Raw genomic sequence first — 144,179 nt, forward strand, 5'->3', positions numbered from 1 at the left:
TCTGTGATTAGTTAAGGGATTGTGTAAGGTGGAATGTGGGTGGAAAGAAAAAGGTTGAAAACCACTGTTTTAATCGTCCCTCAGTGACTCGTTATGTGCACCGTTTCATAACTCCAAAGGAAATGGGCCAAGGACAATTTTTCTCAAGCAAAATATTTCAGTAACAATTGGGTCCAGAGCAGTGATTCTCAACCTTCCCTTCCCACACACATCCCACCTTAAGCAATCCCTTACTAATCACAGAGCACCGATGGCACAGGGATTACTTAAGGTGGTAAGTGAGTGGAAAGAGAATGAGAACCCCTGCTCTCAACAGATGGCATTAACATTGACTTCTCTGGTTTCCGTTAAACCTTCCGCCCCGTTGACTTTCCCCTCTCTTCCCTTTTCCCTCTGTCTCCTTTCACAGAGCCAAAATCAATTCTCACCTCTCCTCTTAACCAATTAACACCTTTTGTTGGACTGGACTCCTCCCACTCCCAGTCTTCAGTCTTTATTTTAACGCCCTCCCATTCTTTGCCTTATACGTTGATGAAGGGCTCAGGCCCGAAACGCTAGTAATAACACTTTACCTCCCATGGACGCTGTGAGACCGGCTCAATTCCTCCACGTGTTTTTAGTTCGGCCACAGCATCTTCAGACTTGTGTTTCTTTCCTCATAAAACCTTTGAGTACAAACCCTTTTTGGAACGACAGAGGATGGGAGGGGACGACAGAGGTATACAAGATTATGGTGGGGCTTAAAAAAGGGTGGGTAGCTGGCACCATTTCTCTGGGCGACACTGGCCAGTACCAGAGGACGTCTGTTTAAGGTGAGGGGAGGAACGTTTAGGGGAGTCCGCCAGAGGTGCTCCCTACACAGCGTCCGCAGACTTTCGTGTTCCACGTTGTCATCCACATCAGGGGGAATATCCCAGCCACAGAGAAGCCCCTGTCTGGCGACAGGTTTCTGCCTCTGCTCAGATTTACCTTCAACCAACAGTCCCGATGTCAACATTTGGGCCAACTAAAATGAACGTTGCTCCTCTTACATTCCTCAAATATATTTATTTATTCATTTAAAAACATGTCAATGGCTCTTGATTAACAGTCAACGTTAGGCAGAACCCGTTCACTATCTAACAGATAAGGAGTTATGCAATGCAGAAACAGGTCCTTCGGCCCCTCTCATCTGTGCACACCAAGTAGTCTGCCTTGAGATGATCCCGATTGCCTGCGTTTGGTCCGGGTCCCTCCCATGGTTCCCATCCCATGGGGCCCGACTGAATGCCCTTTAAATGTTGTGCTTGCCTCTGCTGGACTCTATGGCACCTTGTTCCATGTGCCCTCTTATGTGGGAGAAAGTTGCCCCCCATCAACCTCCCCTTAAACATTTCCCAGAGGGCAGGGTGACGGACATGCCAACCAACCAACTGGGGGTGGGGGGGATAGACATAAGCCAGGATCCAGTCGCTGACACTTGTAGGAATACCAGGAGTGGGATGCCCAGTTCATTCTGTCCGAAAGATGCCCTCTGGCCAACAGTGTCGATTGAGTGGATCTGTGGGAGAAGGAATCCTGTGATTCCAATGTGTTCAAACATGAAATTAAAAGTACGTTTTTCTTTGTTAAAAAAGATCCAAGTTGTTACCCCCCCTTACCATCCTGGCAGAAGGCAAAAGTAGCAAGGAGGCCCATCTGGGTCCAGTTTTGCATTCCTTATTGAAGAAAGGATCAGCTGGCATTAGAGAGGGTTCAGAGAAGATTCACAAGAATGATTCCTGGATATGAAGGGATTAGCATATGAGGAACATTTGATGGCTCTTGGTCTGGACCCTTTGGGGTTCAGAAGAATAAGGTGGGAGGGGAGAATCAAATATTGAAAGGCCTGAACAGAGTGGGTGTGGAAAAGTTGTTTTCCATAGTAGGGGAGTCAAGGACAAGAGGGCACAAGTTCAGGATTGACAGGTGCCCATTTCAAACAGAAATGTGGAGTAATTTCTTTAGCCAGAGAGTGGTGAACTCTGGAACTTATTATCAAGAGTGGCTGTAGAGGCCAGGTCGTTGGGTGTATTTAAGACAGAGATTCATAGTCGGGATATCAGAGGTTATGGGGAGAAGGCAAGGGAGTGGGGCTGAGCAGGAGAATGGATCAGCTCATGGCAGAGCAGACTTGACAGGCCGAATGGCCTACATGGTCTTGTGGAGATAAGGCAGAGAGACAGAGCGTATTCCCCAGGGGAGATGAGCCAAAAATGAGAGGGCATGGATTTGGCATAAGAGGGGAAAAGATTTAAAAGGGGACCCGAGGGGGAGTGTTGTTTATTCTTTACACACAAGGTGGTGGTTGTGTGGAATGAGCTGCGAAAGGAAGTGTTCAAGGTGGGAACAATTCAGACATACATAAAATACATGAATGTGGATAGGCAGGGTTTATAAGGGGGACAGGTCAAACACAAGCAACCTTGTTTGGACAACATGGCCTCATGAATCCAAGTTTATTTATTACCTGGTACAGTGAGCAGGGTTCATCTGTGAGCTGACCAACAGGCTATCTCTAACATTCATACAGTGCAATTGACAGTATCAGTGAATTAGCACCAAGCAAGGACAGCGTGAGAGAGCACTGTTGTGGGGTTCATTCAAGAGCCTGATAGCTGAGAGGAAGAAATTGTTGGTGTGTGATTTCACATGCTTAAAATGGGAGGGAAGAGAGTGTGTCCAAGCTGAGATGGGTCCTTCAGTGTGTAGATCCATGGGGGGGGGAACACGGTGAAGATCCATAAAGGAGGAGGGTGGTTTGATGGTCTGAGCTGCCTTCACCACCTTCTGCCGCGATGGGCTTGTTTCCGTGTGGTAGAACGACACAACTCCACCCCCATCAACATCAAAGGAAGTCCTTGGTCACTCGTGACGCTGAAGCTCAGAAGTTTGAAGGATGAACAAGTCTGAATCTAATTTGCCCCATGTGACACCCATTGGCAGCTCAATACCATTCTCCTCTGATTCTTGGAGGACATTCCAGGGGATAACACACCACAGACCAGACGTCCACAGGTCAACCTGAGGGGCTGCTCAGTGATGCATCCCACTTAATGTAACCTTAGCTGCACAAATTGAAGGGACACAGTACATATTTTTTTTTACACACAGGATGCTCCAAGTATCAAGTTAACACTGTAAGAGCAAATTTTACCCCTAATGACTTTGTTGGGCAACGAAATCTCCCTTGGTCCCGAGGTCAAGCAATACCAAGGCTTGGCTTCCAGCAATGACTCCCTCTGCAGGGTGATGGCGGTTCTTCTCTGCCCCCAGGGGAACACAGACCATTTACCCCTCTGCAGTCCCTTTGGAGCTGTTCTACATTCCAAGCAGTTGAGGGAGGAAAGGGGATGGTGGGATGGGAGAGGATAGGAGGTTGGTGATGACCCTCTGTCATGCTACACATGACAATAAACTTGAACGAGAGGGGACTCAACCGTGGACCCCAGAGGGAGCTGACAAACACAGCAGCTGAGATGAGATGAAGGTTCAAACAAGAAAGGCTGCAGATGTTAAGGTTGAGAGCGATACATAAATGTTCTGGAGAAATTCATGAAGGGGTCAGGCCCAAAATGATGGTGACCCTTTAATTTCCATGGATGCTGTGTGATCTGCTAAATTGCTCCGGCACGTGTCTGTGTTGTGATATGACAGTTTAGGCCAGCCAATGTCAACGGGGGCCATACAGTCCCCTGGCAGGGAGGGAGGGAGGGATGCATGAACTGAAATCCTTTTGTAAGAATTTTTTTTTAAAGTTCTTTTTATTAGAGTTTTCACATCTTTGAGTATTGTGTTTAGTTCTGGTCACCTAACAAGGAAGGATATCAATAACAGAGCAGAGAAGATTACGAGACTGGTGCCAGGATTTGAGGAACTGAGTTACAGGGAAAGGTTAAACAGGTTAGGACTTTATCCCCTGGAATGTCGAGGAGAGAAGGGAGACAGAGTAATGATGGGGATTGATAGATTAAATGCAAGTAGGCTTTTTCCACTGAGGAGAGGGGAGTTAAAAATCAGAGGGCCTGGGTTAAGGGTGAATGGTAAAATGTTTAAAGGGAACTTCCACGCACAGGGAGTGGTGGGAGTGTGGAATGAGCCACTTGAAGGCAGGCTCAATTTTGACATGTAAGAAAACTTTGGACAGGAACATGGATGGGATGGGTATGGGGGGGGGGGGGATATGGACTGGGAGCAGGTCACTGGGACCAGGCAGAATAACAGTTTGGCATAGACTAGGTGGGCCGAAGAGCCTGTATCCATCAACTGGTGATTGATGATTCTGTGGGACAGTTAATAGTTTGGGTTGAGAGCATGGTTCAAGACTGAGAAAGGAGGAGAGGAAGAAGAGTCAGTAGATCACGGGTGAACCGAGGGTGGGTTGGCGGACAGATGGAGCCATGTGGGTAGTAAAAACACGATGCTGGAGAAACTCAGCAGGTCAAGCAGCGTCCTTTATTTAGCAAAGTTAAAAATACATAACCAACGTTTCAGACTTGAGCCCTTCATCAAGGTATGGAAAAATGTCGGCAGGCGTCCGAACAAAAGATTAGAGGGGGAGGTGTGGTCGCAAATTCAGCAGGTGATTGGTTGAGAAGGGAGGAAGGGGACAGCAGCAATCAAGGGGAGGAGGGATGGCTGGGTGAATAGAGAGGGAAGGGTGGGGGGAAGGAGAACTAGAAAGCGGAAGGGTAGGGGGAAGAGGAGAGCAGGTTAGCAAAACCAGAAAAGTCGATGTTCATGCCATCCGGCTGAAAAGGCCCCAGTCAGAAAATCTGGTGTTGTTCCTTCAATTTGCGCATGGTCTTGGTGGGATTAAACACGAATCCATGGACATGTGAGTGTGGGAGTGGGACACAGAACTCAAGTGGATGGTGAGTGATATTCCCCCTGTCTGCTTCAACAGTCCTGAGGTGGAACACAGTGCTCTGTGCGGTCTCTCCGACGTAGAGAAGGCCACAAAGGGAGCACAGGATGTAGTAAATCAGTCCTCCGGATACAAAGTGAAAGGCCACGTGATAGGTGGGGGGGGGGGGGTGTCCTGGAGGGCAGAGTTGGGAGACAAGAGAGAGGTGAGTGACAGGTGGAAGAGGACCAGGAGGGGAACAATGGCAGATTGGAGCCAGAGAGTGGGGGGTGGGGGTGTGGTGGTGAGGGAGTTGGAGAGAGCTGTTGAAAGGAGATGGTGGAACCAATAAGGTCTAAAGATGCAGGAAAATTAGAGCAATGTACGGTGTGCAAGGGGAACTTAGCAGATCAGGCAGTGTCCGTGGAAGGCGAGAGACAGTTCGAGTATCAGGCCAAAACCCTTCTTCGGAGACAGCAAGACAAGCGGTGCTGGGAGAAAGGGGGAAGCAGGGAGGGCCATGGATAGCAGATGATGGGGGAACGGAGGGAGGAGGAAGAAAGGAGCTGACAGGTGATTGGGGGAAGGGTTAGATGCTCTCTGATAGGAGGAAGGAAGGGGGATGGGGTGGAGGAAGGAAGGTGTAGGTGATGGGTGGGTAGAGAGTGCAGGGGAGGGGAAAGAGAAGAAAAGGTGAAAGAGGAACGGGGCCAGAGAGGTAATGGAGGGGGAGAGGGGTGTGGAACATAAAAATGGACTGCCGAAACAAAATAGATGTTGGCCTCGACCTGGGTGTGTGTAGAAGGGAGGAATAACGGCTATGTGACAGTGTGGAATGGGATAAAAGTGTGCATGTGTGAGAGAGAGAGAAAGAGAAAAGAAAGAGAAAGAAGGAGGAGAGATGGAGAGGGAGGGGGAGAGGGAGAAAAGGGGAGAGAAAGGAGAGAAAGGGAAAGAGGCAGAGAGAGAGAAAAAGGGAGAGAAAGAGGGAAAGAGAAAAAGAGAAAGAGAAAGAAGGAGAGAAAGATTGAGAGAGAGAATGAGAATGAGACTCCATTGGAATTTAGAACCACTATTAAAGGGTAACCTAACGGCCTTCTCTATGTTCATATAGTGGTCCCACACCAGAGCTTAAACCTCTTTGCTGTTCTCGTATTAGAGGAGGTTTCACTATGTTTAAATCTCAGGACATCTTGACTTCATAATGTTTGGAGAAAGATGAAATCAAACCTCAGTGGCTCAGCACATAAGACACATAACCAGTAACAGTACACAAATTTACACACCAAGGTACAAAGTGATTAATAATAGTTCACTATTGATTTAGCGCAGAAGATATATTGTGCAAACATTATGAAGGCTAGAGTTAATAGCCTTTCATCCACAAACCACAGAACTCAAAAGCATTTGTTGAACATCATTTGTTAAGTGTCTATTATCTACTTTTTTGCAATTCTTATGAGTATTGCGTCATGGTTGATTTGATCCACAGGGCTTCAGGAAGCAACTGAAGCCCTTAGAAAAAACAAGGCAGAACGGTTTTCATTATCCATCAATGAAATTGACATGGGCAACATTTTCCCCACCATCACCATCTTAATACTGAGGGCAGAATATGCAGAGCACCCTCAGTCATTTCCATTGTGGGCAATGGTGGGCCTACTGGTCCTGGGCAGGGGAATGGAGATCCCACCAATCCCAGGGAGGGAGGGTGGAAATCCCATCAATCCCAATGTGGGAGGGTGGAGATCCCACCAATCCCAGTATGGGAGGTGGAGATCCCACCAATCCCAGCAAAGAAGGATGGAGATCCCATCAATCCCAGTATGGGAGGTAGAGATCCCACCAATCCCAGCAAGGAAGGATGGAGATCCCATCAATGCCAGTGAGGGAGGATGGAGATACCACCAATCCCAACGATAAACTAATGTCAAGATTGCATCAATCCAACCTGGGATTATTAATAACAATGACATGGGTGGTGATCTCACCAATCCCAGCAAGGAGAGAGGTTGGAGATCCCACCAACCGCAGCAAAGGGGTATGATGAGATTCAACCAATCCCAGGTATGTGGAGGCTCCATCTCATTTGTGGCGGTGACCTTACCTGGGCTATGGCTTGGAAACTATCAGTTCCATGGCGGACAGGAAGGGGTTTGCCCACAGGTTGAGAAAATCCTCAGTTTTGACCAATTTCTCTTGAAGAATCCTTCAGGCTCAGACTTAATGCACAAAAACCATTCCACCATGTCAACCAAAGGTTGCCATGGTCACCATAAATCTATCAATAAGGGGGTTTCTGCCCTCATATTTGACAGTTTAAAAAAAGCTATCAGTTTATAAAAACATTATAAAAAGAATAGTGGTAATTGGATATTCTTCGAGTTCAAAATGATGTCCTGCACATTCTTTTTGCACTGCACACTGTCATATAAAGGTCAGTGCGTCTGCGCCAAAAGTGGCCTCCCTATGGTCCTAACAAGAAGTCCTACCCCATGTAGGCGTATGGAGAGGAGGAGGAGGCATGGACCTCACCACCAGGTGCTGACAGAGTTAGCGAGGAAGTGATGGGAAAATCAAGACCCACAGATTCAATGGTCTGGAGAAGCCTGTGTGTGGGGCTGAAGGAGCAATGGGTTGGAACAGGGGAGTGGCTGGTTTATTATAGAATGCGGTGTCACCATGGAGGCAGCAATGGTTAGCGTAGCAGTTAGTGTAATGCTGTTATAGCACCAGCTACCTGGGCTCGGATCACTGCTGTTTGTAAGGAGTTGGTACATTCTCCCTGTGGTCTGCATAGGTTTTCCCCGGGGGCTCCAGTTTCCTCTCACTGTCCAAAACGTACCGGGGGTGTAGATCAATTGGGTGTAATTGGGCAGCATGGGCTTGTGGGCCGAAAGGGTCTGTTACTGTGATGTATGTCTAAATTTAAAACATTAAATTATTGCCCCATTCCCCGCTGTCTTTGGAAAGGTTGGTGCGAGCATTCCAATGTTCTGGGGACTGCTGGGGAGGGGGAGGGAGGAGAATCAGTGATGGTGAAGGACCGGGGATATCATTTCCAAATCGGGATGGGGGGTATCCCCTTGCATCCACTGATCTGGCTGTAGGGGTGGTGGTCTCGGAAGGTGCTGAGGGAGTCACCTGGGTAAACTGGTGGTGGAGGGAGTGAATGTTCAGGGTGATGGAAGCAAAAGAAACCTCGGCCCTGGGCGGTGTCAAGATCCTTGAGCGTCGTGGGAACTGAACTGACCTGTGCCTTTCAGCTAGCAAAAAAAAAACGGCCTCGTGTGATCAGGGTGCAAACTACCAGCAGTTGTCAACCAGCAGGAACTGCGGCGGCTCATGAGGGAGAAACAGCGTTCGGCGGCGGGCAGTAGAAGAATTGAGTCCCCGCTCGCTAAATATGTTTCTATGTTTACCCTGCCTTTGGGGAGGTGATATTGAGGCAAAAGTCAAGTGCTGGAGGGACTCAACATGGCAGGCCAGAGGGGAACAGAGAGGGGATATTTTGGGTCAAAACACATCATCAGGATTGCCGGGGGGGGGGCGGGGGGGGTTGGTGGTGGAGGCTGGTACAATTGGGACATTTAAAAGACTCTTTGACAGGCACATGGTTGGAAGAAAAGAGGGTTATGTGTGTGAGGTAGGCAAGAGTTAGATTGTTGAGTAGAGTTACACAAGTTGGCACAATATTGTGGGTCGAAGGGCCTGTACATACTGTATTCTGATGGTCTACATTCTATGATCCCACCACTTCCACATTCCAGTATCTGCAGTCCACAGTATTTGACTTAATTTCTGCTCTTTGGTAGATTTTGTGACCTTTTACACCTGGTCAAGGACATTTGGGCATGGGGCAATAAATGCTGTGATTCCCACATCCCAGAGAAGAAATCACACACTCTAAGCCCACATACTCACTTCTTCGTACTACGAATCCCAAATCTGGGAGTGATGACACTGGGAGAGGGCGGGGGGTGATCCCCAATGTCTTCCTCATTTGGCGGGGATGAGGGGAAGGACTCAGTGCTGGGAATGTCCAAGGGAGAACAAGCCACACCGAGTTGCTCGTGCACACACTTGTGGCAGGGAACAGGGAAAGGGGGACCCCTCGAGGGAGATTGAAATCACTAGCCAGGTGGCAACCGTCTCAGAGTGGAAATAGGAGGGGAAGAGTTGGTATTGGAGAGGGGAGAAGAAAATCTTGTGATGCTGGGAATTGTTAAATTAAGGCTGGAATAGGCGTGGATAGGTTGGCACAGCATTGTGGTCAGTGAACTCCATGTGAATCTTAGTGTTTACCTCAACCTGTACATGCTTGGCTGAGAGAATAATGTCCACAATCTGTGTTCGCTATCTGCTGTAACAATTCTGAAAGGGATGGAAAAGATCAAAGCAGGTAAGTAATTTCCACTGGCAGGTGAGACTAGAACTAGGGGATGGCGCCTCAAAATTTGGGGCAGTAGACGAGAACGAACTGCTTCTTCTGGGGAGCAGGGAATCTCTGGAATTCTTTTCCCAAGGAACTGCCTCGCTGAAAATATTTAAGACACAGATAGATTTTTGCATAGTGGGAAAATTAAGGGTTATGGGGAACAGGCAGGTAAGTGGAGCTGAGGGTATGGCCAGATCAGCCATGATCTTATTCAATGGTGGAGCAGGCTCGAATGGGCCGACTCCTGCACCTGTCTCATATGTTCAGTGGAGGGAGGGTGGAGGACAGAGGGGTGGATGAGAGATGGGAGGGGCAGGTGTGGATGAGGGCGGGGGAGGGGGTGGCGAGACAGGGGAAAGGAATGAGGGGGAAAAGAATGAGGGAGCCAGTGGGAAAGAGAGCAGGGAGGGAGGTGGGGAAGAGGGGAGAAAAGGGGGAAGGGTGACCAAGAGGGTGGGTGTGGGAGGGGAACTGAGGGCATCGTAGCAGCTGAACTTGGACCACTTGACAGATAACAGAACCCCAGATGAGCGACCTAAAGCATCCCCAAGAAATTTCCAGAATTACAGCGACCTCAGGTTGGCATTCAGGAGTTTTCGTTACAAAGGTGAATCCAAAATGGGCTGAGTAATCTGTGAGGAGCAGGTGAGTGAAGACATGTAGGGGATCAACCATCTTCCAACACACCTCTGTTTCGGAAAACCTCCGAGGTGCAGAATGTGTTGGGGGTGTGGGGGTGGTTTATATCCTGTAGAAGTTAGGGTGCTCCATCCTGCGGCAGATGTTGGGATGTGGCCCCTGCAGTAGATATTGGTGGGTTTGGACCCTGTGGCAGATGTTGGGATGTGGCCCCTGCAGTAGATATTGGAGGGTTTGGACCCTGCGGCAGATGTTGGGAAATGTGGACCCTGCGGCAGATGATGGGGGTGTGGACCCTGCAGCAGATGTTGGGGGTGTGGACCCTGCAGCAGATGTTGGGGGTGTGGACCCTGCAGCAGATGTTGGGGGTGTGGACCCTGCAGCAGATGTTGGGGGTGTGGACCCTGCAGCAGATGTTGGGGGTGTGGACCCTGCAGCAGATGTTGGGGCTGTGGACCCTGCAGCAGATGTTGGGGCTGTGGACCCTGCGGAAGATGTTGGGGGTGTGGACCCTGTGGCAAATGTTGAGTGTGTGGTCCCTATGGCAGATGTTGGGGGGTGTGGACCCTGTGGCAGATGTTGAGGCTGTTGACCCTGTGGCAGATGTTGAGGGTGTTGACCCTGTGGCAAATGTTGAGGGTGTTGACCCTGTGGCAGATGTTGAGAGTGTGGTCCCTATGGCAGATGTTGGGGGGGTGTGGACCATCTGGAAGATGTTGAGAGTGTAGACCCTGTGACAGATGTTGGTGGTGTGGATCCTGATGCAGATGTTGGTGGGGGGGAGGGGGTTTGGATTCTGCAGCAGACATTGAGGGTAAAGTCCTCTGGCAGATGTTGGGTGGCTCATTTAGATGCTGGCCAGCTCGTTGCTACTGCTCACTTTCAGGCTGATGGTGCCGGGTAGATCATTGCCTTGGTGGTTCCCCTTGTCCCTCAGGTGTAGGGTGTGATGCGGCTGCAACTGGCTGGAGTCATTCAGCAAAGTTACCTGACCCAGGAACTGGTCACTGAAGACATTGCTGTTCCAGATCTAGGCAAAACAAAATCATTTCCGATGTGTGAAGAATTCATATCGCATTTACGATGCTTCATTTAAATCTTTGTAAACATACAATGCTGGGGAAACTCAGCAGGTCAAATAGCTTTACATCGCAAAGATAAAGAGGCTATTGCAGCATATCAGTGACCCAGGATTAAATCCAATTCAAATGTCTGTAAGGAGTTTGTATGTTCTCCCCGTGACCTGCCTGGGTTTCCCCCAGGTGCTCCGGATCCCTCCCACGTTCCAAGGACCATGAGACATAGAAGGCTATTCAGCCCCACCATTTAATCATGAGCTGATCCATTTTCCTCACTCAGCCCCACTGCTTGGCCTCCTCCCCATAACGTTCGATGCCCGCCTCCTCCCCATAACGTTCGATGCCCTGCCGAATCACGATGGGTTTATTGGTCACGTGCGTGTATTTGGGCGGCATCTCTGCATTTTAAAAAAAGTTAAATTTCCATGAAATAGAACAGGGACAGCAGTGAAGGGCTGAATGGCCTTCCCCTGCTTTGTTACATTCCCAACTTTGATGCTGGTGTCTTGGGAACCGTGCTGCGATTTTTCAAAGGAGACTCTGAAGGAGTGAGGAGGGTAGGGTCACTCACCTCGACATGGACAGGAGATTTGGCATCCTTCTTGTAAAAAATTCCCTTGACGTTGAACTCTGGATTCACCGTGTTCTTGTGAATGGGCGACTTGATCTTCTCTCTCTCACACCGGATAACCACGTACGGGTCGGCTCCTGCACAAGTACAGACAGACAGCATCAGCCTCTCTCACTGTTACACGGGGAACTGGGACCAATCAATGCAGTGCCACCCAAAACGTACCCCGCCGTCCACCCCTGGCCATGAAACCCAAAGCTCCCTGGGCAAATAAATGGCTGAGGCATGCGAAATCCCCCCACCATTGCCCCAATGCTTCATGGCAAGAGGTCAAGTTTATTTTCATCCGCTGATGAAACAGGGTTCTCCAGTCGCCAGTGTAAAAAGAAGCAGACACACATGCTGACATAACACATATACACATAGACGATACAATATATACATGCAATATATATATATATATACTACATACATACTGTATGTAAAAATATTGTTTAATAAATAGTAGCCTTGGATGGTCAGTCGTTCCGCATTCTCACTGCCTGCGGGAAAAAGCTGTTCCTCAGCTTGGTGGTGCCGGCTCTGATCCTCCTGGATCTCATCCCCGTCGGGAGCAGCTGAAAGGTTCTGTGTGCGGGGTGGAAGGGGGGTCCTCGATGATTTTGTGCACCAGCTTCAGACTACAATCCCAGTAGATCACGTCAACTGGGGGGGTGGGCGGCAGGGTGGGGGAGATCTTAGTGATCCTTTCCACCATTGGTCCTGTGGATTGACCTCCGATCCAGTGCAGCATCTGTGATGCAGCCGGCCAGGATGCTCTCAACAGAGCTCCTGTAGGCGGATGACAGGATGGCGACCGGTAGGCTCAGTCTCCTCAGGAAGAGCAGTCGCTGTGGCACCTTCCTGACAAGTGGGGAGATTGTTCCAGTTTCAAAGGATTCAATTGATGGAATAGAGTGATGGGAGTACAAACAGGCAGCACAGAGACAAAGGGCTGAACATTCTCCTGTGGTGGGTCATGGACTTGTACACCCATTACATTAATCCTTTAAGCCTTGCCTACATCAAACATCAGATTCCACCACCTCTTCCACATAACAACTGCTCTCTGTGTAAAAAAAATCTTATCCTCAAATCCCCTTTAAAACCCCCTTCCTCTCGCCTTTTAATGTTTATCTGCACTAATCCTGGTTTCCCGTGTAAGGCCGTTATTTCCCCCCTTCCCCCCCATTTCCTCTCCCAGCATCTGCTCAAATGCCTGTTCAACATTGACAATGAATCTGCCTGCAGCTCTGGCAGCTCGCTCCAGATAACCACCACACACGGTGTGGTAAAACCAGCCCCTCATGGGCAATAAATGGTGCCTTCACCCAGTAATGCCCAAATCCCAGATCATCAAGATGGCCGAGAAGATCGCTGGGGGTCTCCCTTTCCTCGACTGATGTCATTCACCGGGAGTGTTGCTGAAGAAGGGCTCGAAGAACTATGGAGGGCCCTTTCCATCCAGCACACATTATATTTATAAAAACACAAAAATGCTGGTGGGATTCAGCCGGTCTCGATAAAACAGATGTTTTGGGCCTGAGCCCTTCCTCAAGGTATCTCTGACCCACCACCATCAGGAAGGAGATAAAGGAGCATGAAAATCGGGGCTGCCAGGGCGGGAAATAGTTTCTTTGGCTTTGCGGATGAAGATTTATGGAGGGGGTAAAAAGTCCACGTCAGCTGCAGGCTTGTTTGTGGCTGACAAGTCCGATGCGGGACAGGCAGACACGGTTGCAGCGGCTGCAGGGGAAAATTGGTTGGTTGCGGTTGGGTGTTGGGTTTTTCCTCCTTTGCCTTTTGTCAGTGAGGTGGGCTCTGCGGTCTTCTCTGCTGCCCGCCAAACTGTGAGGCGCCAAGATGCACGGTTTGAGGCGATATCAGCCCACTGGCAGTGGTCAATGTGGCAGGCACCAAGAGATTTCTTTAGGCAGTCCTTGTACCTTTTCTTTGGTGCACCTCTGTCACGGTGGCCAGTGGAGAGCTCGCCATATAACAGGATCTTGGGAAGGCGATGGTCCTCCATTCTGGAGACGTGACCCACCCAGCGCAGCTGGATCTTCAGCAGCGTGGACTCGATGCTGTCGACCTCTGCCATCTCGAGTACTTCGACGTTAGGGATGAAAGCGCTCCAATGGATGTTGAGGATGGAGCGGAGACAACGCTGGTGGAAGCGTTCTAGGAGCCGTAGGTGATGCCGGTAGAGGACCCATGATTCGGAGCCGAACAGGAGTGTGGGTATGACAACGGCTCTGTATATGCTTATCTTTGTGAGGTTTTTCAGTTGGTTGTTTTTCCAGACTCTTTTGTGTAGTCTTCCAAAGGCGCTATTTGCCTTGGCGAGTCTGTTGTCTATCTCATTGTCGATCCTTGCATCTGATGAAATGGTGCAGCTGAGATAGGTAAACTGGTTGACCGTTTTGAGTTTTGTGTGCCCGATGGAGATGTGGGGGGGCTGGTAGTCATGGTGGGGAGCTGGCTGATGGAGGACCTCAGTATTCTTCAGGCTGACTTCCAGGCCAAACATTTTGGCAGTTTCCGCAAAGCAGGACGTCAAGCGCTGAAGAGCTGGCTCTGAATGGGCAACTAAAGCGGCATCGTCTGCAAAGAGTAGTTCACGGACAAGTTTCTCTTGTGTCTTGGTGTAAGCTTGCAGGCGCCTCAGATTGAAGAGACTGCCATCCGTGCGGTACCGGATGTAAACAGCGTCTTCATTGTTGGGGTCTTTCATGGCTTGGTTCAGCATCATGCTGAAGAAGATTGAAAAGAGGGTTGGTGCGAGAACACAGCCTTGCTTCACGCCATTGTTAATATTATATTATATATTATATATGTGATTACTATGCACTGTGTATTGTGAGTACGTGTGCACCAAGGTCCAGAGAAATGTTGTTTAATTTGTTTGCATATGAAGTCAGATGATAATGAATATATCAAATTTTGTAAACATTGTGCTTATGGGGCGAATTTTTGGTTAGAAACAAATACAAAGCTGTGAATTGGCAATGGTCAACATGATGCAAGATGGCTGGAGAATTCCAACCAGTTGGTGAAGGGCTTGGAATGTGTTGGGTACCTGTCGCGCCATCTTGTTGGGCCAATCCATTCGCAGCAACCACGTGAACCTGGATCACGACCTGGGGGTACCCGCACATCCCAGACCAGCACGTGTGAGGAGGCTCGTTGAGAGTGAGCTCGCTGTGGAGACAGTCACAAGAAAGAAAAGCACGAATCCGTAAGAACCTGTGCGTCAAACGTTCATGTCACTCAGCCACATGGAGGGATACAAACGAGAGCCTTGCAAAGTGAAATAAACGCTATCTCTGTCATGGGATGGATTGCTCACTTCCCCAGGAACCAAAACATGATGTGGGTCGATCGTTGGAAATTGCAAAGTGTGCAAGTGTTCCAAAGTTGGTGGAGTTGCTCACATGTTAAAGGAACAGAAATAGGCCACTTGGTCCATCGAGTCTGTTCCGTGACTCTACTCTAAGCTGAACTATACTCACACCTAGTTTCAATTGCCAGCCTTTTCCCCACATCTCCGATGCCCCAACCAATTAGATACTTATCAATCTCCTGCTTTAATTTTCCCAGTGATCGGGACTCCACCGCTGTATGCGGCAATGAGGTCCACAGATCCACGACCCTCTGACTAATGAGGTTTTTCTCATCTCTGTTTTGAATGGATGCCTTCTAATTTTAAGACTGTTTCCTCTTGCCCACCCACCAAGGGAAACATCCACTCTGTCAAAACCTTTCAAAATTTGAAATGTCTCTATGAGATCCCCTCTCATTCTCCTATACTCCGATGAATACAACCCAAGAGCTGCCAGACATTCCTCATACGTTAGCCCTCGCATTCCAGGAACCATCCAAGTAAATCTCCTCTGCACCCTCTCCAACCACATCACATCCTTTCTAAGATAGGGGGCCCAAAACTGTACACAGTTCTCCAAATGAGGTCTCACCAGTGCCCCATAGAGCCTCATCAACACCTCTTTACACTTGTACACTATTCTTCTTGAAATGAATGCCAACATAGCTTTCTTCATTACCAATCCTACCTGGTCATTAACTTTTAGGTTTCCCTGCACAAGGACACCCAGGCCCCTTTGCACATCTGAGATTTGATTTTCTCCCCATCCAGATAGTTTATTTCCATGGCCAAAATGTAGAACCGAACACTTCTCAATGTTGTATCTCATTTGCCATTTTTTTTTACCAACTCCTAAGGCTGTAACTTCTCCGTTTCTTCGACATTTCTTGTTCTGCCACCTATCGTGGTGTCATCTGCAAACCTCTGGTCCTTCACGAGGCCACGGTAGAGACATAGAGAGAGGGGGAAGGAGAAAGAGGAAGGAGGGAAGAAAGTCAAAGTGAGAGAGAGAAAATGGGTGCAAGAGAAGGGGAGAAATCTGGAGCGAGAGGTGGAGAAAATTAGGGGGAGGGTGAGGGGGGATCAGGACCTGTCTCCAGTGTGTTTGGGATTTCAACCTGCTAATGCATTCCTGTCTATAGGTGAGAAAAAAAACTCTTCCTCCATTTCTCCACCCTTCACTTGTCTTTGAGAAGTAAATGCTTCTCACTATTCCCACATCAATGACCGTCACAATATTCTACTCCAGGGAAATCTCCTCTCCCAGCACCTCACCAGAAGAGACACTGATTGGAAACATTAGCTGCTTTTCCCCTAACAGATGCTGACTGACCTACTGGGTGTCCACAGTGTTGGCTTTACTTCACCAGAAGCCGCTTTATACTCATGGGCTTAGGTCATAGAACATTACAGCATTGTACAGCCCCTTCAACCTGCAACCTTTGTAAACCTACTCCACAACAATCCAACCCTTCCCTACATCACACGCGTGACCCCTCCCTATCTCACAACTGTGACCCCTCCCTACTTCACACCCGTGAGCCCTCTTTATCTCACACCCGTGACCCTTCCCTACCTCACACCCATGACCCTCTATTTTTCTTATATCCATGTGCCTGTCTAAGAGTCTTTAAAATGTCCCTATTGTACCAGCCTCCACCACTGCCCCCAGCAATGCATTCCAGGAGCCCACCCTTGATAAACTTTCCTCAAACAGATGTCCTTCTGATATTTGGCATTTACCACTCCCCCCCACCCCCCCCCCCCACCCTATCCATGCCCCTCATAATCTTATATACCTCTAGTAAGCCATCTCTCATCCTCTACCCCCTAAAGCGAAAATCCTCTGCTTGCCAAACCTTTCAGAAAAGCCATAGCTCGTGCTTACCTGAAGTTTGCAGGCACATCTGTGAAGACCCTGAGCAAGAACTCGCCGGTTAGACCAGGCTCGAAGGTGGTGGGAATGATCACATAGCGGCCCTGGGGGAGCTCCTTCCGCAGGAAGATGGTTTTGGAGTTGATGTAGACAGAGCTGGCTGCCTTCTCCTGTATGGTGTGCATCCTGTAGGCACGGTTCAGCTCCACCTGCAGAGAACAATCCCCCTTCAGGAGCCATCCCAGAGGGTAGGAATCCTGTGGCCTCACGCCCCACAGAAGGAGCTCGAGATCAAACATCGAGGTGGAAGATTCAAGGAATGCTGCGCTCTAATTCAAATGGTGGCACAAAACTGAGGTACAGGCGGTGGAGGTGGCAACAACAAACAAGCTCGGGGGGGGGAGTGGGGGGGTCAAGTTCAAGTTCAAGATGATTGTCACCTCTCATAGAGGCACAGTGAGAAACTTAATATAGTGAGCGCATGGCACAAGAGTGCTGGAGAAGCACGGCAGGTCACTCAGCGTGTGTAGGAATGGAAGGGTGACTGATGCTGCTGGCATGGGCCCTTCGTCGGGGATCTGTAAAGACGGGCAGATGCCTGAATGAAAAGTGGGGGGGGGGGGGGGGGGAGGAAGGAAGGAGGAGGAGCACAGGCTAACAGGCAAGAGGTCATAGGTAGGAGCGAGGAGTGACGAGGGAGAGCGGGCTTTTTCCACTGAGGTGGGGTGAGACAGGAACTGGAGGACATGGATTAAGTGTGAATGGTGAAATGTTTAAAGGGAACATGAGGGGTAGCGTCTTCATGCAGAGATTGGTGGGAGTTCGGAACGAGCTACCAGCTGAAGTGGTGAATCCGGGCCCGATTTTGACATTGAAGAAAAATTTGGACAGTTACATGATTGGGAGGGCTATGGTCCAGATGCAAGTCAATGGAACTAGATAGGCTATTATTTCAGCATGGACTAGATGGGCCAAAAGGCCCATTTCTGTGCTGTTGTGTTCCCAGAGTGGGCAGAAGACTCAGAAGGGTAGTTCTCTAATAGGAAAGAAAGGTAGGGAAAGTGAGAGGCCGGGTGACGGGGTTAATAGAAATTGGGGATCAATATCTCAAAGGTTTATACAGGAAGAGAGCGACTCAGGCTGGTGAATGTTTGGTGGAACTAGATAAGGCAGGAGAAAGGGTTCAACAAATGGAGCCAGGTGGGGTGGAGGTGGAGACAGTGGCTGGAAGGTGATGCAGGACCAAATACACGAGAGATGGTGGGCAGATGGAAGCAGGTGGAGGAAGAGATAGGAAAGAGCAGGCAGGGAGAAGAAATGCAAGTGGGTCTGTGATGGACAGGTTGGGAGAGACACACAGACAGACTTATTGGGTTTGTTTGAAGAATGGTGGGGGATGCGGAGGGCAGCATCTACAATGTTCAGTAGGAGAACCAATGCAGCAGTGACCTTGGATGTGGATAAAGCTTTTGTTCGATTAGAATGGGACTTTTTTATTTAAAGTGCGTGAATAATCCAGGTTGGGACAAGTATTTGTAAGCTTTATATAATGGACCAAAAGCTAAAGTTGTAACAAATGGTCAAATATCTGCACCTTTTCACTTGACCAGATCTAGGAGGCAAGGGTGCCAATTATCTCCAGCTTTATTTATATTAGTGATAGAACCATTAACAGAGCTGATTCGATCTGACTCTGATATTAAAAAGTTTTAAAGTTAACAGAGAGGAATATAAGATTAATTTATTTGCAAATGATGTAATAATTTACTTGACAGAACAGAAAGGATTATTATGTAAATTATATTCAAGATTAAAAGAATACAGAACAGTTTCTGGTTATAAAGTAAATTGGGATAAAAGTGATATATGCCTCTTATTAGAGGTGATTATACTCAGTGTCAGAAAGATAACCAATGGAATAAAATATTTAGGGACATGGATAGATAAAAATTTAACTAATATATTGAACTATATCCCTTTACTTAAGAAAATTGAGGAAGACTTAAATAGATGGATGGAACATTACTGGGAAGAGTTCATTGTATTAAAATAAATATATTTCCCACAGTACAGTACCTTTTTCAAACATTGCCTATATCAATAGACAGTAGATGCTGGAGTAGGCCATTCAGCCCATCGAATCATCACCGGCATTAATTTAGATCATGGCTGATTTTCCATGATCAGTACCCTGTCCCTGCCTTCTCCCTATAACCCTTAATTCCCCTGTCCACAAGAACCTTATCCAACTCCCTCTTGAACTTATCCAGAGAGCTCACCTCTACCACCCTCTGCAGCAAAGCATTCCACAGACCAACAAATCTCTGGGTAAAAAAAATGTTTCTTTATCTCTGTCCTAAAGGGCCTTCCCTGTATTCTTTAACTATGGTCTCTCGTCCTAGTCTCCCCCAACATCGGGAACATGCACTCAGTTTCCATCATGTCTAATCCCTTAATAATCTTAGAAACCTCAATCATATCTCCCCTCATCCTTATAAATTCCAATGTACACAACCACAGTTTTTCCAACCTTTCGGCATACATCGATCCCGCCATCCCAGGAACTAACCTTGTGAATCTACACTGCACTCTCCCAGTAGCGAGAATGTCCTTCCTCAAATAAGGAGACCAGAACTGGACCCAATACTCCAGGCGTGGGCTCACCAGGGCCCTGTAGAACTGCAGAAGGACATCTTTACTCCTATACTCTATTCCCTTTTTTATGAAGGCCAACATGCCTTGTTGAACCTGCATGCCAGCTTTTAGTGACTGATGTACACGTAACACCTAGATCACGTTGCACTCCCTAACGTGACTCCATTTAAATAATAATCTGCCTTCCTGTTGCTGCCACCAAAGTGGATAACCTCGCATTGATCCACATTAAACTGCATCTTCCATGCATCAGCCCATTCACCTAACCTATCCAAGTTCCCCTATATTAATCAGAATATTTTTTCAGGAATTAAATAAATTTGTAAGAAAATTTCTTTGGAAGGTCAAGGGGTTCATTAGACAAATTGATATGGAAATTTGAATTATTAGGTCTACAACTTCCAAATTTTAAGAATTGTTACAAAGGAACACAAATGAGATTTCTCTCTTCATTTTTCAAAGGGGGAGCAAAACCAGCATGGATTTAGATAGAGATGGAAAAGACAGGAGGGAAGACATCAGAAGATTTTATATGTAAATGGGAACCAAGATTAATATTTGGTGACAGGGTATCCCCACTGTTGAAGCATTTGATTAAAATAGGAAATAAAGTGAACATTGAAACGGGAGTAAAGAATTATGTTTTATCCAAAATGCCTTTGAACCAAAATAGACATCCCATTTACCATGAATGATCGACTTTTGAATATATCGTTTTCTCAAGGAATTAGAAACATAGAAGATTGTTATGAAGGAAGAAATTTAATATCATTTGATCAATTAAAAATAAATGAATACAAAATAATACAGTATTTTGTTATTTATTGAATGAAAGCATACTGACAAGATAAACTTGGTCCAACAATGTTATTGCTCGAAAGGAGAGAAAAAGATATCATGATTGGTAACAGATCTGTTAAGAAATTTATTTCAGCCTCATATATATTATTGCAAAAGGGAACGTAGACAGAGATGGGAAACAGATCTAAATAGCAGTATTGGGGAGAAAAATTGGTTTGAATTATGTCAAGATAGTACAATAAATAAAATAAATGACAGATCTAGATTGATTCAAGTTAACTTTTTATATAAATTATATTTTACCCCACATAAATCAAATAGACTGAAGTCAGATCTCTATCAGATCAATGTTTTAGGTGTGATCAAGAGATTGGTACTTTTTTTTACATTCTACTTGGTTATGCTCAAAATTGAGACCATTTTGGATAGAATTATGAACTTTTTTGGAACAAGTCACAGGAGTTAAATGTCCACAAGATCCAACATTCTTTCTACTGGGCAATACCTCAGTGGTAAGACCAAAATTGAAAATGAATTTTTATCGAAAGGAGTTTGTGAAAATTGCATTAGAGGTTATAAGAAAATGTAGGGCAGTGACATGGAAATCGAATTCGCATTTGGGTCTGGAAAGATGGCATGTGGAAATTCTCAGTTGTAAACCTCTCGAGAAGGTTATGTATAATTTAAGGAATAAATATGATAACTTTTTGGAAAATTTAGAGCCCATATTTGCATGTGGTAGGTATAAATTTATAAAGCGTTTTCCCTAAACCTCATGAACTCCTTGGAACAAATAAGTAAATAAATAATACCAAGTAGGCTACAGTTGAGTGATACGTTGGTAGTCAGGTATGTTTATTTTTATTTTTCTTCTTTATAAATTCTTTTTTCTTTCATTCTTTCTTCTTTTTTTCTTTTCTTTTTCTTTTTGTGGGTTATTATTTGGATGGTGGCTTTATGGGTATATAACGCATCATGTATAATGGATTTGATATGTTTATATGACTATCATTTCTTGTATCTTGATATTAATACATATATGGAAACAAAATATTTTAAAAAGGAGAACCAAGAGCACAATATCCTATCAGCTCACCATGTAGCCTTGACGCCAAGTCTCAGCTCTGAGCTGCAGCACCATTTGCCCATGGCAGGTCATCATCAGCTCACCTCATTCAGCGAACCCATGGGAGCCAGTGCTCTCTGACCTGGCACCTTGCTGCTGGTGACAAAGAACCTCTTTACCCCGTGGACATGCTCCATGCATTGGTCTGCTCGCCCTTGACGGAGATCAGCCAGCTAACTTACCCTGTAGACCTCAAAGCCCATGGGCAGCTTCTCGCTCTTGGCCTCCTGCCGTGTGTAACGGATGTCCTTCTGCTGCAGGCACATTAGCACCTCATCCATGTCCTTCTTGACGTCAAACACGTACTGGGGTGGAGTGGGTGAAACCAGTTAATGCTACGCAATTGCAATCAATGGAATTTAGAACATCAAACAAGTTGATAGTGTGGTTAGAAAGGTCCATGGGATGCTGGCCTTCATCAGTCGGCTTTCAAGAGCCATGAGGTAATGTTGCAGCTCTATAAAATTCTGGTTAGACCTCACTTAGAGGATTGCATTCCATTCTGGTCATATTGGTCATTCTGGAAGGGTGTGGAAGCTTTGGAGAGGGGAGGAAATTTACCAGGATGCTGCCTGGATTGGAGAACATGTCACGTGAAGCCAAGATGACGGAACCAGAGTTTTTCCCTTTGGAGCAATGAAGGTTGAGAGGTGACTTAATCGAGGTGCACAAGGTTATGAAGGGCGGACAGCCAGTACCTTTTGCTTGGTGTGACAATAGCAAGTACAAGAGGGCATCTGTTTAAGGTGAGTGGAGGAAAGTTGAAGAGAGAGGTACATTTTTTTTTACAGAGTAGTGGCCTGAATGCATTGCCAAGAGAGGTGGTGGAGGCTGGTACAATGGGGATATTTAAGAAAATCTCAGATAGGCATATAGATGTCAGAAGGTTTATGGTCTGTGAGGGAGGGACAGGTTAGATTGATCACAAAGAAGGTGGGGGTTGGCACAAGATTGTGGGCCAAAAGGCCTGTACTGTGCCTAAGCCCTAAACGTTGGTTACTTCCCTTGAATGCTGCGTGGCTTGGTGGGATCTTTTAGTGGCCCTGGAGTAATTTTTGGCTCAAATCATATGGGGAGGTTTAAGAGATGCCTGTTGGAAGAAACTGTTCTTGAACCACGAGGTGTTGGACTTCAAGCTTCTGTACCTCTGCCTGAAGGGAGCAGCGAGAAATGGTTGTGACCAGGGTGATGGGGGTCCTTTAAGGTATTGGCTGCCTCTTCAACGGACAGGAGGTCGGTGCCAGTGGACTCGGCTAAACTGCCCTTACCTGGGGGTTTTGCAGGAAGGTTTCCCGGTTGTTGATACAGCCTCCGGCACGGTTCTGCAGTGGGTCTTCGTGTCTGATCCATGCCCCCTTGACCATGGTCTCCTCCCAGGTCTTGTGAAAGCTGAAGACAGAGGTGTTCATAACCCGGCAGACAACCAAATCCGTGAAGTTTTTGCAGAAATCATCGAACGACATCCTGAAACCCAAACACTAGTCAGATGTGAAGAAGCCTGTGGCTCATTTGAAACACCAGGGAACTAAGTCCAACCTTAACCTTGGCCACTGACCATGTAGAGTTTGCTTGTACTTATTACTACATGGGTTTCCACTAGGTTCCTGGAGTCAGTAGCGACAGTGAATTCGTCCTTGTGCAATAGAATAGATAAATATTGGGAGAATTTGGTAACATTAGAGTAGGTTACATACATACACACATTTTAAAACAGATCTTATTTTAAATACTGAAGAATTCATATTCAGTGACTTTACAGAAACTATGGAGAATGCTATGCACAATTCACAAGCAGGTGCTAATTGAAATGATGTCATAAAATGAATAGACTATTGTTTTGAACTGGAGACACTTTGGCTGATTACAAGGGCTTCTGACCTTTCTACAAAATGCTCACAGAAAGGTCACTCCTAGCTTTTGTTTACCTAAAGGCAACAGCTTGACCAAGAAGGATAATTCCTGTGCTTTGTTGAAGAAGGTGGGGGGGGGGGGGGGGGTTGTGGCAAGTGAGAGAGTCACATGGGCTTTCTAGCAGTCTCAGTTGGAGAGAGAGAGACAGAGAGAGAGAGAGTGAGAGAGAGAGAGAGAGAGAGAGAGAGAGGAAACAAGCTCTCTCAGCCAGTGTGTGTGTGAAAGACGGCTGAAACAAGGAGGAGAAGCTTGTTGGAAACAGAAAGCACCAGAGCGGCAGATAGCTGAAAATGCTATCTGTCTGATGTTTCTCTTGGAATACGTGGAACAGAAAGGAACTCCGTGTTAGCCTGAAAGAAAGATGTTATCATCTAGAGAACCCTGATGGGGCAAGTTTCATCAGTGAGACATTGAGGTGACTAATGGTGGTTCCTCAGTTGTGGAAATCCTGGAACAACAAATCTCTCTCTGCAAACCTACAAGAACCTTCCTGAACGGTAAACATTTACCTTTCGAGCACCAAAGCCTGGTGAATTTTATGCATGTTAAATTCTGTGCACAGTATAAGAATTGCCTGCAACCATTGAACTTGGAAGAATGAGAAGTGAGATTGAACTGTGAACCAAAGAACTTTTCTTAAATTTACACACACATCAATACACATGCGCTTAGAATTAGAAGGGGGTTAATTTGGGTTAGTTAAGTTAATAGAGATAAATTAGTTTGATTCTGTTTTCAAGATAATTGGAGACAAGACTACTTGTCTTGGTGAATGTCTATTGCTGCTAGGTTTTGGGGTCCTTTGGGCTCGTAACACTTGGCATAGGTTGGAGAGAAAGAACCACAAGGGAGCCGATGGGCTGGTGAGAGAAAGCAAGGGCAGGGCTTTCACAGTAAATCTAGGGCCCCAGGGAATGATGTAGACAGAGGGACCTAGGGGTACAGGTACATAGTTCCCTGAAAGTAGCAGAACGTCGAGCCCCGTCATGCTGTGCACTGGTGCACCTCAGGGCTGTGTGCTCAACCCACTCCTGTTCATACTACTGACCCACGACTGCATCACCAGATCCAGCTCTAACAGTGTCATCAGGTTTGCAGGTGACCCAACAGCCGTCGGCCTCATCAGCAACAACGATGAGTTAAACTACAGAGAAGAGGTGGAAAAATAGCGTGAAATGGAGCGAGAGTAACAGACCAGGAACAACCACCCTCCACTACACCTCAACAACTCAGTAGTGGAGAGAGTGGTGAGAACCAAGTTCCTTGCAGTTCACTTCACAAGTGACCTATTGCAGACACTCAACATCTCCTCACTTGTCAGGAAGGTGCAACAGAGAGAGATGGATCAGATTTTGGAAAATAATATTAATCATTTTATTTATAAATGGAATCCTTTATTGTTACAAGCATTTAAATTACCCGTTTTACAACATATAATGAACGTTTGGTACAATCGCAATTTAATTATAGGTTCTAAAGGAATAGTTTCGATAAAATCACCATTATATCAGAATAAATTAATTTCCTTTTCATGACATAATCCTTACTTAAAAGATTGGGAAATGAAAGGAATAGTTCATGTTATAGATTGTTTTGAAGCAGGGAGGTTTTGTTCATTTAAAAGGTTCCAAGGAAAGATATGATATTACGTCAAATTCTTTGTTTATTACCAACTTCGAGATTTTTTAAAGAAGAATTATGTTAAGGAAATAAATTTACCAGGTCAAACAAAATTTGAATTATTAATTGCAGATAAAGGTGAAAAAAGGCTTTATTTCTGCTATGTATAGGTTGTTGTGGGAGAAAATGGAAAAAGTAAATATATATAAAGTTGAAGAGAAATGGGAAAAAGAGTTAAGTATTGTTTTGACGTGGGAGGAATGGTCAAAAATGTGTGTTGACAGTGTTACAAAGTTAATTAATGCAAGGTATTATACTTTATTGCAGCAATTATATTTAACTCCTGAGAAATTCAGTTTAACAGATTTATGTTTTAGATGTAAAGAGCAGAAAGGTACTTTTGTACATTCAGTTTGGTCGTGTAAGAAAATTAAGCATTTTTGGGAGGAAATTATAACATTTTTGAGGGATTTATTTAAAATGGATATTCAATTGGATCCAAAAATGTGTTTGTTAGGTTATGTTAATGTTCCATTTGTTGATTCAAAAATGCCTAAACCATATTTGGCTTTTTTAAGATTAGGGTTAGCGAGAAAATGTAGAGCTGTTACATGGAAGAATGATGTACAACTACATTTGCGAAGATGGCATATAACGAATTGCAGTCTTGTCTATATTTAGAAAAATTAACATATAATGTAAGAAAATAATTACTCTTTTTTTATGTGGGGTTTATATTTGAAACACATGGCTATAAAAATTAAATTGTGGTCAGGTTGGCACACCAATAAGGGAATATTTGATACATTTTTGTAAGGTTTTGGTGGGAGGGGGGTTGGGTATTTTTGTATTAGTAAGGGGGGAGGGGATGTAGTTTACAGTTATTTTATATGTATTTGATTTTCATTATGTAATTTGAAAATATTAAATAAAATTTTCCAAAAAAAAGGAAGGTGCAACAGTGGCTGGATTTATTGAGAAGACCGGCCACCATCACGTCAACCTTCTATAGGAGCTCTATCAAGAGCGTTGCATCACCGCTTGGTACAGTTGGTGGAGAGAAATGGATTGGAAGTCAATCAACGGGACCATAAGAGTGGCCGAGAGGATCACCAAGGTCTCCCTTCCCACTCTCTCCACTACAGAGTTGTTGAGGTGTAGTGGAGGGTGGTTGTTCCTGGTCCTCCTCAGGCTGTTACTCTCGCTCCATTTCACGCTATTTTTCCCATTTACATGATCGACCGGGATCGTTGTCTGAAGAGGGCGCGCAAAATCATTGAGGACCCCTTCCACCCTGCACAGAGCACCTTTCAGCTGCTCCCATCGGGGAAGAGATCCAGGAGGATCAGAGCCAGCGCCACCAGGCTGAGGAACAGCTTCTTCCCTCGGGCAGGGAGGATGCTGACCGACCCAATGAATTACTCACACTGACCGTCCGAGCCTCTGCTAACCATATTGATTTATTAAATTATTTTTAACATGAATACTTGTCCTGCACATTGTATTTTTTGTCTATATGTGTGTTACGTCTGGTTCTGTGTCTGCGTGTTTTTGCGCCGAGGACCGGAGAACGCTGTTTCGTCGGGTTGTACTTGTGCAATCAGATGACAATAAACTTGAATTTGGAAGTGAAGATGTAGGTAGAGAATGGTGAAAGAGGCCAGTTGCCTTCATCAGTCTGGGATATCGAAGACATGAATTGCGACGCAATGTCACAGGGGATGGGACCACACTCAGAGCGCTGCGTGCAGTTCTGGCCAGGTAGCTGTCGGCAGAAGGTCAATGAGTTGGAAAGGGTGCAGAAAGGATCCATGAGAATATTATTGGGTGATTTATAAGAGCAGCCTGGGATATTTTTCCCTGAAGTGCAGGAGGATGAGAGGTGCCCTCAGAGAGATTTTTAACATCGTTATAGGTCCAGATAAAGCAAATGGTCACACATTTTTTTTCCAGGGTAGGGGGATTAAAAAGTAATGGGTTTAATGTGAGAGATTTAATGGGGACCCGAGGTGCATCTTTTCACACAAATTTCCAGCAATCACTTTCCTGGACCCAACATACGAATCTATTGTGAAGAATATAGGAGCTGGGAGGTGATGTTAAGACTGTTTAAGGCTTTGGTGAGGCCAAGTTTGGAATATTGTGTGCAGTTCGGGTCTCCAAATTATAGGAAGGATATCAATAAGGTAGAGAGGGTGCAAAGAAGGTTTACCAAAATGTTGCCTGGATTGCAGTGTCTTGAATACAGAGAAAGATTGAGTAGACTGGGACTTTATTCGTTGGAGCGTAGAAGGTTGAGATGGGATTTGATAGAGGTATTTAAAATTATGAAGGGAATAGATAGAGTAGTTGTGAATAGGCTCTTTCCCCTGAGGGTTGGAGAGATTGGAACAAAGGGTCATAGGGTTACGGGGCAAAACTTAAGGAGTAATATAAGAGGAAGCTTCTTCACTCAGAGAGTGGGGGACTGAGTGGAATGATCTTCCGGAAGAGGTAGTTGCAGCAGGGTCAATTCTGTCATTTAAGAGGAGGTTAGATGAGTACATGGATGGGAGGAGGTTAGAGGGTTATGGGCAATGGAGTGGGTAGGTGGAACTAGTGGAGTTTCACGTAAATCGGTGCAGACTAGAAGGGCCGATATGGCCTGTTTCCATACTGTAAATTGTAAAATGGTTATATAATAAAGCACTCAGTGCCTCTACATAGAGCACTGCAACACAATACAGGCCCTTCAGCCCTCGATGTTGGGCCAAAGGTTTTTGCAGAGGTTTGGTACCACTTCGAAAACCTTGCCAAACTTGTGTAGTTGAAAGCATGCTGGCCCAGTAATGGAGGCACCAATAACTCTGAGTGGAAAGCCCTGCAAAAGGCAATAGATACAGCCCAGGATATCACGGACAAATCCCTCCCCACCATCGAGAACATCTACAGGGAACGCTGCCATTGGAGAGCAGCAGCAATCATCAAGGACCCCCACCACCCAGCACATGCTCTGTTCTTGCTGCCGCCATCAGGAAAGAGGTGTAGGTGCCACAAGGCTCACACCACCAGGTTCAGGAACAGCAGCTCCCCCTCCACCATCAGACTCCTCATCGACATACTCAATCAGGGACTCGTTTACCCTGCACATTATTTGTTAATGAATATTTATTTTCTGTATTGCACAGTTTGTTTGCACTGACCTCTTGTTTATTTTTCTCTCTTTTGTATACCTATGTTTTCTTCAGTACAGTTTGTTTCTTGCACTACCGATAAGAAGAAATTCTGGCCAGCAGGAAAAGAATCTCAGGGTTGTATGTTATGTCATGTATGTACTCTGACAATAAATCTGAACATTGAACAGAGGACGTTGGGTATATGGAGCAAGGTGCCAGAGGAAGCAGTAGAAACAGGGATAAATGCGATGTTAAAACCTATTTGAACTGTTGGTTGGGAAGGAAAAGGTTAGAAGCATGTGGGTCAAATTAATTTAAATGGGGCTGACTCATCCTGGTGAAACATCCTCCTGAATCTTTAACGCTTTCCAGCTCAGTGATATCCTTCATTTGGTAGGGAAACCAGAACTTCAATTACTCCAGCTTCTCCAAGTGAGTTCTCCCCAACGTCCTGTGCAGTTGTATGACTGTAAGGGGTGAAGGTTAAAGGGAGCATTAGGGGGAATTTCTTCTCACAGAGAATAGTGGGAGTGTGAAACGAGCTGCCAGCTGAAGGAGCAAAGGCGGGCTCAATTTAGCAAAAATTAGGACAGCTATATGGATGAGCGGTGTAGTCAGCCACTCCCATCGATTGCTCTACACCTGCTGCAGCCACCGTGCTCGCCACAGTGCTATTGTGCATGTGCGAGTCCCCACGAGGCATGCTAGTTAAAAACGGAGCTTGGCTGGCAGTAGGTGCCATTTTAAGAAGCTCCCACTGTATTGTTGTTGGACTTAACTAAAGCGTTCGTCAGAGGTTGCCACCTGTGTTATATGGTTATTCGATGCAATAACAAACAGGAGGTATATTGGAGAGAGATGGTCCCCGTGCAGATCAGTGGCTCGGTTACTGTGCTGTAGTGTTCTATGGACCTCCTACTCCAAGACCTGACTGATCAAGGCAAGTGCGTCAAACACCTTCGTCGACACGAATGGCCAGGGAGGTGTAGATTGAGGAGGACAAAAGGATACGTGAAGCAGACTCACCAGAACTCGCCGTCATCCCGCACGGTCATCCCCATGGACTCCCGCTCCCCCTTGCTGACCTGCTTCCATTCTGCAGAACTGCAAAGACAAATTAATGCAGTCACACTCCGCACTGTTAGTTCAGCTTTGCACATTACATTCTCCACTTTGCATTATTACGCAGCACTCCCGAGGACGACCTGTCTGATTCGCTATGCGGCCCCATTACAATGAGGAGGCATGATATGTCACCAAAGACTCTTGCAAATTTCAGTAGCGTGGAGAGCATTCTGCCTGGTTGTCTCACTGTCTGGTATGGAACTGCCAATGCATAGGACAGGACAAGGCTACAGAGGGTTGTGAACTCAGCCAGTGCCATCACGGGCACCAGTCTATGCTCCATCAAAGACATCTACAAGAGGAAGTGCCTCACGAAAGCAGCCCCCATCTTCAAGAACCCTTGCCCTCTTCACACTGCTACCATCAGGAAGGAGGTACAGGAGCCCTGAAGGCAAACACCCAACAATACAAAAAACTTCTTCCCCTCCGCCATCAGATTTATGATTGCACTAATTTTGTGACATGTTCATAACAACACAGGAACATTGCTACCCTGTATTGGTAGCAATATGGGGTTCGGGATGACACAGTTGGTGTGGCAGTTAGTGCAACGCTGTTACAGTTCCAGCAACCTGGGTTCAAATCTGGCGCTGTCTGTAAGGAGTTTGTACTTTCTCCCCGTACCTGCGTGAGTTTCCTCCGGGTGCTCTGGTTTCCTCCCACCCTTCAAAACATTCTGGGGTTGTAGGTAATTGGGCGGCACCAGCTTGTGGGCCAAAAGGGCCTGTTTCTGTGCTGCAAGCCTAAAATAAATCTAAATTTTAAAAAATTCTGATTCATACACTTAATTAACTTACCAAGCCCATATGTTTCTGGAAACCAGAGCACCCAGACGAAAACCCAAAGTTCTTGTCCCTGACCCTCTCACCATGGGAAACAACCATCTACTCTGTCCATGCCTTTCAACGTTCAAAATTTTTCAATAAGATCCTCCCTCCATCTCCTAAATTCTAATGAGTGCAGGCCAAGAGTTGTCAAAAGCTCCTCTTATGGTAAACCTTGCATTCCTGGAATCATCCTTGTGAACCTCCTCTGGACCCTCTCCAATGCCAGCACATCCCTTCTTAAACGAGGAGCCCATAACTACTCGCAAGTGATGCCCCACCAGTATGAAGCCTCAACCTTTTCCCCACATGCAATGTTGTCTTACTTATCACTCCAGGGTCCATTCCACTCCTTCTCTCCCCAAGGGTTCCTCATCCTGATCATGAAGAGTTTGTCCGCCTTGAAGAAGGCAAGGAGACCGTGGCCCAGCCGAACCTTCCGCACGTCCGTCACGGCATAGGCGTGACCTTTCACCAAACCGGTCTCCAACCGTGCTTCCATTTCAGCAGCTGATGTGACCTGCAGGGAGACAACACACCTGCCCGTGGCGTAACCTCTTGGCAAGGACGGGAGGTAGTGTATCATCGCGTGAGGACCGACACCATGCGTGGCCACACAGCTCAGGGTTCGACCTTGACCTTTTGTTGCTGCTGCCTGCATGGAGTTTGCACATTCTCCCTGTGACTGCACGGGTTTCTCCACCCCCACACTCGGGTTTCCTGCCAGAGCTGTCCTAACGGCAGCATTACTGCTGGTGTGGACCCTGAAGAGCGGTGAGTGGAGACACAGTGCTGCTCTGCAGGGTATTTAATGGCTTTAAGCCGCCTGAGCAGAAGCCTTTTTTAAAATCCTGAAGGTCTGTGTCCAAGTTGGAAGCTGCTACGAGGGGTTGCAGACTCCGGGAGAGCAGTGGACTGGTGTAGGGCCGCCAGAAACGAAGAGAACACCCCACCTTGAGAAGGAGAAGCATAGGACGTGGCCCTACAGCAACCATAACATCAAACCAGCAAGGGGTCGAAGGATCCACACAGGCTGCAAGTGGCTGGAACGATTCGGGAGGGTGCTGAGGGCAAGAAGGGCTCCCAAAGGGGCCTCGGCACTGAAGGCTTCCTGATTCATGTTGGAAGTTTCGATCTGGAGCTTGATTGAACAGGAGACTGCGCGGCTGCAGTCTGTGGGAGTGCTGGAGGCAAATCCACAGACACGCAGTGACTCTTCGGGTTCTCTTTCTCCTATTGTTAGGGGACAATGCTTAATGTGACTCTTGTTTGCCTTACATCAGACAAAAGCTGGAGCAGGTCATGTACATTACATTTTTATGCATTATTACATGACAATACAAGGAATCTTCTAATCCTCCCCTTGGATGTAGCTTGAGTCACAGGAACTGGGGGGGAAATGATGCAAATATGGGGAGAATATAACAGGGTAGCATTGGTCTAAATGGGGGTTTGGTGCTCAGCAGAGTCTCGATGGGCCAAAGGGCCTGTTTCCATCATGTCTAACTCATCAACAAGGGCTGAGAGCAAAATGCTTGAGGAATATTTCTTGCGGAATATTTTAGGGATCCATTTTCCCCTTAATTATGCTGGCCAAGTGTACATTAGCAATGTGCGGGGATATTCAAATTGTCCATTCTAATCGCGTGTGTGCGTGTGCGTGTGTGTGTGTGTGTGTGTGTGTGTGTGTGTGTGTGTGTGTGTGTGGAAACAAAACAACAGAGTTTTGATAAATGTTTGGCAACGCCAATCTGTGTAGATTTGAAAGTGGAAACGTGGTCAAAGGGTGCAAAAATTACAGCCGATTATGTTTTAAGCGTGGGCCAAGTGAAACTTTCCAAACTTGATCAGATTCAAATTACAGACAAGTGTGCTTTAAAAACAAAGCTTAAGCATGGGTGGGTCAAGTGAATAATCTCCAAATGAATATTAAAATGTTTTTGGAATCACCAAATTTTTCAGCTATGAAATAGGCTGAAAAGGAGGAGTTATTGCCTACTGCTAAAGAGTTGAATCTTATGGAGTTAAAAGTGTCAATGAAGAAACTTGACATTCAAAGAATTATGGCTGACTTTTAATGTAAAAAGAGGGTATTTTTGAAAAGGTGTTGGAACAACTTCCTGAGAATCAATCTCTTGAGCAGCAATTACAGCTAAGAAAGACAGAGTTAGGAAAAAAATTTGAATTGAGCAAGAGAGGGAAAAACTTAGAGGGAGAGAAAAACATTGAATTGAGAGGGAGGGGAGGGGAGAGAGAGAGAGAAGAAATTAAAGCTGAAAGAGAGAAACTTAGAAAAAGGAGAGAAGAGATACAAAGGGACAGACGATGAGAGAGAAATGGAGATTTTGGAAAATTCTGTCAATTATTAGGTTTCAAATCCAGATCTTCAATCAAAGCCAAGCGAAACTTTTCAAAAGGGACAAAATTCTACCACATTTGCAGACAACTATTACAATGTTAAATCTGTGCCCAAAATACCTTTTCGAAGATAGGTGGGGAAACCCTTTTGGTCCATTTTGCAATTATTGTAAGAAAGCTGGGCATGCGGAAACGAATTGGTTTTTTTACTTCAAATGAAGATTTTAAAAAAAACCCAGCAGCACTAGATGCTTGTATTAAAAGAGCTGGAAGTACAAAGAGGCTTGTTGGTAGGAAGGAATTCAAATCTTTTGTGTCAGGAGATAAGGGTGTCCCTGCAGTAAAGTATCCAATAAAGTTGGAGGATGAATGAGGAACTATTGCCAGTGAGAGTGTTGGGCAAACTGATTTCAAGCTTAAAAACTTTGCCAGAGGGGAAAATGTGCGGGACAGAGTCATCCAAATGAAAAGCAAACAGGAAAAGAGACGGTGAGATTAAAAAGTGACTCATCAGTCACTTTGAATGTTACTTTGTTAGGTCAGAACTTGAAAATAAGGAACTTGTTAAAATAGGGATCAGATTGAGCTGATATTTCATTATTAGAATATGATTTGGCAGAGGATAAAGTTCATCCTGCCGTGAAATCAACAGATAAGCCAGTCATCGATGAAACAGAGACAAATTTAGAGACAAACCCAGTGTGTACAGTAACGAAGGCGATGGAGATAAAAGTGAAAATGATGATGTACAAAATGACTTGAAAGGGTTAGAAGTCCGCGACAGTGAACAGCAGCTGAAAAAGGACTTGTCACTATCCAGAGCAAAATTAATAAAAAAAAACAAATTGAAGATAGTGACCTTTCTGAAGTTAGAGACAAAGCTCTCTCTAGTGAGGAAATTAAGAAAGTACCAGTTGGACATTATTTAAATGAGGGGTTATTAATGAGAAAATGGAAGACATGTGAGATTACTACTAATGAAGAATGGGCAGTGGTTCATCAGGTTGCAGTTGCGAAAGCCAATAGAAGTAAGATTTTGAACAAGGCTCATAGCACACCTTTAGGTGGGCACCTTGAGGTAAAGAAAACTACCCACAAAATTACAAAACAATTTTATCAGCTAAATTTAAGAAAAGATGTTAAGACATTTTGTAAGACCTGACAAACTTGTCAAGTCATGGGGAATCAAGGTCCCACAGTGGCAGCTTTGAAACCTATTCTTGTTTTTGGAGAACGTTTTTGTAAACTCATTGTGGACTGTGTTGGTCCAATGTCTAAAACAAACACTGGAAATGAATATTTGTTGACCATTAAGTCTGCCATTTCCAGGTTTACTGAAGTCATCCCACTCAGGAAATATTAAAGCAAAAACTGTCTGGGGCTCTGGTAAAATGTTTCACTTCATTTGGTTTGACCAAAGAAATATAATCAGATCAGGGAAATAATTTTATGTCAGGTGTATTTCAGCAGTTAGTTTATAAATTGGGAGCTGCATATCACCCAGAATCTCAGGGAGCTTTGGAGAGGTTCCTTTCAACTTTTAAAACTATTATGAGGACTTATTGTCTAGAGCAGTGGTTCCCAACCTTTTTCTTTCCACTCACATCCCACTTTAAGTAATCCCAATGCTATTGGTGATTAGTACGGGATTGCTTAAGGTGGGATGTGAGTGGGAAGGGAAGATTGAGAAGCACTGCTCTAGACCCAATTGTTACTGAAATATTTTGCTCAAGACAAATTGTCATTGCACCATTTCCTTTGGAGTTGTGAAACTGTGCACATAACGAGTTCATGAGGTACAATTAAAACAGTGGTTTTCAACTTTTTTCTTTCCACCCACATCACACCTTAAGCAATCCCTTGCTAATCACAGAGCACCAATAGCATTGGGATTACTTAAAGTGGGATGTGAGTGGAAAAAGGTTGGGAACCACTGGTCTAGAGAATGAAAAAGATTGGGATGTAGGTGTTAATTTACTTTTATTTTCTGTAAGGGGATTGGTATTTCGACATGAGGTTAGAGAACCTTTAATGTTGAAAGAACAGAGGGTTGATGAGGATGTGCCATTGTATTTGTTGGATTATGTTTCAAAGTTTAAAGATTGTTGGGAAAATCTGTGTATGATAACTGAGGAGAATTTAAAAGTGGCTGAAGTTAAAAATCTAAGTTTGGAATGACAGAAAAGCAAGACGGAGAATTTTAAGCCAGGGGATAAAGTATTAATTCTGTTCTCAACAAAGTCTAATCACCTTAGAGCATCATTTTCAGGACCTTATGAGATAGAATCTAAGGTGAGTGAAGTCAATTACGTGGTTAAAACTCCTGGTGGGAGATGACAAACACAGAGTTGCCATGTTCACATGTATTAAACTTTATTCTGAGAATTTGCATGTTAGCCAGAAACAACCTACACAAGAGATATTAGTTATTGACAAAACAGGTGGTTCTGGATCATGAAACCACACAAGCTGACTGTTATGAGTCATTTAAATCATTTGACGAACTTTTGAAAGCCAAATTTTAATGTTAATTTAGCTCAGAGTGAATTTTGTCATGCTCAGGTGACTTGTCTTGGTTGTGTTGTTGGCCAAGGAAAATTGGAGCAGGTTCAGGTCAAGGTTCAGATAATTTCTGAATTCCCTATGCCCATAGGTAAGAATGCTGTTTTTTTTTGGAATGGTTGGATATTATTGGAAATTCTGTGAAAATTTTGCTGACATTGCTCTTCCCCTGATTAATATTTTGAAGAAGTTATCTGGATAGCCATGCGTCAGAAAGTATTTGACAAATCACTTGATTTTGAGAAGCCAGTTGCTTTAGCAGCAGGTGCTGTATGACTGCAATGATATTGAACATCCAGTGGCTATGTTTAAGCTAAGAAACTCAATAAACACTAAAAGGATTATTCTGCTATTGAAAAAGAATGATTGTCTCTTCCATGAACTCCACGACATTTTGAAGTATATGTTTGCACTGCTATGGGATCAATCATTGTTTATCACTGATCATAATTTGTTGGAAATTTGAGTAGAATTAAAAATAAGAATAGATGATTATTGAACTGGAGTTTAATTTTGCAAGCCTATGACTTGACTATAAGACAACAGAATGACATTATAAAACAATATGACATTATAAACAAAGGCTGATTGCCTTTCGTGATGTTAGATTTGCAGTGTTATATTTTCCTGGACTGCATTGTATCATTTCGAAGTGCGATATTTACAAGAAAGATGGCAGTTTTAAAATTTTGACCTTTTTAGAAGGTCAAAATTTCTCTTTGTGAAAGGCGGTGACGAATGTGCTATGATTAATATTTAGTCTAATGTTAAAACTATATTTCATATATATATTTTTTTAAAGTAAAAGTTAGTTTTGGGTGGACAGGGCTTATTTACATTCTACAGACACACATGGTTCTTTCCTTCAGCCATCAAGAAACACATTTGCATTTTAAGCACCATTTGTCCATAGAAACCAATTTGCAGAAATGGAATGGCTGTTGATTGCAGTTGAAACAAAAGAGATGAAAGCATTTATGATGGATTTTGAGATACTGAAAGCAATAGGTGTTATTTCAGAAGTACCTGTGTAAACGCAAGGCCATTTTTCCTTCATGTGAGCAGACATCATGGTGGCGCGAGTGGACTTGGATGCTTTTAGACCATCAGTATGAAAAGAGATTATGACAAAAATGATGTCACATACCATGTGGCACAAGAGATTTGGAGAAATACCTTCTCGAATTCAAACACTTTTAGTCAGTTTCAGAAGACCCTGTGTGACGCGCGCGCACACACACACACACACACACACACACACACACACACACACACACACACACACACACACACACACACACACACACACACACACACACAGGAGATGGAACCTTGTGAAAGACAGGGTTGGATGACACTAATCAGAATGTGTTACTCCTAATAAAAGGGGAAGACAGAAACTACGTGGATTTCAAAAGGGAATCCACTTCCGACTGTTCTTTTGAAAATAAAGAAACCAGCCTCGTCGTGGAAGAAAACTCCTTGTCCCTTGAGAATAAAACTGAAGAAGAATAAAATTTGACCTCCTGGAAAGACAGGACTTGTATTATCCTATTCACAGGAGATACATCACATGGCTTATTTGTGCCCAGAAGATGGTCACTCCTGTTTGAAGAACATCTCTGATGGACAACTCATTGAAAGAATTGTGAGTTTAAAGAGATCTGAAGATATGATGTTTCAAAGAGCTTTATAATTATTTCTGAACTGAAAATGTAAGACCTTCAAGCAAGATCAAAATGATGCTTAAGTTTTAAAAATTGACTTTTCAGAGTTTGGGACATTAACACACACACACACACACACACACACACACACACACATTTGCACATCATGGGGTTAAATTTAGAGTTTAACTTGGAGGTAAGTAAGAAATGTCATGTTATTATAGTTTAATAAAAACTATTAAAAACTATTATTTTTAATTTACCATTGCCTGGCGAATTTTCCATTGCTAACAAAGTCTCTCGAGTTCCGAACGAAATTAAGAGGGTTGTTTGTTCGTGACAATGAGAAGACGGGTTAAGGATAAAAGGTGAGATGTTTAAAGAGACCATTTTGAGGAACTTCATGCATAGAGTGGTGGGAGTGTGGTATGAACTGCTAACTGGAGTGGTGGATGAGGGCTCAATTTTGACATTTAAGAAACATTTGGAGAGGTAGATGGATGGGAGGAGGTTTGGAATCCTGTGGTCTGGGATGAAGCAAAATAATAGTTTGGCACAGACTAGATGGACAGAATAGCCTGTTTCTATGCTGTTGTGTTTGATTGTTTCAAGATTTCTTTATTGTCATGTAATAGTAGAGAACATGTAATCTTACACGGAATTGCCTTCTGCTTGCCGTAAGGCAGACAAAGAGTCGGCATTATTGTCACCCGGTGGCTCCTTACAGTAAGAGAGAAAGAGAAGCAAAAGTCACTGACAGATGATGAATCATCAGTTGAAGGTTGAGGAACCAATTTGGTATTCACCTTGATCGAGCAGCTGATGAGACCTTCTCGGCTATGGACCTTCAGGAGTTTGTCAAACAGCTGGAGCCTCGACTCCTCCACACTGGCAAATTTGCCTTCCATCAGGTCGATGGGCTCCGACACACCGCCGGTGAAATCCACCAAGGCGTCCGCAGTGTTGCCTCCATCCAGAGACTCATAGCAGCCCGCCAGTCTGAAAACAGAAAGGCCACATGGGTTCAACCACCACAACAACGTGCCTTTACGAAGAGCCAAGAAACGAGACAAAGTTGTCTGGACTTCAGGGACTGAGCTACAGGGAAAGGTTAAACAGGTTAGGACTTTATTCCCTGGAGTGTAGAAGAATGGGTGGGGAAGATTTGATAGAGATTATGATTATGAGGGGCACATAAAGAGTAATTATGGGTAAGCTTTTTCCACTGAGGGTAGGTGAATTACAAATCAGAGGACATGGGTTGAGTGAAAGGGGAAAAGTTTAAGGGGAACATTTCCATGTAACCCATTTTTTTTAACTGCCAAGCTTGCCAAGTGGTATAAGGCACCAGATGCCTTGCAATCCCTGCCTTTGTGGTTGTTGTCTTCCCAGTCCTTTACAGGGGTTCAAGCCCCACTTCTGATCTCGCTCTTTTCCTCTCCATCAAACCCATCTGAATGTCTTTTCAACACTGTGATTTGTTCCCAGCTCTACCGCGTCTAGTAGCTTGTCCCAAAGACCACCTGTGTGCGGAAAAAGTTGCCCCTTGGGACCCTTTCACACCTTTCTCCTCAAACTTTAAATCTATGCCCTTTAGACTTTATTAAAGACTATTGGTTCTATTTATTTTTCCAACTCTAATATTCAAGGATAGAATACATGCCGAAAACGCTGTTCGTGCAGCATTTGTTGCAAGAGAACATTTCAGGAAGGAGAGCCTCTGTCAGGATGGCATGGTTGACATAGTGGTTAGCTCAACGCCTTTGCATTGCCAGCGATCGGAACTTGGGTTCGAATCCCACGCTGTCTGTGAGGACTTTGTGCGTTCTCCCCATGCCTGTGCGGGTTTTCCCCAGAGGTTCCAGTTTCCTCCCACCATTCAAAATGTACCAGAGATGTAGGTGAATTGGGTTTAAATTGGGCGGCAAATGGCCTTTTACAGTGCTGTATGTCTAAATTTTTTTTTAATTTAAAAAAGAACCTTGGAATATTGTGTTCGGTTCTAGCTTTCTTATTGCAGGAAGGATGTAGAAGTTTTGGAGAGGGTACAATGGAGATTTATCAGGATGATCCCTGGAATGGAGAACGTGACTCATGAGGCAATGTTAACAGAGGTAGGTCTTTTCCTTTTAGAGCAATGAAGGATGAGAGGTAACTTAATAGAGATCTCCAAGATTCTGAGAGGCATAGACAAGGTGGACAGTCAGCACCTTTATCTCAGGGCGGGAGTAGCAAACACCAGAGATCATCTGTACAAAGTGAAGGGAGAAAAGTTTAGGGGAGACATCAGAGGAACATTTTTTTTACACAGAGAGTGGTGGGCATCTGGAATGCATTTCCAAGGGTGGTGGTGGAGGATGGTACAACAGGGACCTTTAAAAGACTCTTCGACAGACACATAGATGCAAGGAAAATAGGGGGTTATGGGTTTGAAGTAGGGAAGGTTTAGATTGCTGAGTGGGTTTCTATTGGTCGGCACAACATCATGGGCCGAAGAGCCTGTACCGTGCTGGAATGATCTACTAGGGGGATCTTCGGTGGGAGTGGGGAACAAGCTGCCAGCTGAGGTGGTGAATGAGGGCTCAATTTTAACATTTAAGACAAATTTGGACAGGTACATGGATGGGAGAGGAATGGAGGGCTATGGACTAGGTGCAAGTTAGTGGGCCGAGACACAGACTAGAAGGGCAGAAGAGCCTGTTTCTCTGCTGTATGGTTCTATGGTTCTTAACAACAAGAAAGTCTGCAGATGCTGGCGACAGGGGCAACACACAAGCGTGCCGGAGAAACTCAGCAGGTCACACAGCGTCCATGGGAAGTAAAGGAGAACCGGCGTTTTGGGGCCTGGGGCTTTCGTCAGGAATCAGGCAAAAAAAAGGTCGATACCTGAATAAAAAGGTGTGGGGGGGGGGCGGAGGGAATGGGGGGGGCAGAGGGAAATGGGGGGGCGAAGGTTTGCTGGGTGATCACATGGCCCCAGAACAGCAAGGAAAATGGAGGGGGAGCAGTGAGAGAGGCTCTTTCACAGAACTCCCTTCAGAGAGAGGAGGAGAATCTCTTCAGGATAGGCATCCCTCAAAGAGACCTCAGTGGAGCAGCTGAGTGGAGTGAAACCTGGAGACACTGGGGGAATGGGGGGGGGAGTGCAATTCCGCAGCTCCCAAGGTAAAAGGTAACCAACGTTTCAGGGCTGGGCCCTTCGTCAGGTATGCGCAAAAACAAGCAGGTGTCTGAAAGAGGAGGGAGGAAGGGGCACAGCATTTGGGGAGATATCAGGCATCCTCAACAGGGGATTCACAGCCCTCATGGGGGCCGCAGCACATTTAAAGGGGGGGGGAACATGCTGAAATCATAAAATATCTTTTATATCATCGGGTAGGAGAGAAGTATGGAAGAAACCAATTAAACGTGACTGCTTCACAGGGAAGAGAGGCCATCAACTTTGAGCAACCTAAGGGGGCCATAGCCCAAAAAAGAAAAGGTTGAGAATGGCTGTTATCTGTTTGGATTAAGGAGGATGTAGGGCGCAGGAATAAGCCACCTGGTTCAACCAATCCTGACTCGTCTTGGGTCATGTCCCATCTGAATCCACCTTTGTGATATTCCCTACTCCCTCAGATGGTTGTCCAACGCTAATACTGAACAGCGCCAGCAATCTAGGTTTGTATCCGGAGCTGTCTGCAAGGAGTTTGTACGCTCTCCTTGTGCTTACATGGGTTTCCTCCGGGTGCTCCGGTTTCTTCCCATCAAAACGAAACAAGGGTGTGGGTTAATTGGGTGGCACAGGCTCGAGGGCCAAAAGGGCGTACTGTACGTCTAAAAATAATTGCATCAATACTCTTCACCACGATCACTCCCTGTGGGAGCGAGCTCAGAGTCGTCACCACTCGTTGGACAAAGAAGCTTTTCCTGAATTCCCTGCTGGATTTCTTGCTGACCATCCTCCACCGACAAATCCGGATTATTCTTTACACTACATGTGGAAACATTCTCTCTGCACCCACTCAAAAAAGCTTTACTCCGAAGAGCTCAGAGTCATGGAGTGTTATGGCCCGAGCCGGTCCCAGTTACCTGCATTTGGCCCAGATCATTGCTAACAGCGGTATGGTTAGCATCATGTTTAGTACAGCGCGAGCGACCTGGGTCCACTGTCTGCGAGGCGTTTCTCCCCATGACCCGCATGGGCCCTCCTCTGGGTGGCTCTGATTTCCTCCAACTTCCAGATACCCTACAGAAGAGGATCGCAGGTCTCGATTGCCTCGTCTGAGAGTCACAGAGCAAGGGGAATCAGACCATTTGGCCCATTACTTTCGCACTAACCACCGGGCATCTAGCCACATGAATCCCAGTACTGGGCCTGTTACCTTTCATTTGGCTGTGATCCAAGTGCTCATCTAGAAACTTCTTAAAGGCTGTCAGTGGCTTTATTTCCACCACTTTGTCCAACAATGTATTCCAGGTACTCACCACTCTCAGAACCTGTCTATATCTTTTATCCTTTCTCCTAATTTATATCTTCTCATTTTATCTCACATAAGTGCAGAATTAACACACTGAAAATTAGCCCAGACAAGTATGAGGTCCATAAGACATCTGAACCAAAATAGCCTATTCACCCCATCGAGTCTGCCCCGCCATTTAATCATGAGCTGATCTGTTTCCCCCACTCAGCCCCACTGCCCAGTCTTCTCCCCATAACCTTTGATGCCCTGGCTAATCAAGAATCTAACAATCTCTGAAGTCCAACCAAGGCCAGGATTCAACACATTAAATGAAAGTGTGGTTCAAAAGAGAGAGACCTGAGGGTGAGATACAGAGTCCCTCTAAGGTGGTGAGGCAGGTAGACAGGATGGTGAAGGAGGCGATTGGCATGTGTCTTCATTGTGCAGGGCATTGAGCAGAGGAGTTGGGACGTCTTGATGCAACTGTACAAGATCTTGGCTAGTCCACATGGGTGTATTGTGGGCAGTTCTAGTCGCCCACATGAAGGAAGGATGGTATGAAGGGGTGTGATGAAACAACCCCTACAATGGCCGCACTCCTACCAGTCTACTTTAGGGGGCGACCACTGTACCTGCAGCTAGGCAACCTGGGAGACTCCCTGCCTGCTGTCAATCACCAGCCCATATGAAAACTTGAGCCAGCCCTTTCGGGGACAGTCAGACACGTAGAGCCAGAAAGATACTGAGACTGGTGTGTACAAGTTTAAGCTAATTAAAGCCTCTCGTACAGTCTGTGGACTTTGCATCAGAATTATTCACACACCAGTGCTTACAAGGAGGAAATAGTGCAGGAAAGAATTCAGGAGGATGGGACTGAAGGACTGGTTACAAAGAGAGGCTCAATAGACTGAGGTTCCCCCACCCCCCCCCCCCCCCCCACCTCCCATCTGGAGCACGAGGTTGAAGAATGACCTCATCAGACCATAAGATGTAGGAGCAGAATTAGGCCATTTGGCCCATTGAGTCTTCTCCACCATTCCATCATGAACTGATCCATTCCCCACTCAGCCCCGCTCCCCTGTCTTCTCTCCGTAACCCTTGATACCCTGCCTGCTCAGATACCCTTTAGTACACCCAACGACCTGGCCTCCAGAGCTGCCCGTTCATCACTCTCTGGCTAAAGAAATCCAAAGTTCAGATTTATTGTCAGAGTACATGCATGACATCACATACAACCTTGAGATTCTTTTTTCTGCGGACGAGCCAGAATTACCACTTATTGATAGCACAAAAATAAAACTTTATGCAGCGTACACAATGCATCAAATGGGCATCCTGAAGTTGTACCCCCATCATGGGAGACAACTTTGCCACATCTACTCCATCCAGACCCTTCAACATTTGAAATGTTTCTATGAGGTCCCCACTCCCTTTTCTGAACTCCAAGGAGTCCAGTCCAAGAGCCGTCAGATGTTCCCCATATACTAATCCCTTCATTCCAGAAACCGGAGCCCCTGGAGGAAAACCCTCTCCAATGTCCTTTCTTAAATAAGGAAACTAAAACTGAATCCCGTAAACCAGGTGGGGCCTTGTAAATCATCCTGACTGGTCGCATCACTATCTGGTTTGGAGGTTGCTACGCTCAGGACAAGACTAAACTCCAGAGGGTTGTTAACTCGGCCTGTGACATCATGGGCACCAGACTGCACTCCATGGAGGCTATCTACAAGAGACGGTGTCTGAAGTAAATAGCCTCTATCAAGGACCCACCACCAGCCAGGGCCACGCCCTCTTCCCTCTGCTACGATCGGGAAAAAGGTACAGGAGCCTGAAGGTGGCACAAGGACGGCTTCTTCCCCACTGCCCTCACATCCCTGAATAAACAATGAACCCCAAAGACACCGCCTTACGTGAACTATTTTTATTTATTGCGTTAAGCTGGTTTATATGAGCGTTTGCGCTGTGACACTGCCGCAAAACAAAGAATTTCGTGACTTGTTCATGACAATAAATTCTGATGAGACTGATCTCGTAACCTTAATACTCTATATTCCTGCTTTCTCCCTAGACCCCTTGATCCCTTTAGCCAACAGGTTCATGCGGACAAGATGGGCCAAAGGGCCTGCTTCCTAAATGCTGGGGTGTTTGGAAATCAGGAATAAAACAGAAATACCAGACAGATCAGGAAGACTTGTGGAGAGAAGACATTTCCTTTACTAGGTGATAACCTTTCAAATAACCAGATTTTCTGGTTTGCATCTGCATCTATTTTGACAGTGCGTTCTCTCATTACAAAAGTTTTTTTTAGAAACAAAAGGGGAGAATCCAAGATTTAAAAGGACTCATTTCGTAATCCCAGATGCATCATTGGGCTTTCAAGCTGAATGAATATTTGAGCTGACAATTGGCACGTTCACTGAAATTCAAGGGGAAAGGTCAAACCATTCAACTTGCTCTTGCACGAACCCCAACCCCAGCTCCTCAAGTTCGACATGACCTGTTGGAGCAATTCAGCTGGGTTGAGCAGCAACAGTGGTAGATAGATGCATTGGACCCAACCCTTCATCGAAATCTGAATGTACACAGCGTGTGAAAAATTTACCCCAAAAGTCTCCTTTTGCCAGGTTGATGGAGAAAGGTTGTTTCCCCATGGTGGGGAGAGTCTAGGACAAGAGAGCATAACTTCAGGATGGAAGGGCAGAAATGTGGAGGAATTTCTTCAGCCAGAGGGTGGTGAATCTGTGGAATTTGTTGCCATGGGCGGTTGTGGAGGTCGGGTCATTGAGTGTATTTAAGGCAGAGATCGGTAGATTCTTGATTAGCCAGGGCATCAAAGGTTAAGGGGACAAGGCCAGGCAGTGGGGCTGAGTGGGAAAATGGATTAAATGGTGGGGAAGACCTGATGGGATGAATAGCCTATTTCTGCTCCCATGTCTTTAAATCTTTCCCCGCTCACCTTAAATCAATGCTCAGTAGTTTTGGACTCCCCTACCCTGAGATAAAGACTGGGGTCATTCACCTTATCTATACGCCCATCGTAATTTTATTTGCTATCATAAAGGTCATCCCTTCAGCCTCCAGTGCTTCAGGAAGTCCCAGCGTGGGCGGCATGGTTAGCTACTGGCAGTGACCTGGGTTCGAATCCGACATTGTCTATAAGGAATTCTGCCCCCCACCCCCCCCCCCCCCAGCCCCGTGTCTGTGTGTGGATATCCTCCAGATGCCCTGGTTTCCTCCCACTGTTCAAAACGTACAGAGGTTTAGGTTAATTGGGGTATTTGGGTGGCACAGGCAAGAAGGGACTGTTATTGTACTGTATGACTAATTTTTTTTTTAAAAACTAAAAATTAAAATTTAAACTACTTTGGGAATGCACTGGTGGTAACCAAATAATTACATTTTCGAAATTCATACACCACAATAACTGACCCTACTGGCCCACGAGCCTGTGCCTCCTGAGTACACCAACTAACCTACAACCCCCGTTCGTTCTGGAATGTGGGAGGAGACTGAAGGACCCTGAGGAAATCCATGCAGAATGTTCAAACTCCTTACATACACCGCTGGGTTCCAACTCCGGTCGCTGGCGCTGTGATAACGTTGCACTACGCCCTTGTGCTAACAGTTATCAGTTCCTTTTCTCTGCCTTGGCATATTGCAGTAAATGCTCATTCAGCACTATTTGTCTTGATGTATCTTACATATCTGTGTGGCTGCGGCAAGTAAGGATATTGGCACGTCCGTGTGTATCTACATTTGTGAAATGACAAGAGAATCCCATCTCATTTAATCTCATCACTTGAGACATCCAGTGTTGGAGACATCTTTGTGACACCTTTCAAGTGTAAAGACAATTATTTTTAGGGATACAGCCCTTCTGGCCCACAAACCCATGCCGCCCCCAAATACACCAATTAACCTACAGATTCTGGACGTTTTTGGAGGTCTTTCGACCACAATAGCTCCCAACACAGAGAGCTGACTAACTTCCTTGACCGCTGGGCCATTCAGGCTTCATGCAAGGCAGGAAGAGGAGTCAAGCAGCAAAGATCCTTTCTGAGGTGTGGCATCCACTTACTTGGCATAGGCTTTCTCCACCAGAGCGCTCCAGAATTCATTCTTTGAGTTGGAGTGGCAGTAGATCAGCTGCCCATTGACTGTGGGCAAACGGTCATCAATCACCACATCCACCCACTCTCCGAAGCGCCAGAAGCGGAAGTGGAAGATTCCTGCGTAGTTGTTGGGTTTGTCCACGGCCCACTCTTGCTCCTTCCAGTTCGGGATTACCTGTGATGCCAAAAACACTTCAGAGAACCATAGCACAGAAACAGGTCCTTCTGCCATTCAAGTCAGTGCTGAGCTATTAATCTGCCTCATCCCACTGACCTGCACCCAGACCATCATCCTCCATACCCCTCCCATTCATGTTCCTCTCCAAATTCTTCTTAAATGTTAGTGAAAGAGTGTGTGTGTGAGAGAGAGAAAGAAAGTGTGTGTGAGTGAGTGGGAAAGCGTGTGTGTATAAGAGTGTGTGTATGTTTGTGAGCGTGTGAGAGAGTGAGAGCGTGTGTGTGTGTGTGTGTGTGTGTGTGTGTGTGTGTGTGTGTGTGTGTGTGTGTGTATTGTTTCTCTGTATGCGTGTTATATCTGGATTTGTGTTTGCATGTTTTGCACCAAGGACCAGAGAAAGCCGTTTCGTCAGGTTGGACTTGTATAATTGGGTGATAATAAATCTGAATGAACCTGAAGAGAGAAGCAGGGAGGTTGTATCCACTGCCAAGTGAGACTAGAACTCAGGGACATTACCTCAAGATTCAAGGGAGTAGATTTAGGACAGAGTTGAGGAGGAATGGCTTCTCCCAGAGAGTCGTGAATCAGTAGAATTCTCTGCTCAATGAAGTAGTCGAGGCTGCCTTATCACATGACACTGATGGACATATTTTTGAATAATAGGGGAATTAAGTGTTATGGGGAATGGAAAGTGGAGCTGAATCCACAGCCAGGTCAGCCACGTCCTTATTGAATGGCAGAGCAGACTCAACATGCAAGATGGCCGACTCCTGCTCCTATTTCTCATGTATTCTCATTATGAATGGGCTAGCCCTTAATTTAACCCCAGGTTCCAGACACCCCACCCAGGAGAAATATCACCTCTACCGTCATGTCCTGTACACTGCTTCCGACAAGATCCTAAGACAGAGATCCTATTCAGCCCATTGAGTCTGCCCTGCCATCCATTTACCCCACTCAGCCTCACTGCCTGGCCTTCTCCCATTAACCTTTGATGCCCTGGCTAATCAAGAACCTGTCAATCTCTCCTTTAAATACACTCAATGGCCCGGCCTCCACAACCTGTGGCAACAAATTCCAGAGATTCACCACCCTCTGGCTCAATCAATCTCTGCTCTAAGAGGATGCCTCTCAATCCTGAAGTTGTTCCCACTTGTTCTAGACCAGTAGTTTTCAAACTACCCCTTAAACTCACGTTCCACCTTAAGTAATCCCTATACCATTGGTGCTCTCAGATTAGTAAGGGATTGCTTAAGGTGGAATGTGAGTGGGAAGGGAAGGTTGAGAATCACTGCTCTAGACCCAATTGTTACTGAAATATTTTTCTTGAAAAAATTGTCATCGGCCCATTTCCTTTGGAGTTATGAAACCGTCCACATAATGAGTCAATGAGGGACGATTAAAACAGTGGTTTTCAAACTTTTCCTGTTCTTACATTTTATTCCTCTTAAAATGAATTCTAGCGTTGCATTTTCTTTTGGTACGTCTCTCACCTCTCAATGACCTTGTGTCTTGGGTCTTCACCTCTGACCTCACTCACCTCCCTTCTTTGGACACACAATCCTTCATTAAAATCTATTTGAACGAAGCCATTGGAATGCTTCAAGATGTTCAGCCCCCAAGCCTGAACCCCAGTTAAGCTTGTTGGACACGCAACACTTGATATTACCTTTTGCCACAGGGAATCCCTTGAAGCCAAGCAAGAGCAGGCAGCCACGAACCAACAGTTACCCAGCTGGCCCTGGTTCAGGTCATGGGCGCTCATACCATCAACGAAGAGGTGAGGGCTGTTGCAGATTTCCTGTAGGAAGGAGCAGAGAGTACATCAGAGACAACCCTACAAAGTCCCGAGAGGGAACGGAATATCTTTCCTCCTGCAAAGGCAGAACCAGGGGCCATTTTGGTACGAGGAGCAATCTCTTCACGAAGGCTGAGGATCCCTGTAATCCTCCTAAAGGTTCGTTGGAAGTTCAATCCTTGAATGGATCCAAGCCTGTGGATAGCTTACCAGTTAGCACAGTGGTTCTCAACCTTCCCTTCCCACCCACATCCCACTTTAAGCAATCCCTTACTAATCACAGAGTACCGATGGCGTAGGGATTACTTAAAGTGGGATGTAAATGGAAAGAAAAAGGTTGAGAACCATTGGGTTAGCACATCACTGTTACAGCACCCAGGGACAGGGGATCAAATCCCGCGCTGTCTCTAAGGAGTTAGTACGTTCTCCTGGTGTCTGCGTGGGTTTTACCCAGGGGCTCTGGTTTACTCCCACCATTCGAGATGTACCAGGGTTGTAGGTTAATTGGGTGACATGGGCTCGTGAGCCGAAATGGCCTGTTATGGTGCAGTATGGCTAAAAAGAATGTTTGGAATCACCAAGAAGAAAAGCAATGAGATGGTGGAAAGACTCAGCAGGTCCGGCAGCATATCCACGGATGGAAATCTTTCTGGACCAGTTACCAAAACTAAGTAGGAAGAGGTGTTACCACTGCAGACTGTGGTGGTGGGAGAGGGGGGGGGGAGGTTTGGGGTGGGGTGGGTAGGAAGTTCGTGAAAAGAAAGGAGCAGAATCAAGTTTATTGTCATGAACGTGTGTCAAAAAAAAAAATTGTGGCTCTGCCATTGGTGCGGACCCGCGGAGAGCAGGGAGTGGAGACACAGCGCTTCCCCACGGTCCAACTACTGACAGCACCCGTGTCGGCTTTAAACAGCCTGTTAAAGGAGCTGAATGTGTTTTATTTAAAATCCTGAGATCGCAGGTTCTGGGCCCAAGATGGTGGAGCCTGTGCTCGAAAGCAGCCCCTCAAGGGGATGCAGAGCACAAGACAATGGGAAGAACAGGAGAAACAGAGGAGATGACTGTCCACTAGTGACCACGGGGATTGACCTGCCAGGGGCCCTGTGGCTGAAGAACGCACAGGAAACGGGCCGTTAGGGATTCGAGGCGAGGAATCCACGCAGGCTGCTATCGACTGCAGTCTGTGGGGGGGGGGGCTCGCTCCAGGCTGCGGACTGCTGGAGACCGGCTGAAGGGGCACCAGGTATCGAAAGCGGGACGCGAGAGGGTGCCGAGAGTGCTGGAGGCTTCCTGATCACGCTGGAGGTTTGGAGCGGAGCTCGGTTAACTGATGGTGCGGACTGAAGTCTGTGTGACTGTGAAGGCTGTGGGAGCGCTGGAAGTTATTCCACAGACGCTCAGTGACACTGGGGGGTGGGGGGGACGGGGACTCTTTTGCTTCTCTTTCTTTGACTGTAAAGGGACGGCAGGCAATTTCTGCTGAAGGCAAAGCTTTGTCTGCCTTACAGTAGACTAAACTCAATTTTCTGTACTATCATACCTGTTTTATTACATATAAAGAAAGGAATCTTGGGCAACCTTATGGGCGAGAGCTACAAACTGACTAAATTTAAAATTCGCTTTGTTGCTGTGGCCAAAAAGTATAAAACAATCACTTGGAAATGTGACTCTCCCCTTCTAATTGTGCTTTGGGCCGCGGAGTTACGTAGTTGTATACCCATGGAGAAAAGTACTTAACAACTTAAAGCATAAAAAATGTACATTCATTAAAATATGGCAACCATATTTAGATTATGTAGGGGTCCAATTATAAATTTGACCCTTCAATGTTTGTGACGATGTGACATTCCAGAAAATGAATTCTGGAAAATGAGAGGTGGGGGGAGGGAATTTTATAAATATTTAATATATTTGAGTGTATAAAAATGTAAAGATTGTGTGAATGTATTTATGGAAAATGAAATATAAAATATTCATAAAGAAAAAGAATCTTGAATCTTGTTTGGAGACAACGTTATTGCAATTCTGTAAATAACCGATATTAAAAGAATAACTAGCGCAAAGAAGGAAAAAAGTTTGTAAATGATAGACCAAAAGTTTTAAAACTGAGGTCTTGTCTAACCCTTTGACTTATGAACAGAGTTGTTCACCTATATTGGCCAGAAAGTTTACATGGACTCAGTTCCTAGTTTTTCTGGCAACTCGTGGTAAATCTGCAGAATGTGTTGTCAGAGGCGGTTGTGGGGGCCAGGTCATTGGGTGTATTGAAGGCAGAAATCGATAGGCTCCTGATGAGCCGGGGCATCAAAGATTATGGGGAGAAGGCCGGGCCGTGAGGCTGTGGGAAAATGGATCAGCTCAAGATTAAACGGTGGGGCAGATTCAATGGGCTGAATGGTCTATTTCTGATCCTTGTTCCATATATCCATCCTTCTCTCATCAGTTTCTTTTTAAATCTATCCCCTCCCACCTGAAACCAATGCCATCCAGTTTTACCCTCCCCTACCCTTGGGAAAAGGTTGCATCTGTGTCCTCTTGAGTTTATGGATCTTTGTAAGGTCACCCCCTACCCAGCCTCAAGGGAACAAAGGTTACTTGTGAGCTGTTCTGGCCTCCTTAATTGAGGAAGGAGGTACTGGCTTTGGAGGCTATGCAGAGAAGGTTCACTGGGTTGATTCCAGAGAAGAGGGGATAGCCTTGAGGCACTTGGGATTCATAAGAATGAGAAGAGACCTTTTAGAAACAAGTAAGATTATGGAACCGGATGTAAACACTGTCTTCATTGTTGAGGTCTTTCATGGCTTGTTTCAGCATCATGCTGAAGAAGATAGTAAAGAGGGCTGGTGCGAGGACGCAGCCTTGCTTCACGCCGTTGTCAATGGAGAAAGGTTCGGAGAGCTCATTGGTGTATCTGACCCGGCCTTGTTGGTTTTTGTTCAGTTGGATGTTTACATCCGGTACCACACGGATGGCAGTCTCTTCAATCTGAGGCGCCTGCAAGCCCACACCAAGACACAAGAGCAACTTGTCCGTGAACTACTCTTTGCAGACGATGCCACTTTAGTTGCCCATTCAGAGCCAGCTCTTCAGCGCATGACGTCCTGTTTTGCAGAAACTGCCAAAATGTTTGGCCTGGAAGTCAGCCTGAATAAAACTGAGGTCCTCCATCAGCCAGCTCCCCACCATGACCACCAGCCCCCCCACATCTCCATCGGGCACACAAAACTCAAAATGGTCAACCAGTTTACCTAGCTCAGCTGCACCATTTCATCGGATGCAAGGATCGACAAAGAGATAGACAACAGATTCGCCAAGGCAAATAGCGCCTTTGGAAGACTATAGACAATAGACAATAGGCAATAGGAGTTGGAGTAGGCCCTTCGGCCCATCGAGCCAGCACCGCCATTTTACACATCATGGCTGATCACAACCATCAGTACCCCTTTCCAGCCTTATCCCCATAACCCTTAACTCCTTTGCCCACTAGAGTCTTATCTAACTCTCTTTTGAACATAGTCAGTGAATCTGCCTCTACCACCCTCTGTGGCAGAGCATTCCACAGATTCACACTTCTCTGGGTAAAAAAATGCTTTCTCATCTCCGTCCTAAAGGGCCTTCCCTGTATTCTTAAACTATGCCCTCTAGTCCTCGTCTCCCCCATCATTGGGAACAAGTAATCAGACTTCACCTTGTCTATCCCCCTGATGATTTTGTATACCTCAATCATGTCCCCCCTCATCCTTCTAAACTCCAATGGATACAAGTCCAGTTTTTCTAGCCTTGCTGCATATGACAACCCTGCCATCCCTGGAACTAACCTTGTAAATCTGCGCTGCACACCCTCTATAGCTAGTATGTCCTTCCTCAAGTTTGGAGACAGAACTGGACGCAATACTCCAGGTGGGGTCTCACCAGGGCCCTGTATAACTGCAGAAGGGCGTCTCTGTTCCTATACTCTTTATGAAAGCCAACATGCCATTAGCCTTCTTCACAGCTTTCTGAACCTGCATGGTAGCCTTCAGTGACCGGTGAACAAGTACTCCCAGATCCATTTGCTCCTCCCCACTCCCTAGCTTGTCTCCATTTAAATAATACTCAGCTTTCCTATTATTGCCCCCAAAATGGATAACCTCACATTTGCTTACATTGAACGTCATTTTCCATTCAGCAGCCCACTCCCCCAACCTGTCCAAGTCCCTCTGCATTTTCCTGACATCCTCCTCACACCCCACACCGCCACCCAGTTTCGTGTCATCTGCAAATTTGCTCAAGTTATTAATAATCCCCTCATCCAAATCATTTACATAAATTACAAACAACTGAGGACCCAATACCGATCCCTGAGGCACTCCACTCGTCACATCCTGCCATCCTGAAAAAGACCCGCTTACCCCAACCCTTTGTTTCCTATTTCTTAACCAATTTCCTATCCATGTCAGCACCTTACCTCCAATACCATGCTCCCTGATCTTGCCCACTAGTCTCCCGTGCAGTACCTTATCAAAGGCCTTCTGGAAGTCCAAATACACCACATCCACTGGCTCTCCCAAGTCCACCCTCTTTGTTACATCCTCGAAAAATTCCAGAAGGTTAGTCAAGCATGACTTACCCTTAAGGAATCCATGCTGACTAGCCCTTATACTATTATTACTGACTAAGTGTTCTGCTATTACTCCTTTTATGATAGATTCCAATATCTTCCCCACCACTGACGTCAGGCTGACCGGTCTATAATTTCCCGTTTTCTCCCTCCCTCCCTTCTTAAAAATCGGCACCACATCAGCCACTCTCCAATCCTCAGGGACCTCCCCCGAATCTATGGAACTTTGGAAAATGTCGACCAGTGCTTCCACAATTTCCATAGCAACTTCTTTAAGCACCCTGGGATGCAGCCCATCAGGCCCTGGGGATTTATCAGCCCTCAGTCCCAACAATTTACTCACAACCTCCTGTTTCTGGATCCGGATATCTATTAGATCCCCTACTTCCCCAGGAAAGTTCCCCAAGTCTCTTGATACCGCATGACCACTACCCCCTAACTGACCATAACCTATATCCTCCTTGGTGAAGACAGTTGCAAAGTATTTGTTAAATTCCTCAGCCATCTCCTTATTTCCGGTAATAATTTCACCCTTTTCCATTCTTAATGGACCAATTTTAGACCGAACCAATTTCTTCCTCTTCACATATTTAAAAAAGCTTTTGCTATCCTCCATTATATTATTTGCTAATTTCCTCTCGTACTTCATTTTCCCCTCTCTTATGGCTTTCTTAGTTACCCTCTGATGCTCTTTGAAGGTTTCCCAATCCTCTAACTTCCCACTCCGCTTCGCTATCCTATACTTACTCCCTTTGGATTTGATATTACACTTGATTTCATTAGTTAGCCTCTGGAAAAACAACCACCTGAAGAAACACACAAAGATCAGCGTGAACAGAGCCGTTGTCATACCCACACTCCTGTTCGGCTCCGAATCATGGGTCCTCTACCGGCATCACCTACGGCTCCTAGAACGCTTCCATCTGCTCCATCCTCAACATTCATTGGAATGACTTCATCACCAACATCGAAGTACTCGAGCTGGCAGAGTCCACAAGCATCGAATCCACTCTGCTGAAGACCCAACTGCGCTGGGTGGGTCACGTCTCCAGGATGGAGGACCATCGCCTTCCCAAGATCGTGTTCTATGGCGAGCTCTCCACTGGCCACCGAGACAGAGGTGCACGAAAGAAGAGGTACAAGGATTGCTTAAGGAAATCCTTGGTGCCTGCCACATTGACCACCACCAGTGGGCTGATATCGCCTCCAACCGTGCAACTTGGCGCCTCAGAGTTCGGCGGGCAGCAACCTCCTTGAAAGAAGACCGCAGAGCCCACCTCACTGACAAAAGATAAAGGAGGAAAAATCCAACACCCAACCCCAACCAATCAATTTTCCCTTGCAACCGCTGCAACCGTGCCTGCCTGTCCCGCATCAGACTTGTCAGTCACCAACGAGCCTGCAGCAGACGTGGACATTACCCCTCCATAAATCTTCGTCCGCGAAGCCAAGCCAAAGAAAAAGAAAAGAAGATTATGGAAGGGATAGACAAGATAGAAGCAGCTTCAAGATTCAGGTGAGTAGATTTAAGATGGAGATGAAGAGGAACTGGCTTTCTGAGAGAGTGGTGAAGGGATAATGGCTGGTTATAGAGACTCTGATGGATCGGTGGTTAGAGCACTGGGTCGTGAGTTCGATCCTTGCTGGGGCCTCATTTTTGTGCGGGTCACTGGACAAAGTGGCGACTCTCTTACAATAGACAAAGTTAAAGAATTTCATGCATGTTACATTCTAAATATAGTGTAACGTGACAATAATGGAACCTTTAATCTTTTACTTCAGAGTGTGGATGAACAGAGGGACCTTGGGGTGAAAATCCGTGCATCCCTCAACGTCACTGCACAGACTGATAGTTAAGAACGCCTATGGGACACTGGGCTTCATTAATAGAGGGACTGAGTTCAGGAGGAGAGAGGTCATCTTGCAACTCTACAAATCTCTGATGAGACCACACACAGAATATTCTGTTCAGTTCTGTTCACCTCATTACAAGAAGGATGTAGAAGAAATGAAGAGGGTGCAGAGGAGATTTACCAGGATGTCACCTGGATTGGAAAATAAGTCTGATGAGGAAAGGTTAGCAGAATTGGGACTTATCTCTTTGGAGCGTAGAAGGATGAGAGATCTGTAAGATTATGAGAAGCATAGATAGGGCAAGAATAGCAAACACCAAAGGACATATGTACAAAGTGAAGGGAAGGAAGTTTAAGGAAGGCACATGGATGGAAGAAAAATAAAGGGTTACGGGTAGGGAGGGTTTAGTATTTTATTTTAAGGAATATATGGGTTGGCAGAGCATCGAGGGCTGAAGGGCCTGTACTGTGTCCAGGGCCAGATCATTTGGTTGTCCAGAGGGTTGTTAACTTGGGCTGCAACATCACAGGCACCAGACTTCACTCCATCGAGGACGTCTACAAGAGATGGTGTCATAAGAAAGCAGTCTCTATCCTCAAAACCTCCCAACCCCCAGGCCATGCCCTCTTCACTCTGCTACCATCAGGGAAAAGGTACAGGAGGCTAAAGACGAGCACCCAGTGGCACAAGGACAGTTTCTTCCCCACTGCCATCAGATTCTTGAATGATCAATGAACCAAAGACACTGTCTGACTTTGAGTTTTTGTGCATTATTTTGATAAGGTGGTTTATAGGAATGTTTGCAGGTGACTCATCCATGACAAATTCTGGTTCTGAGTGGTGATCCTACTGAACAGCGGAGCAGGCTCGATAGGCCGGATGGTGAACTCCTGCTCCTATTCCGTATGTTTTTATCAAGAGTTAAATGTCAATTATCTTACATCAGACCCAGTTGGGCGGGGGAGGGGGGTGGGGTGGGGGAGAACAGAATGAAAGGCAAGATCCATGACAGGATGGAAAAGTAAATATCAAAGTAAGGGAGAGGCAGTGCAACCTGACAACCATCCAGAGAAATGAGAATGCAAGAAGATCACATGGGAGGAATGCTGTAAACCTTGAGTGTAAATGCTAGAAGGAGATCACGTCCAGTATGCCATCAGAAACCTTGGCAAATTTCTGTAGATGCCTAGTGGCTGACCGGCCTGGAATGGGGAAACCATTACCCCTAAGTGTAAAGCCCTGCAAAAGGTAGTGGACACAGCCTGGGGCATCACGGGTAAAACCCCTCCCCACCATTGAGAACATCTACGGGACCACTGCCGTCAGAGAAAAGGAGCAATCGTCAAGGAGCCTACCACCCAGGACGCGCTCTGCTCTTGCCACAGGACGCGTACCACTAGATCCAGGAATATCCACCCTTTCACCACCAGATTCCTGAACAACAGATTCATTCAGAGACTCATTTAAAGACTCTTAGGTTGATCCTTTATTTATTACTGAATATTGAAGAGTGGGTGGCCCGGTTAGCGCAACGCTATTACAGCACTAGCGACCCAGGATAGAATCCCGTGCTGTCTGTAAGGGGTTGGTACGTTCTCCCCATATTACACCTACATCTGCACAGTCAGGTTTTTTCTTTGTTCGGATGCCTGCCGACATTTACCTTGGTGAAGGGTCGGGTGGGAAGGGGTGGTAAGGACAGGAGGCCGTGCCATTTATGGCACTGGGGGAATTAAAGAGACAGGTAATTGAAAACTTGGTGCCCCTCTACATTCAGTCTTCTTCACGTAGGAGAAACGCAAAGACTGGAGGTGCTGGAATCGCGAGCTGCCGGAGGGACTCGGTGGCCGTGGAAAAAAATGCTATTGTGCACACATGGAGAATATCCTTCGTGAACTCATTCAAGTCACGCCCCACAGCAATGCCCTTCAGCCCAGGATGCCGTGCTGTCTTTTCCACAACAATCTAATTCTTCCCAACCTCCATCCCATAATCCTCTTATTTTTTCTTGCTTCCTTGTGCCCGTCCAAGAACCTACTGAATGCCCCTATTATATTGCAGCCTCCACCACCACCCTCAGCATAGCAGAACTCTCCGGATAGGAGAACTTACCTCGGACGTCTCCCCTAAACTTCCCTCCAATTCATCTTGAACAGATGTCCTCTGGTATTTGCAACTGCCAGTCCAGGTGGAAAAGATGCTGGCTGACTGCTCTATCTAAATCCTCCATCATATTATACATATTTTATCTGGACAGGAAGACCTCATCTTGGGAACACATGTGGCGGGATTTTTTTTTAAATATCGGGACTGGAATCTTGTACACTTCCCTTACGTCACTTCTCACCCTTTGTCGTTCCAAAGAGAAAAGCCCAAGGTCTGTCAACCTTACTTCGTAAGGAATCCACGTTATCCAGGCCTCTGTCTCAAACCTGTCCAACTCCTCTGGAATTAGCAGAACCGCTAAATAAAGGCTGGTCCCACTAGGATAGAATAAGTATTGGCTCCGTCTGCTTGGGAACAAGAGAGAAAGCATGCAAGACTGCACAGAGGTGGAGGGTGGACAGATGTGAGAGCACGCACTTACGCTTGGAACCTGGGATTGAAACGAACATATGTGTGAAAGCATTAAAAACCAGTGGAGAGCGAGGAAAGGAGACACTGCAGGGTCCTGCTGTCTGGTCCTACTGCTGACAGCTCCACTCAGACTTTAAATGGCCTGTTAAAGGAGTTGGCAGTGTTTTCTTCTAAAGGCCTACGACTGCGGGATCTGCGCCCAAGATGGCTGCACCTCGAGGGGGTTGCAGACTCCAGGGAGGCAGAGGGACTGGCGCAGGGCACCAGAAAATGGGCAGAATGCCCTCGCCCTCTCGTTGGAGAGGTAGGGCAGACGGCCCTACGGGATCACGGAGGTGGACCATGGGGGGGGGGGAGGTCCTGCTGCTGAAGAGCACACGGGCTGACGGCAAGGAACCCCCACTGACTGCAAGCACCTGGCAACTTGAGGTCAAGGGATCCATCTGCGGACAGCTGGACACTGGGGTACCAGGCATCGGAACGGGGATGCAAGAGGGCGCCAAGGGCAGCAGGGGCTCCCGAGGGGCCTCGGGCGCCAAAGGCTTCCCGATTGTGTTGGAGGTTCAGATCTGGAGCTCAGGTAGGCAATGGTTCGGTCTGAAATCTCTGCGGCTGCAGAGGCTACAGGAGCACGGGAGGCAAATCAACAGGCACTCAGTGACTCTGAAAGGACTCTCTTTTGCTTCTCTTTCTCTGACTACAAGGACATTTCTGCTGTTGTGGCAGACTAAATAAAATTTTGTGTAATATCTTTGGCTTGGCTTCGCAGACGAAGATTTATGGAGGGGTATGTCCACGTTGCTGCAGGCTTGTTGGTGACTGACAAGTCCGATGCGGGACAGGCAGACACGGTTGCAGCGGCTGCAGGGGAAAATTGGTTGGTTGGGGTTGGGTGTTGGGCTTTTCCTCCTTTGTCTTTTGTCAGTGAGGTGGGCTCTGCGGTCTTCTTCAAAGGAGGTTGCTGCCCGCCAAACTGTGAGGCGCCAAGATGCACGGTTGGAGGCGAGATCAACCCACTGGCGGTGGTCAATGGGACAGGCACCAAGAAATTTCTTTAAGCAGTCCTTGTACCTTTTCTTTGGTGCACCTCTATCATGGTGGCTAGTGGAGAGCTCGCCATATAACACGATCTTGGGAAGGCGATGGTCCTCCATTCTGGAGACGTGACCCACCCAGTGCAGTTGGGTCTTCAGCAGTGTGGATTCGATCTGTATCACATCTGTTTTATTACATGACAATAAAAAAATCTTGAAAATAGCAGCTCAGGATACAAGTTGGCATCCACCCACATCAGCCAGGGTATTTAAAATTTAGCTAATGCATCAGTAATTGTGCTTTTTGGAGCAATTTCACTTCTTGGCTTTTCTGGGAAGGAAATTTACTGCCTTCACAATTGAACCCAACAGCAGACTACAGGCCCTTCAGCCCTCGATGTTGTGCCAACAGTGGGCAGCGCAGCTCCGTTTCAGCGCTAGCAGTCTAGGATCGAATCCCACATTGTCTGTGAGGAGTATGCACGCTCTCCTCATGTCTGGGTGGGTTTCCTCCCACCCTTCGAAACGTACAGGTTGATTGATGTATTTGAGGGGCACAGACTCGTGGGCCGGGAGGGCTCGAGATTGCGCTGGATGTCTTTTTTTTTAAAATATAAAGACATACAGCACGATAGCAGGCCCTTCCGGTCCACAAGCCTGTGCCGCCCAATTACATTCAATTAACCTACAACCCCCAGTTCGTTTTGAAGGGTGGGAGGAAACTGGAGCAAAATCCATGCAGACATGAGGATAATATACAAACTCCTCACAGACAGAGGCAGGTTCAAAACGTGGGTCGCTGGCGTTGTAACAGCGTTGCGCTAACAGCTGAACTAACCGTGCCGCCCCTTATGTTAAAATTAAATTAACACAAGGCACATGGAGGAAACTCTACAGTAGTCAAGGTTGTGTTTGATGTCATGTATGTACTCTGACAATAAATCTGAATCTGGAGAATCAATAAACGCTGACCGGTCAAGCAAAGCAACTAAACTCACAAGTCTGTGTTTACAGTCCAATTCCTGGTAATGAATGCGTTCTGTTTACTGTATCTGACCGATAGATGACTCCTGATCTGTCACTGTGCTTCTTAAAGAAGTTCAAGTAGCAAGGAAGAGGAAACCAGTCCTCACTGAGGGGGTCAGCAATGGAGAAGGTCAAGATCTTCAAACTACTGGGCGGCAACATCTCTGAAAGATCCATCCTGCGGTCTTCACGTCGATGCAATCACGAAGAAGGCTCGTCAGCGGCAAACACTTTGCTGTAAGTTTGAGAAGATTTTACCAAAGACTCTTGCAAATTTCCACAGGTGCGCCACGGTGAGCATTCCGACTGGTTGCACCCTCTGGTGTTGCCAATGCACAGGACAGGAAAAGGGTGACCGTGGGTTACAAACTTAGCCAGCGTCATCACAGGCGTGTCTTTGTATTATGGGCATCTACAAGAGGTGGTGTCCTAAGAAAGCAGCTTTTATCCCTCAAGAGCCCTCAGCACCCAGGCCCTGCCCTCTTCTCACTGCTACCACCAGGAAAGAGGTACAGGAACACGCCCATCGACACAAAAACCACTCCTTCCCCTCCGCCGTCAGATTTCTAAATGGACGATGAATCACAGATGCGACTGCACTTTTTTCTCCTTTTGCACTAATTATTAATTTTTTTTTTAAATATTGTAATTTAGTTTTGCACCCTGTCCTGCACAATACTGCTTTTTCCCCTGGAAGAAGGGCTCAGGCCCGAAACATCAGCGATACATCTTTGTCTCTTATAGATGCTGAAAAGTGTGGTTGAGATCCTCCAGCATTTCAGTGTGTTTTTACTCAACACTGGTACCGCAGAACAACAAATTTCGTAACGCCTGCTCACGGCAATAAACGATCCTGATGCAGTTGGGAAGTTTGTCATGCGAGCAGTCCAATGGACGTCACAGCAAGCGAGGTGGTGCAGAACTGTGAGTTCCGTAGATCAGTTAGGGCAGAGCAAAGAAAGCATTCTTTTGCAAGTAGGAGGTTCACTTAAGAGACTGATAACAGCACAAAAGAAACCGTCCTTCAATCTGATGGCTCGTGATAGCTTAGGTTACAGCACAGAAACAGGCTCTTTGGCCCTTCTAGTCTGTGCCTATTTTTCTGCCCTGTCCCACTGACCACTGCACTGACTCCTCCATACCCCTCTCACCCATGTACCTGCCCAAATGTTAAAATTGAGCCCGCATTCCCCACCTCAGCTGGCAGCTCACTCCATACTCCCACCTCTCTGTGTGTGCTTTTCCTCTTTCACTCTTAACCCATGTCCTCTGGTTTGTATCTCACCTACCCTCAGTGGAAAAAAAACGATCTACGTTTACTCTGTCTACTCCCCTCATAATTTTAAATATTTCTATCAAATCTCCCCTCATTCTTCTGTGCTCCGGGGGGACAAAGTCCTAACCTGTTTAACTTTTCCCGTAACTCAGTTCCTGAAATCCAGGCAACATCTGCACGGGGCCTTCCTGACAAAGGTGCAGTGCGGGTGGGGAGCAGGGTGAGATGAATCTTTTAAATTTCTTTCCCCCCCAAAAAATGTCATTATTGAACCGCAGTCCCTTGGAACAAAGATTTTTTAAGCCAGAGGACAGTGAATCTGTGGAATTTGTTGCCATGGGCAGATATGGAGGCCAGGTCACTGGGAGCATTTAAGGAAGAGATTGATAGATTCGTGATTAGCTGGGGCATCAAAGGTTATGGGGAGAAGGCCGGGCAGTGGGGCTGAATGGGGAAATGGGTCAACTCATGAATGAATGGTGGGTCAGACTCGATGGGCTGAAGAGCCTATTTCAACACCTGTGTCTTATGCTTTTCCAAGGTAGCGGGGGTAAGAGCTGGTTGATGGAGGGGAGGGGTGAGTGTGATGGTCTAAGCTACATTCGCAATTGTTTTGAATGTAGACATCCATCAGTTGACTTTTGATCATGTTGGAAAATACACAGGAGGGAAAGATGAACAAGTCACTGACCATGCCTTAACAGTATTATACTTGATTGCCATCTAACACACACATGGCTGATTAAAAGACAGACAATTATCAAAAGGAGAGAGAGAGAAAGAGAGAGAAAAAGGAAGAAAGAGAGAGAAAGGAAGAAAGAGAGAGAGAGAGAGAGAGAAAGAGGGAAAACCAGTTCTGCCATTTGTAGGAACAAACTTTAGTAATGTGCATTGGACTTTAGAATGTGGCGATATGGCAAGAGCTGTGTTGCCAAGGTTTTATAACACCATGGTACATGTCATCACAGTGCCCCACCCTTCTCCATTACAGTGTGATAAACCACCAGGGTTGGACAATGACTCAGTTCAGCTTGGCCGGGAGGAGACGTCCAGGAGTCCTGCATTGAACTGGATGAATTTCTTTACCCAGAGGGTGGTGAATCAGTAGAAATCCTTGGTGCAGACGGATGGGGAGGGAAAGTCGCTGGGGTTATTATGACAGAGGTAGATACATTCTTGATCAGGAAGGGAATCATGGGTAATGGGGAGAGGGCAGGAGAATGGGGCTGAAAAGGATAGTAAAATCATGATGGAATGGTAGGGCCAAATGGCCTAAATCTGCTCCTATGTTTTATGGTTTAAGACTACACAACATAGCAATAGTAAAATGGGGGCTTATGGCCACCTTGTCCATGTGATGCTTGTCTGCACTGATCCGACTAGGTCCATATCCTCTCCATACCTTTCCTATCCAAGAACCTGTCCAAATCCCTTCTCAACACTGTAACTGGACCTGCCTCCAGAACCTCTTCTGGTAACTGTTCCAGATAACCACCACTCTCTGTGTGACAACCACAGCCTTTCTCTACATCAGAGAGACTGGGCGCAGATTGGGAGATCGCTTCGCTGAGCACCTTCGCTCCATCCACACCAGTGGCAGAGACCTCCCCGTGGCCAACCACTTTAATTCTGTGTTCCACTCCCACATGTCTGTCCACGGCCTCTTGCACCATCCCACCAAGGCCACTTTTAAATTGGAGGAACAACACCTGATTTTCCGTCTGGTCCCTCTCCAGCTGGATGGCATTAACATCAGCTTTTCCCATTTCTGCTAACCCGCTCTCCTCTTCCCCTGTCCAGTTCCCCTCCCTCCCCTCACCTAACCATCCTTCCTCCCCTTGATCGCTGCTGTCCCCTCCCTCCCTTCCCCACCTATCACCTCCTGCCTTTGCAACACCTCCACCCTCTCCTACTCTTTCGTTCGGACTCTTGCTGACATTTTCCCACACCTTGATGAAGGGCTCAAGCCTGAAACGTCGGTTCTGCATTTTTACCTTTGCTACCTAAAGGACACTGCTCGACCTGCTGAGTTTCTCCAGCATCTTGTGTGTGTTTTTTTACATCAGCTATGGACATTTGTGTTTTACAACCCTCCAGTTTCTCCCCTTGAACATGTGCTCTCTCAATCTAGGTTCTTCCCTCTGGAATAAAACCCTCATAAATGCTGGAGAAACTCAGCAGGTCCCACAGCATCCAAAGGAGGGAAAGGGCTTTCAGGCCGGAGACCTTCTTCAAGGGATGGAAAAAGCAGGCAGCAGATGAGGAAAAGAAAGGGTGGGGGAGGTCATTGGAAATGGAGGAGGGAAGGTGAGAATTGATAGGGGGAGGGGGGTGACTCTGTGCGAGGGCTGTGCCAATGGTTCTGACACAAAGTCCACAGACTGCACACCAGGCTTTAATTAGCTTACACTTGTACACCGTTCTTAGTATCTCTGCTGGCTCCACGTGTCTGACTGTCCCTGATGGGGCCGGCTCGAGTATTTATATGGGCCGGTGATTGACAGCTGCCCGGGGGAGCTCCCAGCCCCCCAAGTTGCAAACCTGCAGGTACCGTGGTTTCCCCCTGCAGTAGGCCGGTTATATTGCCACACTCTGTGAACGCAGAGTTGGGGTAAAGAAGACAGATGGGAGAGGGAGGGGGAGGAAGAGGGAGGGGGAGGAAGAGGGAGGGGGAGGAAGAGGGAGGGGGAGGGGGAGGGAGAGGGAGAGGGAGAGGGAGGGGGAGGGAGGGGGAGGGGGAGGGAGAGGGAGGGGGAGGGGGAGGGGGAGGGGGAGGGGGAGGGAGGGGGAGGGAGAGGGGGAGGGAGAGGGAGAGGGAGAGGGAGAGGGAGTGGGAGGGAGAGGGAGGGGAGGGAGAGAGATGGGGAGGGAGAGAGATGGGGAGGGAGAGAGATGGGGAGGGAGAGCGATGGGGAGGGAGAGAGATGGGGAGGGAGAGAGATGGGGAGGGAGAGCGATGGGGAGGGAGAGCGATGGGGAGGGAGAGCGATGGGGAGGGAGAGCGATGGGGAGGGAGAGCGATGGGGAGGGAGAGCGATGGGGAGGGAGAGCGATGGGGAGGGAGAGCGATGGGGAGGGAGAGCGATGGGGAGGGAGAGCGATGGGGAGGGAGAGCGATGGGGAGGGAGAGCGATGGGGAGGGAGAGCGATGGGGAGGGAGAGAGATGGGGAGGGAGAGAGATGGGGAGGGAGAGAGATGGGGAGGGAGAGAGATGGGGAGGGAGAGAGATGGGGAGGGAGAGAGATGGGAAGGGAGAGAAGGCCTCTGCATGGAGGCCAGCTTAAAAACCATATTAAAAGGTCTTTCTTCCCTTTTCATGCAGACCCACAAAAGCCTGGTCCGATGTCCCCCTTCAGCCTGGAGGTGGATGGGGTGTTGATGCAGCTTTCAGGAGGCATGGCTACTGGTGCCATGACACCATACATAAGCGCCGAGCAATGGCCACTTCGTTACCCATAATCCCCCACGCAGTTGGAACTGCTCCACATTTTCCAGAATGGTTACAGCTGCGTGGGGGATTATGGGTAGGGTAGACGGCCATTGCTCTGCCATGTATCAAGCCACATGTGCCGACGAGCAGCTCCAATGGTCGAAGTGGCACCAGTGCGGCCGCCGGGGCTTTCACAGCCAGCCCCGGCAGGCTGCCCCTGTCCAGAAGGGGGGCATAGAGGGAGAGGGGTGAGTGAGATGGGTCGCAGGCTGATGACATCACCAGAACATCATGAGCACACCCCCTCACCAGCTGCTTGCAGCAGTAAAACATTCACGCTAGGCAGCGGGGTGCTGGAATCCACCGCTGCACCTTCCCCCCGAGAGGGATTACAGTCGGCGCCTTGGAGCCAGCCACGGCGCATTCATGGAGTTAAGTCTCCCGGTGTAAGGGCGGAGAATCTCCGCCTTTACACTCCGGCTTTTTTAACTGTATGAAAGGGCAGAGGGAGCGAGAGAGAAAATGTGCGCTACAAGAAGAGAGACATGCGGAGAAGGGCTAACGTAAATCAGAGAAATCAATCCTGTTGTAGGGTGCCCAGACAGAATACGAGGTGTTGTTCCAACACTTTGCGGGTCTCAGTCTGGTGGCATGGGCAGAGATGTCAGCAAGCAAATGGGACAGGGAATTGAAATGGGAGGGCCACTGGGAGATCCCCCACTATGGCTGTAGACAGAGCCGAGGTGCTCAACAAAGCGATCTCCCAGTCTGCGTCCAGTCTCTCCCATGCAGAGGAGACCACTGCTGATGCAGTAAATGACTCCTGCAGGTTCACAGGTGAATCTCTGGGAACCGACTGAGGCACTGCCAACAAGCAGGCGGGGAATCCTTTTCTGACTCTGGCAAGAGTTAAAACATGCGGCGGGATTGGAAGAAGCAATTTTGAAGAAGTGAAATACGTGTCGCATCAGAACTTTTGCTGCATTTCCACAGAACCTTCCAGTCACCTCAATATGTGGTTTTGAAATACAAATGAGCAAACCTCCTGGTGTGTCACCAGAACCCCTCCCTTTTCTCTGGAAGCATTTAAATAATGACTCAGGCATTTAACCATTCCAAACAGGAGAGTGGCTCCACTGGCTTGATCTGTGGAAAATGATCATGAGTTTATTGTCATATATTTGTGTTCATTTCTGCTCAGCTCATGACAAGAAGGATGTGGAAGCTATGGAGAGGGTGCAGAGGAGACTTACCAGGATGTTGCCTGGATTTGAAATTAAGTCTTATGAGGTTTTCATCAGCACGAAGTCTCATTAGGCAGAACTGGGACTTTTCTCTTTGGAGCGTAGAAGGATGAGAGGAGACTTAATGGAGGTCGACAAGATTCTGAGAGGCCTAGATAGGGCGGACGGCCAGCGCCTGTTTCCCAGGGCTGGAAAAGCAAACCGCAGAGGACGTGTGTGCAAAATGAAGGGAAGAAAGATGAGGGGAGACATCAGAAGTTTTTTTTTTATAAAAGGAGTTGTGGGTACCTGGAATGCCTTGCCAGGGATGGTAGTGAAATATTAGGGGAATTTAATAGACTCTTGGTCAGGCACATGGATGGAAGTAAAATAGAGGGTTACAAGATAGGGAGGGTTCAGTACTTCTTTTAAGGAATATATGGGTCAGCACAATATGAAGGGCCGAAGGGCCTGTACTGTGCTGTGGTGCTCCATATAGAATGTACAGATACACCAAAATTCTTACTTGTAACAGGAGGGGCATTTTGCTTATAAAAAAAACTGCAATATTAAATGTCAATTGTTTAAAAATGACAATAAAACACACAAGATAGACAATAAATTTTTTTATGGGGTTAATAAATATTCAGTAATCCTAGTGCCAAAAAAAATGAATTGCAACAGGGCAAATGGTCCTTGTGTGGTGTCAGAGCCATCCCTGATCAGTGTAACAACGGGAGGTTCTAGAGCCTGACGGCTGCTGGAAAGAAATTGTTCTTGAGCCTAGAGGTGCTGGTCTTCAGGCTTCTGTACCTTCTGCCTGGGGAGCAGGCGAGGTCTGGGCTTGATGTCTCGCACACCCAGGGAAAGAGCATGTGTAATACATCGCCTCTCCTTTTGCGGTGAGGTGATGGCCGCTGTCTGGCCTGCCAGGCTGGAGGTCACTGCAAATGGCCTCTCCTACATTACTGCTTCCGTAACAACACCTTTTCGGCAGTGTCCTCCCGTTTTTCACCAAGTCTGCTATGTCATGGAGTGACGGAGTGTCCAGCGGTGTAACTGGATGGGCAGATCAGGCTCGTTAGCTTTGGTTGGCAGCCAGGCCAAGGAAAAAACTGATTTCAAACTCAGGCAGATTGGGCTCATTAACCTCATCAGGCCATCCATCTAGGAGAAGGACACTCCGACCGTCCCAGGGTGCTGGGCTGAGGCAGATAAACCCCAGGAGTAAAGGGTGGGGCTGTACTCTACACACTTCACTCCACCCGGAAAAAAATTCCTTTGTGCAGTCTCGGAGGATACGTCTACGATCCTTCCGAGATCTTCGTCCGCCAAGCCAGGCCACGATGACATTGCTTGAAGGTAGCAGTGAGAAGAGGTTGTGACCAGGGTGATTTTGTGACGTTGGCTGCCTTCTCGAGGCAGCGCCTCACACAGACGACTGCAATGGATGGGAGGTTAAAGCCAGTGATGGACCTGGCTTTATTGTCAGAACACGTAACGTGACACAAAATTTCCTTGTCTGCTGTAAGGCAGGCAAAGAGTTGTCATTAACGTTGCCCAGCACCGTTCAAAGTGAGAGAGAAAGAGAAGCAAACAAAAAGTTAGGAGACAGGAGTTTGCTGGGAGGGTAGGACTGAACAAGAGGACTGCGGGAGATGAGCCAGTGGGTCACTGGGGGATGGAGGAGGGTGGGGCTTTCTCATCAGGAAAACAGACATGAAGGTGGAGGCGGCAGAAGAACCCCTCAGCGAGGAGGTGGGTCCGAAATTCGACAGGGTACTGGTGCATTGGTACAAAGTTGAGACCTTTGCTAACATCAGCTCCCTCATTATCAGAGATGGGAGGACGGTTGAAGAAGACAGTGCAGGGATTGGAGCCTGGGGCCAGGTGTAGGGTTAGTAGGTGATAGCCAGAGGGAGGGGAGAAGAAGAGGGTCTGTATGAGATGGAGGGGATTTATTGTAAAGTGAGGCCGGGAACTTGGCAGAGGAAGAGCAGTGGGGTGGGGGCTTTGGGAAAAATAAAGAGCCCAAAATTGTTGACTAGTCATTTCACCTCATGATGTTGCCTGACCTGCTGAGTCCTCCAACATCTCTGGATTGAATTTAGGAGTGGAGAGGTCACGTATCTGGAGTACTGTATGTAGTTCTGGTCTCCTTACTTGAGGAAGGATGAACTGACTTTGGAGGAGGGGCAGAGGAGGTTCACCAGGTTGATTCCAGGGATGAGGGGGTCATCTGGGGCTGTACTTGCTGGAACTTATAAAAATGAGAGGGGATCTTGTAGAAACAAAACATTATGAAAGACAAAGCTAAGATAGAGAAAGGTAAGTTGATTCCATTATTGGGGAGACTAGAACTAGGGGACATAACTTCAAGATTCATGGGAGTAGATATAGGATAAAGATGGGAAGGAATTGCTTTTCCCACAGGGAGGTGAATCTATAGAATTCGAAGCCCACTGAAGCAGCGGAGGCGGCCTCAGTACATATAGTTAAGACAAGGTTGAAGAGGTTTTTATATTGTAGGAGAATTAAGGGATAAGGAGAAAAGGTAGGTCAGTTGAGATGAGCCTATCATCAGATCAGCCATGATCTCATTGAATGGCAGGGCAGACTCGATGGGCCAGATGGCTTGCTCCTATTTCTCGGTGGGGAATGTTATTCTATGGGCTAGAATAGATTCAATGGCTGAAATGGCCTACTTCATTGTTGTAAGCAGAGAAGAGAAATCTCCTCTGTGTTTGCTTTCTTGGCCAGATCAGTCCCAAGGCCTGGATTCAGGGAAAGCAGAGTGAGATATTTATAAAGTGCAATAAATCCTGTCCAATGGCTGATGAATAAAAGGTTAATTTTCTTGTTTATCCCCCCCACCCCATCTCCACTCACCACCAAACACGAGCCACGAATTCCAAGCCCACCCCTCCTTTCCCCACCCTCTGAACCACCGGGTTCCCCAAGCCCCCTCCTGCACCAGCCCCACACAGCAATGGTGGGGGGTGGGGGGTGGGGGAAGAGGGAGAGACAACAAAATTCCTTCAAAAGTCAAATTTTCCACAGTTGGGAACAGTGAAGGGGGAAAAAAAAAGAAGCGTGTGACTGCTAAACTCTGGAATGTTGGAACTGACCAGGTTTCCAACAATTACCGTAAAATCTGGTGTATAAAACTTTGCATCTCTAATTGGGGCACACGAGCCTTCAGTCTGTCAACTGGAGTTTTGAGGGAAGCACGAAAGTCTGCAAACAGAAATAATGTTGTAGGAACTCAGCCGGGGATTAGGAGGTAGAGATTTGTTACCAATGTTTCAGCCGTGAGTCCTCCTTCAAACTGGGGTTGTGAACGTGGATTCCCAAGCTCCCATGCAGACTCTGTAGACCCCACTCCTGGGTCTCAGGTCACCGAATGTTTAATAGTTAATACTGCGGTTAAACACAGGGCAACAATAGGACTTGTGTTGCGTGATTAGAGCAAACTTATTACACAGTGCCAGTAAATCCATGTGAGCCCCATGACCTGTGTGGGTCTTCTCCAGGGGTGCCTTGAGGCTCCGGCCTGAAACATTGGTTCTGTATTTTTATAAAGTACGCTGTTTGGCCAGCTGAGTTTCTCCAGCATTGTACTGGCACCTTTATTAGCCTGGTGAATCTGTTTTACGCTGCCTTTCTAACACGAGACGGCGTACCATGCACTATTTCCAGCTGTGGCTTCACCTAAACCCAGCGTCATTGTAAAAATACTTCCCTTCGAAAACTCCAATATACCCCCCCCCCACCCCCACCCATGAAGACCGATGCTCCATTTGCTTTCCAAACTCCCTGTCTGTGAGCTCACATTTTGTGTCCCACATACAAGAGCACCTTAATTCCTGCTTCTTTCTGTTTCGATAAGACCTCGGAGAGCGGATTGCTTTGGGGTGACCGAAAGAAACATCCCCGTACAGTAGAGCATCTGAAACCCTCACGTTATCTGCCTGGATTTTGGGGGATACGATTTAAAGTGGAGGGTTAGAGAGGAGTTGCTGAAATCTTCCCCCCTCCCCCACCCAGAGTGTAGTAGGAACCTGGAAGACACTGCCCAAGAGTGTGTGGGGGACTGAAACCCATTTAAACAGGACTCAACCAGCAGGGCTGCAGACACACCAGCTGTATAACTGGAATGGCTCATTTCCTAGCAGAGACATGGTGGACAGAATGGCCTCCTTCAGTGTTGTACATTCTCCAGGATTCCCTCAGCTTCCATTTGCCAAGATCACCACAACCAAGTTTCTTCGGACTGGGGAAAAGATAATGGCGGTGCAAACCACGGGTTAAGCTACAGATCACATTTTACAGCTACTAATCAACCCTCCCAGAACAGGCAGTCACCAATTTCCTTCCTATTGGAGGATGTTGTCGTAAGTGAACAGCGTAATGAATAATCCAAGAGCACAGGAACAGCTCTTCTGAGGAGAACAAGGCAACTCAATCAAAGCCTAGCAGTGGTCATAACGAAATTTCTTTCTCTCTCCTTCCCACGCCTGCGACCTGAAGCTTTCTGGCATCAAGTAATGTCCTAAACTTGGTGATTCACCTAGAATGGATCTTCTGGTGTGGCAAAAGCTACAGTGGAATAGCTGCAAATGACTTTTTTTGAGGGGATGAAGATCTACCGGGACCAATGCCTGAAGAGGGCACACAAAATCAGTGAACCGGTGTGGACTCGAAAGGCCGACATGGCCTGTTTCCGCTCCGTTAATGGTTATATGGCTATTCAGCCCATCGAGCCTGTTCCACCATTCAATACATGATCATGGCTGATCATGTGACCTAAGTACCCTAGTCCTTTCTCTCTGTACGCCTTGACCCCAATTAGCCAATAGGGCCACATCCAACTCCCTTTTTGAATCCCTCGCCTCAATAACTTTCTCCAGTCGGAAATTCCACCACAACTCTCTAAACAAACAGTTTCTCCTCATCTCAGTCCCAAATGGCTTTCCCCTTCTTCCGAGTCTGTGACCCCTTGTTCTTCCTGCATTAAACCTGTCCAGTCCTGACAGAATTTTAAGGCGGCAAAAGGAACGTGGACTACAGGGATTGAATTTAAGAGGAGGGAGGTAACGCTGCAACTGTTCAAGGTCCTGGTGAGGCCACATCTGGAGCGTGCAGTTCTGGACCCCTTACTTGAGGAGGGATGGACTGGCTTTGGAGGCTGAGAAGAGGAGGTTCACCAGGTTGATTCCAGGGACAAGGGGGTTGGCCTATCAGGAGAGATGGAGTCGTCTGTGACTTCACTTGCTAGAATTTAGAAGAATGAGAGGGGACGTTAGAGAAACAAATAAAATTATGAAAGGCATAGATAAGTTGTTCCCATTGGTGGGAGAGACCAGAACGAGAGGACATAGCCTCAAGATTCAGGGCGGTAGATTGAGGACGGAGATGAGGAGGAACTGCTTTTCTCAGAGGGAGGTGGAGACAACCTCAGTAAATATATTTAAGACAAGGTTGAATAAATTTTTACATTGTAGAGGAATTCAGGGATATGGGGAAAAGGCAGTTTGGTGGAGGTGAGCCAATCATCAGATCAACCAAGATCATATTCAATGGCGGAGCTGGCTCGACAGGCCGGTTGGCTGACTCCTGCACCTGTTTCTTTCTTTTTTCATCGAGTTAAACAAAAATCCTTTACACAAGGTATACTAATGTCATAACTGGTCCTATTTCTTTTGTTTGTACATTCTTACATGAGATCCTCCTATCATTCTTCTATTCCAACCATTCTCCCTCAACTAAACCCAGTGACTTGGTGGTTGCCGATAGCCTTGCCAACTTCAGTCTTCTCAAGAAATTCAGTCACTGTTGCGCCTTCCTGACAAGTGAGGAGATGTTGAGGGTCCAGGATAGGTCACTAGTTAAGTGAATGTCAAGGAACTTGGTGCCCTCCACTCTCTCTACTGCAGAGTTGTCAATGTGTAGTGGAGGGCAGTCGTTTACGGTCCTCACTCATCGTGGGCGTGTTGTTTGGTGCTGTGGCAGGCAGGTCATCACCACTACACCTGAACCGCTTCACCGAGAACAGCCAAGGATTCCTTCAGGAGGCTGTGCGGCTGCAGGGAGCGCTGGAGGCAAATCGACAGGCCCTCAGTGACTCTGAAGGGACTCTCTTTTGCTTATGTTGGGGGGCACTGGGAGAGTGGAACCTCTTTTGTGTGCCTTTATCGGAAGCAAAAGTTGACAAATTTGGTCTGTTCCCAACCCCTATCAGAGAGTAACTTTTTTTTGTCCCTCTCCCCCATCACTTCTCATCTTCTCTCTCTTCTGCCCTCCCACCTGTATCCACCTTTACCTGTTGGCCTATGCTCCTCCCCCACCCTTTTATTTCCAGAGATACAGCATGACAACAGGTCCCTTCACCCCACAACTACATCGATCAACCTACATTGTCCATAGTTGGTGAAAGGCGGGAAGAAACCAGAGCGCCCGATGGAAACTCACACAGACACGGGGAGAACATACCAACTTCTTACGAACTGGCTGGCGCTGCATTACCGTGGCACTGTTCAGGTGCCTGCCTGACTTTCCACATTCCTGAGGAAGGGCCGAGGCCCAAAACATTTTTACTTCCTATGGATGCTGCAGACTGGCCGAGTTTTTTTTCCCCCCAGCCCTTTTGTGTTACACGACCATAATGCAACCTAGAATTTTCTTAACAAGCTTACATCTACGTGGTGCCAGAAGTGGTTTAACATCTCTCATTTTGTGACAGGTTTGCTCCACTCCGAAGACTGAGCAGTACAGTGCAGGAGCTCTTTCAGTCCGCCATCTCCCCACTGGCCATCAAACATCTACATGCATTAACCAACATTAATCCCAGTTTTAATCCTCTGCTCCGTCCCATCAACTTACCTCACATTCTACCACTCGCCCGCACACTGGGGGCTACGACACTGAGACCACCCACAAAATGGAGGAACAATGCCTCATATCCCACCTGGGCACCCCCCAACCGGTTGGCATTAACATCGACTTCTCTGGTTTCTGTTAGTTCCCCCCCTCCCCCAACTCCCTGCCTTCTTTCCGCATGTCCCCTTTCCTCTAGCTTGGTCTCTCCCTCTGTCTCCTTTCCCACAGCTGTGCTTCCCCGCCCTCCAATAAATTCTCAGCTTTCCTCTCTCCTGTGTTCCATCCATATTCAATTCACATCTTTTGTCTGTTGATCTGTACTCCTCCCTCTGTCCATTCTACCCTCCTCCCCAGATTTTTAATTCAGACACCTGCCTGCTTTTACAAAGGGCTCAGGCCCACCTCCAATGGATACTGTGAGAACTGCCGAGTTCCTCCAGCATTTTGGTGTTTTTTTGCCACCAGTTGATCTAACAACTCCCTAGTCTTTGTTCAAGTTTATTATCATCTGACTGTACACCTGACAAAACAGCATTTCTCCAGACCGCAGTGTAAACACACACACACACACACACACACACACACACACACACACACACACACACACACACACACACACACACACACACACACACACACACACACACACACACACACACACACACGAGTTACGAACATCAAACTTGGGGATAACTCGTTCTTATAAATAAATTGTGCCCCAATTCGTGCATGCACGTAATGTTATCCCATGAATACAGTTTCCGGTACGCAATATATTATTGGAATGAGAGTAAGTATTAACTTTTAATCATTTTTTTTGTATAGAAAAGTAAAATATATACTATAAACCAATACAAACATTTGACGAACTGATGCCAAATAAGAACCTGTTCTGACCTACCTACAAATTTGACATAAAGTCAGACTTAAGGAACGGAACTAGTTTGTAACCTGGGGATTGACTCTACACACAAAATACAATATCAAATATGCATAAATAATTCAGAATACTTAGTTTTATTTACAAGACCCACGTTTGCAGGAGATCCACGTTTACAGCCTGTGCTAAAAAGCTATTTCTTAGCCTGGCGGACCTGGTTTTAATGCTCCTTCCTGATGGTGGTGGGCCAAATATACTGTGTGCTGGTCGGAGAGGGTCGTCAGTAATTCTTTGAGCCTGATCCAAGCAATACTTCTGGTGGATGTCGTCATTTGAGGAAGGGAGACCCCAGTGATCTTCTCGGTTTTGATGATCCTCTCCAGTCCGGTCCAACACTTTGCAGCTACCGTCCCACACAACGATGTAGTCTCAGCTGTACTCCTGAAAGATGTCATCAAGTTGAGACACGAGAGGAAGCCGGAGCACATGGAGGAAACTCAGGCAGTCAGAGGGAGAACGTGCAAACTCCACACGGACAGCACCCAAGGTCAGGACTGAACCCGGGTGTTCAGGATCTGTGAAGGTTAAGGCTCTACTTGCTGCAGTCTTGTGCTGCCCTAGCTGATGTGCACACAAAATTCTAACTTGGCAGTCGAGTGCAATACTGTAGAAGGGATACAGCGAGGTTTTACAGTCCAGTGGTTCTCAACCTTTTCCTTTCCACTCACATGCCACTTTATGTATTCCCTATGCCATCGGTGCTCTGTGATTAGTAAGGGGTTGTTTCAGGTGGGATGTGAGTGGGAAGAAAAAGTTTGACAATCCCTATTTTAATCGTACCTCATTGACTCGTTATGTGCACCATTTCAGAACTCCAAAGGAAATGGGCCAATGGCCATTTCTCTCATGAAAAATATTTCAGTAATAATTGAGTCTAGAGCAGTGATTCCCAACCTTCCCTTCCCACTCACATCCCACTTTAAGCAATCCCTTACTGATTACAGAGCACTGATAGCACAGGGATAACTTAAAGTGGGATGTGAGTGGAAAGAAAAAGGTCGAGAACCACTGTTTTTCACCAAAGCCCACTCCAAAGATGCCATGCACATTATAGTTTCCTCTGGAGTCCTGACCAACATTTCCTTTATCCAACATCTTTACAAGGTTCTTTTGGTTAGAACCATAAAAGTGTTTCCCAAGTCTAGGACAGTATTCTCAACCTTTTCTTTTGGCCATGACCACCCTCCCCACCCCCAACTTCCTTTAAGACTCTACTCAAAGTCTTCTGTACTTCTACTGACTACACAAAAGACAAAAAATGTTACAAAGTGAAAAGAAAACAAGACTTTTACTTAAATGTACTGTGCCCCCTCCCCACCCCTCCCCCATTGAGAATGGCTGGTCGAGGACAAAGTGGGGGGCACAAGGATCAAATGGAACCCATTTAAAAATAATGTGGAGGGCAGCATGGTTGGCGTAGAGGTAATGCCGTTACAGCACCAGTGATCGGGACAGGGGTTCAAATCCCGCACTGTCTGTACGGAATTTGTATGTTCTCCACATGTCTGCGTGGGATTTTCCCGGGGGCTCCAGTTTCCTCTCATCATTCAAAATGTACTGGGAATTGTAGGTTAATTGGGTGTAAATTGGGCGGCACAATCTCGTGGGCCTAATTGGCCTGTTACCGTGCTGTATGTTTAAATTTTTAAAAATTAATTTAAATGTAAAATAATTTCTTTAGCCGGGGGTGGTGAATTTGCTACCACGAGCGGCTGTGGAGATGAGGTCATTTAAGGCACAGATTGATAGGTATCTGAATAGTCAGGGTCTCATAGGAGAAGCCCGGGGAGTGGGGCTGAGTGGGGGAATGGATCAGCTCATGACAGAATAAGGGAACAGTCGCAATGGGCTGAGTGCCCTACACCTTCTCGTATGTCTTATGGCTGCTTGTTGGAGCATCATGTGCCTGAATTGGCAGCCACATTCTGTAGATGACAAAATTAAATGCACTTCCTTGGTTACAACCTCTTGACAGAAGGCGAAAGAATGCAAATCCACGTCTTTCACAACCTGGGACGGTGTCAGGTGATTTGAGAGGTGACAACTGGTGTGACACAGCACCGTGGTCAGAGAGGTGAAAGCAGAAGGCGGGAGGAGGGCCAAGCCCTGCCCATCTCCCCACCCAAAGCGGGTCACCCAGAGAGACCTCAGCAAGTGAAGACTTTATGCCCCCTCCCCCACCCCCAGATCCTTTCACAGTCCAACGCAACTCACATTTCGAACACAGCCCACAGCCACAGGAATTTTAAAAAGGTTTTTTTTGTGTGTTGTAGTTCCTCTTAATCCTTAGCTCTGAAACCTGTGTGTGTTTGATAACTATGGACAATCAAACATCCTTTCTCATGGCAGAAGTTACCAGTCAGGAAATAGATCTAATTTCCAATTAATGAACAGTAAATGACTAACATTCTGTGAATATTTATCGTCTTTCTTTCTTTTGTTTTTATTGGAATTTTTGGTCGTTCTTTGGTTCGAAGAAGACACGTTGTCGTGCAGTTCATCTGTGGACACGAAGGTGACTCCGCTGGTCCCAGTCTGGAATCGCAGAGTCTGGCACATTGGGGGCACTGGAAGTCCGTTTTTCTAATAACCGTAGCTGCTGCTTTGTGACGCCGTTCACGGTTTTTGGCAGCGCCCGTCTTCAAAACTGGTGTAGGCTTCATCGCACAGGGCTCGCCGACGAGATCTGTCCACAGCTGCAGCTTCTAGTTCTCTTGGCTGGATGCCACAGTAACATAGGGTTTCCTTCATAGCATCTTTATAGTGCCCAGATGTTCAACCTTGAGGTCTCCTTCCGGTCTTCAGTTCACTATAGAGCAGCTGGTGGTCGTTCATTCTGACAACGTGTCCCACCCACCGCATCTGGGCTCTGATGATCAGCGACTCAATGCTGGTGGTCTTCACATGACCCAAGAGCTCCAGGTTGGAGACCCGGTCTTGCCAATGGGTGCCAAGGTTGGAACGGGGGGCCCGCATGCGAGGAATTTCTTCAGTTGTTTGACGTGACATCGCAACAGAGTCCAGGTCTCACAACCATATAGGAGAGAAGGGATGACCACAGCTCTGTAGACTTTCAGCTTGTTGGAGATGAAGACATTGTGTTGATTGAGCCCTCTGTTATATAGCATCTCCAGAGCCTGACTAGCCTTGCTGATCCTGGAGTCAATTTCTTTCTCCAAAGACCCATCACTCGAGGTGATGCTCCCCAAGTATCTGAGTGCTGCAAATTTCTGCAGGTGCACTGTGACTGGTTGCTTCACTGTCTGATATGGAGGTGCCAAAGCACAGGACAGTAACAGGCTACAGAGGGTTGTAAACTTGGCCAGTGCCATCAGTCTTCACAGCATTAAGGACGCCTTTAAGAGGTGGTGCCTCAAGAAAGCCGGCGCTAGCATCAAGGACCCTCAGCACCCAGGCCCTACCCTCTTCTCACTGCTACCATTGGGAAGGAGGTACAGGAGGCCGAAGACGAACACCCAGCGGTACAAAAACAGCTTCTTCCCCTCTGCCATCAGATTTCTGAACGGATGATGAACCTCATTTTTGCACTAATTTTAAAATCTTGTATTTACGGAATTGTCATTTAGAGTAATTTAGCACCTTGTTCTGCAAAACAAATTTCACGGCACATACTCATGACAATAAAACAGATTCTGATTCTTAAATATAGAGATGCTTTTGGCATATTGGCCTTCATAAATCATAGAATCGAGTATAGGAGTTGGGATGTTATTTTAAAGTTGCATAAGACATTGGTGAGGCCAAATTTGGAGTATTGCGTGCAGTTTTGGTCACTGAACTACAGGAAAGATATCAGAAAGAGTGCAGAGAAGATTTATTAGGATGTTGCCGGGTCTTCAGGAACTGAGTTACAGCGAGAGGTTAAACAGGTCAGGACTTCATTCCCTGGAGCGTTAGAAGAATGAAGGGAGATTTGAAAGAGGTATTTAAAATTATGTGGGATCCAGTAAATGTAGGTTGACTTTTTCCACTGAGGGTCAGTGAGATTCAAACCAGAGGACATGGGTGAAGGGTGAAAGGAGAAAGGTTTAGAGGGAACATTGGGGAAACTTCTTCACACAGAGAGTGGTGGAAGTGTGGAATGAGCTGCCAGATGAAGTGGTGACTCCGGGCTCAGTTTTAATTGTCAAGAATTTGGAGATTCAGGGTTTATGGAGGGCTATGGTCAGGGTGTAGGTCAGTGGGAATAATAGTTCGGCACAGACTAGAAGGGCCAAAGGGCCTGTTTCTGTGCTCTTATGGTTCTATGTGCTGAAATTTTTACTTGCTGCAGCCAAACAGTTACTTTTGTAAAAAAAATAACTCCAGTGTGGAAGGAGATAATAAATGCAAAAAGATACACTAAAGCAGCCATTCTCAATGTTCCTTTGGTTATGACCACCCCCCTCCCCAGGACTCTGCTCAAACTTTGGTGCCCCCTTCCCTGTGAAGGGGTCAAGTTTAGTCAATTTCTTCCGTACTTCTCTCCTACTGACTACGTAATAAACATTTAAAAAATTAAAGGTGCTGTGGCCCTCAGGGTCTTATGGCCCCATGAAGTATGGCTGGAGAAACTCAGTAGGTCACACAGCAGTCGTAGGAAGTCCAATGTCACTAACACTTCGGGCTTGGCCCCTTCGTCAGGTATAAGCGGGTGTCTGAATAAAAAGGTGTGGGGAGGTGGGTGGAGAAGAGGAGAGGAGGGAGAAAGGGGTAGGGGGAGCATGGGTGGAAATAGGTGGGAGGGTAGAAGAGAAAAAAAGTTGAGGTGATGGGGGACAGGGGAGTTCTCTGATTGGAAGGGAGGGGAAGGAAAGGAGTGGGGTGCTTCTCCATCTCTCCCCACCCTTTTATTCAGATACATGCCTGCTTTTGCTCAAACCTGACAAAGGGTTCAGGCCCGGAACGCTGGTTCCCCTTCACTTCCCATGGATGCTGCGAGAGCTTCCAAGTTTCTCCAGCGCGTTGGGGCATTGCCATCATCCTCAGCGTCTGCCGACCTTCATGTTTAACTCTACAGTTTCTGCATTTCTCTAGGGTTCCATCTCATATCAAGCCTTGTCCTCCTGGATGGGTGTCATAACTGCCACCATTCCTCGAGTTGCAATCTTTCTTTCGAGTCCAAGAACAACCTCAGTCTTTGGTAATTCAGATACAAATTCCAGGCTGACCTTGCACTGCAAGAGACACTGCCTCTTGAGTGAGATGTTACCAGTGGTCCTCACCTTTCTCTTCCCCCTCACATCCCACCTTATGTAATCCCTAGGTCATCGGTGCTCTGTGATTAGTAAGGGGTTGCTTAAGGTGGGATGTGAGTGGGAAGGGAAGGTTGAGAACCACTGCTCTAGACCCAATTGTTACTAAAATATTTTGCTGGAGAAAAATGGTCATTGGCCCATTTCCTTTGGAGTTCTGAAACCGTGCACATGACAAGTCCATGAGGGACGATTAAAACAGGGGTTTTCTAACTTTTTCTGTCCATTCACATCCCACCTTAATTAATCATTTTCTAATCACAGTTTAGAATTAAAATTAAATAGATTTCAAATTGAGATTGGCTTTAGCTGTGGCTAGAAAATCTTTGGCAATTATTTGGAAAAATGAGACTGATTTGAGTATTCGGAGATGGCATTTGGAGATGAGGTCATGTATTCCATTGGAGAAGTTAACAGATAATTTACGTGATAATTATCTTTTTTTAATCGTAAAATTTGGAGCCCATATTTGGATTATATGGGGTTGAATTATTAAATCTCCTCGCCGCATAGTGGTGTTGCTCCAAACTATGGTAATTAATTTTGATGTCATGTCATCTCCTCTTTCTTTTACTTTGGGGTAGGCTAGAGGGGAGTAGGTTGGGGTTGGTGGGGGGTTGTAGGGGATTAGTTTTAAAATATCATTTATGTATTTTGTACATTTTATTTATTCATTAATTGTATGTTTTAACATTGATTCATGATTTAATATATAAAATGTTCCAAAAAAAAAAGCCTGAAACATTGGTTATGTATTTTGACCATTGTGATATAAAGGACACTGTTTGATCTGCTAAGTTTCTCCAGTGTTGTGTTTTCATCTCAGAAGTTCTTCAGTGGTACAACCTGATGGGAAGTGGACCCTGGCCATGGAAAGGGGATCAAGAATAAAACACACAATGGAGGAGAAACTCAGCAGGTCAGTCAGTATACTTAATAGATATAGCAAAGATAAAAATACATAACCGATGTTTCAGGCTTGAGCCCTTCATCAAGGTACCATATCAAACCATCAACAGCTGAATGATTCCCATTGATCCGCTGATCTGGGCCAAGCCCTCACAGAGGCATACACGTCAAGAGGCAGTCACCTACCGGAGGGCGCTTCCAATGCACATTGGACACTAGTGCGGTCGTGCAGAACAATGACTCCCCGCTGGCAAGGAACTGGGGGTCCTCGAAGAGCTGATTGCGTTGCTGGCATTCTTTCTTGAGAGAAGAGTATTCCTGGTTTCCGTAAGGTTTCACCGAGTCAAACATCCTTCAAACCTGCCAATGACAAGAACACGCTGAATCGTTAGGGGGTCAAGATTGCTCTTTTGGGGTTGGACATTCACAAATCATCTCAAAATAAATAACCAGTGGTGTTCCTCGGGGCTCAGTCCGCTTCTATTCAAGTTGCACGTCAGTGATTTGGATGATGGAATTGATGGCTTTGTGGTAAAGTTTTTTTTTTTTTTTTTTTTTTTTTTAATTTTTTTATTTTTCACACCATAAATCACATTAGCCATGATATACACTATTTCTTTTCACACATATACAGTGACTTTTTCTCCCCCTCCCCCTTTCCTCCCAAACCACCCCCCCACCCCCCCCTCTCATCCATTTTAGGTATACAATCTAGGTTGCATTAATCCAGTCAGACAATGTTGTCATTCAACAAAATTACACCAGAAATTCTACTGAGTCCATTCTTTTCTTTCCTTCTCCTTCTATCAACTTAGGTAATGTTTGTCCCCGGTAGGTTTTCGCTATTGTATTTAATGTAAGGCTCCTATACTTGTTCGAATATTTCAATATTATTTCTTAACCAATATGTTATTTTTTTTTCTAATGGAATACATTTATTCATTTAAATTTGGTAGTTTCTTCCTTTTAATTTGGTTATGTATTCCATTAATATTTAAAGACATATAGTTCAGCGTAGCCCTTTTATATTTTGTTTATCTTCTCTTTCCGTTTTTCCATCATTACCTTTCCTCCTTTTCCATTTCTGTTTTCTTATTTTCAACTCTTCATAAGACAACATTCCTACAACATCTAACATTTTCCTTATTCTCCTATTTCTATCTTATTTATCCCCAATCTCCCCTTCACCTCCTGAGTTGTCCTTTATCCCTTGTCGGACAACCACATCTCCCCTCTCCATTTGGATTTGCGAATCCGCTCGCAAGCGTCAACTGATTGTGCAGTGACCGCTATTTCCCCCCACCCCGCCTCCCCCAGAAAAGATTTCACTTTTCATATGTCACAAAGGTCCCTCTTTTAATTCCCTCCTTATTCTCTCTATTCCATTACCTTCCCTTATTAATTCTTGTCTATACTATCTATATTTTCCTCTAAGTACAGATACATTCATGTATGCTCATTGTCTCTATTCACTCTTATACCTCTTTACCTGCATACATATCAATCGTGATCATTTTTACTCTCATTACCCGTCTTCTTCCCTCAGTCTATTTTTGTCTTTACCCACATACATATCAGTCGTGATCATTTTAACTCTCATTACCCGTCTTCCTCCCTCAGTCTATTTTTGTAATTGTTCTGCAAATTTTCGTGCTTCTTCTGGATCCGAGAATAGTCTGTTTTGCTGTCCTGGAATAAATATTTTCAATACCGCTGGATGCTTTAGTATAAATTTATACCCTTTCTTCCATAAAATCGCCTTTGCTGTATTGAACTCTTTTCTCTTCTTTAGGAGTTCAAAACTTATATCTGGATAAATGAAGATTTTTTGCCCTTTATACTCCAGTGGTTTGTTGCCCTCTCTTACTTTTTCCATTGTCTTCTCCAGTACCTTTTCTCTTGTAGTATATCTTAGGAATTTTACTACAATAGATCTTGGTTTTTGTTGTGGTTGTGGTTTAGAGGCCAATACTCTATGTGCCCTTTCTATTTCCATTTCATGCTGTAGTTCTGGACATCCTAGGGTCTTAGGGATCCACTCTTTTATAAACTCCCTCATATTCTTGCCTTCTTCATCTTCCTTAAGGCCCACTATCTTTATGTTATTTCTTCTGTTATGGTTTTCCATTGTATCTATTTTTTGAGCTAGTAGTTCTTGTGTCTCTTTAGTTTTTTTATTAGATTTCTCCAATTTCTTTTTTAAGTCTTCTACCTCCATTTCTGCTGCTACTGCCCGCTCTTCCATCTTGTCCATTTTTTTTCCCATTTCTGTTAAGGTCATCTCCATTTTAATTATTTTCTCCTCTGTGTTGTTTATTCTTTTTCTTAAATCCTTAAATTCCTGTGTTTGCCATTCTTTAAATGATTCCATGTATCCTCTAATAAGAGCAAGTATATCCTTTACCTTGCCTCTCTTTTCTTCTTCTATTTCACCATACTCTTCCTCTTCTTCTTCCTCTGAGTTGACCATCTGTTGTTTCTTTGTTGCCCTTTCCTCCTCTTCTATCTTGTTTCTATTGTCTTCTGTGGTCTCTTCTTGCTGCAGGTGTTCTGCAGCTGTCGTTGCCGGCTGTGGAGATCGACTCCCCAGCTGGTCCCCCCTCCCGTCGGTGTGTTTTTTTTCATTCGCATCGCGCATGCGCGAAACTTCGCGCATGCGCGTTTGCGCACTTTTGTTCGGCTCTGCGAGCCATTTTTGTAGTCCATTATTTACCGACCTGAGGGAGCGGGTTTCTCTCTCCGCAGCGGGCCTCTTCGGACAGGTAAGGCCTTCACCTTTTTCCTCCTTTGTCTTCTCTTCCTCTCTTCTTACCGTTGCTTTCGACTTTTCTTTTTTTGTCGCCATCTTCTTTCCACCTTTATACTCACTTTTCTGTAACTTTTATTTCTGTGCCTTTGTGTTTTCTCTTGTTTTTCCCGACTTTTCTGGAGAGGGCTGGAGTTCACCGTCCGGCCACTACTCCATCACGTGACTCCCCAACCGCTTTGTGGTAAAGTTAATGGGTAACACAAAGACAGGAGGGGTACTGTCGAGGAAGCACTTTCTGTAGGACGTCGACGGGTTAGGTCAGTGGTTCTCAACACGCCCCCCCCCCCCCCCCCCCACTCACATACCATATGCCATAGCTGCTCTGTGGTTAATCAGGGATTACTTAAGGTGGTATATGAGTGGATAAAAGATGGAGAACCACTGGGTTAGGAGATTGGGCAGTGCAGAGGTGTAAGATCATGCATTTAGGTGGAAGGAATAAATGTGTACACCTCGTCATTTAATCACGAGCTGATCCACTTTCACTCTCAGCTGCTCTGCTTGCCCTTTTCCCCATAACCTTTGATGCCCTGGATAATCAAGAACTTTTCAATCTCTGCCTCAAATACACCAAATGACCTGGCTGCCTGTGGCAACAAATTCCACAGATGCACACCCTCTGGCTTAAGAAAGTGGACGCCCTTCAATCCTGAAGTCGTGCCCTCTTGTCCTAAACTCTCCTACCACAGAAAACAACCTTTCTACATCTATTCTGTCCACACCTTTCAACATTAGAAATGTTTCAATGAGATTTCCTCCCCCCCCCCCCCAACATTCTCCTCCATTCCAATGAGATCTGTCGAATGTTCCTCATGCGATTAGCTAAAACTATTGTCTCTCTTCCCACAAATGAAGCCAGACTCGTTGAGCATTTCCAGGATTTTCTGATTGTAATCTGCTCCAATCTCTTTCTGTTAATAAAATTAAGAGTAAGAATGCTGAATAACGTCCAAGAATCCAATTATACACAAGGCCTCTGAAAGGAAAATTACACAGCACTCGCGATTCACTAAGTGGTTGACAACGGAGGAGCTTTCTGCAGCTCAATTTGATAATAACCATCTCCAGTGCCAGGAAGCCTACAGATCGTCTAATGGACCATCAGTGTGATGTACAAAGCAGACAGCAGAATCCAGAGCAGTAGAGCACAGGACAGGCCCTTCAGCCCGTGTGCCTGTGCTGAACGCGATGTCCAAATCAAACTCAAATGCTGCCTGCACTTGATAGATATCGCTCCACCCCCTACACTTCAGGGCGGCAGCTGTTACAGCGTCAGAGACCGAGGGAAGCCGGCGTTGTCTGTGTGGAGTTTGGACATTCTCCCTGTGGGTTTCTTCCAGGAGCCTCCCCCCCGTTCAAAACGTACGGGAGCTGTAGATTAAATAGGTGTAATTGGGCAGCATGAGTCAGAGGAGCCTCTTACTGCGCAGTATGTCAACATTTTAATTCTTCTTTTAAAATATCTGTGTTTCTTTTCGTATCTGCTTCCACCATTACTGCCAATGGAAGTGTTACCTTGCTTGTTTGAAGGGAGCCGTGGGATCTTCTGCATTTATCTGACAACCTGCAGAGAGCTTTGGGGAACTTCACCCAAGCAATGGCATTGTGCCATGGAAGCAGTAATGTAGGAGAGGCCATTCTGTCTGGAATGATGGTAGAATCTTGAAGGGCCAAATGGTCTGTTTCTGTGAGGATCTGGATGGTTCCAGCAGGTCAACCTTCTCCTGCATCTGTCCAGTCCTGTCAGAATTTTACACATCCCAAAGAGATCCCCTCTCATTCTCCAATGAGTACAAGTCTGGTCAGGCAGTCCCCGGGTTACGAACGTCTGACTTATGGACAATTCGTACTAATGAATGGGCTACGCATTGCTTTGGCGCGAGTAAGGAGGACGCCATCTGCCATTTTAAGTCAGATCACGTTGCCGTAAACACCATGTTGAGTGTACCTACTTCAAGAAATTGGCTCCAGTAGTTTTAAATGCATAGAAAGGTAAAACATCTCTTCTTCTTGCTAGACATCCCACAAGAATGATGATGGTTCCCTTCAGTCAGTTTGTGGGGTTTGATACGAGGATCCCCCACTCCTCAGAAAGGATCACCATGTGCGTGAATGGATTTAGGTGAGTAGGGATTGCACAGGACACTCATGGAGTGCTACTGGACCAAGTAACCCAGTACTACCTGTCACATGGTCAGATGATTGGCAACTAAACCGACTCCCCCCCTCTTCCCCCCCCCCCCCCCCCACCAGGCTTGCCTGGTGTGGAGGGTGGCTAGACACCCTGCAGGATAAAAAACAAGACCCGTCAAAGGGCGGCCAAACCCTCTCGAAGGGTCAACGACCATCTAGCGAACACGTGCCTTGCATCGAAGCTTGATCTGGCCATTCACTGCAATGGACCTCACCACACCCCTGGATCTGGGAGGGGATGATGAGAGGATGGGTCTGGACCTGTGCAAGGTAAAATATATACCAATGGTTCTCAACCTTTTTCCTTCCACTCGCATCCCACTTTAAGTAATCCCTATGCCATCGGTGCTCTATGATTAGTAAGGGATTGCTTAAGGTGGGATGAGGGTGGAAAGAAAAAGTTTGTAAAACCACTGTTTTAATCGTCCCTCATTGACTCGTTATGTGCACGGTTTCAGAACTCCAAAGGAAATGGGCCAATGACAACTTTTCTCAAGCAAAATATTTCAGTAAGAATTGGGTCTAGAGCAGTGATTCTCAACCTTCCCTTCCCACCTTAATCACAGAGCACCAATGGCATAGGGATTGCTTAAAGAGGTCTGTGAGTGGAAAGAAAAGGGTTGACAACCACTGATATATACTATATACTAAGACAAACATTTGACTAACTGATGCTAAATAAGAACCGCATGTTCGTGTTCAGACTTACCAACAAATTCAACTTAAAGACAGACTTAGGAACGGATCTTGTTCGTAACTCAGGGACTGCCTGTATCAGTGATGCCATCCCAGGGATCAGCTGAGCCTTCACTGCACCCTCTCCACAGCGGGAATACCAAGTTAGAAGCAGAGTGCACCTGCATGCGATTCGGTCCCCCAACTCCTTGAAATGGATGGCCACTGGGAGATCCACTCCTCACCTTCCCCCTCTGATGCTTCCAGGATTAAATACGTGACTGCACTTCAAATCCACTTCATTGGCTCGCCAACCTCCTATGGAAAGGTACTATAGAAATTTCTTTTCTAAATTAGGGTACCTTTTAAGAATCGAACTTCAATCCAAACAGAAGGGGAGTGTGGCAGTCATTGTCAAACTCCGCCTCAGACTGAGCTCAATGACCAACATCCTGACCACAGAGTCTCTGTGTGTGGATTGTTATTGTTCTGACAGGAGATGAGGTCCAACGGGGCGCCACTGATAACCAGAACATCATCATTGCTAATACGTTTATTGCAGGGAACAGGTTACATGTAAGGGAGATGGGATTGATGAGAAAACTCCAAGAGGCAACATTGAATGAATGGGCCAAACAGCCTCAAGTAAGGGCATAGTGTCTGCACCCAGGTTACAAATGCTCGACTTAAAAACATCCCTGCGTATGATCCAGCTTCCCTCATATTATCAAATTCAACAATCATCTGACTGTAAATACACAACCAAATGAAGCAGCGTTCTTTCAGATCCTGGAAAGACAGGACTTGTATTATCCTATGCACAGAAGAAACATCACATGGCTTATTTGTGCCCAGAAGATGGTCACTCCTGTTTGAAGAACATCTCTGATGGACAACTCATTGAAAGAATTGTGAGTTTAAAGACATCTGAAAATATGATGTTTAAAAGTGCTTTATAATTATTTCTGAACTGAAAATTTAAGACCTGCAAGCAAGATCAAAATGATACTTAAGTTTTAAAAATTGACTTTTCAGAGTTTGGGACTTTAACACACACACACACACACACACACACACACACACACTTACTTTTAAAATAAATAAAGCGCTCCTCTACTTATGATGGTTCAATTTATGGGAGTTCGAATCCATACTTTCAATTTCGAATTCCAATCTGTTCCTGCGCTTGCGATGCTAGGCAATGGCAGCATCTCGCGAGAGTGTTGTAGAGCACATTTCAAGCATTCTTCATGCTCGGAGTGCTTTCAGCTGTGTACATTAATAGTTTTTTTCAGTGTCGAATAAAGGTGTTCAAAATATAATTATTAAAATAAAAAATGGTAGGTGCAGTATTCTTTATCGACAATTTTTTCGACTTACGACGGTCTTGCTGGAACATAACCACTTTCAGGTGACCTCCCGACAGCGCATTTGGGTATTTTAGGCGGCTTTACATTCGGGTATTCTGGCCACCTGAAAGCACCTTAAGATTTCAAATGTAATGTCAGAGTACATAACTGACATCACATGCGTTCTTTTCCCTGCAGGCGCGGCAGAATGACTGCTTATTGATCGTGCAAGAAGTAAAGCTGAGCACCACGTACACCTGTAAACAAACCAATAAAGTCTGCAAGTGAGAGTCCTTGATTGAGTTTGCTGTTGAGGATCACCTGTGTATATATAAATATTTTGGAATTATTTACCAGGATATTGTTCATCAATCTCACAGCCTGCGGGAAGAAGTTATTTCCCAGCCTGGCAGTCCCAATTTTGATGCCCCTGATGGTAGTGGGTCATAGATACTGTGTGCCAGATGAAAAGGGTCATCAATAATTCTACACCCATAGGTTCATTGAAACAAAGAGCAGATCCCCCTCCCTCTCCTTACTTTTACATGCTTTCAATGCTAATACTACAATATTGCAGAGGTACAGGGTGGCTATTGTGTACTTTCTGACTTACAGACAAAATCAACTTACCAAAACCTGTTTAAGATTACTCAGGCCTGGTTGAAAAACAGGTTAAATACCAAAGCACTAAAAACATTGACTTGCAGATGCGATGGATTTAATCAGTCCCAGAGGGCAGATCTGGAGAGTGAATGCAGAGATAATTGGAAACATTCCAGTGACATTTTAATTGTCTAACTGCATTTGGCCGGTTTGTTGACATTTTGGAAACTAGTGAATAGTTAGTCACCACTAAAGATAATCCTGCTGGAGAACTTGAAAATATTACATTCCTTGTAGGGACATCAAGATTTTTGTGGTACTCAGTGAACCTCAACTCTGGATGCACACCGCTACTCTGAGCCTTACTGTTTTGTGCAGAATTCGCAGGTATTAATCCCACTGCTCAGATCTCAGATTTCTTGTCAGAGTGCGTACATGACATCACATACAACCCTGAGATCCTTTTTCCTGTGGGCCAGGCAGAATTACCACTAATTGGTAGTGCAAAAAAATAAACTGCACACATCGTAAATAAATAAAGAGCTGTAAACAGGTAACAAATGTAAACAAACTGACACTTCACTACAGAAATTTTTTTTAAATCAATTAAGTGGACAAGTAAGAGTCCTTAAATGAGTCCCTGATTGAGTTTGTCATTGATGGTGGAGGGGGAGCAGCTGTTCCTGAACCTGGTGGGGCGAGTCTTGTGGCACCGGCACCTCTTTCCTGATGGCAGCAGCGAGAACAGAGTGTGTGCTGGGTGGTGTAAGGTAAAACATCATGAGATGGGAATGTGTAAGGAGTTACAGGGAGTGTTTGGGAGATGGACAGGGCTGTAACAAGATGTGAATGCATCCTTGTACTTACAAGATAAGAGAGACATTGATGGATTGAGAGGCAGGAAGCTAGCAGGGAAAGGATAGCAACAGTTTTAGTCATTGGACAAGTAATGATATGATGATGTTCTAAGCACGTATCCAAGGGTATACAAAATCACCATTTTGCTGATAACGGCAGAATGCATTCTCCGACTAACATGTTTAGTCGCAAGTGTTACAATCCGGTAATAAAGAACAAAGAACCCTGATTTCGACTCAGCCTGGTGTTTGTCTCACTCATTCATGAACAAAGCAGACCTAACAGTGGCGAGGGCTTTGATGTTTGCTACTGCTCTCTGACGGCACCATTTCCTGTCGATGTTCTCAACAGAGGGGAGAATTTTACCTGTGATGTCCTGGGCTGTGTCCACTACCTTTTGGGAGGGCTTTACCGTCAGGTGTTCCCAGCCAGTCAGCACACATCTTGTAGAAATTTGCCAGGGATTCTGGTGTCATAGCAAACTTGGGTCATTTAAGAAAGAGAATAGGGAAAAGAGGAAATAAAAAATGAACAGACTCAACTGTGGTGAGAACCTCTAGTTTTATAAAGCACTGAACTCAAAACAAGGTGAACCCGTTTATAAGGATAAGGTTTACCAGGATGTTGCCTGGACTGAGTTACAGGGAAAGGTGAAACAGGTTACGACTTTATTCCCGAGAGCAAAGAAGACTGAGGGGAGATTTGATAGAAGTGTTTAAAAATACGAGGGGTACAGACAGAGTAAATGCAGGTAGGCTTTTTCCACTGAGATTAGGTGAGATACAAATCCAAGGTAAAGGGCGAAATGGGAAAAGTTTAGGGAGGGGTAACTTCTTCACACAGAGAGAGGGTGGAACAAGTTAAAGTGGTGAATGCTGGTTTAACTTTAACATTTAAGAAGCATTTGGACAGGTACATGGATGGGAGAGGGCTATGGACTGGGTGCAGGTCAGGGGGGGCGAAGCAGAAAAATGGTTCAGCACAGACTAGAAGGGCCTTGTTTCTGTGCTGTTATGTTCTATGGTTCTAAGTTCCTTTCCAACATTATCAGGGCCTTGAAGCTCCCCTTGCAACAGCACACAAGGGTTATCTGCGCCGTTGCCAATCATTTATTCTGCATTAGGATTACTGTGAGTATTAATTGTCTATCTCATATTTTTGGCCTTTTTTTTTAATTCAATTAGTTTATTGTTACAAGTACCTGTTCAGCTGCAGCAAGCAGGAATTTCGGTGCATATTTTACTTTTAGACATCCAGTACAGTAACAGGCCATTTCGGCCCACGAGTCTGTGCCACCTAATTAACCTACAAACCCCAGTACATTTCAAAGGGGGTGGGGGGAGGAAACTGGAGCCCCCAGGGAAACCCCATGCAGACACAGGGACAACTCCTTCCAGGCAACATGGGATTTGAACCCCAGTCCCGATCGCTGGCGCTGTAACCGTGCCGTGCATTGTACAGTATGTATGACAATGAACTCATGATTCTTACACACAGCGACATATGAACTGAAGTGAGCAGCAGGGTTAGTGCAACGCCGATACAGGGCCAGCAACCCGGGTTTTAATCCACCGCTGTCCGTAAGGAGTTTATACGTTCTCCCCGTGATTTTCATCTGGATGCTCCAGTTTCCTCCCACATTCCAAAGATGTACAGGGTCGGGAGGTCAATTAGGTGTAAATGGGCAGCACTACCCAGCGCACGCAAGTTCTCGCTGCTGCCATCAGGTTCAGGAACAGCTGCTCTCCCCCCCCCCCACCCCACCTCTCCACCATTAGGCTCCTTAACAGCAAACTCAATCAAGGACTCTCACTTGCACTTTATTGGTTTGTTTACAGGTATACGTGGTGCTCAGCTTTACTTCTTGCACGATCAATAAGCAGTCATTCTGCCGCGCCTGCAGGGAAAAGAACGCATGTGATGTCAGTTATGTACTCTGACAATACATTTGAAATCTTAAGGTGCTTTCAGGTGGCCAGAATACCCGAATGTAAAGCCGCCTAAAATACCCAAATGCGCTGTCGGGAGGTCACCTGAAAGTGGAGAACCCGGCCCCAAGGAGCACTTACCGAACCCTCCTCGGGGAGGTATATTCTCCGGCTTGGAGCACTCCCCCTAGGCACCTGAAAGCAGCAAGGCAAAGCAGCTAGCAGCTTTCAGGTACCTAGCAGCGGGTGGGCTGATGACTGTCAGCTGACGACCCACTGACAGCCACCCTCCTCACTGCTGACATCTACCCTCCCCTCTGCCGACACCTACTCACCTACTCTCCCCGCTGCCTGCAGGCCCCCCCCCCCGGTGCGAGACTACGGGGCTGGGGCAGGCGTCGCGGGACTACGGGGCTGGGGCGGCCGTTGCGGGACTATGGGGCCCGAAATTCTGCGCCAGCCACCCAAGCCCATAGTTCCGCGTCAGTCACAATTTGGCGTCGGTTTACAGAGAATGAGGAAGGCTTGTTAGTTGTAGTTAATCTTTCGTATTGATTTTTGCTTTGTGGAGAGAGTTCCACATGAGCATCTCTCAACATTTGCGTCCTTAAACCTGATAAACGGAAACCCGCAGAAATTCTGTCATAATTATCATTAATCAAGAGGAAAGAATATGTCAATAGGGATAACGCACAGAGATACTGTCCTGGTGAAAACAAACCAACAACTGTTTTGTGGACGACAATTAAAGTTTTTTTTTTCCATTATTTTCATGTAGCCGTGACTACGGCCACAGTCCACAGGAGTGGCGTTTGCTCGGTGGCGGCTCTCCTTCAGCTGGCACGTTCAGGCGTCTTCTCTGCAGTCACCTGAACGTCCCAGCTGCACTCCCCCAGCCGCGTCTGCCAGCGCATTATCTGCGTCCGAGCACCTGAAAGCGGCTTTAGTTTACAAAGAGAAAGTGGACAAATCAGTGAAGGGCAAAAAAAAGCTGCAGAGATGCCAGCCATTTTCATTCCCCTCATCTTTCCCACACAGGAATGTCCATCCTCAGCCTGACCCAATGTCAGGGCGAGGCCAAGCTGCCTCCAAAATTCTCCTATGGGATTACACTGTTGTTCCTCCGATGTTCAGTCCAACGTTACTCCTGTTAAACAGCTCTCCCTAATAATGCTACCCCTCCCCCCAACATTGTCCTACTTCCTCAGGATTGCAATGGAGTAACAGTCCAGAACACATTGGTACAAGACATGGGGTGAGGCCAAATCTGGTATACTGTGGGCAGTATTGGGCATCTACCTACAGGAAAATTATTGAAAGAAGACAGAGACAATTTACAGGGGTGTTGCCAGAGCTTGAAGAACTGAGTTACACGAAAAGGTTGGATAAGTTAGGACTTTATTCCCTGGAGGCACAGAAGAGTAAGGGGAGATTTGATACAGATATACAAAATTATGAGGGGCGGAGATTGAGAAAATGTAAGCAGGCTTTTCCCACTGAGGTTGAGCAAGACGAGAACTAGAGGGCACAGGTTAGGGGTGAAGGGTGAAATATTCAAAGGGAACATGAGGGGGAAGTTCTTCATGCAGAGTGATGGGTGTGTGGAAAAACTGAGGTGAGGAATGAGGGTTCAATTTAAACAGAGAAGAGAAGATTGGATATGTTCATGGATGGAATGGGTTTTGGTCTGGGTACAGATCAGTGAGTCTAGGCAGGATAATAGTTCGGCATGGACTAGATGGGCTGAAGGGCCTATTTCTGTGCTGCAGTCCTCTATGGCCGAATACTTTGAATTTACAATGCCCATATGACTGAGTACCGCAACACAACAGATTCCAGGGAAACAAAATGAGAACGATGTGTGAGCATTCCCTGTTCATTAAAACTAGCGAGAGCCATATTTTTTTTAAAATTAGACCTCCAGCACGGTAGCAGGCCCTTCTGCCCCACAAATCTGTGCCGCCCAAATACTCCACCAGTACCTTTTGAAGGGTGGGAGGAAACCGAAGCATCTGGGGAAAACCCACGCAAACATGGGGAGAACCTTACAGACAGCACGAGATTCGAACCCACATTGCCAGCACTGCAATGGCATTGCACTAACCGTGCCACCCCATTGAATCATTGCGAGAAACGACCATCCATCATGTCACGAGGCACCAGCATGGTTAGCGCGACGCTGTTGCAGTGCCAGCGACCCGGGTTCGAATCCTGTGCTTTCTGTAAGGAGTTTGTAGGTTCTCCATGTGACCGCGTGGGTTTTCCCCCCAGGGGCTCTGGTTTTCTCCCACCATTTGAAACGTACCGGGGGCAGTTGTAGGTCCATTGGGTGTAATTGGGCGGCATGGGTCTGTGGGCTTTAAGGGTCTGTTACTATGCGATATGCCTAAAATTTTAAAATAGTTTGATAGAAACCAATAACACAAGCTACCACACAGCATCATTCATGCACGTGGCCTCTCCAGGGCAAAAGCCAGGACAGAGTTGATATGGAGATCCGTCTGTTGCCCATGAAGGCTCACCCCACCCCCCCACCCCAACCCTTCTCCATGCAAAGGACAGGTCCAAAGGACCAGCAGAATTTGATACAGTTTAATTCCAGGAGTTATTGGGTTCACCATGTGGACTTCAAAATTCCCCCCACCCCCCCCCCCTTGGTGTTTATACTCCCAAAGCCTTTCCCGTAAGCGGGTACAGCCACAAAGCAGCAGAGGTTTGAAATCAGAGTTTTCCCACTCCTAGACGAGTGGTTATCGAGCCCCATCTGCCCGGGGCAACTGGTTTCAAGGCACCAGCGGCCCACTTTTGCCCATGCTTCGGTCAGTGAGAGCAGCTCCACTGCCCATAAGAACTATGGCCCAAGTGTAGTTGAAAGCTGGCCCTCAACCAGCAGCGTAGAACATCACCACCAGAGAAGGGGTTTCAAAGCAATAAAAAGAGATATGGGCCTCCTCATAATGTTTAGATGTCCAATAATCGAAATAGGACATGTGTAGTAAAGGGGAGGACACTGGGAGATGCACAAGTACAAAGAGATCTTGGAGTTATGGTGCAGGGTTCCTTGAAGGTGGATTCCCATGTTGACAGAGTGGTTAAGAAGGCATTTGGTATGCTGGCCTTCCTAAATCATAGCATAGAGTATAGGAGCTGGGAAGTGATGTTGCGACTGTTTAAGGTGTTGGTGAGGCCAAGTTTGGAGTATTGTGTTCAGTTCTGGTCTCCAAATTATAGGAAAGATATAGATAAGGGGAGAGGGTGCAGAGAAGGTTTACAAGGATGTTGCCTGGCTTAAAATACCTAGAGTATAGAGAAAGATTGAAGAGGTGAGGACTTTATTCATTGGAACGTAAATGGTTGAGGGGATTTTAAAGTTATGAAGGGAATAGATAGACTAGATGCAAGTAGGCTCTTCCCCCTGAGAGCAGGGGAGGTTGAAACAAGAGGACACAAGTTGAGGGTAAGGAGGCAAAATTTTAGGAGAAACATTGGAGGATGTTTCTTCACTCAGAGAGTGGTGTCTGAATGGAATAATCTTCCGGAGGAAATAGTTGAGGCAGAGTCAATTCTTTCATTTAAGAAGAGGCTGTTTACATACATGGATTAGAGGGGGTTGGAGGGTTATGGGCGGAGAATAGGCGGGGGAAGCTAGCGGAGTTGTTTGAGTGGACTTGAAGGGCCGAGTTGGCCTGTTTCCATGCCATAAACTGTGGTATGGTTATATGGTTAATAATGCAAGGAAATCATTCGGCAGCAAGCTGAACTCGATGGGTTCCCCTCTTCCAGTCTAGGGTCACGGTAGCCAGCTGCATAACCAGTGTCAATGGCTCAGCCCAATTCAGTGTTAGAGCCTGATATTCCACACTTCAGCCACCCACTGGGTGCAGTATTTACAATGAAAGGTTTCAGCTCTATAAAATTCCAGTTCAACCACACTTGGAGAGTTGTGTTCAGTTCTGGTCACCTCATTCAGGCAGGATGTAAATGCTTTGGAGAGGATGCACCAGGATGTTGCCTGGATTGGAGAACGTTTCTCATAAAGGTTGGCATTTCTCTTTGGAGCAAGGAAGGATGAGAGATAAATTAATAGAGAGAATCGTAGATTATAGGGTGGGCAGCCAGCACATTTTTCCCAGGTGACAACAGCAAATACCAGAGGACATCTGTACAAGGTGAGGGGAGGAATGTTTAGGGGTGACATCGGCCATTTAAAAGAAATTGTAAACGCAGACTAGTGGGTACCTGGATGCAAGAAAAATAGAGGGTTTTGAGCGCGAGTTGGGAAGGTTAGATTGTTGTCAAGTAGGTTTACATAGGGCAGCACAACATTGTGGGCTGTACTGTGCTGTAAGGGTCTAGGTTCTAATTGAATAAAAAATAATAATGATGTCAAGAAATAAACTACCTCCATGCTGAACGAGCAAGGTTAAACTGAATTAGCTGGGGGCAGTAGTGGTCAGAATGCTGGAAGTCTGACGTAGTTGTTACAAAGACTCCATCTGCCTGAAAAAGCCAGAGAGAGTTTGACGTTGAATATGGTTAAAGATGGGCAAATAAAGCATTGACGTCAACATCCTGAAATCCAAATCAAGAAAACAAATTGTATCTGAAGGACAGTGTCACTGACGGTGCAGCACTCGCTCGGTGTGGTATAAAGGGATCAACTGGGAATACAAGGAAGATTCTGGGAATTAAAGGGTTATCATAGAAGGAGCGTTTGACGGCTCTTGGCCTGTTGGAATTTAGGAGAATGGGGTGGGCGGGGAGAATCTCATTGAAACATTTTGAATATTAAAAGACGGACAGAGTAGATGTAGAAAGGTTGTTTCCCATGGTGGAAGAGTTTAGGACAAGAGGGCATATCTTCAGGATTGAAGGACAACCGCTTAGAACAGAGATGCTGGGGAATTTCTTCAGCCAGAGGGTGGTGAATCTGTGGAATTGGTTGTGACAGGAGGTTGTGGAGGCCAGGTCGTTGGGTGCATTTAAGGCCGAGATTGATAGGTTCTTGATTAGCCAGGGCATGAAAGATTATGGGGAGAAGGCCGGGCAGTGGGGCTGTGGGAAAATGGATCAGCTCATGATTGAACAGCAGGGAAGACACAATGGGCTGAATGGACTGTTTCTGCTCCTCTGTCTTATGGGATCTCTGTGCTAACATGTACTCAACAGAAACAGCTCCTCTCTCACCTACGTTAGAAGATCCAGAGTGCCCAGAATCAATTTGAATACACTGTACAATCAGATGTCAATAAACTTGACTTGAGATGCTCCATGAAAGGTATCTCGCCCCATTCGATCACTGCGTGGGACGGGAACTGCTCTGATCAAGACAGGAAGAAACCACAGAGAGTTGTGAACACAGCTCAGACCACCACACAAACCAGCCTGCCCTCCGTCGAGTCCGTCTACACCTTTCCACTGCCTCAAGAAAGCTATCAACATATCAAATTGTCACCTTTATTTATCGTTCATACCATGCTCACACGGTAAGACAAGATAGCATTTCTCCAGGACCAAGGAGCATATTTACACAAGAAAGCAGTTAACAAATTAAAATATTAAGTCATAGGTACTGAAAGTCCACGGTGCATTATCCATGTCTGTACTGGGAGTTCAGGAGCCTGATAGCTTGGGGGGAAAGCTGTTTCCCACTCTGGACGTAAGCGCCCGAGTGCTTCGGTACCTCCTGCCAGATGGCAGAAGGGAGAACAGTTCACATATGGGATGTGTAGAGGCTTTCTCAATGCTTTCCACCTGCATCGAGTGCAGTAGATGTATTTCGTTGCACAGGAAGCTCTCGATACATCCTCTGTAGTATGTAGTGAGGATGGAGGGTGGGAGATGAACTTTCCTCAGCCTTTGCAGGAAGTAGAGGCGCTGCTGGGCTTTCTTGGCTTTGGAGCTGTTGTTAAGAGGCCAGGGGAGATTCTCCGCCAAGTGCACCCCTTAATGCTCTTGACGACCTCAACGGTAGAACCATCAATGGCCAGGGGAGTGTGATCTCCCCTGGCCTTCCTAAAGTCGACAACTATCTCTTTTGGTTTTTTTTTAAAAAGAAAATTATTTTAACACTAAGAAAGATTTTTAACAATATGAACTTTTTTTTAAAAAAATGCAAGGGCACATCCCACTCACTTCTCCCACTGGGCAGAAGATACACGGGTTTAAAACACCGACCTCCAGATTCAAGGACAGTTTATTCCCTGCTTAGATCGGACTCAAATGGACCTCACATTAGTAAAAGATGATGCCCTTGCACTGTTTAACTCATGAGCAGCAATGTCTTGCAACACTATACCCCGCAGTCTTTAGGCCCCTTCATGCCAAGCCTCCACCTGGAGACCAGCTACAAGCGCGGAGGGACAACACCAAATTTACATTTCATGGAGCCACCCTAAAGGCTGCTCCAGCATCGCATTCACGTCGAGCAGCGCCCCATAGCGCCCTCCGGATCCGATGGAGGCGGAGCACCTGGTGCCGTAGCGCCACCTGTCATAAATACGCGGCAGAGTAATGGCCGTCTTCCCTACCAATAATCCACCACGCAGCTGGAACCGCTCTGTTTCCCAGAACAGAACCCGTTTTGAGCCGCAGAGTGCGGCCCCGATGGCCGAAGCGGTCAACCGGGCCTGTCACAGCCCACACTGGCCACCCCCTGACAGCCCCTGCCTTGAGGGGGGTCACGGAGGGAGAGGGGGGAGTGAGGAGATGGGTCGCCGGTTGACGGCGTCATCAACCCATCCCCTAACCAGCAGCTTGCAGCGGCTGTACATTCACGCAGCACTCTGCCGATTATCCTTCCTCGAGAGGGATCACAGTCGGTGCCTCAGAGCCAGCTACAGTGCGTTCAAGAAGGCAAGTCTCCCGACACAAGGATGGAGAATCTCTGCCTTTACAGTCGGGCTTTTTCTTTGCAAGGAAGGGCCCTTTGGCTTCCTATAACACCACACCTGCAACTTTTGTATTGTTGCGTAACTAGATTAGTTGGGAAGGTGGGCCAATGAACGTAAATGGAATTGAACTCCGACAAGTGTGAAGTGTTGCACTTTGGCGAGTCCAACCAGAGAAGGCCCTTTACACAATGAATGGTTTGGCCCTGGAGAGTTTTGTAGAACAGAGATATCTAGCGTTAAAGGTGAAAGTGGTAAGTGATAAGGGGGCGCACCACACTGGCCTTCATTGTGTGCGGTTCAGCGTGCAAACTTTCAGATCTTATGATTCAGCTGGCCTTGGAGTACATTGTGCAGTTGTGGGCATCCAGCTATGGGAAGAACATCAATAAATTGGAGGGGGTGCAATGAAAATTCACCGGGAAGTTAAGACCATGAGGCACAGGAGCAGAAATCAGCTGCTCAGCCCTGTCAAGGTTAAAACCTTGTATCTTTAGATTCCAAGTTAATTTTGTGCCTGTCTCTTTAAGAGAACTATTGTTTGCAGTGTTACCATGGTGACTATGATGTAATATATATCGCCCAAGTTAACCGCTTGCTCTCATTCTACAAGATATGAAGGAAGTGTGAGCATGAGAAAGTTTTCTTTAAATTTTTGTATCTCTTTAAAATTTTGTAACTTTATGTATATCTTTGTGTTTTTATACCAGTCTTTAGCAATCGCTTTTGTTCAGACAACTTTTCAGTAATTACACTAAAGGAGTATCTTGATATCACCATTATTCACCGTTACGAAAGTCTTGTTGCGAAGCTATGCAAAATGTTTATCTATTCTATCAACGAATTAAAACTACAAAGAATCTGCCACAGAGTTTGATTTATTGGATTAAAGTGATCGAAATTTGGGATATCTCAGCTAACGCTTCGGAAGATGATACTTTAAAATTAGGATATATTAGAATAAGGAAAGTCTATAAGCCCATCCACTCTGCCCCACTATTTAATCATGAGCGGATCCATTTTCCCACTCAGCCCCACTGGCCGGCCTTCTCCCCATAACCTTTGATGCCCCTGGCTAATCAAGAACCTGCCAAACTCTCCCTTAAATCCACCCAATAACCTGGCCTCCACAACCACCTGTGGCAACAAATTCCACCCTCTGGCTGTAGAAGTTCCTCCACATATCTGTCCTAAGTGGACGCCCTACAATCCTCAATTTGTGCCCCCTTGTTCTCGGCTCTCTTGGGTAGGGGGGTTGGCTGTGTTGAGGACACTAGGAGGGAGCAGAAAGATTTGGACAAGTTAGGCGTGTGGGCCAAGATGTGGCAGATGCAATACAATGTGGATAAATGTGAGGTTATCCACTTTGGAGATAAGAACAGGAAAGATGATTATTATATAAATGGTATCTGTTTAGGAAAAGGGGAAATGCAGAGAGACTTGGGTGTTGCTGTGCATCAGTCATTGAAAGTGGGCGTGCAGGTGTGGCAGGCGGTGAGGAAGGCGAATGGTATGTTGGCGTTCATAGCGAGAGGATTTGAGTACAGGAGTACAGACAGAGATCCTGCTACAACTGTACAGGACCTTGGTGAGACCACATCTGGAGTAATGCATGCAGTTTTGGTTGCCTTATCTGAGGAAGGACATCCTCACCATGGAGGGGGTGCAGAGAAGATTCACTAGAATAATACCAGGGATGGAAGGACTCGCATATGAAGAAAGGTTGGATAGACTAGGCTTGTATTCTCTGGAATTTAGAAGATTGAGGGAGGGATCTTATAGAAACATAAAATTCATAAGGGTTTAGGCAAACTAGACGCAGGAAGATTGTTTCCAATGTTGGGAAAAATGAGAACCAGGGGTCACATTTTAAGGATAAGGGGGAAATTTTTTTAGGACTGAGATGAGGAAATATTCCTTCTCTCAGAGGGTGGTAGATCTGTGGAATTATTTGCCACAGGAAGTAGTTGAAGCCAGTTCCTTGTCAATATTTAATAGGTTAGATATGGCCCTTGTGGCTAAGGGGATCAAGGGGTATGGGGAGAAGGCAAGAACCGGGTACTGATCAGCCATGATCATATTGAATTGCAGTGTAGGCATGAAGGGCCAAATGGCCTACACCTGCACCTATTTCTCTATGTTCTTCTAATCATTTAATCCTATGAGGATTTTGCAGACTTTCTCAAATCACTCCTTAATTCCAACCCCCCTACCCACCAAACCCACCCCCCTCCCCACAGAGGAAACTATTCAGATCCATTGGACCAGATCTAGCCTTGATTTCCACCCATAATCTCAGCTGAGCCGAACTGCCTTGGCCCACAATTGGACAGTGAACTCTCACCGATCACTGTGCCTCAGGCAGGTTCTGCCACAGTAACAAGTGGATTTTGTCAGAGCTGAGAGTACTCCAAATATTTTACACAAATTATAATTGTTTAAAGTAAAACAACTGGAAAATGTAAAGTTAATTAAAATGGGTTAAAATCAATAAATGCAGAAAATCAAAAAACGACCCTCAAGTCATTGGAGTAGAATTAGGCCATTCAGCCCATCGAGTCTTCCCTGACATTTTATCATGAGCTCATCCACTTTCCCACTCAGCCCCATTCTCCGGCCCCTCTCCACAACCTTTGGTGCCCTGGCTAATTAATTTCTGCCTTAAAATACTCCCAATGACCTGATCTAATTGGGAGGGAAGAAAACCAGGAATAGTTCATTTGCAGGAAAGCTGAAGGAAAGGGTTCAAACAAATGGCCACTCTGCCCCTTGAGCCAGTTCCACAGTTGACCTGCAGGCTGGGAGAATTAACAACAACAACTTGCTTTTACAGTGGGTAAAATAAACTACCCCAGGTCACATCATGGGAGAAGTGATCAGACAAGGGGAAAGAATTCCACAGCATGGGACTGAGGCGATTGGAATCGAGGATGGCGCGCAGTTACGATGGCTCATGGGAACCAGGATTCAAGAGGGTGCTGGGGAAGGGGGCAAGGCGGCCACCCGAAGGGTCCTCGGGCACCGAAGGCTTCTGATAGTGTCGGAGGTTTGGATCTGGAGCTCTGGGTGTCGATGGATCGAACAGGAGCCTGTATGGCTGCGGGAGGCACTGGGGGTGCATCCACGGATACTCAGTGACTCTTTGCTTCTCTTTCGTACCGTAAGGGGCGCCAGGCAACACTAATGGCGACTCTTTGCCTTTCGGCAGGCAGAAGTATTATACAACAATAAAGGAATCTAGAATCGGCACTCACCTTCACATCTGTGGATCACAGAAGCAGATCTCACTTGGGTCTGGCCACTGCAACCTCTCAGCAGCCACATGTATCTCCATGAATCGCCCACCAATCTGAGAATCTCCCCCACCCTTATAGGTTATTAAAGCAAGCTGCCCACTTTTGTAAGAAAAAACACCACAAATGCTGGAGGAACTCGGCAGGTCACACAGCATCCATGGGAGGTAAAGATATAGTCGCCTGAGCCCTTCTTCAACATGTGAGTAAAAACCAGGCAGGCGCCTGAACAAAATAGCTGGGGGGGGGGTAAAAAAGGGGCAGGGGAGGAGCACAGGCCAACAGTTGCTAATTGGGCATGGAAAGGTGAGAATTGATCAGGAAGTGGAGGCTCTGTGCACGCAGAGCTGGAGGACAGGAGGAAGCCCTTTTTACTCAGGGATCCCGCAATAAAGAAGGCCCGTCATTAAGCCGCCTTTGCTTGTTTCCACCAAGCCAAACAACACCAGCATAATGCTGTCATTCTGCACACCATGCTGGCATTCCAGAAGCAAGAGAGGTGGGACTTGTGACGTAAAACATACACACGGCATCCTCCCCCATCCTTGTCCCAGCATGCCAACTCGCCCTTTTTAACACAGGTGTCGATTCGGCACTGTGACTACCTCTGCTGCTGGCTTAAAGGCCCCACCGCCCCCCCCCCATTCCGTGTTTGCACCTTTTACGCAGAAGGCATGGCGTAAAGTGGCTACGTAAAAGGGGCAGGAAAACCAGGATGAGAGTCTGCAGACACTGAGATTGATATAAAAATACAATGCTGGAGAAACTCAGCTGGTCAGTGTACTTTATATAGCAAAGATACACAGACATGCATCTGATGTTCGTTGGTCTTGCATCTTTATCTTTGCTGTATAAAGTACATGGTTTGACCTGCTGAGTTTCTCCAATGTTGTGTTTTTAACTTAGAGGAAAGGAGAGAATGGGATGGGGAACAAGACAGATGAGGCGAGCAGATTAGCAAGCTGGAGAAGTTGATATTAATGCCATCTGGTTGGTGGGTGCCCAGATGGAATGCGAGGCACCCTCCTCGGCCCACTCTCCGATTCCAGCTGCAACATCCAGAGCTACCGTCCCAGCAATTTGATGCAGTGCTAAAACTAGGAAAATAATAGGCCTTAGATTCAAGAAACAGCCGGAACTGTGAGTCAGTGCGAGTGGTTGTTAAATGCCTCGTGATGTGGTTTTGGTTGTCCAGTAATCTCTGCCACCACAGAGTAAAGATTTGCCAGCCTATAGCTTGTGCTTTCCTGGGAGTCGACGGGCATTGATGATGAGGGCCTCCTACGAATGCCAGATCTCCAATTACAGGAAGTCCATTTAATTAATGGTTCCTTCCCTGCAAATGCAAATCGGCAAAGGGCTCCAGTTATCTGCAACATTAGTGCGGTGGTTACTTTTAAAAAAATAATGTTGCAAAATGGTGATAATATTAATGTGAAGCTGTCACAAAACACCAAATTCTGTGACTTGTTCATGACCACAAGTTCTGATTCCAAAGGATGGGGAGGGGAGAAGAAGCTGGGGGCAGGGATGGGCTATTGGACAGAAGGTGGAGAGGCAGAAGGTGGAAGGGAAGTTCAGAGAGAAAAGTAAGAACGGGAGTCAAGAGATGGAAATCGCTTTTATTAACCAATCCTGCTCGGACTTTCCTCTCTCATCTCCCAGTCTTCTCTCCCTCTCCCACCCTCTATCCAATACCCTAGCATCTCGTAGCTCCCTCCCCAACCCCCTCAGTTTATTCCAGCCTTTGATATGGTTCCTTCCTACTTTAGACTCAACAAAGGGTCTTGCCCCACAACGTTGGTCGACTGGTCATTTCTACCCACACATTGTTCTCCGATCCTCGGTGCAAAACACGCAGAAACAACACCAGACGTAACACACATACAGACAAGCAATACACATGCAGGACGAGTATTCAATTATCCAAATAACTATTGTTTCATGAATTTGTGAGTCTCAGCTGGTCAGTCCGAGCAGTTCCTTTGGTTGTTCAGCATTCTCACTGCCCATGAGAAGAAGCTGTTCCTCAACCTGGTGGGGCTGGCTCTATTCCTCCAGTATCTCTTCCTCAAGAGATGAAAGATGCTGGGTGGAAGGGGTCCTCAATGATTTTGCATCGGTAGATCCCATCGATTGGGGGGGTTGGGTGGAGGGAGACTGCAGTGATTCTCTTTGCCACTCTTATACTCCTAATGTACTGACCAAACCAAACTGATGAAACAGCGTTCTCTGGTCCTTGATGCAAAACACACAGACACACAACCAGATAGTGCACATACAGACACATCTTATGGATGCTGAGTGACCTGCTGAGTTTCTCCAGCATGTTTGTATATTGCACTCGACCCCAGTATCTGAAGATATTCCACAATGATCTGGTTGGGGGGCTGGGGGGGGTTTCAGGAAGGAATTCTGAATTTTCGAGCTTGGGGTGACAAAGGCACCAAACTCCACGCAGGCAGCGGGCGACTTGTGGATGAGGAACCCCCGCGGGTAGGTATGCGGTCGTCAAATGAATTTACTGTCTGAAACTGATTTTGAGAAATATGTGCTCTCATTTCCAAAAAAGGGTTATATATCAGGTTTGTCTCCTATTTTGTTGGAAAGTGAAAGTAAAATAGATTGGGATAAAGATAAAATGAAATGGGAAAAAGATTTAAGTTTAACAATAACTGAAGAAGATTGGTCTGAAATCTGCCGTAGTAGTGTTTGAAAATTGATTAATGCTAGATTGGGGATGATTAATTATAGGAACCCCCGCGGGCTGTCAGAGACTGACTCGTGAGCACCAGGTATCGGAACCAGGATTTGAGAGGGCGCTTGAGGGCAAGAAGGGCTCCCGAAGGGCTTCAGGAGCTTAAGGCTTCCTCATCACATTGGAGGTTGGTATCTGGATTTGAGTGGCCGACAGTATGAACTAAACTGGAGTCCGCGTGGCTGAAGAGGCTGCAGGGGCACTGGAGGCAAATCCATGGACACTCGGTGACTCTAAAGGGGCTTTTTCTCTGACTGTCCGGGTAACGCTGATGGCAAATCTTTGTCTGCTTTACGAAAGACGACGTAACACTACATTTATATTTTATTGCATTACAATAAATAGTATTTGATTTGATAATTGGGAAAGGGATTAGAGCCAATTAAGCACATCTAGAGCAGTGGTGGGGGTAAATGGAGACCTTAGCTACAAGTCCCAGGTTCAATCCCTTCTTCCGGTCAGAAGGTTGCACCTCCTCCCCGTGTCTCCTTGGGTTTCCTCCAAGTGCTCTGGTTTCCTCCCACGTCCCAAAGATATACGAGTTCCCAGGATGTTTCCGGAACTTCAGGAACTGGGTTGCAGGGAAAAGGTTAAACAGGTTAGGACTTTATTCTCTGGAGCGTAGAAGAACCAGGGAAAACTCGATAGAGGTTTACAAAATTATGAGGAATAAGGGCAGCCTAAAAATCCAAGTCGACTTTGTCCACTGAGGGTCAGTGAGATACAAATCAGAGGACATGGGTTTGGGCTGAAAGGGGAAAAGTTTAGGGGGAACTTCTCTATGCAGAGAGGAGTGGGAGCTGAAGTGGTGAATGCGGGCTCAATTTTGACATTAAAGAAGAATTTGGACAGATACATGGATGGGAGAGGTATGGAGGGCAATGGACTGGGTTCAGGTCAGTGGGACGAGGCAGAAAATTAGTTCGGTACAGACTAGAAGGGCCGAAGTACCTGCTTCTGTGCCACAATTTTTGAAGGTTCTAGGATAGAAGACTTGCGAAAGTAATTCAGACCACCATCCCTTCCTTCGGCTTTGCCTCTACTTCCTGACGTCTCGCAGAAGTTGCTGATATGTGCTGGCCGGCACAGTTAGCGCCATGCTAATACAGTGCCGGCGACTTGGGTTCAAAGGTACCGCTGTCTGTAAGGGGCATGTACGTTCTCCCAGTGATCTGCCTGGGTTTTCCTCCAGGCATTCCGGTTACCTCCAACCCTACAAAAATGTAGGGGGTTGGTAGGTTAATAAAAGTGGCCAGCATGGGTTTCAATGGCCATAATCAGCTTCTACCACGCTGCATCATTAAAAAAAATAATAAAGGACCCATCCAACCCGGATCACTCTCTTCTGTCCCCTTCTATTAGCCAGAAGGTGCACTAGCTTGAAAACTAACTTCTAGATTCAAGGAGTTTCTGTCTTGCTGTTATCAAATTCTTGAATGGGCCCCTCATGGAGAAAAGTACAAGTTTTAGACTTACTGAGCATTATACCCCCCCTACATTGCTTTATTTGCGCTGCACAGTTAGTGTAGCGGTTAGTGTAATGCCGTTATTCTGCTAGCAATCGGGACCGCACTGTCTGTAAAGAGTTTGTACATTCTCTCCGTGTTTGCATGGGTTTTCCCCAGGGGTCCCGATTTCATCCCACCCTCCAAAACATACCAGGGGTGTAGATTAACTGAGCAGCACAGGCTTGTGGGCCAAAAGGCCCTGCTATCGTGCTATATGTCTAAATTTAATTTTTTTAAAATCTGTATTTAAATTTAAATTTATTGTACTTAAGAACAAGTTAACTACCTGGATAGCATGCAATACAAAGCTTTTCACTGTCCTCAGTACGCGTCACAATGAATTATGTGGAGAAAGCAGGTCAGCGCCTCTACTCCTTGAGGAGTTTGCAGAGGTTTGGTATTACGCCAGAAACCCTGGCAAACTTCTAACGGTGAAGTTTCCATGATTGTCACTTAATACTACTTTTAGAATGTAACATATATGAAATTCTTTAACTTTTGTCTACCGTAAGGAAGATAGCCACGTTGTCCAGCCCCCTCCCTCACAGAAATGAGATGGGTGGTGGGAAGTGGGCTGATTGGATGCATCATGGCTGGTATGGGGACACCAATACCCCTGAGCATCAAGCCCTGCAAAAGGTAATGGATACAGCCCAGGATATCACCGGCAAAACCCTCCCCACTATCGGGAACATCCACAGGGAACGCTGCCACTGGATATCAGCACCGATCATCAAGGACCCCCACCACCCAGCACGTGCTCTGTTCTCAATGCTGCCATCAGGAACGAGGTGTTGGTGCCACAAGACTCGCCCCACCAGGTTCAGCTGCTCCCCCCCACCATCAGACTCCTCAATGATAAACTCATTCAGACTCATTCAAGGACTTATACTTCTCACATTATTTATTATTGAATATTTATTTTCTGTATTACAGTTTGTTTATATTATTTCTTAGCTTAATTTCCCTCTTTTCTTGAGAATATTTTCTTGACTACAGTTTTTTAAACTACCAATAAGTAGAAATTCTGCCTAGCCTACAGGAAAAAGAATCTCAGGGTTGTATGTGATGTCATGTATGAACTCTGACAAAAGATCTGAACTTTACAACCATAGCAAAGCAACATGTGGGCATTGCCTTCACCGTGTCCAGTGAATAAGTCTGATTGGATCGCACTGAATGCTAGCATAGACTCAATGGGCCAAATCATCTTCCGCACAGAGCAGATACATGGGACAATGGTACCTCCACCCATTTCCAGAACCAAATGGTACGTGGGAGCAAGAGTTTGGAGACAGAGCCTGATGAACATTCAGGCCTAAAGCATTGTCCATCCACTTGCTCTCACTCATGTTCCTTCACCTCAAGCACAGGGTAATGCTCCAGGGGAACATTTCTCTGCTGAACCAATGAGGCAAAGTCCTCAAATGACCTCACCATGTCCTCCTCCTTCTGGCCGAGTTCTGACACATCCTCATTCAGTTCATTGTTACCCAGCCCTTCTGCGCTGCAGGCCAGAGCTAAGGGTGATAGACTCACCAAATGGCCAAGTTCTGGGACTTCAGGAAGCAAAGTAAAGAGCCCTGCCATCACTCTCTGGGGAAATAACAGAACATCGCCCGCAAACCCATCGCAAGTCAGGCCGAGGTAGTTAAATGCTTAAAATGCCAATAGCACCATGTGTACATGGAGTCTGAGAGGTTGCAGCCCCTCTTTGCCTGCCGGAAGGGGCTGCTCCTCAAGTTCTGGCTGCACTTCAGCCCCCTCACTCCTGATGTACTGTCGAGGGAGAGAGGGGTGGGGGTTGGCCATTTGGAGGATCTCCTGGTCGGATTGTTGCTGCACCTAGCTAACTTGGCTGTTCACGGGTTGAGTCGAGAGTTCTGGGTGAACCCCTCTTTCAGGGTATTGTGTTGTTAGGGCAGGAACACGCGGTCCCCAGGGGGATGGTGGCAGAGTTCCGGGAAAAATGTGCCCCCCCCCCCCCCCAGGAGATCGAGTGCATGGTAAATAGTAACAATGAGATTTTAATTCGAAAATGTTAACACTATTTAACAAAGGGGTGGCACTGATTCACCGCATCTCATGGATTTCCAAAAATGTAAATAGTGTAGCAAGATGCAGTTCTGTTCATAATTTGTTTTTTTGTCGTTTGAATAAACTTTTGTTAAAATAAAATTGCCAATAATCTGGTTAAAAAAAAAACCCACACTATGCTGGAGAAACTCAGCAGGTCAAACCGTGCCAAGTAGTCCTCAACTTACGACCATACTCCGTTCTGATGCATCTTGAATAGACGCAAGTTCGCGGCATCCGCTTTATTGTTTGTCAAATACATCAAGGCCAGCTCTCGCAAGAGGTTGGCCACCCCTGCCATAGACACCTTTCGCCATAGATAGGCCCTGATTTTCACCCCAAAAGTGTAAATTTTATATTTTTTCTTTAAATTTCAGCCATATGTACAGATGGCCGTTAAGTTGCATAGGTTGTAAGTTGGGGTCTACCTGTACTTTACATAAGTAAAGCTAATAATATAGAACCAATGTTTTGGGCTGGAGCCCTTCATCAAGGAATGGAAAAATGTTGGCAGGCATCCAAACAAAAGAGTAGGTGTGAGGAAATGTGGTTGCAAAGACAGGAGGTGATAGGTGGATACAGGAGGGAGGGGACAGCAGGGACCGAGGGGATTGGGGATGGCTGGGTGAATAGAGGGGGAAGGGGGTGGAGAGCGAAGGGAAAAAAGATATGGGGAAGGAAGTGGAGAGTAGGCTAGCAGAAACGGGAGATGTCGATCTTAATGCCATCCGGTTGGAGAGGGCCCAGGCAGAAAATCAAGTGTGGCTCCTCCAGTCTTGGTGGGACAGTGCACAAGGCTGTGGACAGACATGAGAGCATGGGAGTGGGATGCAGAATTGAAATGGTTGGCCATGGGAGGTCCCGGTCACTGGTGCGGACAGAGCGAAGGTGCTCAGCGAAGCGATCTCCAAGTCTGCATCCAGTCTTTCCGATGTAGGGAAGGCCACAAAGGGAGCACAGGATGCAGTAGGCAACTCCCGTGAATCCCACCACCAGAAACATCTCCCCCTCTCCTCCCCAGGAAATTCCCCCTTCCATGACTGCCTTGTCCACTCATCCCTCCCCCCTCCCCTCAGCACCTTTCTCTGTGACCACAGGAGGTGCCACACTTGTGCCCACACCTCCTTCCTCACCATAATCCAGGGCCCCAATCAGGCCATTCAAGTGAAGCAACACCAGGACTGATTTACTGCATCCGGTGCTCCCTTTGTGGCCTTCTCCACATCTGGGAGATTGCTTCGCTGAGCACCTTCGCTCTGTCCACATCGGTGTCAGAGAAACCCCCCCCACTGGTGGCCAACCATTTTATTTCTACATCCCACTCCCTTACTCACATGCCTGTCTATGGCCTCGTGCACTATCCCACCAGGACCAACTGCAAATTGGAGGAACCACACCCGATTTCCCGTCTGGGCCCTCTCCAGCCAGATCGACTTTTCCGGTTTATGTTAACTTGCTCTCCTCTGCCCCAATCACACCCCTCCCAGCCCCCCCCCCCTCCAGATCTCCTCTCCCCCACCTCCCCTTGATCCCCTCCCTCCCTTTTCCATCTATCACCTCCTGCCTTTGCGACGGCACCTTCCCCCTCCCCCGACTCTTTTGCTGGGACACCTGCCAACATTTTCTCACACTTTGATGAAGGGCTCAAGCCCGAAACGTCAGTAATGTATTTTTTATCTTTGCTAGATAAAGGACACAGTTTGACCTGCTGAGTTTCTCCACTGTTGTGTTTGGAACTTCAACTACAGTCTCTGCAGACTTTGGTGTTTTACTTCTAACCTTCTTCCCTTGGCTTTTTCAGGTGCATTCTTCATTAAGAATGCGCCTGAAGAAGCAGAAGCGGCCCTTTAAATTGCCGTTCGGGTGGCAGCGTTGAAAGCGCCACGCTGGCCACCTGAAGGACACGGCTGCCCAGGATGCGGCTCTGAGCCCACTCCGGCTCCTGCCCAGCGTCAGCTGGGATCAGCGGCCTGACCCTTCAACACCCGCTTTCAGCCAGCTGCATTCAGGTGGCTGGGGGAGCCACTGAGCTGAGCATCCCTCTCGGAGGAGCTCGCCTCGAGAGCGCCTCCTGCACCTTCAGGTGGCCTGAAAACAGCCGCGTATCGCCTAAACATGCGGCGAAACAATTGGCCACCTGGAAGTGCCTTCGGTCCACGATACCACCCATCTGCAATCTGCTAATCACGCCGCCTACATTATGGGTTGATGGCCCCCTCCCCAATTTGTGATCCAGTCCTCTGGATTTTTTTTAAGCCAAATCACAGCACAAACAGGGGGGCATTCCCCGACAGTGCAATCTAGTGGGCTTGTGCATGGAAATCAACAATGGAAAGAAAGGCACTGGAGATTAAAATGATCTCACCCTGTTCTGCAAAGACGGATTCACTTGCTTCCCCCCCCCCCCCCCATGACAAGGGAAAATTGACACAAAGTCTCCGCCGTGTATATACCTTTAAATACGACAAACACACATCAACACACAAGGTCTTTCCCAGTCCTACTGCCTCGACTCTGTTAAAAACACATCTCGCCAGAACAACGTGGGTCGAGCCCCACCCAGGACCAAGACTTCAAAAGGATCCCACCCAGGACCAAGACTTCAAAAGGATCCCACCTGCCAGGGATGTGCAGGGTCTCAACCTCCAGCTGCCAGATTTGTTACTTTCGATTCCAGGAGCCACACAGTATCAAAATGTATCCGATTGTATCCCCTTAATGCCAAGTGCAACACTCACCTTTCCCGCCTGGAGAGAAGCTCGGAGGAGCCCCCCCCCCTCCCTCCCTCCACTAAACGGGGTCAGCACTAGCTGATCAATTTCACTTCTGTTAATTTCACCCACTGATACTTTTCTCCCGCCTGTGGGAGGAGGAAGCCACGATGCGCATGCGTGCTGAGTGCAAACAAAAATTAAACCCCCCCCCCCCTCTTTGATGCAGCCTGGGAGATGTCGTTTATTATTGGTGGTGTCTTGGGGGGGGGCTTAGTGGAGAAATGACTGCACCGTTTGAATCCTGTGATGTCCCCTTGAAGGGTTGTAATTCATGGGCTTAATTAAAGCTGTAATGAAAAGGTCTGCAGTTCTAATAAGGGGAGACCACTAGACTGTCGAAAGAAAACGTCTGGCTTCATATGAATGCAGGACTCGCCAGATCACAAGATACTGGAGCAGAATCCAGTCTGCTCGGCCATTCCAATCGCCCTCCCACTCAGCCCCACACTTTCTCCTCCGTGCCCTGACTAATTAAATGGGGGGGGGGGGGGGAGCGTTCAGTTCGTGTAGCAGGTCAGTGCGACGCTGTTACAGCGACAAAGGTTCGAATTCGGTGCTGTCTGTAAGGAGTCTCCCTGTGTCTGCGTGGGTTTTCCTCCGGGGGGGGGGGGTGGCTCTAGTTTCCACCCACTGTTCAAAAATGTATGGGGTGGGTGTGTTACAGGTCAGTTGGGTGTAATTGGTGGCACGGGCTCATTCGAGGGTCTGTCACTGTCCCAACATATCTACATACCTGTGAATCTCTGCCTCAAATACACACAATGTCCTCAATTCCAGAGCCGCCTGTGGCAACAAGTTCCACAGACTCATGATCCTTTGACTGAAGAAAAATTTCCACATCTCTGGTTTAAACTGATGCCTTTTTATTAAATCCTGAAGTTGTGCCCTCTTGTCTGAGACTCCCCTACTGTGGGAAACATCCTTGCCACGTCAACTGTGTTCAGGCCTTTCAGCATTCAAAATTCTTCTCTGAAGCTCCCCCCTCATCCTTTTGTACTCCAACAAATACAGTCCAAGAGCCGACAATTGTTCCTCCTATGTTAGCCATGGCTGGGAGAAAGTGGAGGGATTCAGTGAGTTGGCAGTGTCTGTGGTGAGAAATTGGTCATGAGAAAAGGCCTGTCCTCTCACCACCCTATCCCTCTTGCCCTTCTCTTTGTCCCCTTCTCTTCCATCCCCTCTCTACTGCATCCCCCTTTCCCCCTCCCCGTTCCTCTTCCTCTCCACCCCCCCCTTGACTGTCCATCAAATTGGTGACGTTGGAGACGTCATGTCACTGTGAAACAGTTCATGGAGGCAATGGGGGTGGGGGGAGGCAGCAAGTTTGGTGAAGACTAGAACAAACAAAAGAAACTGCCATTAATATCCAGCAAGACTGAGAATATTGAAATAAAATTGAAAGAACATAGTGTAGTGAGCATGCTAACCAAGTGAAAGAACAAGGTCCAGCAGTTGATCGGCTTGTCGGAATTTGTGAGCTTAATTTTGACCAGCGCACTGCCGTTTAAGGCATTTGAAGCTCCCATCCCTGAGTGCCATCATGATGTTAGCGTGCTACCTGCGCTTGCAGGCCCCGAGCTTCTACCAGAAAAGAAGGCCGTGAGACGTCATCTTTGATGTGTCTGCTCCGATGTTGCGCGCGTAACACATGGAACTGGTTCACCTGGCCATCAAGTACGTGCATCGCCACAGTAGGATAAATGTAAATGGACAATTGATGCAGTGAAACGCAGAGTCTGCAGACAGTGCGATCGTAATAAAAACACACACAGTAAATGCTGGAGGAACTCAGGCAGTTTCATTGCATCCATAAGAGGCAAACATATATCACTGACATTTCTTTCTACATTGGAGAGACTGGACGCAGACTGGGAGATCACTTTGTGGAGCACCCCCGGCTCTGTCCGCTGCAATAGCATGGCTCTCCCAGTGGCCACCCATTTCAGTTCCCTTCCTGACATGTCTGCCCATGGTCTCATGCACTGCCAGACTGAGATAACCCATAAATTGGAGGAACACCACCCCATATTCTATCTGGCCACTCTCTCACCAAATGGCATTAACATCGATTTCTCCAGTTTCTGTTAAACCACCACCCAGTCCAACCCAGTTTTTATAGAGGCATCTGTCTGTCATTTGCTTATACCTTGAAGCGTCAGTAATATATCTTCACCTCCGATGGATGTTGAGAGACTGGCCAAGTTCCTCCAGCATTTACTGGACGTCAACAGATGCAGAGTGTTGTGTCCATTTCTAACTCTATTGTCCAGTGAGGGAAGCCCTGATAGTATCAAGGGCTGATTAGCCTGCAACTGTTGAATACAAATCCTGCATTAATATGATTAACCCTTAAGTGTATGAATGGAGCTTCACAGCAATTTCTCAGTGTGAAAAAAACCGGATAACAAATTCCAGGCACACCTGCTCCCCAAAAACTTAGTACTGTATATAAATCCTTCCTGAGAATCAGCTGCTCTCTCTCTCTCTCTCTCTCTCTTTCTCTTCCCTCTTCCCCACCCCCCACCCCCCCCCCCCCCCCCCCACCTCCTGTTGCAATGAAACAGCCTAAACACACCAGCAGGTTAAGCTGCATCAGTGGAGAAAAAAAGAATAACAGCTCATTTTCAGAATCAGGATTTATTGTCATGAACAAGTTAGGAAATTTGGTGTTTTGTGGTAGCGTCACAGTGTAAACGTTCATAACCATGTTACAACATTTTTATATTAAAAAAAATACTGCACGAAAAGTAAGGCAGTATCTTTGGTTCATTGATCATTCAGGAATCTGATGGCAGTGGGGAAGAAGCTGTCCTTGTGCCGCTGGGTGCTCGGCTTTAGGGTCCTGTATCTTGGCATGGCCTGGGTGGTGGGGGTCTTTGAGGATAGAGGCTGCTTTTTTTAAGATACCACCTCGTAGATGTCCTCGATAGAGTGAAGACTGGTGCCTGTGATGGCACAGGTTGAGTTAACAACCCTCTGGGGTTTTTTTTGTTATGTCCTGAGTGTTGGGGCCTCCGTACCAGGCAGTGATGCAAGCAGCCAGAATGCTTTCCATGATACACCTATAGAAGTTTATGAGAGTCTTCGGTCACACACCGTACCCCTGACTTCCTCTTGAAGTCCACAATCATCTCCTTGGTTTTGCTGATGTTGAGTGCAAGGTTGTTATCGTTGCCCATTCAACGAGCTGATCTCTCTCCCTCCTGTACACTGTTTGTGATTCTGCCGACAACTGCGGTGCCATCGGCAAAGTTGTAGAGAGCATTGGAATTGTGCCTGGCCACAGAGTTCATGGCTGCATGGCAAGTAGGGCAGTGAGATGAGCACGCATCCTTGGGGTGCGCCTGTGTTGATAATCGATGAGGAGGAGACGTTGTTTCCAATTCATACTGACTGTTTATTTAATAGTCCGCTTTAATTATTACCAAAGGGATCATAATGAGCAGAAGTAGGCCATTCGGCCCACCAAGTCCCCTCTGCTATTCCATCATGAGCTGATCCATTCTCCCACTCAGCCCCAATCCCCTGCCTTCTCCATGTAACCCTTGATGCCCCAACTATTCAGATACCCATCAATCTCTGCTTAAATACACCCAACGACCTGCCCTCCACAGCTGCCCAGGGTGGCAGCAAATTCCAGAGGTTCACCATCCTCTGGCTGAAGAAATTCCTCTGCATCTCTGTTTTAAATGGACGCCCGTCAATCCTGAAGGTTGTGCAAGTGTGTCCAGCCACTGTGTGTTACTGTGACAATGTTACCACCAGGGGAGGCAGAGCACAGCTACAACCCTTCAACTGGTTACAAAAATGTGACAATACTCATGGCCCCTGGAACTACAGTATCAACATCACTGATAACGAGGAGTCTTCTTGTAACCAGCGTTCCACTGAAGAGGTGACTCAGAAGACGGAAGAGCAAGGGTGGGAAATTGGGGGAGGGCGAGAAAAGGACTGGACTATTAAAGCAAAGAACTTTCCTGAACATATACACATTACAATACACGCCCGCTTAGAACTAGAAGGGGGTTAAGTTAAAAGTAATAAGTTAAAGTTTGATCCTGTTTTTATGTTTCAAGATCATTAAAAGCATCTTTTGTTTCAGTAATCATTTGACTTGGTGAATTTCTATTGCTGCTGCGGTTTGCAGTCCTCTGGGCCTGTAACACCAGCATTAAACATGAGAACAAGAAGAGTTCAAATAAACAGATATTAGTTTCTGCAGTTGCTTGTATTTTTTTCAAATCTGGATTAGGTGGGGTTAATGGAGCAGTTTCAAAACTACACTTTATTCAGGACACGTCGTCGTTCTCTACGTTCATTGTTCCACGGTTGAATCTATTGTTTTACAATGCAGCAACCCCACACATGCTTCCTCTCTCACAATGCAGCCGTGAAGCATTTGAGAGGCTGTTGCAGGAGTCCCAGCCCTTCCGCGTCCAGTAATGGCAGGGCCCCAGACTCTGGTTCTTCCCCACTGAAGGGGCTGCACTGAGCTTCCTGACACTGTTGGCATGTATCCCATACCCACCCCCCCCCCCTCCCACAGCCAGACACATTTTCTTGCAGATGTCTCCCCCCTCCCCCACACCCCAGCCCAACAAGATTCCGACAGATGAAACTGAGCCCTTTGCTGTATTGATGCAGCACTGTGTGTTCCACCTCAGGACTGTTGAAGCAGACAAGGGGAATCTCACTCACCCCCACTCCCCCCCTCAACATCCCCCCCCCCCCCCCCCCTTTCCCCTGTCTCCTCTGGAGGTCTGCAACTAGCTTCTTGGTTTGGCTGAAGTTGATTTAATTTAAATGTAGACAGACAGTGTGGTAACAACCCCCATGTGCCACCCAAATCCCCCAATTAACCTACAATCCCTATATGTTTTTGAGGGTGGAAGGAAATGGAAATAGGTGGCAGGGTTAGCGTATTACAGAGCTGTCTGTAAGGAGTTTGTACCCATGTCTGCGTGGGTTCTCCTCCTCGGGCTACAGTTTCCTCCCACTCTCCAAAACATGTGGGGGTGGAGTTGTAGGTTAATTTGGGTGTAACTGGGCAGAGCAGGTTTAAATGGCTGGAACCAGCTTCTACCACACTGTAAATAAATAAAAACTTAAACCCATAGGGAGAACGTACAGACAGTGCTGGATTCAAAACTGGGAGTCTGGTGCTGTTATAGCTGACCACCACGCTAACTGTGCTGGTCTACATTAACTGTTGCTGCCCTTGAGGGGGTGGTTGTCTGGCAATGAGTCCCCCAATTTCCTTTTGGCACCAGGACTCGGTGTTGTTAGATAACCTGCCCACAACAGTGACTGCATATTGACTTGCCCCAGTGTTTGTGAGTCTACAGTGGGGGGGGGGGGAGGGGTACTGAATACACACCCCGCACCCCCAAGTACTGAGGTTCACCGCGGAGTTGGTGCTGCCTTCAATCCTCACTTTTGGCGGACTGGAGGACAGGAAGTCGGGGATCCAACTGGAGGCGGGGTGCCGAGGCCAAGGCCTCATTGTTTGGGGATGAGCAATAAACTCTTGGACACTAACTCATTAACTAAAGCCGCTGGGCCAGACTCAAGCTGCATTTAATAAAAAAGAGCCCTGGTTGTGATTTACAGTGAAGTCAGTTTAGTTAGAGCACAGAACAGATCGGTCCACGATGTTGTGCCGACCTATATAAACCCACTCAACAATCTAATCCTTCCCTACCTCCATTTTTCTTACATCTAAGAGTATTATGAATGTCCCTATCTCCTCCATCCCCACCCCCGGCAATGCATTCCAGGCACCCACTGCTCTCTGTGAGAAAGAATTGCCCCTGACATCTCTCCTAATCTTTCCTCCCCTCTCCTTGTACAGATTCCTGCCTGGGAAAAAGACGTCCACCCTGTCTATGCCCTTTATAATCTGGTAGACCTCCATTAAGTCACCTCTCATCTTTCTTTGTTCCAAAGTGAAAAGCCCCAGCTCTGTTAACCTTGCCTCATAAGACACGTTCTCGCCAATCCAGGCAACATCCTAATAATTCACCTCTGCTCCCTCTCCAAAGCTTCCACATCCTTCCTGTAATGAGGTGACCAGAACTTAACACAATACTCCAACATGACCTCGTGCTCTTGAACTCAATCCCCTGACTAATGATGCCCAGAATCCCAGAAGCCTTCTCAACTACTCTATTAACCTTGGACCCTAAGGACCCTCTGTTTTTCCACATTGTGAAGAATACTGCCATTAACCAAGATTCAAGCTTCCTATTTATTATCATACTAATAAAACAGTGTCCCATTACATGAAATTCCTTTTTGCCTGCTGCAAGGCAGACAGATTCTCTGTGGTGATGCAACCTCTACACTGGCTGCATTGCTACCGGCCTACTGCAGGGTACAACCACTGTACCTGCAGGTAAGCAATCTGGGAGGCTGGCTCCACCTGCCAGCTGTCAATCACCAGCCCGTATAAAGAGTCGAGCCAGCTCCTTCCTAAATCAGTCGGGCATGTGGAACCAGAGCCTACAGAGACCTGGTGTTCAACTTTAAGCTGATTAAACAGTCTTCTCGAGTTTTGTGTTTGTTTGCCACACCACAGCGGCAGATCAGTTTAAAATTTTGAGGACCATGGAGAGATTCCCCACCCTTGAGAGGCTGGACATCAACCCTCAGCACTCGGATGCTCCAGCATACTTTGAGATCTGGAAGCATGCGATCGAGGTGATCATCCACACTCAAGCGGAGGTCATCAGTACAAACCAGAAGAAGCTTATGGTCCTCTGCACCAAGCTGGACCCCTGTGCTTTCCAGGCCGTCAGAGGCTGCACAGACTTTGAACCTGCAACGGCCACCTTGGAAGGTATGTGCCGGCCCCCGACAAATAGTCTCTACGTCCGGTACCTGTTCAGTATCAGGATACAGCAGCCAGATGAGACAGTCAACGTTTATCTGGGGGCTTTGCAAGAGCTAGCATGCCCATACACCATTGAAGCTGGCATGACTGCTGGGTAAGTGGAGCGACTCCTCCGAGATGTATGTGTGCAGAGGGCTGCGGTCAAGGGCAACTCGATAGAGACTGTTGGAGGAGAACAAAGCTTCCCCCGTCAGGTTCATGGAAGTGCTCTGCTCCCTAGAAGCTACAGCTCACCATGTGGAGGCCTTCAATGCTTGCTTCCCCCACTCATCGGCCTGGCCGATGCCGACAATAGCAGTCGCTGAAGGGCCCCACAAGGAAGAGATGATCGCTGCCTCCGACACTAGCCACCGCTGTAAGTACTGTGGGTCCTCGTGTGGGTCAGACATGCGCTCCCTAAAGAACTTCCCCACAAGGAACACGCGCACTGCTCCCCATGCGGGAAGAAAGGCCACTTCACTAAAATCTGCCTCTCCAAACCCACTGGGAGTGCTGCAGCCCTTCGCGATCAGCCAGAAGCACCTCCCAATCCACTGGGCCCCTCCACGTGCAAGTGCTGGTCGACACCATTACCCTGCACATAACTTTCATCTGCACTGACGTCACTTCCGGCCCAGCCATCTTTCCACACTACCGCCTTGTGCTCACCACGGCCACCACCACCTTTCGCCACCCAACTTCCGCCCGTGCCGATGACATCGCTTCCAGCCGAATCTCCACCCACAATGGTGATGTCACTTCCAGCTGGGGCTGCCGGGCTGAGCCGACGCTGTGTGTGTCCCCTGGGTGCCACCATCATAGGGCCAGCTGACCCCCCCAGCCACAACTGACCCGAGCTGCACCGGCATGCTGACGAGACATCGTGGTCAACACGTGTGCGCACGGTACCGCGCACTCGTCGCACCCCACACTCCAAAGGCCACCCACTGGTTGCTGCTCGCCACAACCATTGGGGAGTAGCAACTCAGACCCCGAGGTGGTCCTAACATCCAACACACTGACGGAGAACATTCTCTACAGACTCGAGTGCTCAATGATTGGCATCGCTATCAACAGGAAGGTAACAAAATGCCTGTGTTCTGAGAACTTCGTGCACCCGAATATGGTCCAGTCAATGAAGTTCAGAGTGTACCCAGCAAACCTCCCCATCGCTTTTGCATCCCAGGACCACTTCATCACAGCACAGGGGTGCTGCTCAATGAACTTGACAGTGGGGAGGGGCGGGGGAGACATACCAGGGGTTCAGGTTCCTGGTCATGCCCTAGCTCTATGCCCCAGTTATCCTGGGACTAGATTTCTAGCGTCACCTCCACAGCCTCACTCTTGCCTTCGGTGGCCCACTCCCCCCATTCACAACACAAAGTCCAGCGCCCATTCCAAATCCACCTCCGTACTCTCCACCCTTCAGTTTCCCCCCATCCCTTTTCAAATACCTAACACCAGACTGAAAACCATTAGCGGCGAAAAGCAGGCGCTACTGTGCAGCCGACAGGGGCTTTATCAGGGCTGAGGTGAAACAACTCCTGGCAGAGGGAGTCATAGAACCCAGCGACAGTCCCAGGAAGATGATCTTCCTGTCCTCTGGTGCCCTGCTCCAGTCCTCTGTTTCCCTGCAGCCTCTCGCACTGCCATCTTGGGCACAGTCCCGCTGTGGTGATACAACCACTACACTGGGTGCACTCCTACCGGCCGACTGCAGCGGGCAATCACTCTACCTGCAGGTAGGCAACCTGAGAGGCTGGTCCCACCTGCCAACTGTCAATCACCAGCCCGTATAAAGACTCGTGCTGGCCCCTTTGGGAGTCAGTTGAGCTCGTGGAGCCAGGAAGGTGCAGAGACTTTGTGTGTACGAGTTTAAGCAGATTGAAGCCTGTTTGTACAGCCTACAAACTTTGCGTCTGAATTCTTCGCACGGCAGCGCTCACACCTGCGGTCGCTGGATTTCAACTAAAACCACCGTCGGCTCCCTCAACAGGCTCTTCAAAGCTCGTGCAGAGCCAACAGCGGTCGGCTGGACAGCTGGCCCCGATGGGAGGGCTGTACCTCCACTCCCTCACTCCCCGTGGGTCCGCACCAGCGACATTGCCGCCACGACTACCCCATGTACTCATGGGGCTATTTACTCTGCCTTCACGTTTGACCTTCTGTAATGCTTCACTTCATACTTTATAGATGAGCTAGTTACAGAATTCTCCTCCTGGAGGTGATCACAAGGGACGTCTCAAAAAACAAACAAACTGCTACGGAACTCAGTGGGTCAAACAGCACCTGTGGTGTAAAAGGGAAGGCTGGCATTTCAGGTCAGGACCCTGCTGGTGTCTCCATAATCTAGTTTTATTTTGAATAATGGGCAATTTCCTTTTCATCTCTGATTGTAGGGAAGGGATGAAAGGCCACGACTATTATAGGGAGAAGTCCTTTACATATTAGAGGGAGGCAGAGAGCAGAGGCAGGGCTGGCGTCTGTCAGCGATGCCTTCAGTCAGTACCCCATTGACATCCTGGTATGATTAGTAACTGCGCCAGAGACCAGGATTCGAATCTAGCACTCTCCGTACGGAGCTTGTACGTTCTCCCTGTGTCTGCATGGGTTTGCTGCGGATGTTCCGGTTTCCTCCCATGTACCGGGGGTTGTAGGTTAATTGGGGCATTTGGGCAGAATGGGCTCTTGGGCTGGAAGGGCCTGGTAACATCCTGTATGTCTAAATTTTAAAAATTTGTAACCCAGTACTATACAGGATGGGTTAGTCCACTTGAGAGGCCCCCCACCTGGAACTATTTGCCACCTGGTGCAAGTACTGGCAAAGAAATAGCCGATGCTGTTTAATCGGACAAGTGCGAGGTGTGGTTAAATGTAAGAGCAAATGAGTGTTGGAGTCCAAAGTAATTCAGCGTAATTGAGCCCCTGTCTCAACCACCCTCTCCCACATCCAGTTCCATAAATCCACCACCCGCTTGTAAAATAGTTGCCCCTCAGGTTCCTGTTAAATCCCATCCCCTCCCTCCCCCCTCACCTTAAACCCAGATCCTCTGGTTACCGATTCGCCTACTGTGGGCAAAAGATTCTCTTCATTCCCCCGATCCATTCCTCCCATGATTTCGTTTGACTCCTCAAAAATCTTCTCTGCACCCTCCGCAGCTTGACGACGTCTTTTCTCTAGCACGGTGACCAAAAGCGAACCCAAGACCCCAAGTGAGGCCTCCTCAATGTCTAATACGACTGCCACATGACCTTCCGAAGTCTGTACCCAATAACCTGACTGATGGAGGCCAGTGTGCTGAAAGCTTTTTTGATCCACCCCCGCCCGCCTCCACCCCCATCTACCTTTGATGCCACTTTCAAGGTACTATATACCTGGACTCCTCGATCTCCCTGCTCTGCGACACTCCCCAGATCCCTACCAGTCACTGTGCGGGCCTCACCATGTTAGACCTCCCAGTATGCATCACCTCACATTTCTCTGAATTAAATTCCATCAACCTTTCTCTGCCCTCATGCCAAACCGATCAAGACACCGCTGCAGCCTTGACAAACTACAATAGCAGACACCTTAGTGATGTAGATTACAAAGAACAATAGGGCCCAGCTCTGAACTTTGAAGCACTCCACCAGTTGCCGGTCTGTAGCCTGAGAAGCAGGCCTTCCACCATCACCCTCTACTTTCTTCCAAGAAGCCAATTTTCTATCCAATCTACTATCTCACCTTGGATCCTGTGCAATCCAACCTCCCAGAGCCAGCCGTGTGGAACCTTATCGAATGCTTTGCTGAAACCTATATATACATTGATGTACAGAGGGATATTTTGGTTCTAGTTCATTGTTCCTGAAATTAGCAACGCAAGAGGTTCAAATTCACTTGGTCCATCTCTGGCAGAAATGCACTGCAGATATTTTCTACAAACCTACCAACTCCCAGTTACCCCCGACTACAGCTTTTCCCACCCGGTCCCCTGTAAGAATTCTATGATTTCCTCTCAGTTCCCTCGCCTGCTCCCAGAATGAGGTCTTCCATTCCAGAACATCCAAGATGGCTTCAAAAAAAAACATGGCTCCCCGTCCACTGCCATCAACTCAGCCCTTTTGTGCACCTCCTCTATTTCCCACACATCTGCCCTGGGCCCCCCCTGCCCTGTTACAGAATGGATTTATAAAATGATGATGAAACATATCTTAAAAGGGGTACGATTGGGAGGTTGAGTTGCCAGATCACATTTCACAAACAAACATCTCAAGTGCCGTGCAGGGATGGACTTCGTGTCGCCAATTGGTTGAGACAATGGGAGTGTACTTGTGAGAGTAGGAGGTAGCAGGGGTTCTCAACCTTTTTCTTTCCACTCTCATCCACTTTAAATATTCCCTTTGCCATCGGTGCTCTGTGATTAGTAAGGGATTGCTTAAGGTGGGATGTGGGTGGAAAGAAAAAGGTTGAAACCCACTGTTTTCATTGACTCGTTATGTGCACGGTTTCAGGACTCAGGACAAAGGAAATGGAAATGGACCAACGATGATTTTTCTCCAGCAAAATATTTCAGTAACAATTGGGTGTAGAGCAGTGATTCTGAACCTTCTCTTCCCATGGACCTGCTGAGTTCCCTGAAGCAATTCTATTTCATTTAATGTGGGAGATAATTCAAGTTCATTTGTCATCCGATTGTATCAGTACAACATTCTCTGGTCCACGGTGCAGAACCGTGCAAACCCATGTGCAGACTTAACGCACATACAGACAAACAATACATATAGACAGAACATACATACATGTCTTATATGCATACTGTCTATTTAAAATGAATATCATTAATAGTCTTGGTTAGCTGGTTTAGCAGTTCAGCATTCTCACTGCCCATGGGAAGAAACTGTTCCTCAGCCTGCTGTTCTGGCAGAATGGTTCACGTAGCAGATAGTGCCACGCCCTTATAGCACCAGCAGTGGGGACTGGGGTTCAAATCCCACGCTTCCGTAAGGAGTTTGTACGTTCTACCCGTGTGTGCGTGGGTTTTCCTCAGGGGCTCCGGTTTCCTCCCACTGTTCCAAGTGTACCGAAGGTGTAGGTTAATTGGGTGTAAATTTGAGGGGGGGGGCACGGACATGGGAGCAAATGGCCATAACCGCGCTGTATGGCTAAATAAGTTTTTAAAATAAATAAATAATATGTCTGGATTTCTTTCCCGATGGGTGTAGTGGGATGGAAGGGGTCCTCGATGATTTTGCACGCTCTCTTCAGACAACGATCCCAGTGGATTGCGTCGATGTGGTGGAGGGAGAACCCGGTGATCCTCTCTGCCACTCTGGATTGGCCTTTGTTCCGAGGCTTTACAGCAACTGTACCACATTGTATTACAAGAAACAACATGATCACAGTATTGCAGTACTTTCAGTTACACACTACTTACAGGTTCAAATTAGAACATGGTCATCAACAGACAGAACACGCGTGCGAGCCCCTGTAGTGCCCACCAGCACAGGGGCCATCCTACCCAGGGATTCTGCCTGCTCCATATCCAGGGACACACAGGCATGGATGGAACCCTGGAAGAGGGACAGGCAGTCAGCCCAGGATGTCCACCTTGACCAGGCCCAGGGACAAACTGACCTGGAGATCCCACCCCAACCATCCACCCACCCCCCCCCCCATCCAGGGTCGGCGCCAAGGGAGGGATTAGTCCCCACAAACAAGGTATTATGACTCCCCCCATCACCTGCTCATGGCCATCACCCCCCCACCCAAAATGAGGTATTGTGACCACCACCCCCCCCCCCACCTCCTGCAGCACTAGCCACACTAGCTGCAATAGAGAGTCGTGACCACCACCTAGTGGCGCTGCTGGGCTCCTATTCAGAGGACACATTGCATGCCAATTAAGGCCGGGCTCGCCCCAAGCCATCAAAGTGGCTCACGATTGGCCCGTTCAAATTACCAGGTACTGGGCTCTAGGAAGCATGCCTGGACTTAGCCCTGTCCTTCACCTCATTGGCCCAGATGAATCACCTGGGCTGACCCCTGCCGAGCCCCTGCGCTAGGCTTTGAGCCATTGGTCACAGCAGCCAACGGGGCCCAGCCAGCCCCCTAGTGATGGGCCTCCCAATACTTGCAGTAGGTCATAAAGGACCACGCTTTCCTTTGCCCTGTCTCTCTTGACTCCTCATGGCCCATGAGTATTGGGTTGGGGTGAACCCCGAGGCCAGTTAATTAGAGCCGTGCCTGTACAGGTCGGGGGTTGGGGCACGTAGTGTAACCTTGATCTGATTGTTTGTGCAACTGCTAAGTTTTGTCAGTTTTCCCTCATTATCCGCAGTGTATATCCATCCCCTTGCAAACCATATGCTTTAATTTACTGTTTAGTTCCTGTTGTTTCCTCTGCATCCCCGAGAGTAAACTTGTGCTTTGTACCTCGATCTGGTTCTTAACCTGTGGGACCCACTTGAACCTTCACTTATAACACTAGCAGGTGTCACATGTGTCTAGTCTCCACGCAGTACAAGCACCAGGTTTGTCCGTTATCTTGGAGGGAGGGGGAAGGTGGTGGTGTCGCCCCCCCCCCATGGTAGGCACCACCACCAACCCCCTCCTCCACCACCTGCTGAGCGAGTTTTAAAACGTCAGATAGTGCCCCCACACCCCCCCATCTTGCCCCATCTAAGACTTGTTCTGATGCCAACCCTGCCCCCATCCCTCACCAGGTGACCGAAGATCAGGAGCGAGGGACTGAAATGCAGCCAGAACTGAGGAGCAGCCCCTTCTGATATTCAAATAGAGGCTGCAACCACTTGCACTCCGTATATACACGGCACACTGTCTCGTCCCGGCCGCAGAGATGACAAGCGGCTGGTGTGTAGGTAAACTGATTTAAGAGTCTATTCACGGACAGCTCAGTGCAATGCTGTCCCACCCCAGGGTAAAACAGGAGGACTCCCTCGTAGAGAGACCTCCACTGGGGTCCCCCCCCTCCCTTCCGATGGCTCTGGTAAAATAACGCTGCTCTTGCTTGGTTCTCGCTGACCTCTCCCTGTACCTTTTGCTGTGCTATGTGCAGGATGACTCACTGGACTGCTCACTTTCTCGCTCCACCTTGGTGCGTGCGACAATAAACTTGACCTTGGACAGGACCAGGGGCTGGGATTGAGCCCGGGATGCTGACAGACTGAGACAGCGGCTTCAAGTGCGGTGCCCCATTCTGAAAGGTTCTTGCTCTCCTTCATTCCTTTTCCAGGTGATCATTTCCTTCCAGCTGATGGATCAGATTGGGCCTCGGTTCAAAGCTTTGGGTGCCTGCTCGGACGGAATTAAAGCCTTAATGTTTAAGAGTATAGTATATTTCAGTCACACATCAAACGTCTGTCTTTCCGCAGTTGACTTCCGTGATTTCAGAAGTCTCTAATTTTCAGCTTGGTTTTGAAGTTAAAATATTCCCTGATTAAATGGACCACATTTATATAAAAGCAGCGACGGTCGAGGTAATCAATACCACCTGCATTTCCGCCTGTGGACGGCTCACTCACCAGATCACTGAAACCCACCCCTTTCTACTTCAGATCAAAAGATTCCACAGATGAGCAATTTCCGCATTTGGAAATTGTTTAAGGATGCCCAGGAGAAACTTGGACATGTTGCTCCTCAAGTTTACGTTGAGCCTCACGCTGAGAGTGGAGGAGGTCGAGGACAGCCCACTCCTGCTCCCGTCGCTAACACACGACCGCATGGTCTGATCCACCTCTGACAGAGTCATTGTTTGCCGCAGATGACCTCATCAGCAACAACGAAGAGTTGCACTACAGAGATGAGACGGGTGTAACAACCTGAGTTTCATCGTGGACAAGACAAGGGAGATGGTCGTGGGCTTCAAGAGGACCAGGAATGACCGCCCTCCACTACAACTCTGTTGAGGAGAGAGTGGAGAGCACCAAGTTCCTTGGAGTTCACTTAACTCGTGACTTATTGTGGACACTCAACATCTCCTCACTTGCCAGGAAGGCGTAACAGCGACCGTACTTCCTGAGAAGACTGAGGTGGGGAAGGCTACCAGGCCACAGTCATGTTAACCTTCCACAGGAGCTCTATCGAGAGCATCCTGGCCGGCTGCTTCACAGTGTGGGTATGGTTGTTGCAGAGAAATGGATCGAAGGTCAATCCCACAGGACTATAAGAGCGGCAGAGAGGATCTTTAGAATCTCCCTCTCCCCCATCGAAGTGATTGACCAGGTTCGTTGTCTGAAGAGGGTGTGCAAAATTGTTGAGAACTCCTACCACCTCATGCACCACCAGGCTGAGAAACAGATTCTTCCCGCGGGCAGTGAGAACGCTGAATGAGGAAAGGATCTGCTCACACTGACCATCCGAGACTCTCATATTAACTAAACAATATTTATATGTATTTTTTTCTGCATATGTATTGTTTGTCTGTGTGTGTGTTACCTCTGGTTGCGTGTTTTGCACCGAGGACCAGAGAACACTGTTTCATCAGGTTGTACTTGTACAATCAGATGACTATAAACTTGAACTTCTTGACAGTCAAGTTATTATCATCTGATTGCACAAGTACTACCTGACGAAACAGTGTTCTCCGGGCCTCGGTGCTAAACACGCCCTCTTCAGACAATGATCCCGGTTGATCACATCGTTGAGAGGAAGGGACACTCCAGTGATTCCCTCTGCTGCTCTTACGGTCCTCTGGATTGTTCTCCGATCCATTTCTCTGCAGCAACTGTACCACACTGTGATGCAGTCGGCCAGGACGCTCTTGATATAGCTCCTGCAGAAGGTTAACATGATGGTGGCCGGTAGCCTTTCCCACTTCAGTTTTCTCAGAGAGTGCGGTCGCTGTTGCGCCTTCCTGACAAGTGAGCAGATGTTGAGTGTCTACAATAGGTCACTAGTTAAGTGAACGCTAAGGAACATGGTGCTCTCCACACTCTCTACTACAGAGTTGTTGATGTGTAGTAGTGTAGGGTGCTCGTTCCTGGTCCTCCTGAAGTCCACGATCATCTCCTTTGTCTTGTCCACTCAAGTTGTTACTCTTGCACCAAATCACGAGATTTCCCACCTCTTCTCTGTAGGGCGACTCATCGTCGTTGCTGACGGAGGCCGATGATTGTTGTGTCACCTGCAAACATGATGACACTGTTGGAGCCGGATCTGGCCTTTCAGTCGTGGGTCAGTAGTGTGAACGGGAGCAGGCTGAACACACAGTCCTGAGGTGCGTCAGTGCTCAGCGTGATGGTGCTCGATGTGGTGCTACTGATTCCGACAGACTGTGGTCCTTCCATGAAGTCCAGAATCCAGTTACAGAGATGGGAGTTAAGTCCCAGCGAGAACAACCTCTCCACCAGCCTCTGGATAATGATCATATTAAACGCCAAGCTGAAGTCGATTAACAGAAGTCTGACATATGAGGCATCATTCACCAGGTGGCTCAGGACAGAGTGGAGGGACATTGTCTGTGGAACTGTTTCTTCCATAGGCAAATTGAAATGGATCTAGTGACTCTGGGAGGTTTCATCACCAGACACTTGATGCATTTCATAATGGTGGAGGTCATTGCTACTGACGGTCGTCCTTGAGACCTGTTATTGTCACTCTCTTGGGTACCGGGATAATGGTGGCTGTCTTGAACCCTACAGAGAAGTGTTGAAGTGTTGAAGATGTCTGTAAAGACAGACATGTCACTGCAAAATAAAATTCTGTTCCTTAAATATGTTGCAGCTCTATAAGACCATGGTAAACATGACTTGGAAGATTGTGTTCAGTTCTGGTCACTTCACTACAGGAAGAATGTGGATGCTTTCGAGATGAGATTTACAAGGACGTTGCCTGGATTGGGGAACATCTGATGGGGATAGATTGAGTGAACTCAGTCTTTTCTTCTCGGAATGATGGAGGAAGAGGTTCCAATAAGGTGATGCGTTAGGCTGCTTAATAGGATGAGGGCCTATGGAATTACAGGGATGATATTAGACTGGATAGAAAATTGGCCGATAGGCAGGAAGCAAAGGGTTGAAACTAAGGGATCCCGCTCAGGATGGATGCCTGTAACAAGCGGCTTTCCGCAGGGGCCGCTGCTATTTACAATTTATATTGATCATTTGGATTGTGGAATTAATGGTTTTGTGGCCAAATTTGCAGATGACACCAAGAGGGGAAGTGTTGAAGAAATGTAAAGTTGCAGTAGGATATGGACAGATTGGGAGACTGTGTAAAAATATGGCAGATGAGATACAATGTTGAGAAGTGTTCGGTTCTACATTGTGGCCGTGGAAATAATTAGGCAGAGAACGATTGGGATGGGGAGAAAATTCTAACTTTGGAAGTGCAAAGGGACCTGGGCATCCTCATGCAGGGAAACCTAAAAGTTAATGACCAGGTGGGATTGGTAGTGAATAAGGCGAATGGTATGAAGGCCTTCATTTCAAGAGGAATAGTCTTCAAGGAGGAGTTGATGAGTCTCTATGGGGCACTGGGGAGGCCTCATTTGGAGTATTGTGTGCAGCTTTGGGTCCCTTATCTGAGAAAAGATGTGATGTTGTTGGAGAGGGTGCAGAGAAGATTCACTAGGATAGTTCCTGGAATGCAGGGGTTGGCATATGGGGAGCGTTTGATAGCTCTTGGATTGTATTCATCGGAGTATAGGAGAATGAGAGGGGATCTTGTAGAGACATTTCGAATTTTGAAAGGTTTTGACAGAGTGGGTGTTTCCCTTGGTGGGTGAATCAAGGGCAAGGGGTCACAGCCTTAAAATTAGAAGATATCCAATTAAAACAGAGATGAGGAAGAACTTTTTTAGCCAGAGGGTTGTAGATCTGGAGAACTCACTGCCGCATACAGCGGTGGAGGGAGTGGTTGGCGGACAAGGGTGGGGGGGCCCAATCAAACAGGGCCGTTATGTCTCTCCATGAGCGTTGTTAAAGGTGCAGTCACCCAGGCCAGCAGAGAGTGGCCCATCGCACTCCTGGCTAAATGGTGGACAGGCTCTGGGGAGGTAGGAGCCGAGAAACTCCCCCAAGATTCCCAGCCTCCAACCTTCTCTTGCAGCCCCACTGTTGATATCCTGGTCAATGCTCACCCCCAAAATATCAATAGTGGGACTCTCAAACATTGGTAATGGCATTTAAATCCAAGGGCTGAAAGCTGGATATTCTCCTCTTCAACACTGTCATTGCCTGGCTATTATCCTAACTCCTTATCCTGTATTTCCCCAAGGGATTCAGACTCTCAGCTCAATTTCTCTTTCAAAACTTGTGCTAAACCTCCCAAAGATTTCTGAGGTCAGAAAGCTGCAGATGCAATGATCTCAGTGTTCTCTCACAGCACACAAGCCCTTTCAGACTGCACCAAACTACTATTGTGACAAGTTACACTGACCTGCACCCAAGTCCATATCCTTCCATACCCCTCCCATCCGTGCACCTGTCCGAATGTTTCTCAAATGTTAAAGTTGAGCCCGCCTTCACAACTTCAGCTGGCAGCTCGTTCCACGCTCCCACCGCTCTCTCTGCGAAGCTCCCCTTAAACTTTTCCTTGCTCCGCCCTGAACCCACGTCCTCTGATTTGTATCTCGCATTACTTCAGTGGGGAATAAGTGATGGGAAGAGGGCCTTAAACGGGCTGTCAGGGGTAGTGATCGAAACACTGAAAAGAGCAATGTTTAAGGAAGAGGATTTATCTTCGGAAGAATGGATGACTATGTGTGAAGAGAGTATAACTAAATTAATCGTTTAGTAAATTATCATTCTTTTTACATCAGTTATATTTGACTGCTGGGAAATTAAAAAGATACGGATTTAGTTCATCAGACTTGTGGAAGACAAACTGGTACCTTTTTTACATTCAATTTGGTGATGTGAAAAAGTTAAACCTTTTTGGCAGAGAATTATGGAGTTTTTTGGGAGGGTTTATTTAAACTTTGGATCCACTCCTCTTTTTATTGGGGTATTTTATGACTTTAACAATTGGGAAAACTCAATTGGCATTTGTTCGATTAGCTTTGGGGGACACCCGGAAATGTATTGCAGTTACTTGGAAGAATAATGTGGAATTGAATATTCAGAGATGGCATTCTGAATTAGGATCTTGTAGAAAAAATAACTTATAATTTACATAATAATTACTTTTTTTCATCAAAATGTGGACTCCTTATTTGAAATGGATGGGGTTAGATATAGATTAAAAACAGTTTTTTGTAACTATGACGTTTTATTATCACTGTTGAGGATGTAATACCCACCACAGCAGTATTTAGATTTAGAATTTTTGTATATTTTCTCTGGCTCGTTAAATATGTAAAGATTTGTGTATGGGGATTATGGGAGGGAATGGGGGGGGGGGGGTGGGGGAGGAAGGGTAAAATGAATCAGTAGTATTTTAGTGTATTTTTTTGTATGTATTATTAAAAATAACGTTATATTTTTTAAAAAAGCAATGTTTAAGAGTCCTTTCAAGGGGCATGATTATGCAGGGCAAAGAGGGATCTGGACCGTATGCAAGCAGACATGTTTTAGTTTGATTTGGGCATCCCGTTTGGTGCACACATCGTGGGCTGAAGGGTCTGTTCTTGTGCTGTACTATGTTCCATAAATATAATGAAAAATGGGGGCCATCCAGCCCACCATGCAATAAGATCGTGGCTGACCTGGCCGTAGACTCAGCTCCATCTATCTGCCGGTTCCCCATCGCCCCTAATTCCCCTACTCCGCAGAAGTACATTTAATGAGCCAGCCTTTACTGCTTCCTCGGGCAGAGAGTTACACAGATTCTCTACTCTCCAGGAAGACAGGCCACGTCTGCTCCAGTTTCTTGTCGTTGCGGCCCATTTCTGTGCTGGGCCACACTGAAGGATTGGCTGGCATCCTGCTCCCGACCCAGGGGTCCTCCTTAAATGGGTAGTTATCCTTAAGATCACCCAACAACTGAGGTTCAAATCCGACACGGCCGATAAGGAGTTTGCATGTTCTCTGTGCTCTGGTTCCCTTCCACCCCTTCAAAACATACCGGAGGTCAATTGGGTGGCATGGGCTCTTGGGCTGAAAGGGCCTGTTACTGATGTCTAAATTAAAGAATCCCTTTGTCCCGGTAAACTTTTTTTTAAGTGTCAGTGTTTAGGTTGCAGAGAGGGAAGGGTTAAAGATAGACTCGGGTGAGTGACAGTGACTCACACCCCTGGTTTTCCCCACCCTTCCTCCCCAAATGCTGCTGTCATGCAATGCAAACTGCAGGCACCAGGACTGTGTCTTCCAAACTTCTCCTCCGTGTAACAGAGAATGAGAGGCAATGTGATCCCATTGGGATCCTGATGGAATTTTAATGGTTACCTAAAAGACTGAATCATCTTTCAATTTGCATTTTAAAAATACAACAACTTGCAAAGCCTCACAGTGAAAGAAAAATAATATCTTGCCACTAAAATGCGCATTGAGGCTGCCATCAGGAAAGGGGTGTCAATGCCACAAGACTCACACCACCAGGTTCAGGAACAGCTGCTACCCCTCCACCATCAGACTCCTCAACAACAAACTCAATCAGGGGCTTGTTTAAGGACTCTCACACGTGCTCTTTATTGATTTTTTTTCTATCTGTATTTCACAGTTTGTTTACATTTGTTTATTTGTTTACGTGTGTACATGGTGACAGAGTATTTGAAATACTGGAGCTCTGCTAATGCTAGACATGTCGGGGCCTCACAGCCTTTGCAAGAGCTTTGGAGAGCTGTGGGAGTTGTAGGTTTGTAATATATGTTGCTTGTCCCTTGAGATGGAGACAGTATCCAAAAAGGGGAGAGTGTTGTGGAGATGGACCAGGTGAGTTTGAGGTCGGGGTAGAAGTTGGCCGCGAAGTGAATGAAGTTGACAAGCTCATAGGCAGCCCTGATGTAGTCATCAATATAAAGGAGGTAGAATTGGGGGGCCTTACCTGTGTAGGCTTGCAGCATGGATCGCTCCACAAAACCCACAAACAGGCAGATTCCCATGGCTACTCCTTTGACTTGGAGGAAGTGGGATGAGTTGAAGTTGTTTAGAGTGAGGACAGGTTCTGCCAGGCAGAAAAGGATGGTGGGAGAGGGTGGCTGGTCAGGTCTTTGGTCCAGCAAGGAGCGAAGTGTTTTCAGACCTTCTGTGTGGGGGATGGAGGTATAAAGGAATTGGGCATCCATCATGAAGGTGAGATGGTCCAGTTCAGGGAATCTGAAGTCATTGAGGAGATGGAGGGCAGGTGAGGTGTCACGCATGTAGGGGGGTGGGACAACAGAAGGCAGAAACTACCTGGATGGTTGGGTTTATATATCTTTGGTAAAAGGCAAAAACAAGCAGTGTGGGGATGGGAGCCAATGAGGGTGGAGGCCAGAGTTGATGAGGTTGGAGATGGTGCTGGAGACCATATGCAAATCTGCTGACAATACTACCCTAGAACGCTGTATAAAAAGGGGTGATCAGTCAGACTCAGAGACTAATTCAAGGATTCTTACTTGTCATTTCTGAAAATTTTTATTTTCTGTACTTGCACAGTTTGTTTACATTTCTTTCTTCCTGAGAACAGTTTAAAGTTATCAGTAATTAGAAATTCTGCCTGGCCCACAGGAAAAAGAACCTCAGGGTTTTACGCGATGCCATGAATGAAGTCAGACAATAAATTTGAACTTTGCTCCTGTTCAAATTTGTTGATGACCTTCCGATATCTGGGGGATCATACCTGGACACAATACTCCAGGTCCAGGCTCACCGATGGCTTTTGCCTGCTGAATTATGAGCTGCCGTCTCTTGTACTCAATGGGGCAGTGATTTGTTTTGGGGACAGGAATTGAAGGACTGTAGAGAGTTTGAAGGACTAAGATATTTCATCACCTGGTGCAGTGAGTCTGAGCCACTCGGTGAACATTTTACAATCGATATTTTTCTGGATCCAACTGGATTTGTGTTTATTATAGTCCAATGGCTCTTGGAATGGACTCTTTGGGGTTCAGCAGAATGGGGTGGGGGAAACCTCGTAGAAGGATTTCAGATGTTAAAGGGCTTGGACAGAGTAGATGCGGTAAAGTTGTTGCCCATGGTAGGAGAGTCTAGGACAAGTGGGCACAACTTCAGGACTGAAGGGTGCCCATTTAATACGGAGAAATATCTTCAGCCAGAGAGTGGTGAATTTCTGGAGCACTTCCCATCCAGAACCTTGACAGGTACCTTTCAGAGGTACACCTGCAGTAGTTCACTTTTTAAGTTCGGGCCCATGAGTCCGTGCCGCCCAAATACCCCAATTAACCTACAACCCCTGTACGTTTTGAAGGGTGGGAGGAAATTGGAGGACCCGGAGGAGACCCATGCAGACACAGGGAGAACATACAAACTCCGTACAGACAGCGCAGGATTTGAACCAGGGTTACTGGTGCTGTAACAGTGTTACGCTGTGTACACTAACCGGGCCACCCAAGTTGTTAAAAGATGTACACTTCAGTGACCTCCATAATGTTTGGGTCTTTTATTTGCCCATGTGGACAGTTTTAAGTTTATAATTAAACATTTCACGTGATTAAAGTGCACATTCCAGATTTTATTCAAGGTGATTTGTATACATTTTGGTTTGACCAAGTAGAAATGACAGAACTTTTTATACTGTACATAGTTTCCCCCGTTTCAGGGCACCATAACGTTTGGGGCATTTGTCTTCACAGGTGTTTGTGAGTACTCAGGTGTATTTTATTGGTGCAGGTGTAAGAGAGCTAGACTTAGTTCTAAGCTTTTGATCATCTTTGGAGTCTGCAGTTGCCACTTTTCAACACGAGGACCAGAGCTGTGCCAATGGAAGTCAAAGAAGCCCATTATGAGGTAGAAAAACAAGAATAAATCAGTAAGAGACATCGCCCAAACCTTAGAGTGACCAAAATCAACAGTTTGGAACATCATTAAGAAGAAAGAGTTTACTGGTGAATTCAGTACTCACAAAGGGACTGGTAGACCAAGGAAGACCTCCACATCTAATGACTGAAGAATTCTCATCGTCATGAAGAAAATTCCCCATACGCCTGTCCGACAGATCAGAAACACTCTCCGGGAGGCAGGTGTGGATGTGTCAATGACCACTGTCCGCAGAAGGCGTCATGAACAGAAATGCAGAGGCTACACTGTTAGTCACAGACACAGTTTACCAAGAAGTAATGAAAATTCTGGAAAAAGATCTTGTTGTCAGATCAGACCAAGATTAACCTGGATCGGAGTGACGGGAAGAACAAAGTGTGGAGGTGTAAAAGGACTGTCCAAGATCCAAAGCATACCACCTCATCTGTGAAACCTGGTGGTGGGGGTGTTCTGGCCTGGCTGCCACAGGTACTGGTGTCCTTACCTTCATTGATGGTATAACTGCTGATGGCCGTAGCAAAATAATTCTTATGTGTATAGAAACATCTGCTTAAATTAGAGCAAATGTCTCCAAATTCATTGGACAGTGCTTCATCCTATAGCAAGACAATGGTCCCAAATATATAACTAAAGCAACAAAGGAGTTTTTCAAAGCTAAAAAGTGGAAAATCCTTGAATGGCCAAGTCAGGCATCCAATCTAAATCCAGTTGAGGATGCCTTTCATATGCTGAAGAGAAAACTTAAGGGGACTGATGATACGACTGCAGGGGCCGATCTCTGTACCTGCAGGAAGACCACCTAAAGGGCTGACTACACCTGGCCAGCTGTCAATCAGCCAACCTGAATAGACCCCCTAAGGGGCTGACTCCACCTGGCTGGTTCTCAATCAGCCGACCTGAATATAAACCTGAGCCAGTCACATGGCTTGAACTGGTGCTCAGATTTTTATTGGAATAAAGCCCGTCGTGCAGTCTTTTCTGAGTTTGTGCTTGCTGTTACCTCAGTGCACAACAGTGACAAGCCCCTGAAACGAGCAGGAGCAGAAGATGGGGTCGCGGTGAGCGCAACGCTATTACAGCATTCGAATCCGGCACTGGCTGGAGGGAGTTTGTGCATTCTCCTCCTGGCTGCACAGGTTCCCTATGGGTGTTCCAGTTTCCTCCCACCCTATAGCACAGGAGTTGTAAGCAATGTTTCCCCTAATTTTATTGGTCAGTGTGCAAAAAATAAAACAATAAAACACACACTCGACGCTGGAGAGACTCAGCAGGTCAAACAATGTCCTTTATGTAGCAAAGGTAAAGATACATAACCGACGTTTTGGGCTTGAGCCCTTCATCAGGGTGTGAGCAAAATGGAGGCAGGTGTCCGAACAGAAAGGTAAGGGGGGTGGGGGAGGCGTGGAGAGATGAGCACAGTCCCAAAGGAGGTAATGGATGGAGAAGGGAGGGAGGGCACAGCAGCAAGGGGAGGAGGGATGGCTGGATGAATAGAGAGGGAAGGGGGTGGAGAGTTGACAGGGGGAAGGGAAGGGAGGGAGAAGGGAGAGCAGGTTAGCAGAAACTGGAGAAGTCTGTAATAGTATAAATAATTTGGAGATTTTGGTAAAATTTAGAGTACACACATTTTAAAACAGATCTTATTTGAAAGACTGAAGAATTCACATGGCAGGATCTCTGGAAAATGTTTTGCACATTTCACAAGTAGGTGTTAATGGAAATGGCCTCATAAAATGCTTGACCATTGTCTTGCTGGAGTCAGGCTGACTACAAGTACCCCTTCTGCAAAGTGCTCACAGAAAGGTCACTCCTGGGTTTTGTTTATACTTAAGATAACAACTTGAGCAGAAGGAAGAACTCCTGTTGTTTGCTGGAGAAGGTGGGGGGTTTGCAAGACACACGAGTCACATGCTTTTTCTGGAAGTTTCAGTTGGAGAGAGAGAAAGAGAGAGAAAGAGAGAGGTCACAAGCTCTCTCAGTCAGTGTGTGTGTGTGGGACACTGAACAGTGCAATCCAAGAAGAACTGATGAAAAGTTCCAAAGCAGTGGATGGCTGGAAGTGCTATCTGACTGAGGTTTCTCTTGGAATAAGTGGAACAGAGTGGAGCTCTGTGATGGCCTAGAGGAAGAGGTTACCATCAAAAACCCTGATGGGGAAAGTTTCATCAGCGAGACTTTGAGGTAACTAATGGTGGTACCTCAGTTGTGGAAATCCTGGAACAACAAATCTCTCTCTGCAAACCCTACAAGAACCTTCCTGAGCAGTAAACATTTACCTTTCAAGCACCAAAGCCTGGTGAACTTTATCCATGTTAAATTCTGTGCACAGTGTAAGAATTACCTGCAACCAGAGAACTTGGAAGATGAAATGAGATTGAACTGTGAACCAAATAACTTTTCTTAAATTTACACACACATTACACTCACGTGCGCTTAGAATTAGAAGGGGGTTAATTTGGGGTTAGTTAAAGATTGAGTTAAGTTAAGGTTGGATTCTATTTTCATGTTTAAAGTTGATTAAAACTAACTTTTGTTTTAAAAACTACTTGTCTTGCTGCTGGGTTTTGTGGTCCTTGGGCTCATAACAAGTTGGTGTTAATCCCATCCAGTTGGAGAGAGCCAGGTGTTGATCCTCTAATTTACTGATGGTCTTGGTGAGATAGCACATGTGGCCATGGATGGACACACGGGTATGGGGGGACATGTGAGCGGGAGAGGGCCTAAAAAATGGCTGCAATGGAGGCCTGGAAGAGCATCATCATTCAGCACCTGGTGATGTCTATGAATCACAGACTTCAAGCAGACATTGCATGCAAGGGGCATGCACCATATTAAACATGATTACTTTAACATACACACCATTGCTATAGAAACTACTGAATACTATAGCACAGAAAACAGGCCATTTGGCCCATCTAGTCTGGGCTGAAATATCATTCTGCTAGTCTCATCAACCTGCACACAATCCATAACCCTCCAGACCTCTCCCATCCAATTTATACTTAAAACTCATCAAGCCCACATTCACCACGTCAGATGGCAGCTCATTCTAAAGTCCCATCGCTTTCTGAGTGAAGAAATTCCCACTAATGTTCCCCTTAAACTTTTCTCCTTTCACCCTAAAGCCATGACCTCTTGTATTTATCTCTCCTAATCTTGTCCAAAATATTATGATGCCCTGAAATGAGGGGACTATGTATAAAAAGTGCTGTACGTTTATACCAATAACCTTGAATACAATCTGGAATGTGCACTTTAATCACAAATGAATTGTTTGATTATAAATTTAAAACTGTGGAGCACTGGGGCAAGTAGCTTGGGCACTCTCGGTGAAGTGCCAAATTCCCTCACGCTTCTGAGGAAGTAGAGGTACTTTCTTGGCCATTGTGTTGACCAGGACAGGTTGTTGGAAATGTTTACTCCCGGGAACTTGAAGCTGAATTGCAAACTAATGCAGTTGTCCAATATGACGTTGACCGCAATCGTCACTCTTGGTGAAATCTGTGAGGTTACCACACGAGGGCGCCTTCACTCCAGGAATGAAATGACCTGCCCTGCCCAGAGAAGTAAGAGACACGGAGCTGGCATTGAGAGGAGAAAAACCTGCTACAGGAACTCAGCAGGTCAGGCAGTGTCCGTGGAGGCAGAGGGATGGTTGACGTTACCTGTTGAGACCCTGCATCGTGTCCTTCCACGGCCTGACTCACTGAGTTTCTGAACGTGCTAAGATGTTCGGCAGATCGGGCAGCATCTGTGAAGAGAGAAAGCTTTAACGGCTTCGCTGCCACTGGTGCAGACCTGCGGGGAGTGAGGAGCGGAGATGCACCGCTCCTCTGGGGTCCAGCCGCCCAGCTCACTGCCCTCAGCTCTACACAGGCTTTGAACGGCCTGTTAAATGAATCGACGGTAGTTTCATTTAAAACCCCGCAACCGAGGGTCAGCGCCCAAGATGGTGGCACTTCTGATCGGCAGCAGCCACGAGGGTTGCAGACTCTGGGCGCAGGGTACCAGAAAACGGGGAGACCCTTCCCCCATCTGAGAAGGAGAAGCAGAGGATATGACCCATGGGGCGGTAACCACAGTGGCAGACCAGTGAGGGGGCTCTGTGGCTGAAAGACCAATGCATGCAGTAGGGCTGCTGGCGACTCAAGGCGAGGAACCCATGGAAGCTGAGAGCTACTGGAGACTGCTGTTGGGAGACTAGTCCCGGGTTGCGGACTGCTGGAGATTGGATTGAAACTGTCTGAAGGGGTACTGGTTATCGGAACCGGAACGCGAGAGGGTGCCGTAAGCGCTGAAGGGTTCCTGACTGTGTCGGAGGTTCGGCTGTCTGACGGTTTGGACTGGACTCCACATGGCCGTGGGTTCGCCGGAGGCGAATCTATGGACACTCTGTGACTCTGAGTGGAACTCGCTTTTGCTTCTCTCTCTCTCTCTGACTGTTAGAAGGCAATTTCTGCCGACGGCAAATCTATCTGCCCTATAGCAGGTAAAAGCAATTTCACATCATATGACACTGTTTTCTTACAATGGCAATCAATTGAATCTTGAATCATTAAAAGATATGCAGTTATGGAAACAAAATATTGGGGGGGGGGCACATATAGGAGGTAATAGGAGGGGGGATGGCTCTGTGAGTGGAGAGGGAAGGGGGTGGAGAGCTGGAGAAAAGGAGTTGTAATTGTCCAGGAAAATGTGAACATGGTCAGAGGGAAATTTGAAAGTTTGCAGATCCTGTGATTGTAGTAAAAACACAGAAATGCTGGAGCAAAAATATCCTTTCCTGTTATATCTAAAGATCAGACTGGATTTATTAAAGGTCATTATTCACATGTTAATATCCGTAAAATATTGAACATTATTTATTCCTCTTCGGACATAATTCCAGAATACATCATTTCTCCAAGTGCTGAAAAGGCTTTTGACAGAGTGGAGTGGAACTATTTGTTTGAAACATTAAGGGGATTTAATTTTGGTATAGGGTTTATATCATGAATTAAATTGATCTATAGCATCCTCTTAGCTGTGGTGGTTACTAATCATAACAAACCCTCCTTATTTAGGCTGTTTAGGGGAACTAAACAGGGATGTCCCCTTAGCCCCTTGCTATTTGATTGTTTTAGAACCTCTGCCAATAGCCCCTAGAGACATGAGGTTCAAGGGAATGTCAGAAATAGAGTAACTTATAAGGTTTCTTTGTAGGCAGATGGCCTATTAGTTTATATTTCAGATCCCGAAAGATCTATCCCAGCTTCGTTATCTGTGCTTTCTCAATTCAGCTCTTTCTCTGGATATTAAAGTAAACCTTCATAAAAGTGAATTTTTTCCAATTAATATGCAGGTCCCTATTTACACTCAAGTTCCATTAAAGATTGTCAGAGATAATTTCACATATTTAGGGGGTAAAATTACTAAATGATTTAAAGATTTATATGAACTCAACTTTTTTCCTCTATTTGAGTATGTGAGATTGCCTTTTTTCTAGATGGTCTCCTTTAACATCATCTTTAATAGGTCGTATTAATGCAGTTAAAATTATTATATATATAATTTTTATATCTATTTCAAACAATTCCAGTTTTTATTCCAAAGTCTTTTTTTTTAGAATGTTGACACAAAAGCTTCTTCCTTTATTTGGAAGAACAAAAACTCTAGAATTAGTAAATTTAATTTACAAAAATTGAAAAAAATTGGATGTATGGTGCTATCTAATTTTAGATTTTATTACTGGGCTGTTAATATTCATTATCTAACTTTTTGGATTTTTTATTCTGACAAAGGGAATCGTTCACTATGGACAGATTTAAAATTGAAATCTATACAGCAGTATTCAGTGGCCTCTTTATTGGTACTCTTCTTCCATTTAGTTTTTCCATGATCAATGAGGATACATCTAATCCAATACTCAAACATACATTGCAAATCTGGTTCCAATTTAGGAATTTTTTTAAATTTAAAAAACTTTGTTTATCTAGTGCAAAATCTCATAATTATTTTTCTCAGATGTCAATAAATGTTCAATCTTTCTCTATATGGAAAATCCAAGGTATTCTTTCTTCTGCAAATTTATTTGAGGAAGGGCATTTAATGCCTTTTGAACAGCTGGCAAGTAAATCTGATTGACCAAATATTCATTGTTTTAGATATTTACAAATTAGAAATTTCTTAAATACCACATTACTGAACTTTCCAAATGTATATCCTACCAGATCTAGTGGATAACATTTTTCAATTGAATCTTTCACAGAAAGGATTAATTGGAATTATATGATAGATTGTTGAAATTATATCCAGTACTTCACAATAAGATTAAAAAGGCTTGGGAATTTGGAACTTGCAAGACCCTTATCAGAGGATCTATGGGACAAGATTCTTAAGTGGTGAATACATCTTCAATATGTGCCTACATTCATTAATCCAATTCAAAGTGGTGCATCATGTTCACATGTCCAAAGATAATTGGTTTGTATCTTTTCTAATATCAACCCTAATTGTGACAGATGCAAATCTGAATTTCCTAAATTGACATATGCTTTGATCATGTCCATCCTTAGAAATCTATTGGAAATAATTTTTAAATATCTTTACAAATGTATTTCAGGTGGAGTTGTGACCCAATCCAATAACGTTTTGGGGTTAGTGAACCAGATACAAGGAGTTTTTCTGTACCTGCACAACGGGTTGTGGCCTTCTCTACATTGTTGGCTAGAAGAGCCATCTTATTCAAATGGAAAGACTCTAGACCTCCAATAGTGTTTCAATGGTTTTCAGATATTATGTCCTGTTTTTAAGTTTAGAAAAAATTGAGATATCATGTATTTGATTTATCGGTGAAATTTGAAGATACGTGGCGACCTTTTATGTCTTATTTTCATTTAATGCAAATGCCTTTAATGTGATTAGATGTACTCACTCTTCTAGATGAGATATAGTCTTACCTTTGTTTTTTGATTCGCGGTCTGAATCAAAAGCTTCAAAATAGATGTGACCCTGAGGATAAGGAACATAGGAACATAGGAAGTAGGAACAGGAGTCGGCCAAAAATGGCCCATCGAGCCTGCTCCGCCATTCAATACGATCATGGCTGATCTAATTTATGACTTAACTCCACCTTCCTGCCTTCTCCCCATATCCCCTAATTCCTCTATCATGTAAAAATTTATCTACCCGAATTTTAAATATGTTTAATGAGGCAGCCTCAACCACTTCCTTGGTTAGAGAATTCCAAACATTCACTACTCTCTGGGAAAAACTATTTTTCCTCATCTCTGTCCTAAATCTACTCCCCCGAATCTTGAGACTGTGTCCTCTCGTTTTAGTTTCCCCGGCCAGCTCAAAAAACCTTCCTACATCTATCCTATCCATACCCTTCATAATCCTATATGTTTCTATAACATCTCCTCTCATTCTTCTGAACTCGAGCGAATACAATCCTAGACGATTTAATCTTTCATCATAAGTCAACCCCTTCATCCCAGGGATCAACCTAGTGAACCTCCTCTGGACCGTCTCCAAAGCCAGTATATCCTTCCTCAAATATGGAGACCAGAACTGGACTCAGTACTCCAGGTGCGGTCTCACCAGTACCTTATACAGTTGCAACATGACCTCCCTACTCCTGAATTCAATTCCTCTAACGATGAAGGCCAACATTCCATTTGCCTTCTTAATAACCTGCTGCACCTGCAACCTAACTTTTTGAGATTCATGCACAAGCCCTCCCAAGTCCCTCTGCACAATAGCATGCTGTGGTTTTTCACCCTTTAAATAATATTCAGCTCTTTTATTTTTCTTGCCAAAGTGGATAACCTCACACTGACTAACATTGTACTCCATCTGCCAGCCCTTTGCCCACTCATCCAGCTTAACTCTATCCCTCTGCAGACTCTCCACATCCTCATTACAGTTTGCTCTTCCACTCAATTTGGTGTCATCCGCAAACTTGGCGACACCACATTTTGTCCCCTCCTCCAAGTCATCAATGTAAATGATGAACAGTTGTGGGCCTAACACTGACCCCTGCGGCACCCCACTTACCACTCTCTGCCAACCTGAAAAACTCCCACTTCTCCCGACTCTCTGCCTCCTATCAGACAACCAATTTTCAATCAAGGCCAATATACTTGCCCGGACTCCACTTTCCTGTAACTTACTGAGAAGTCTCTTGTGCGGCACCTTATCAAACGCTTTCTGGAAATCCAAATAGACAACATCAACCTGTTCCCCTCTATCCACCGCACCCATTATATCCTCAAAGAATCCTAACAAGTTTGTCAAACAAGATCTTCCCTTTCTAAACCTTGCTGCATCTGCCTGATTGAACCCTTACGTTCCAAAAGTTTCACTATTTCATCTTTAATGACGGCTTCAAGCATTTAAGCTGCTCAGATGTGTTTTCTTTGGTTAGTTTTCTTTTTTTAATATTTTATTTAAAATTTCCATACATTTGTTCTTGACAAAGTACATAATAATAATCATATAATCCTATCAATTCCATTATACATGATGGTTTTATAAAAACTCCAAAACAAGAAAAACCCCACCAACCCCCTCCCCCAAAATAATCCCAATAATAAAATAAAAAGGAAAGAAAGAAAAATACTAAAAGTAAAGAAATGTAAAAGAACAGACCTAGTTGTCAAGTGATCTTGCCTTTCACACGATTCTAAACTTTTTCAATTTTATTTATTTATTCCAAGGCATTAACGAGGTTTCACAAGGGTTAGGGAAGGCTGTTTATTAATTAATTTATACTTACAATATGTAAATACAGGCAACAAATTTTCAAAAATATATATTTATTCCTTAAATTATATGTAACCTTCTCAAGAGGTTTACAACTATGAATTTCCACATGCCGTCTTTCCAAACCGAAATGCGAGTCTAATTTCCATGACACTGCAGTACCTCTTCTATTCTCTGTGTCATCTCTCCATAACTGCAGCTGGGACAGCGCTGAAGATCGCTTGGTAGCAGCCCTTATTGTTCGGCTGGGAGCTCATGCCACAGCGCCTGGATCCGTCTGTAGTGGTTAGACTTGCTTCTTGTACTTGTCATTTTGCATCAATAATAATTTTGGTATTTGATCATTCATTTTTTTCCTTTCTAAGTGAATCTTCTTCCATGTATTAAGTAAATGATGCAATACTGGTGAGTTTTTATATTGCACCAGCTTTTCATCCCACTTATAAAGTATATGTTCTGGTACCTTCTCCCCAATTTTATCTAGTTCTGTCTTAGACCAGTCTGGTTTTTCCCTTGTCTGGTAAAAATCTGATAAATACCTTAATTGTGCGGCTCTATAATAATTTCTAAAATTTGATAACTGTAAACCACCTTGATTATACCTCTCTGCTAATTTATCTAACGCTACCCTTGGATTCCTCCCTTTCCACAAGAATTTCCTTATTATTCTCTTTAGTTCCTTAAAGAATTTTTCTGTTAAGGGAATTGGTAATGTTTGAAATAAGTATTGTATCCTTGGGAACACATACATTTTACCATCCCTATCAACGTTAATTAGTGGCTGATAATTTAGTTTGTACAAGTGGCTTAAGTTATTATCTAACCTGATCCCTAGGTATCGGATTGTTTGTGCTTGCCATTTAAATGGTGATTCTTTTTTAAATTCTGTATAGTCTGCGCTATTCTTTGGCATCACTTTATTTTTATTTGCATTGATCTTGTACCCTGTTATTTCTCCATATTCCATCAATTTCTTATGTAATTCTTTTTACTGATACCTCTGGTTCTGTTAAGTATACTATGATGTCATCTGCAAATAAGCTGATTTTATATTCCTTTATTTTTATCCTTTTTATTTTATTTTCTATTCTTATCAGTTCTAAAGGTTCAGCCAAAGGTTCTATTGCTAAGGCAAACAATGAGGGGGGATATTGGACATCCCTGTCTAGTTGACCTACTTAATTTAAAGTGACTCGATACATATCCATTTACTGTTACCTTTGCCAACGGTCCATTATACAATGCTTTAATCCAATTTATATATTTTTCTGGTAGATTAAATTTCTGTAATACTTTAAATAAGTAATTCCACTCTACTCTGTCAAAGGCTTTTTCTGCATCTAGAGCAACAGCCACTGTTGGTTTCTTATTTCCTTGAACTGCGTGAATTATATTAATAAGTTTGCAGACATTGTCCACTGTTCGTCTTTTCTTAATAAATCCAGTTTGATCTGGTTTTACTATTTTTGGTACACAACTGCCCAATCTGTTTGCTAATAATTTCGCTATTATCTTATAATCTAAGTTAAGTAGAGATATTGGTCTATATGATGCTGGTGTTAGTGGATCCTTCCCCGTCTTTGGTATTACTGTAATTATTGCTCTTACATGAATCTGGCAAGTTTTGTGTTTCTTTTATCTGGTTCATTACTTCCAGGAGAGGAGGAATTAATAACTCTTTAAATGTTTTATAAAATTCTGTTGGAAATCCATCCTCTCCTGGTGTTTTATTGTTCGGTAGCTTTTTTAATATATCTTGTACTTCCTCTATTTCAAATGGTTTTATTAGTTTGTTTTGTTCCTCTTCTTGCAATTTTGGCAATTCAATTGTGCTAAAAATTCCTCTATTTTATCATCTTTCCCCTCATTCTCAGTTTGATACAATTGTTCATAAAATTCCTTAAAATTTTCATTAATCTCTGTTGGGTTATATGTAATTTGTTTGTCCTTTTTCCATCATGCCAGTATCATTCTTTTCACTGTTTATTTCAAAATATGTTTTAATTTAGCATTCAATAAACTCCCTAAATTCCTGTCTTTTAAGTAGCATGGAGTTTAACCTCCATCTCTATGTTCTCGGTGGGATGTCCTCCAGTTCTATTGCTAATAATAGGGGTGAATGATCTGATAGCAATCTAGCTTTATATTCAGTTTTCCTAACTCTCCCTTGAATATGGGCCGACAACAAAAACATATCAATCCCTGAGTAAGTTTTGTGCCTACTCGAATAATATGAACATTCCTTCTCTCTTGGGTGTTGCCTCCACCATATATCCATAAGTTTCAATTCCTGCATTGATTTAACCATAAATTTGGCTACTTTATTCTTTTTACTTGTCTTTTGTCCAGTTTTATCTAACATTGGGTCCAAATTAAGGTTAAAATCCCCTCCTATCAATATATTTCCTTGCGTGTCTGCAATCTTCAAAAAAATATCCTGCATAAACTTTTGATCCTCCTCATTAGGTGCATATATATTGAGCAAATTCCAAAATTCTGAGTATATCTGACACTTTATCATTACATACCTCCCTGCTTGATCTATTATTTCCTCCTCTATTTTGATTGGTACATTTTTGTTACTAGCTTTTGAATTACATGATGCTGCTGTTACGTGTCCTACCCAGTCTCTCTTTAATTTGTTATGTTCCACTTCAGTTAGATGGGTTTCCTGCACAAATGCTATATCTATTTTTTCCTTCTTCAATAAATTTAGTAGCCTCTTCCTTTTAATTTGTTTATGTATTCCATTAATGTTTATAGCCATATAGTTCAACATGACCATCTTCTATCTTGCACACACCTCTTTTCCATTCTGTTTATTCTTAAGAAGTTTCCAATACTTGGTTTCAGTCTCTTCACCAATTTTACACTTTTTTTAAACTCATTTCCAGGAGAGTCAGATTTCCACCTTCCTGATCTACCGCATCACATGGACATCCCCTCTTTTTAAAAAAAATAGAGTAGGTTAGGTGGGGCTTTTTCTACATATGTTTTTTATGTCTCTTCTGTCTTCTTCCAGTGTGGTGGAGGGGGGACAGAGTTTATACTGTTTGAAGTTTTATTTTCTTCTTCTTTCTTTGGCTTGGCTTCGCGGACGAAGATTTATGGAGGGGGTAAAAAGTCCACGTCAGCTGCAGGCTCGTTTGTGGCTGACAAGTCCGATGCGGGACAGGCAAGACACGGTTGCAGCGGTTGCAGGGGAAAATTGGTTGGTTGGGGTTGGGTGTTGGGTTTTTTCCTCCTTTGCATTTTGTCAGTGAGGTGGGCTCTGCGGTCTTCTTCCAAGGAGGTTGCTGCCCGCCAAACTGTGAGGCGCCAAGATGCACAGTTTGAGGTGTTATCAGCCCACTGGCGGTGGTCAATGTGGCAGGCACCAAGAGATTTCTTTAGGCAGTCCTTGTACCTTTTCTTTGGTGCACCTCTGTCACGGTGGCCAGTGGAGAGCTCGCCATATAACAGGATCTTGGGAAGGCGATGGTCCTCCATTCTGGAGACGTGACCCATCCAGCGCAGCTGGATCTTCAGCAGCGTGGACTCGATGCTGTCGACCTCTGCCATCTCGAGTACTTCGACGTTAGGGATGAAAGCGCTCCAATGGATGTTGAGGATGGAGCAGAGACAACGCTGGTGGAAGCGTTCTAGGAGCCATAGGTGGTGCCGGTAGAGGACCCATGATTCGGAGCCGAACAGGAGTGTGGGTATGACAATGGCTCTGTATACGCTTATCTTTGTGAGGTTTTTCAGTTGGTTGTTTTTCCAGACTCTTTTGTGTAGTCTTCCCAAGGCGCTATTTGCCTTGGCGAGTCTGTTGTCTATCTCATTGTCGATCCTTGCATCTGATGAAATGGTGCAGCCGAGATAGGTAAACTGGTTGACCATTTTGAGTTTTGTGTGCCCGATGGAGATGTGGGGGGGCTGGTAGTCATGGTGGGGAGCTGGCTGATATATAAAATAAAACTGAAGTTTTATTTTGATCTATATATATATATATATATATATGAGTTTTTAAAAAAAGTGTAAAATTGGTGAAGAGACTGAAACCAAGTATTGGAAACTTCTTAAGAATGAACAGAATGGAAAAGAGGTGTGTGCAAGATAGAAGATGGCCATGTTGAACTATATGGCTATAAACATTAATGGAATACATAAACAAATTAAAAGGAAGAGGCTACTAAATTTATTGAAGGAAAAAAAAATATATATACATGTGATATTGTATTTTCAGTTTTGCTCTCTTCTTCACTGTACTATATTTATTATAAAAACTAATAAAAAAGATTGAAACAGAAAGAAATGGTGGAGAAACTCAGCCGGTCAAGCAGTGTCCACAGAAAGATAGATTACTGACGTTTCAGGCCAACGTCTCTTTTCTTTTTAAAATATTTTAATTGATATTTTACAGTATAACCAATGTGTTACAAAATTTTAAAAATTTTTTAAAAATGTAGTGGCTGCTACGGCTGGAGAGGTTCTGCTCAAAGAAGAGACACACACTACGGGAGTGAATTCAACACTGGTTTATTGTCCTGGCAGCTCCTCTTCTAAAGGGCTCAGAAGCCCATCTCTGATGTCATCATGCCCCCCCCCCCCTCCGACTCGTGGCAATACGATATGCTTCCTGGGATTGCTCATTTAGTGCTACCCGTGAGACAACCAATCAGTGAGTCCCTCTCATCCCCGGGTGTGGCTGTTTCCCTAGCTCCAGAGAGGGGCGCTGCAGCCGCATGCCGCTGAGTCGGGGTCATCACTTCGGGTGTGGTGCGGA

The 144,179-nt window shown here is 46.2% G+C and overlaps 1 protein-coding gene across 4 annotated transcripts; it reads right to left on the reverse strand.

The window, feature by feature from the left end:
- Positions 1 to 6,155: 6,155 nt before the first annotated feature.
- LOC138739639 (calpain-5-like) lies at positions 6,156 to 108,022 on the reverse strand. Of its 4 annotated transcripts, none has more exons than XM_069892101.1 (13): positions 107,905 to 108,022; positions 78,413 to 78,586; positions 47,094 to 47,225; positions 45,213 to 45,421; positions 37,499 to 37,691; positions 30,432 to 30,625; positions 29,183 to 29,260; positions 22,739 to 22,934; positions 21,653 to 21,775; positions 16,901 to 17,097; positions 14,710 to 14,831; positions 11,592 to 11,728; positions 6,156 to 10,971 (listed from the first exon to the last, which is right to left on the reverse strand). In XM_069892101.1, the coding sequence occupies exons 2-13, from the start codon at positions 78,575 to 78,577 to the stop codon at positions 10,789 to 10,791; spliced, it is 1,929 nt and encodes a 642-aa protein (XP_069748202.1). In that variant the 5' UTR covers positions 78,578 to 78,586; positions 107,905 to 108,022; the 3' UTR covers positions 6,156 to 10,788. The 4 variants fall into 4 exon arrangements, with proteins under 4 accessions (XP_069748202.1, XP_069748205.1, XP_069748203.1 ...); XM_069892104.1 differs by lacking the exon at positions 107,905 to 108,022 and adding an exon at positions 107,784 to 107,868; XM_069892102.1 differs by lacking the exon at positions 107,905 to 108,022 and adding an exon at positions 102,534 to 102,779.
- Positions 108,023 to 144,179: the final 36,157 nt, after the last annotated feature.

The sequence above is a fragment of the Narcine bancroftii genome, chromosome 7 (genome assembly GCF_036971445.1).
Source record: "Narcine bancroftii isolate sNarBan1 chromosome 7, sNarBan1.hap1, whole genome shotgun sequence".
Taxonomy (NCBI): Eukaryota; Metazoa; Chordata; class Chondrichthyes; order Torpediniformes; family Narcinidae; genus Narcine; species Narcine bancroftii.

Excerpts from the sequence above, each read along its gene's own strand:
- LOC138739639 (XM_069892101.1), bottom strand. The coding sequence starts at position 78,577 with ATGTTTGACTCGGTGAAACCTTACGGAAACCAGGAATACTCTTCTCTC. Across the intron at positions 17,098-21,652 it reads TGGGCTTTGAGGTCTACAGG|GTGGAGCTGAACCGTGCCTA; the intron begins GTAAGTTAGCTG and ends TGTTCTCTGCAG. Across the intron at positions 10,972-11,591 it reads AATCTCCTGTCCATGTCGAG|ATCTGGAACAGCAATGTCTT; the intron begins GTGAGTGACCCT and ends TGTTTTGCCTAG.